Source organism: Pan troglodytes, chromosome 14 (assembly GCF_028858775.2).
Source record: "Pan troglodytes isolate AG18354 chromosome 14, NHGRI_mPanTro3-v2.0_pri, whole genome shotgun sequence".
NCBI classification, from domain to species: domain Eukaryota; kingdom Metazoa; phylum Chordata; class Mammalia; order Primates; family Hominidae; genus Pan; species Pan troglodytes.
The window spans coordinates 36,604,945-36,748,519 of record NC_072412.2 but is presented as its reverse complement, the minus strand read 5'-3'; the positions used below and the strand labels follow the sequence as shown (position 1 = coordinate 36,748,519).

The window sequence follows — 143,575 nt, the reverse complement described above, 5'->3', positions numbered from 1 at the left end:
TAGTTACTCTATTTACTGGATGGCAATTAAACTAATGCAAAAACATACTCACTTTCTTGCCTTGACGTAGACAGCAACTTGAAATACTTTAGTGATCAAACAAATTGATGAAAAGTCAAGGATAGTAGACTCACCATGCTATTCTCAAAGAAGCAAAGTCAATTTTCTAGCAAAGGTGGAGGAAACATAACTAACAATGGCATAAGAATATATTCTTCTAACATTCAATAATCCTTAATAACTCTGGGATTTGGCTGAGTAAATGACTATCCAGTCTCACAGCTCTTTATTGAAGAGAGGCCACCAAGTTTTGAAATCTGTCCATTCTTAGTCCTCGTGCATTGTATTTTTAGCTGTCTTCTATGGTGTATACAGCTGCCTTCCATGCTCAGTGTCCTTAAAACTCAACCTAGTAAGAACCATCCATTGTGGCCCTGTAAATATGCTTACAATATATTTTTCTTTCTTTGTATTATCTGAAATTCTGACTTAAAACTAACAATAGAATTTAGAAATTTAATATTATGGCATTCCTCTTAACTTCAAAACCATTATTCTGATTTTACAATGTCTGAAAAGACATTTTGTTTATACAGGGTTATCACATGCCTTTTTTAATTTAAATTTTAGAATCATGTTAAATGAGTTCACTGTAGGTAACTGGGGAAAGTAAAGCCCAGGGAATTTATGGAAATTATTTAAATTTACCCAGGTGTTTGGTGGTCAAGTTGGGGCTTAAACAAAAACCTCCTCATCTAGATATTTGAATGAGACATCACATTATAAATGCCTTGACCACTGACTTTTTATTTGGGGAACATTTTGTCTTCTTTGCCCTTGTAGAAGATATAGTTGTCCAAACATTCAAGTTAAAATTCAGAATTAATACCATATTATCTTTTGTTTTTCTACAAAGTTGTGTTAAAAGAATTTTTAAAAAGCTGGTTTCTTACTGTTTTCAGAAAATACACTGTTCATTTTCACTGGAAGTGTAGATTTTATGATAACCTGTATGCATACTGGTAATAATAAAATGTATTAAATAATATCAAAGCTTCTCAACTGAAAAACATTAGAGATGGACAATGTACAGTTGAACTAAGATTGGGACAATGGGACCAAGCCTGGATACAGTCACACCATTACTAGGCTGACAGTGAAGACGTCTCTGCAAGTCAAATTCACCAGTAGCAAAACCGTTAATTTCCTCTAGAGCTGCACTGTTCAGTAACGTAGCTCCTATCCTCATACGGCTATTAATCACTTGTAAGTGTGACAAGTCTGAATTAAGATGTGCTGTAAGTGTGAAACACACACCAGATTTCTAGGACAGTATGAAAATAATGTAAACTAGCTCATAAATATTTTATGTTGGCTACATATTAAACTGATAGTATTTATGAAGTATTGATTTAAAATATACTAAGTAAATGAGTTTGATGTTTCTTTTTCCTTTTGCAATGTGGCTACTAGAAAATTGAAAAATATGTATGTGGCTTGCATTTGTGCCTTGCAATACACTTCTATTGGACAGTGCTGCTCAGGAACATTTGTATTTGTTTCAGTCAGCTCATGTATCTCCATCATCTGAATTACAAAGGTAGAAAATTCTATCTTTAATTACTCAAAAAAATTTTATGTAGCTCTATTAAAGTTTGCAGTCTCTCCTTGATTCCTAATCTCCTAATGGACTCACTGGTAATAATTTGCTGTTTTTCCCTGTTTTTCCTTTGCCTTTGCAAATGTATTAATATATAAATATACATGCAGCTATATAGGTTATGGTTTTGTTATCATTTTTATCAAGAATTTCATCACACTATACCTATAACTTAGCAAATGTTTTTATCTAACAGTGTATCACGGAAACCTTTTCTAAAATAATTAAATATAGTGGAGCCATTTGAATCTATTTAAATAAATTCCTCGACTAGTTATTTTACCTAGTGAAATATTATCGCATGCTATTTTTAAAACCATGATAGAAGAGCTACTTATTGGAGAAAACACAAGGTTTTGTTTGTTTCTTTGTTTGTCTTTTGAGACAGAGTCTCTCTCTGTTGCCCAGGCTGGAGTCTAGTGGCACAATCTCAGCTCACTGCAACCTCTGTCTCCTGGGTTCAAGCAATTCTCCTGCCTTAGCCTCCTGAGTAGCTGGGATTACAGGAGCTTGCCACACATCTGGCTAATTTTTGTATTTTTAGTAGAGAGGGGATTTCACCATGTTAGCCAGGCTGGTCTTGAACTGCTGACCTCGTGATCTGCCCGCCTCAGCCTCCCAAAGTGCTGGGATTACAGGCCTGAGCCACCGCACCCAGCCCACAAGGTTTTTAAGTGATGAGCAATGCCTGATAGACAACAAGGTGTGTCTGAAAGGCAAATAAGCTCATTTGTCTGTTTCGTTTACAATCTTGCAGGGCTGGGTTTCTGGTACCAGCATCGCTTCTCAGCATCATTCTCTCACACACTATACTTTAGCCATTCTAAACTTCTTTTAGCTCCTTGCGAGTTAGTATTGTTCTTTTCTCTAACATTTGCAAACATTGTTTTTCCATGCTTGAATAAGAATTGTACCAAAATTTTATTACTTTAAATACTTTTAATAAAGGATTTTAATTAATTCTAATCGACTTATTTTATGATTTCCTTTAGATCTCATCAAATTTTTTTACCAAATTTCTTTTTTTTTTTTTTAAGAAAACCTTTTCCTGAGGCTGCGCATAAAGAGCCAGGTTACCTCTCTGGAAACGAAGTGTGATCCACATTGACATGCTTTCAGGGCACCAATGTACTTTGAGAGGTTTAATCACACCCAGCCGACAACTCACTGTGCTGTTTTGGCATTCAGAATGCAAAATGCCCTGTACTTTGGGGGAAGGCAGGAAACTGATATTTTTTTCATAGCTGCTGTGGAGTGACTGCAAGTCAGGCCCTTCATCTCTTTAGACCTCAGTTGCTGATATTTGAAATTTCTGGATGAAAATGTCTTATCCATCTCAAAAACATGAAACTATACTAAGTCATCTTTCTAAAGTTAGAAGTACCAAATATGAAATTAGAAAAAAAGGTTTTTTAGATTATAATAGATTCATATTCAATTGTAAGAAATAACGCAAGCATATCTCATGTACCATTTACCCATTTTCCCCCAATGGAAACATCTTTCAAACTGTAATGCAAATATTGCAGGATTTTGACATGTGTTTCATTATCCACTGATCTTATGCTGATTTCCAAAGATTTACATGTACTTACTTGTGTGTGTGTGCGTGTGTGTATTTGTGTTTATTTAGTTCTATACAGTTTTACCACACATACAGGTCTGTGTATCCACAACCATAGACAAAATACAGAAAATTTCTGACACCACAAGAATCCTGGAATTGTCCTTTTACAGGAATACCTCAGAAATATTATAGGTTCAGTTCCAGACCAGTGCAATAAAGCAAATATCACAATAAAGCAAGTTTCACAAACTTTTTCATTTCCCAGTGCATATAAAAGTTACATTTATACTATACTGTAGTCCATTAAGTATGTGATAGCACTGTTTCTAAAAAGCAATGTACATATCAAAAGCAATGTACATATCTTAACTAAAAAGGATTTGTTGCTAAAAATTTCAAACAATAACCTGAACCTTCAGTGAGCTGTGATCGTTTTGCTGGTGAAGGGCCTTGTCTCTATGTTGATGGCTGCTGATTTATCAGAGTGGTTGTGGCTGACTTTTGGGGTTGCTGTGGCAATTTTTTTACATAATACAACATTGAAGTTCGGTGCATTCATTGACTCTTCCTTTCACAAAAAAGTTTTCTTTGTAGCATCTGATGCTGTTTGATAGCATTTTACTCATAGAACTTCTCTCACAATTGGAGTCAGTCATTTCAAAAACCTACTGCAGCTTCAGCAACTAAGTTTAAGTAATCATCTAAATCCTTTGTAGTTATTTTAACAATCTTCACAGCATCTTCACCAGGAGTAGATTCTGTCTAAAAAAAAAAAGTCACATCTTTGCTCATCCATCAGAAGTAATTCCTCATCTGTATTAGTTTTATCATGAGATTACAGCAATTCAATTATATCTTCAGGCTCCACTTCCAATTCTAATTCTTTTGCTATTTCTACCCCATCTTCAGTGACTTCCTCCACTAAAATATTAAAACTTTCAAAGTCATCCATGAAAGCTGGAATCAGCTGTGTCCAAAAACTGGTTCATGTTGATACTTTGACCTCTCCTCATGAATCACAAGTGTTATTGATGATATCTACAATGGTAAATTCTTTCCAGAAATATTTCAACATACTTCACCCAGATCCATCAGAGGAATCACTATCTATGGCAGCTACAGCCTAACAAAATGTATTTTTTAAATAGTATGACTAGAAAGTCAAAAACTGTCCTTGATCCATGGGCTGTAGAATGGATGTAGTGTTAGCCCACATAGAAACATCTCTTCGTATCTCTCCATCAGAGTTCTTAGGTGACCAGGCCCACTGTAAATGAACAGTAGTATTTTAAAAAATGAAAGAAAACTCTTGTTCTGAGCAGCAGTTCTCAACAGTGGGCTTAAAATATTCAGTAAACCGTGCAGTAAACAGATGTGCTGTCATCTTAGCTTTGTTGTACCATCGATTGAGCATAGGCAGAGTAGATTTAGCATAGCTCTTAAGGGCCCTAGGATTTTCGGAATGGTAAATGAGCACTGGCTTCAATCAACAGCTGCATTATACCCTAACAAGAGAATCAGCCTATTCTTTGAAGCTTTGAAGTCAACCATTGACTTCTCCGCTCTAGCTAGAAAGTCCTAGACAGTATCTTCTTCCAGTAGAAGGCTGTTTTGTCTTCTGGACACTTCACTGCATCTTCTACATTAGCACTTGCTGCTTTACTGTCCACTTTTATGTTATGAAGATTGCTTCTTTTCTAAACCTTGTGAAACAATCTCTGCCAGCTCCAAACTTTTATTTTCCAGCTTCCTCACCTATCTCAGTCATCATAGAATTGAAGAGAGTTAGGGTTATGCTCTGGATTAGACTTTGGCTTAAGGGTACATTGTGGCTGGTTTGATCTTCTATCCAGACCACTCAAACTTTCTTCATATTAGCAATAAGGCTGTTCTGCTTTAACACTTGTGTGTTCACTGGAGTCAAACTTTTAATTTCCTTCAAGAACTTTGTCTTTACATGCACAATTTGGCTGTTTGGCGCGAGAGGCCTAGCTTTCACCCTATCTTGACTTTTAACAAGTTTTCCTCACTAAACTTCATTATATCTATAGCTTTTGATTTCAAGTGAGAGATATGCAGCTCTTTCTTTCACTTGCACACTTAGAAGACTTTGCAAGTTTATTAATTGGCCTATTTTCAATATAGTTGTGTCCAGGGCATAGGGAGGCCAAAGGAAGGGAAGAGATGTGGGTAATATTCAGTTGGTGGAACTGTCAGAACAGAAAACATTTATGAATTCAGTTCACCATCTTAAATGGGCACAGTTTGTGTTGCCCCCAAACAATGACAATAGTAATGTCAAGGATCACAGGTCACTGTAACAGATATAATAATAATGAAAAAGTTTACAATATTGTGGAATTTCCAAAATGTGACACAAAGGCACAAAGTGAACACATACTGTTAAAAAGATGGCATCCATAGACTCGCAGGTTCCATTTGTAAAACAACGCAATATCTGTGAAGCACAATGGAGAAAAGTGCAGTAAAACAAGGTATACCTGTATAATACTTCCATTTCCTCTCCTCCACCCCAGCACCCATCCCTAACCCCTGACAACCACTAATTTGTTATCCATTTTTTATCATTTTGTCATTTCAAGTCAAAACATTATCAGTGTTATATAAATGGAATTATGTAGCATGTAACCTTTGAAGGTTAGTGCTTTTCACTCAGCCTAAATCTCTGAACATTTATTCAAGTTGTTTGTTTATGTCTATCAAAAGTTTGATTCTTTTTTATTGCTCAGTTAAATTCCCTGGTGTGGATGTAACAACATTTGTTTAGCACTTCAACCATGGAAGGATAGCTAGGCTGTTCCCAGTGTTTGGCTAATACAAATAAAACTGCTATGAACATTTATGTACAGGTTCTGGTGTGAACATAATTTTTATTTGTCTGGGATAGACGCCCGGAACTACAATTGCTAGGTAGTATGGCAGTTGCATACTTAGTTTTACAAAAGACATGTCAGTGTACTGTACCTTTTACACACTCGCCAGCAACATATGAGTGATTCTGTTTCTCTTTTCTTGCTAGCATTTTATGTGGGTACCAATTTGTATTTTACTCGTTCTGATTTCTATGTAACAATATCTCATTGTGATATTAATTTGGATTTTCCTAATGGATAATGATTTTAAACACCATTTATTGTGTTTACTCCCCATCTGTATGCCATCATGGTGACATGTCTGCTCATGTCATTTGTACATTTTCTAATTAGACTGTTTGTATGTTTGTTTTTATTGTTGACTTTTTGAGTGTCCTTTTTATATTCGAGATACCAGTCATCTGTCGGATGTGTTTTGCAAATATTTTCTCCCAGTCTGTAACTTGTCTTTTCATCTTCTTGACAGAGTTTTCAACAAAGCACAATTTTAAGATTTTAAGTCCAATTTTTCCATCTTACTTTGTATGAAAATTCGAGGAGCACTTTGCCTAGATCATGAGGATTTCATTCTATGTGTTTTTTTCTAAAGGTTGTATTCTTTTGTGTTTTATATACAATCATACTGTCTTTCCCATTTTTTCAAGTACATTAAGTAGCATACCGTATTAGTTCATTTTGCATTGCTATAAAGGAATACCTTAGGCTGGGTAATTTATAAAGAAAAGAGGTTTGGCTCAGGGTTCTGCAGGCTGCGCAAGCATGGTGCTGGCATCTGACCAGCTTCTGTTGAACAAGAAGCTTTTATTCTTGGCAGAAGGCAAAGAGGTATCAGGTGTGTCCCATAGTGAGAGAGAGCACAAGAGAGAATTGCTATACTCTTTTAAACAACCAACTCTCACGTGAACTCATTACAACGAGGAGGGCACCAAGCCACTCATGAGGGAACTGTCCCAATGACCCAAACACCTCTCACTAAGCCCCAGCTCCATCATTGGGATCACAATTAAACATAAGATTTGGAGGAGACAAATAAATAAACCATATCACATACATACAGATTTACAGAAGAAAAGTAAACTTCAGGAATAGAATCACACATGTAACATAGAGGAAATGATGAGGGGAATGCTGACCAGCAAACATGCAGTTATTAATAGCAGTGAAATGGGGAGACAACACGAAAGAAAAATTATTTTTATGAGATAAAAACTAACCCAGTTACCCTGAAATTGTAGCCAGACTTTTCAGAAGTTTGAAAAAAAATAAAACTCAAGTAATTTTTCAATTCTGTTACATTTCTTGCAACTTCTTGAACCAGATGGAGAAGCAATAAAGATGAGAAAAATTGCTCTGATGAGACTGGAAGCCAGAAATAAACAAATAAATAAAAAAAGTTCACATGCAAGCCACTTCATGAAATTCAATGGCTGTTTGAAAAAGCATGAGATTGCAGAAATATGGCATGACACCCTGTGTTCTAAAGAATATTCACTAAATTTGAAGCTTGTTAGTAGCTACCATTGAAACCACCAATCATGTGTTTCTCTTTAGCTTTGACAGTGAATAATGACAACAAAAGAAAATAACCTGGGTAAAAAAAATTAATGTAATTCATTAGTATAAACTAAATCAAATTAGAATAATGAAATTATAATTTTATGAGACTGTGTATAAACCATTAAACACTATAATTTAGTGTCCAGCAAAAATATAGCCATTTAATGATAAAGAGTGTGGCATGAAATTCCCATGTTAATTAAAATCATTTGTGAGGCTTGCATTAGAAGGATAATTATTTTTAATAAATAACCATAAAAATATAGACTAGAGTTTCGGCTAAGTCATTATGACATATAATACCATCATATTTTTATTCTCTGATGAAAATACAGCAATCAATTAAATTGTTTAATCAATGGAAACAATTGGAATTCTTCTCTTATAAAATTTGAAGTTGCCACTTTTTACAAAACTCAAAGTTGGAAATTGTAATTTAATGTATAAGATAATCTGGATCTCTAATTTGGCTTTCACTTTCTATTATTTTCCATTTATCCCCCAAATCAGAGTTTTGACTCTGTGTCAAAAAATGGAAGTAAAAAGATGAAGAATGCTTTCTATAGGAACTCACAATGTCAAGTCAGGAAAAATCTCACTTATGTTTTACATTGTAAGATCAGAAACATAGTGTTAGTCTCTGTATAGATGGTGCTTAACAGTCAGGGTTTGCAGACCACTTTTTTTTTTCTCCATCATTCATTAATGTGAAAAGAGATTACTTTTTTAAATTAGGTATGTATTTTCATTTTCTTTCAGACAGAAATATAGTAAGAAATACAGAAAAGGCACCATTTTTCATCTGACACGTAGAATAAATTTATTAAATTGATGATCTATTGATTATTTAGCACCTTCATATTTTTACTCACCCACATGGTAAATTGCTGTTTGAAATAATTATTACCTCCTTTATTAACATTGATTAAGCATACATTTTGTGACACACATTGTAATACTTGCTGAGGATAAAATAATAAAACAAAAAGTTATTGAACTAAAAGTTCAATCCTATGGAAATAACAATTAAGTGTGATAACTATGGTGTCCCCGGGGAGAATCTAGGAGGGGAATCTAACCCAGTATTAGGAACAGAGAATAAGGGATGTCTGTGTTATTTCCTAAAGATGAGTAATAGTCATTCGGTAGTTGATCTTTATCCTGGGAATAATTGGGTGTCATTAAATAATTTATTACAGGAGTTTGTCATGACAAAATTCTATTTAACTACAGACAGAATGAGATGGGAAATAATCCTCACATTTGCATGTCAAAATGAAAGAGAAGTGAGTTCTTTTAATTCTGAAAAGGAGCTTTTTGGGGATTTCACTCAATGGTGTGGAATAACCTGATTTCCAGTCTGTAGACGATAAATGGGGAATAAATTTTTCTAAAGCAAAACAAGTGACTACAATTCTAACAAGTTTTATATGTTATGTTTAAAAACTAAGTATGTTTTATACTCAATTGTAGTGAATTTTCTGGCCATTCTTAAGCATCTAAAGATTAAACATCTTTTTAAATAGCTTCATTAAGATATAATCCACATACTATACAATTTCCCTACTTAAAGTGTATAATTCAATGGTTTTAGTATATTCATAGATATATGTAATCATCACCACAGTCCATTTTACATTTTCATTGCCTCAAAAAGAAACCCTGTACTTTTCATCTATCACCACCCTGTGCTCCCACTCCCACCCACCTCCATCCCCAAGAAAACACTAACTTTTCTGTCTCTATAGATTTCCTGTTCTGAATTTTTATATGAATAGAATCATATATGTGGTATTTTGTGACTGGCTTCTTTCAGAACATAATGTTTTCAAGTTTCATTCATGTCGTAACCTGTATTAGTATTTCCTTTCTCTTTATGTCCAAGTGATATTCCATTTATGGATTTATTACCCATTTCAGCACAGCATAATGTATACACAAACTTCCCAGGGGTTCTTTTTTTTTCTTTTTTTTTTTTTTTTTGGTGAGACAGACTCTCGCTGTTTCGTCCAGGCGGGAGTGAAGTGGTGCGATCTCAACTCACTGTAAACTCTGCCCCTGGGTTCAAGCGATTCTCCTGCCTCAGCCTCCTGAGTAGCTGGGATTACAGGCACCCACCACCATGCCTGGATAATTTTTGTATTTTTAGTAGAGGTGTGGTTTCGCCATGTTGGCCAGGCTGGTCTCGAACTCCTGACCTCAGGTGAGAAGAAACTTTTAAACTGTTTTGGATTTTCTGTATATATATGCTCTAGGTTCTTATACATTAAGTAACCAATATAAGATACCTCACTTATAAATATCTACTTATAATTTCACTGATTAATGAGCAATGAGGCATAGGAAGTAGATTTAAATACGTGTTGCTATTTTTCTTATTCATAATTTTAATCTACTTAGTCATAGATTATTTTTTACTGACATGGCAACTATGCCCCCAAATTTCACCAGCTTTTAATATCAATGTATTTCATCACTCTTATATGTGACACAAGAAAGAACAAATGTAGCCACTTTGGAGGATTCATGTTCAAATTACTTCCTTAAACTAGACCATAGCCAGACTAATTGGTCACATTAGTTGAAAGCGTGAGAGGAAAAGGCAAAGATGGGCTGGCCTGTGTGGAAAAACTAGGTTCATGATATTTGAAGATTAAGATTTCACTATGGATGAGAAAAAAAAATTGAGTAGGAAGATGGTAATGAGCACAACTCTACATCCACAACCATTAGGGGAAAAGGATAAGAATTGAGCTCCTGACAAGGCCTTACTCATTTTTTTTTCTTTTTTGAGATGGAGTCTCCCTCTGTCACCAGGCTGAAGTACAGTGGTATGATCTCGGCTCACTGTAACCTCTGCCTCCCGGGTTCAAGCAATTCTCCCGCCTCAGCCTCCTGAGTAGCTGGGACTACAGGCACACACCACCATGCCCAGCTAATTTTTGTATTTTTAGTAGAGAGGGGATTTCACTATGTTGACCAGGATGGTCTCAATCTCCTGACCTTGTGATCCACCTGCCTTGGCCTCCCAAAGTGCTGGGGCCACAGGCATGACCCACTGCACCTGGCCTCATTTGCTGTTTCTTGTCCCTATCAACAGCAATTTAAAGATAAATAAATGTTTTTGAAGAAGTCAGGCTAATCATGGATACAAATATTCCAAATACGTATAATCTCACTAAATTGGGAAGGAACTTGGCTGTAATCATGTTTAATGAGTGAAACTAGCCAAAGGCATCCCTAAGCCCAAATATTTTGGCCAGAATTTTCTGCTTTGACTATTGGACTTGGAAGCAAAAACTTCAATTTCTATCTTTATCCTAATGTCTCTATTGGCTCATTTATATAATGGGAAAATAGCTACTTACTATTCTGGACCAAGGAGCTCAGTTATCATTATGATTTAAAACATGAAGAAATAAAATTATTGTGTTAAGTATAAAGAATTATGTGTGCATGAGTTTTTTTCATTATATTAGGATAACACTAAGGAATGCCAAAGATTTTAGGATTAAGTCATATATGAGTTTCTTCTCATACAACTGGGATCACATAAAATGGCAAGTTACCTTAAGGAAGCTGGAGGAGCCACAGGCTCAATCTGGCCTAATGTATGAATGTAGCTAAACAATGAAAGTCTGTCAGGATGGAGAGATAACCACAATTGGTAAAAATGCCATTAGAAAAAGGGAAAGGAATGTTAGAGAAGCCGATGGCACTGTCCACTCAAATACTTCCTTGGAGGCATTTTTAGCCAATAGACTTAAATCATTGAGGTCCTATGGTTGTAGCTGACCCAGTTGTGGAAATAAATGCAGATATATTAGCTGGATGCCGCTGATACCATGACTAAAAACTAATTTTCTGATTCTAACTAAGTACCGATTATAGCCTTACTCATGGAACAAATGCACTACTGATGTTGAACATGTAGTCTGGTTTGAGTGCTAGCAATAACTAGGGAAATAAGAAGTGGTTATCCTGACTGCAGAAAACAGCCTCCTGCATTTAACAAACTTGAGTCTGTAGGAGATGAGGCCATACTACAGATGCTGACAAAGTTAGATTTCAGAGTCTGCAGACAAAGAGCCAGACCCTGAATTAAGGGTCATTCATCAAGGGAGGCCAGCTTGCGAGACCTCCTGGCATGTAATCAGCTGGTATTTCTCAACCGGTACACATGTGTGCATCCCTAGGCAAGTTTGCTAGTCTAAGAGCCACAGATATTAGTATTATTGCCAAATCTCATTGTACACATTATATTGCAGACCTACCAAAGTTTATTATCTCAGTCCATTTTATGTTACTTATAGTAGAATACCTGAAACTGTGTAATTTATAAGTAAAATGAATTTATTTCTTACAATTATGGAAGCTGAGAAGTCCAAGGTCAAGGGGTTGCATCTGGCGAGAGCCTTTTTGCTGGTGGGGATTCTGAGACAGTGCAAGGTATCACATGGTGAGAGGGCTGTGTGTGCTAGCTCAGGTTGCTCTCCCCCTTCTTATGTAGCCACCAGTTTCATTCCCATGATAACCCATTAACCTATTGATTCATAAATGGATTAATCCATTCGTGAGGGCAAAGTCCTCATGATCCAATCACCTCTTAAGGGCCCCATCCCTCAATACTGCCACACGTGGGATTAAGTTTCAACATGAGTCTTTGGAGAGGACTGTCAGTTCACAGTAGTTACTAAACACACACAAAATTAAGAGGATCACAAATAATATCAAGTAAGCTTATATCCAATTCTGAAGTTTACATGTGCCAATTAAGCTTATGTATATCCTAGTGCTTGATTTGAAAGACCAACTCAAGCTGATGGTTAGTTAAGAAAAATGGAGAAGTCAAGTAGAATACTCAGGTCTGTAGCCTGGGTGGATGTGTAGTTCAAGGAATAAACAATGTGAAAGGAAATAACCAAACAATCTAGGTAACTGTAGCCAGTGAGATAGTAGAAAATATTGAAATGCAAGAAAGAAAACTCTCTCAAGAGAAAGTAGCTTACATTGACAGAGCTTCAAGAGGTCAAATAATATAAAGATAGAATTTCTTGGGGAACAGCAGAAATAAAGAAGAACAACATAGATTAGAGTAAGTTAACATTAGATTTACAGGGTAGAAGAGCAATACGGTGAAAGGCATATTGAAAATATAAAAAGATTCAGCTTCCATCTTCCTGCTCTCCAGATACGTGGAATCTGGACAATAAACCACAACCACAAGTCAGGGCTACATGGGGAGGTGGTTTTCTCAGGAGAGAACCAAGGTTTCAGGTATGGAAAACTGTTCAAAATTATTTTCAAAGTAGAAGGTGATTATTTAAAACTAATAATTTTTACCATGAAATAAGCAAATAAATAGTTGTTCCAGAATTTAAAATGGAAAGATTTTGAAAAGAAATCATAGGAGAAGGCCGGCACGGTGCCTCATGCCTATAATCCCAGCACTTTGGGAGACTGAGGTGGGCAGATCATGAGGTCAAGACTTCAGGCCCAGCCTTGACAACCATGGTAAAACCCTGTTTCTACTAAAAATATAAAAATTAGCCAGGCATGGTGGTGGGTGCCTTTAATCCCAGCTATCTGGGAGGCTAAGACATGAGAATAGCTTGAACTCGGGAAGCAGAGGTTGAAGTGAGCCAAGATCACGCAATCGCACTCTAGCCTGGGACAGAGCGAGATTCCGTCTCAGAAAAAGAAAGAAAGAAAGAAAGAAATCACAGGAAAAATAGATGACTGGAAAAATAACATTAAGGGTAATTAACCATATAACAAAGATATAAAACAGAGTAGTCTGGTGTGTTTCAAGGTTTACCAAAATACTTGGTTTCTCACATTTTTGGTGCACTTGGGGAGAAAGTGGAAACATTGTTTTTATTACTTTCCTGTCTGGGAAAAATCAATCTCAATTTTGATTGTGTTTCCGAGGGAATCTTAGCCCAGGTGAGATGGCATGTGATGGGTTTTTAATTAGAGATTATGATTCTAACCAGGAGTCCTAAGTAGCGATAGATTTATTCATTTGTTGAATAAAAACAGTAACTGAAATCAACAGTAGCTTGAGAATTGTTGCTTAAAACTAAGAAAGAAAAAATTGAGATTTGTTAAAATATGACAAAAGTTTATTCAGGAGAAGATAAGGAATCCACTGTAATTTTTATACAAGGTTGTTAAAGGTAACTTCCAGCTCTCAATTTTTATGACAGTATTTAAAAATCATCAGACTATCTAACATTTTTCTTAACCAGAAACTTATGTGTTGCTTCTCTGTGTATTTTCTGCCTCTCTCTCTGAAATATTCTCTAGAAGGGCAGGAGATTTACCCATCTTGTTTATGATTATATTTGCAGTGTCTATAAAAGTCCTGGGGTTTTAGTGTATACCTAACAAATATTTTTGAATAAAGTTTTTGAAATTTTTCTCATACTACCATTTCACCTGCCATTCTGATTTCCTCTATCAAGTCAAAGAAGTAGGAATAATAAAATGTCTATAAACTCAGTGGTTACCTAAAATTATAAATTTCATAGAAAATTTAACAAAGAAATACATTTTTGAACATTCATTTGAGAGATTTTCAGACATATTTTATTTAATGTAACTCATAAAGGTTATTAATAGTTTACAGTTTCACAGTTTTCTCAATGAAGAAAAAAGATTGAGAAAAGTTAGTATTATACCCAAAGTCAAATGACATGTTTGTGGAATGGGATAGATTTTAACATTAAGTATCTCACTTCAAAAGGAAGGAGGAAAAGAAGATAAAAGTCAAAAGGTAATGGAGGGTAGGAGGATGAAGGCAGAAGAAAAATTAACTCCTCTTAGAATAAACACTTTACCTCAGCATAATTTTCATAAGAACTCAATCTGATAAACTTCATTCCCATTTCACTTAAAAGAGAGTTTACGTAATTTCTGCAAGTGACTCACAGCTAAAAGCTAGTGGAGCTGGCATTTGAACTTGGATATTTTAAATTCTGAAGCTCATGTTGTTTTGGTTATATCATAGTCTTTGACAGTAAGAGAGAAAAGAAAGGCAGAATACACTGAGCTTCATTTATAACCCAAGCTGACTTTCTGAACAATCTATTTGGGCTGGTTCTTTCAGTCATGGTAAATTGAGAGATACGGTGTTCTTTCTTTTTTACAGATCCTCATGTTTCAGCTAGCTGGAGTTACATTGTTTGCACTTACCTATTATATTATACTAAAAATAAAATTACGAGGAAATTAGAAATACTAAGCTATTGTCTCTTAAACATACAATTACTATCATAATTAATTGTTTCCTCTCACATTAGAGAACCTGTCAGAGAACCATTGTTTGTTTATAAAAACAAACAAAAAAGATTTTTCTTTCATTGCTTTCTGCCTTTACAGAGCATCTACGTGTACAGACACCATAAAAGTCTAAAGAAATCCATCCTGAAATTAGCTTAGGTAGTTATCTATGAAATAAAACTGGAATATGATGTGACAGTATGTGCATTTTTTATTAAAGATGTTTTTGAATCTTGTGTTTTCAGCTGATAAAGGCAGAACAGTCTTAACCAGCTGTGCCTACCCTAATTTTTCACATCTGTCTGTCTGTCTTTCTTATCTGTGCTGTATTCCATTGATTCATGTCCCCACCGACAATAATCATTGTAGACTCTGATAAAGGTTTCTATCATTTGATTATTGGGTCAGTGATGTATATAATTGCATCCAGTAAAAAGTCAAAAGCTATAGAAGCCAAAATTAGCTTTGCGTGCAGGGAAAAAAGAAGCAATTACAGCAATATAGAGTCAAAGCAGATTCTATTGTCATAATGTGATGTTTTACAAAGGTTAGTTGCATACAGTTTAGCTGAGAGCAAACATAAATGTTGCTTTTCCAAGTACCACATTTTTAAGATTTGCTATGAAATTTTTGATACACAGTCCTTTGCCTGCCTCTAAAATAAGATCAATATTGTATCTTGCAACATCCTGGGATGGGTGATTTTAGCTGTTGAACAGAATTGGCTATTGGCTGGTAAAAAGAGAACAAATAGGGACACTACTCTCTGCTGTTATCCTCTCACCCACGTGGGTCACTAGTTCTCAGGAGCAATGCTGGCTTTTTCCTCGTATCAGAATGCTCTTTTGACTTGACTCAAGTAGAAAAATAATGGCAATTGACACAGTTTTAACTCTTCTAGCATAAGCTATTGCAACAGCAATCTATTTATTTCCAACCTCTCACCCTCTGTTAAGAAGCAGATGACATCTGTGAAGGAATTGCTCTACAGAAGAGACCAGGAGACTTGAAAAAATGTGAGGAATGCAAGTTCCAAGCCCTTTACTCATGAGTATAGGAGGAAGAATTATGAGTTTCAATCAGGAACAGAGTGGCAGAAGGATAACTTCAAACTGATTTTGACCTTTGAAAACATAGCTATGTGTGAGTTTGTGCACTGGTGCGTGTGAGACTATGTCATAGGCAGGAAGTAACCACAGCCTGGTTCCAAATCCAGAGGCAACTATCTAAGGTATTTTTTCCCAATGGGGGAAATTTCTACGTTGGCAACTATATTAGTCCATTTTCACACTACTGTAAAGAACTGCCTGAGACTAGGAAATTTATAAAGGGAAGAGGTTTAATTGACTGACAGTTCAGCATGGCTGGGAGACCTCAGGAAACTTACAATCATGGCAGAAGACAAAGCAGAACCAAGGCACCTTCTTTACAAGGTGGCAGGTAGGAGAAGTGCTGAGCAAAAGGGGAACAGCACTTTATAAAACCATCAGATCTCCTGAGAACTCAGTCACTATCAGGAGAACAGCATGGGGGAAAATGCCCCCAATGGTCCAATTACTTCCACCTGGTCTCTCCTTTGACACATGGGGATTATAAGGATTATGAGGATTATAATTTATGATGAGATTTGAGTGGGGATACAAAGCCCAACCATATCAACAACAAACTCAGCTGATGGTATAAACATACTCTAATGCACTTAAGAGTTCCCACTCTCCCTGTTTATTAATTCCCTATAGCAGATATTAACACTAAATATAAAAAAAGCTACAAAATATTATTCAAGTACTGTAGATTTTTTACAAATACTGATTCTAATACTTTCTAAATAATATGTTATTATTCCCATCATAAAGATGATGAAACTGATTTTCACAATGGTTAAAAAGTTGCCAACATCACAGAGCCAGTAGAACTATGCGGAGACACAAATTCTTTGTTTCAATAACAGATGATTGAATGTTATAGAAGAAGATCACATACTGTATGCTATTAAAAACAAACTCTTTGCCATTTTTCTTCTACATATTTCATGCTTTGAGTTTTTCAGTTCTGCCCTCTTCTGTCCATGATTGTTCATGAGAACCCAGGGTTTACATTTGAGAATGCCCCTATTGAAAGGAATCTCAGAAATGTATAAATGATTAGATGATTCTTCTTCCACTGCAGCTTCAGTGGAGACAGGCCACTTTCACTCTTACAACTAGTTCAATGAATCTCACCTAATAGATGCTAAGTCAATATCAATCTTGTTTGTTCCTCCCATATGGAGACTTCTGTGGAACTGCTTAGCTATAACTTTCTGTTTGTTTTCTGTTATCATAAAACTTGTTCCCTGCATCAGAAATTGTTTCTTTAACCCAGAGAGAAGTAATAGTGATGATAAATTTTAGAATTTATCATCTCTAAAAATGCTGTCATCATAATTGATTATCTTACTTAATATATTATTATGCAGTCATAATATTTTAATTGGTATACCTCTAAAAGGCATAATCATTTATAAAAATATGTATCCAAAAATAACCATTGGTACTTTCATCTTGTACCATCATGAATGAAGATATAAACAATTTTTTAAATTCCTTATTCAGAGGAATATTTGAGAGTTGTTATTTTATTTAAATTAACAGTGTATTATAAACATAGAATTTCAAGTTGGAGGGCATCTTTAAAATAATCTATTCTAGCAGTCTAATTTCAAATGAGGTTCAGTGAAGTAAAACTATATTTAAAAGGTTGCATCGCAAGTTAGAGATAAAAGCAACACAGGAATCTAAACTTCTGGATTCCTAAGCCAGCATCACAAGTTATATCACAGCACCAGCCTAGAGGAATTGTGCTACTGAATGGCATCTACTACTGATTAAATGCTATATTTTAGAGAATCCTCTATAGGCATATCATACTACATGAGATTTAATTGGGATTCTTCAGAACATGATGTCATCCTGTGGTAGGGCAACACCTTTTAGCTGTATTTAAACCATGTGTAGAGACTATGTAGTGGTATAATAGGCACGGCATTCATGCCAAGTCAAGTTCAGAGAGTTTGAAAGTGAATTTGTAATAATAATTTCTAGTATTCAGTCTCTTCGTAGAACTTCTTCTGGGTGCTACTAAGCACTAGTGACTGTAATTTAAAAAATGAGCTGAATTTGTCACAATTCAGTTGTTAAAGACTTATTTTGACTAAGCTAATGCACTGTAAGAGGTCCTAAGAGTTTAGTTTTACTTCACAATTCATCACATAGGATTTGCTGTAACTTACTTTCACCAAGAGTTTAGTTGCCTTATCAATAAAATGTAGTTAATGAAATGAAATTAAGTGTTTCACAGTGCGTTGAGATACAAAAAACTATAATAAACAAACCTGGGCTAGTGGCTCTCTTACCTAAACTCAACTTACAGATGCCACATAAGCAAGAGAGAGGTTGAAGGATGCTAGAATGTAGTGCATGCATGCACACACACACACACACACACACACACACACACACGATCCTTGGAGGAAAAAATGCGTTTACTTTTAAGTGGAGGATTGGGGACATAATGGTAGTTCAGGACATTATAGAAAGAGCACAGGATACAGAACAGATTTCTAGCCATCTATCACTAAGGGATCGGATATCTACAATGTTCCGAAAGCATACATTTGGATGTTATGCAGCAGTCTGACATATTAAACAATCTGCATATAGCTACATGGATAAATTTTAATGTGTAATATTGAGTAAAATATGCATTATCTATAGCAAAATATTATTTGTGTAAACTCATAATATGCACACAAAAAATACATTTTTTTCTACCACACACGTATTTACAATCAACTGAGTTTCTATAGGAAGAAGAGAAATGCCTTGTGCAGTGAGTTTTATAGAAAAAAGAAAATAATAATGAAATAGAACAAGGGAGGAGGCTTAACTTTTCTATACTGATAATGTTCCATGAACTAAGGAATATCATTACCTCCCATCCACAAATTCCACTAAGAAAAAGGAAGGAGGGGCAGGAAAAAGAGTAGGAAAGGAGGACTTGCTGCTCAAGATTAGGTTATTCTTCACCTGTCTTCACTATTGCTATAGAAGAGTATCCCAGGACAGCTCCATGGTAACCATTCCAACGATGCATGGGACCTCTAGCGAGTAAAAATTGTCATTTTATTTTATTGATATCTGAATTCACATGCACACATATACACACCTATACATATTTGTATGTATATTTGTATACAAAAATTTCACTCATGTCTTTACAATCTGCTTTGATAATAAAGGTGTTATTAAAAAATTGTGAGTGGTCTATTTTCGATATCTGACCTCTAACAGCTTTCAAGCCCCACTCCTTTTCCTCTCTCACCTCACATCTAGGCAAGCCATTAGGAAAGCCCACACACACTCCCTTTTTCAGCACTGGTGGGAAGCTCAAACCAAGCAAACCCACACTCTTGTGCAAGACCCCTCACCTAGACCAAGGACTTTAACTCCTATAAAAGCCTAAGTCAGTCCCTCTCCTCCTGATCTGTCAAGCCGCATTTGAACCTTCCTGGGAGCCCATCCTGCTCTCTAGAGAAGGCGTTATTAAGAGAGTAGTAAATCTCTAGACTTTCTTTATATATGCGTGGCATCATCAGTCTTGAAAGTCATTCCAAATTTTGAGGAGTGGAGTTGATCCTCCTCCTTTGCAGAAAAACCACAAATCAAAAGGGAAAATAAAATAATCACAGAAACTAATTTCCATTCTCCTCATCATTCACATCATAACGCTGGCCTGAGAAGCCAGCACATAGATAAAAGAAAGTTGCTAAACAGATATGCATTGATTACTTTTTATCCTTCTGCTTGAAATCGGCATTAAATCTAAGGGCAACAGAAAAACCTTTTTATGATTTTATCTCTACTTCATTTTGAATAAAATAAAAATAGCACTTAAGTAAAATAAGTCTTTTCTAAGCCTCAGGGAATATATTACTATGGTAACATGATCCCCAACAGAAATAGCAACACTGATCCTGACATAGTCATAGGATTACTTTTCTCTCTATAAGCCCCAGTAGCATATAGATAAGATGTGCAAAGACTATAAGCAGAAACCCTAAGCTATAATTTCGCGCAACCTCATAATGAAGTTATGTAAAGGTTTACCCTTAAAGTCACTATGCAAAAGAATCCAAAACTCCTTTTTGGACAGTGCATTTGTACATGGCAATAAGGGTACAAAGCCATAGTTGCTTTTTCAGGACATATCAGCAGAACTGAAACTCTGTAAGACGCTCTTTACTTTTGTCGGTAGCAACTTTCTGTGTCTTCTGGCAGCCAAACATAAACAATCAAAAAACAAAAACAACAACAAAATATCTTGCACCTTTCTAGAGAAAATACTAAAAAGGGATTTTGAAAGTTCAATTTAAGGCCAGGTATAGTGGCTCACACCTGTAATCCCAGCACTATAGGAGGCCAAGGCAGGTGGATCATTTGAGGCCAAGAGTTTGATATATGGAAAGTTATTGTATATCATCCTTATACATTTGAATAATATTTTAGATATGTCCTTTTTCATTTTAATTTAGAGAAGTTCCATTATCTCCCCAGAGTTCATTTTCTGAATAGTTTGAGCAGGTACCTCTACATGGTTTTCTCCCCACAGAGGTGTCTTAATCCTATAACTTTATATTTCCTTCCTCTCTCCACTTTGTAGTTTAAAACACAGTTTTGCACACAGCCCACTCCATCTTCAACAAAAAATAACTCTGGGTGTTAGCACGGTTATTTTTGGTGTTATCGTACAACAGTTTCTTGAGGTCAATCATTATTCCTATAAAGACTGAAAAGTGAGTATTGCTTAGTGACTTTTAAAGGCCTAACTTGACATAAATCAATACAAATTTTGTAATTTCTATAGTGATACTCAGTTCTGTCAACTTTGACAAGATATGAGATTTATTCCATTTGGACATTTACTTAAAACCTCTCTCCTCCTTCATAAATAAGCCTTAAAACACGTCTGAGGAATTGAAATGACAGATATTGTTAGCTGATTATTCAGCTAAGGAAATTGAGGTAAGGGGAAGTCAAGGTATTTCCCAATGATCTCACAGCTGATGACTGGAAAGTTCAGGGTTCAGCCCAAGCCATCTGATTGCCAAAGTAACAGCCTCTTTAAAATATATAGCACTGTCTCTCTCTTGGCCTCATGTTTTTAATTGTTAATTTTTTTAAGTCTTTTTACTTTTGCTAAGATCCAAACTTCCCTTTAAACGTTAATGGGAATGTATAAGTATCTGTGAAAGAATGATCAGATAGAAAGATCATAGAGAAAAATGAAAGAAGAGAATTAAGGATAAAATAATCTTTGCTAAGGGAAAGACCCCATGGTACAAACTTTAAAACAAATTTGCTCAGGGTTTTCCGTAGCTTTTTCTAGCAGAATCTGATCTCAGGCAGGAGGACCATAAACTCATTTTAACCTTAAAAAATAAACAGCTGATGACAGATTAAAGAGTTACTACTGCTTTTCAGGAAAGGTGTACCTTAACAGATGAAATTCTTTAAAATAATGTCTTCCATAGAGTGGAATTTCAGCCATCATCAAGTAGTTGGAAGATGTTAGAAGGATGAAGAAGAGTGTCTCTGCTGGTCTCTGAGAATCTACTCAGTAGGAATTTCTCAACCCAGGCTTTCACCCTTTCTATGCTGTAGATTTGATGTCTTGGAGGAACACCATTCCATAGGCTAACTCCAAACATTGTCCATCTCACTTTCACACGTTTCAGTTGTGTGAAATTAGAAAACACTGCTTGAATTGAAAAAAAAAGATCTTAAGAATAATCTAATCTAATTGCTTCATTTTGAATTAACCTTTAAAAACACAGTCTTTATCTTGAGTTCTAAATATTTTATCTCCTCCGGAGATTTTTACGTGCTAAAAAAAAAAAAACAGTAGCTGAAAGCATTTGTTTGGAGAAGTGAATAGAAATAAGTGAAAAGAAACAACAAACTCCAACCGATACACTTTTTGTCATGATTACCTAAACCAATGGTTCCAAGTCCTGTCTGGTTGTTGTTTCCTGGGGAAGTACTGATTTATTTTTTTTCTTGATTGATGGCCTTGCATGGCTATCTGTATTTTTAAAAGCTCTTTCCGACCATCCTAATGTGCAGTTAGATTTGACAACCAGTGATGTAGACAATTCCTATAACAATACAGTAGAGTCCAAATTAGCTGGATGATGGTAAAAAACATTTTCTTCCCTATGTAAGTATAAAGTCCCTACAATTATTAAGTTTAATCAATAGTAAACATCCATTAATCCTACATCATTTGTGATGTCTGTAATTTTACTTTTACTTATAGTCATCAATTCTAAATATTGTGATTAATGGTGGTTTGTCTTTGAAACTGTTTAAGAAAAGGAATAAGCAGTATTTTATAAACACCTACTAGATGGGTGTTAAAACACCTATTAGATGGGCGTGGTGGCTCTCACCTGTAATCCCAGCACTTTGGGAAAGGCATACTGAAAGTATAAAAAGATTCAGCTTCCATCCTCCCCTCTTGCTCTCCAGATACATGGAATCTGGACAGTAAACCACAACCACAAGTCAGGGCTACATGGAGACGTGGTTTTCTCAGGAGAGAACCAAGGTTTCAGGTATGGAAAACTGTTCATAATTATTTTCAAAGTAGAAGGTGATTATATAAAACTAATAGTTTTTACCATGAAATAAGTAAATAAATAGTTGTTCCAGAATTTAAAATGGAAGGATTTTGAAAATAAATCACAGGAGAGGCCGGGCACGGTGCCACATGCCTATAATCCCAGCACTTTAGGAGGCTGAGGCGGGCAGATCACAAGGTCAGGAGATCAAGACCATCCTGGCCAACATGGTGAAACCCTGTCTCTACTAAAATACAAAAAAATTAGCCAGGTGTTGTGACGTGTGCCTATAGTCCCAGCTACTCAGGAGGCTGAGGCAGGGGAATTGCTTGAACACAGGAGGCAGAGGTTGCAGTGAGCCAAGATTGCACCACTGCACTCCAGCCTCGGCAACAGAGCAAGACTCCATCTCAAAAAACAAAAAACAAACAAAATAAAAAACAAAAAAACCTACTATTTACCATTTCTGTGCTTTCCACTCTTGCTAGTAAGTCCAGATTTCCTGTTGTCATTTTGCTGAGTCCGAAGAATTTCCTTTAGTCACTAATGATGCATTCTCTCAGTTTTTATTTATTTTTGCTTCATCTAATTTTTAGAAGAATCTTTTCTATTCAAGAAAAATTCTAGGTTGACTCTTTTACTTATCAGTAGTTATTATAGATGTTGGAAGAGCCACTGACATGTACACAACAGAATTTATTAGTGATAATTCCTACGTAATTAATTATTTACTCCATCTTTTCATATCAAATTTTCTCTAGTTTAGGCTGTTTGATTTTTCTGATTGTCAATGGCCTTTTTGAGTTCCACATCAGGGCATGGACATGGACAAATTAAATTAGTATACTTGGTGTCATGGTTAATTTTCCCAGCCCTCAGACTTAAAGTGAGTGCTCTAGTTTTGGTTTTTGTAAGACCAGGGAATGAAGTTCCTTTCCTTTTTTTTTCCCCATGGCGATTTAGATCAAAACAAAGTAAACTGGGTCCCTATGTCTTTTTGAGTGTGGTTGATATTCAAATTGAAAGTCTACTCTTAGTTTAGTCCCTCAAATTGCTTTCACAACTGGCTCTGCTTTTAAATCACCTGAAACTTAAAAAACAACCTCCAGCCGCTTTTACATGAATACCCATTTCACAAGAAAAAGTCACATCTCTGTAAATTCCTTGACCGGTACACACCCTGTCAGGGCCTTGAAAAGCCTATGAATGCCATTGTAGTATCACTATTATTTTTCTCTGAGAAATTACAGAGTACAAAAGCCCCAAGGTTTGAAGCCAAGGAAATATATTTGTAGTTTTCATGACATCAGTTTATATAATAGTTCCAAGAATCTCCACAAGTCCCAATCAAGATAAATCTGAAGAGATCCATATCTCAGCACACCGCAGATAAACTGCCCAAACCAGAGATGGAAAAAAATCCATAGGAATAAAGATACATTGTATTCAGAGGAAAATGATAAGGGAGTCAACTTTTATCAGAAACATTGCAATACAGAAAATAAAAGAAAAAAACTTATAATAACTGCCAACAAGAAAAAGTCAACCTAGAATTTTCTGTGAATAGAAAATATTCTTCTAAAAATTAGATGAAACAAAAATAGGTAAAAGCTGAGAAAATGTGTCATTAGAAACTCTCTTTAGAAGAAATGCAAAAGGAAATTCTTCAAGCTGAGCAAAATGATACCAAGAAATCTGGATCTACTAGAAGGAATGGAAAGCACACAAATGGTAAGTGGCATTTATAAATATTACTTATCCCTTTTCTTAAATAGTTTAAATGACAATTAACTTAAACATTATCAATCACAATATTTTGAGTTCACAGTTGCAAAAAGAAGTTGCAACCACTAGAGGTCAGACATTTAAATCTGCAATATGATACTTCATATTACTAAATGCTAAAATCATCCAGTTTTTCTAAATTATTTTCTAATATTTTCTAAATTTTCTTTATTAGTAAAAGTCCTTTCTTCTCTAAGAGCTCAAAGAATGTCCTGCCTTGGTAGATAGATATTTTACCCTGTATTTAATTGAACACAAAATCCCAAAGGGAAATGTAATCCAGGAATACAGAAAGATGGAACACCATCAGCAGGGTGATTTTCTGATGATTTTCTAAAAATAAAATATAAATAAGGTAACCATTTGATGTATAGCAGTTGGCATATTTCACAGTACTTTCACATACATGATCTAGTTTAACCACAGGTTAGAGAACTCTGTAAGCGTTTCTAGGTCTACCAGGAGTCTTGGGGTTTGAACACCATTTCCCAATGGTATTCAATTTTTTTTCCCAGTTTTTTTCCCCAATTTTTTTTCTTTTTCTTATTACACTTTAAGTTCTGGGATACACGCGCAGAACGTGCAGGTTTGTTACATAGGTATACATGTGCTGTGGTGGTTTGCTGCACCCATCAACCCATCATCTACATTAGGTATTTCTCCTAATATTATCCCTCCCCTTGCCCCTCAACCCCCGACAGGCCCCAGTGTGTGATGTTCCCCTCCCTGTGCCCATATGTTCTTATTGTTCAACTCCCACTTATGAATGACAACATGCGGTGTTTGGTTTTCTGCTCCTGTGTAAGTTTGCTGAGAATGATGGCGTCCAGCTTCATCCATGTCCCTGCAAAAGACACGAACTCTTTCTTTTTATGGCTGGATAGTATTCCATGGTGCATATGTGCCACATTTCCTTTATTCAGTCTAACATTGATGGGCATTTGGGTTGGTTCCAAGTCTTTGCTATTGTGAATAGTGCTGCAATAAACATATGTGTGCATGTGTCTTTATAGTAGAATGATTTATAATCCTTTGAGTATATACCCAGTAATGGGATGGCTGGGTCAAATGCTATTTCTAGTTCTAGATCTTTGAGGAATTTCCACACTGTCTTACACAATGGTTGAACTAATTTACACTCCCACCAACAGTGTAAAAGCATTCCTATGTCTCCACATCCTCTCCAGCACCTGTTGTTTCCTGACTTTTTAACAATCGCCATTCTAACTGGCCTGAGATGGTATCTCATTGTGGTTTTGATTTGCGTTTCTCTAATGAGCAGTGATGATGGGCTTTTTTTCATATGTTTGTTGGCCGCATAAATGTCTTCTTTTGAAAAGTGTCTGTTCATATCCTTCACCCACTTTTTGATGGGGTTGTTTGTTTTTTTCTTGTTAATTTGTTTAAGTTCCTTGTAGGTTCTAAATATTAGCCCTTTGTCAGATGGATAGATGGCAAAAATTTTTTCCCATTCTGTAGGTTGCCTGTTCACTCTGATGATAGTTTCATTTGCTGTGCAGAAGCTCTTTAGTTTAATGAGATCCCATTTGTCAATTTTGGCTTTTGTTGCCATTGCTTTTGGTGTTTTAGTCATGAGGTCTTTGCCCATATCTATGTCCTGAATGGTATTGCCTAGGTTTTCTCCCATGGTTTTTATGACTTTAGGTCTTACATTTAAGTCTTTAATCCATCTTGAGTTAATTTTTGTATAAGGTGTAAGGAAGGGTCCAGTTTCCGTTTTCTGCATATGGCTAGCCAGTTTTTCCCAACACCATTTATTAAATAGGGAATCCTTTCCCCATTGCTTGTTTTTGTCAGGTTTGTCAAAGATCAGGTGGATGTAAATGTGTGCTGTTATTTCTGAGGTCTCTGTTCTGTTCCATTGGTCTATATGTCTGTTTTGGTACAAGTGCTATGCTGTTTTGGTTACTGTAGCCTTGTAGTATAGTTTGAAGTCAGGTAGCGTGATGCTTCCAGCTTTGTTCTTTTTTGCTTAGGATTGTCTTGGCTATACAGGCTCTTTTTTGGTTCCATATGAAATTTAAGGTAGTTTCTTTCTAATTCTGTGAAGAAAGTCAATGGTAGCTTGATGGAGATAGCATTGAATCTAGAAATTACTTTGGACGGTATGGTCATATTCACAATATTGATTCTTCCTATCCATGAGCATGGAATGTTTTTCCATTTGTTTGTGTCCTCTCTTATTTCCTTGAGCAGTGTTTCGTAGTTCTCCTTGAAGAGGTCCTTCACATTCCTTGTAAGTTGTATTCCTGGGTATTTTATTCTGTTTGTAGCAATTGTGAATGGGAGTTTGTTCATGATTTGGCTCTCTGTTTGTCTATTATTGGTGTATAGAAATGCTTGTGATTTTTTCACATTGATTTTGTATCCTGAGACTTTGCTGAAGTTGCTTATCAGCTTAAGGAGTTTTTGGGCTGAGACGATGGGGTTTTCTAAATATACAATCATGTCACCTGCAAATAGAGAGAATTTGACTTCCTCTCTTCCTATTTGAATACCTTTATTTCTTTCTCTTGCCTCATTGTCCTGGCCACAACTTCCAATACTATGTTGAATAGGAGTGAAGAGAGAGGGTATCCTTGTCTTGTGCCTGTTTTCAAAGGGAATGCTTCCAACTTTTGCCCATTCAATATGATATTGGCTGTGGGTTTGTCATAAACAGCTCTCATTCTTTTGAGATATGTCCCATCAATACCTAGTTTATTGAGTGTTTTTAGAATGAAGAGGTGTTGAATTTTATCAAAGGCCTCTTCTGCATCTATTGAGATAATCATGTGGTTTTTGTCATTGGTTCTGTTTATGTGATGGATTACATTTATTGATTTCCATATTTTGAACCAGCCTTACACCCAAGGGGTGAAGCCAACTTGGTCATAATGGATAAGCTTTTTAATGTGCTGCTGGATTCGGTTTGCCGGTATTTTATTGAGGATTTTCACATCGATGTTCATCAGGGATACTCCTGAAATTTTCTTTTTTTGTTGCGTTTCTGCCAAGTTTTGGTATCAGGATGATGCTGGTCTCATAAAATGGTTAGGGAGGAGGCCCTCTTTTTCTGTTGCTTGGAATAGTTTCAGAAGGAATGGTACCAGCTCTTCTTTGTACCTCTGGTAGAATTAGGCTGTGAATCCGCCTGGTCCTTGGCTTTATTTGATTGTTAGGCTATTAATTACTGCCTCAATTTCAGAACTTACTATTGGTCTATTCAGGGATTCGACTTCTTCCTGGTTTAGTCTTGGGAGGGTGTATGGGACACAAATATTTTGAGTCTCCTGTCATCAAGTGAGAGTCTATATGCTCTCTTCACCTTTTTGCGTTCATTTTTGGCGGCTTCAACCATTAGCATATGTGGCAGAAGATGATGGCCGTGGGTACTCTGACATCAGCTCATAAAAGACCATGCATATTCTGCTTTGTTTGCTGGATCACTGAGCTGTCATATGTCTAACTCCTCTGAGGCCACTGTGTTGAAGAAGCCACATGTAGGTGCTCTGGCTGAGAATCCCAGTAGAGCTCAGCCTTTCAAACATCCTTGTCAATCTGGGGACACGTGACTGAATAAGCCATCTTGGCAGTGGATCTTGCACTGCAAGGGGTCCTAATTGACCACTGGCAGTTATTGAAATCACCCCAGCTATTCCAGTCTTCCCAGCTTAAGCCACAGACATCGTGGAATGGTATGGCTAACTTGCAAGTTATTCCCATTCGGCACTATCTGAATCCTTGATCAACTGATACTTGAAGCGTATCAAGTTGGTTGCTACTTTATGGCACTAAGTTTGGAGTGATGTATCAGGTAGCAATAGATAACTGGAACATCCAGGGAAATTAACTGAGTTTCCCTACCTTCCTTTCTGCTGTGTCAAAGCTGACATGTGTAAAATGTGGGTCAACTTGGGCAAATGATTTATTCATCTCAATTACCCCCTGTGTAATAATCTTGTAAGGGTAGAGGAAAAAAAACTATAAAAAATAATCTGCCACATGGTGAAAACACATCTTGATAGATGTTTAAATGCAACTGAAAAATTGACAAATCTGTTTCTAAATTGAGGTTCCCCAAATAATCTATCTTGCTGAAGAATTATTAATTCACCACCTCTATGGTTTTATACTGTTTGGATATGAAGTCAGTTTCTCATTTTAGCGGAACTATCAACTCACATCCAAGCAAATGATTTCCTTCGCACACTGTACTTTGTATATGAATTTCAAACAGTGCTAGTATGCATTTAAGCCATTATAATGAATATGCTGCTCTTGTTTTTATTCGCCTAATGCCTGCATACTTGTGTTTGTTTTACTTAAAGTGAAAATAATTTGCTAAAGGTAAAAATGCACTTCTGGGTGCATGTGTTCCTATGAAACTTAAAAGCAGACTGGAAAAATCAAAGATTCTTTTTCCATTTAAAGTCCAAAGCTTCCATCATTACCACAGACCTTTTTTTCTGAAAAAGAAACAAAGAATTAGTTTCTGTGTCCAATGAAATAGTTTCTTTTCCACCCGCCACCCCAACCTCTACCCTTTAACTTTCTCTAATGATATCACTCTTTTTGTTGTTCGTTATGTACTGAGAAGCTATGACATCCAAACCCCTGTTCAGGTCCCACATGGCCTGAAATCCTGTAACTCATATAATTCCACTTTAACTTATCTAATTCCACTTTCTCTACAAGTATGTGTCCTTGGGAACAATAATAAAGGTATAAAGAGTGTTGCACATTTGTTAGCATAAAAAGAAGAGCAGGTCTTTTCCATTTTTCCCCACAGCACTAACAGAGTATCCCAAGATTGTTTTGCATATAGGACAATAGAAGTGAATAAAAACCTTCATCAGATGCATGCCTCTTAGAGAGGAAAGCAGAAACCCTCATGATATATGGAGAGAACAAGAAGAAGAAATATGGGGATAACAAGAAGAAGAAATTTTGTAACTATTTGATTTCTGCAATTGGAAATTCATCACATAATATCATTATCTGGTGAAGTGGAGCAACAAAAGTTATTTTAGATCAAAATATATTCAATGTGTCTGAGAATAGCTGGAAGATTATGATTGAAAAATGAGGAATAACTCAACTTTGGTTGGCACTTTTCCTAGGAAGAAATCTGAAAAGCTTTTCAGACGTAGAGAGGAAGCATATATAGACCCTGTACTAAAAACACTGGAAATAGACAAAGGGATTTTGAGGACAGTGTCGGACATAGACAAATCAGCAGAGAGGATATGTCAGTGGAGAAATGCAGGTCTAAGCATGGGACCTGAGAGTATTTCTATTTCAGAGGGAAAGGATCCAAGGAAAGTGATAAATGGTTGATTACAAATTATGGAGTTACCATAATTTAGTCCATTCTTTCAGCAGACCAAATGCTCCAGATGGGATGTTGAAATTTTAGCACTATGAAAGATAGATGGCTACAGAGTTCTTTTAATTGCAGCAATTATCCATCCCTTCATCTTACAGTCTAATCTGGAAGAATATTAAAAGTTATTTGTGGGCAGGAGACAGATGATGAGTAGGGTCTTAATTACATCTCAAACAAAATCATCCAGAACCAAATGAGAGAGAAGATGCAAGCCATGTCAACAGTATCAGGGGGTCAGAAGTAAGGGGTGTATAAATGTGAGAAGGAACCAAAGAATGAAATCAGACTGCAGAAGTGATTATTTCCAATCATTTGTTTGAAGTAGAAAAATTCAGTCATAATTTCTAACCACATGTCGCTCTTTTATGTCAGTGTAGAAAAAAAACACAGAAACCCAGATTAAAAAAAAATGAAGCTATTCATGTCTCGGCCACATACACAAAAAAAACGGGACTAGATTTTTCAACTTTTATCCAGATTTGGCATCGCTTATTGTGGCCAATATGTATTGGCTGTAGAATATTTTATGTAAGAGTGCATCATTAATCTTCAGTTGACTGGCATTTTGAAACACAGGTAAAATGCCTAAGATTTTTATGTAAGTTTTATATTGATTATTAATTTAATCAAAATATGGTATCTGTGCTTCTAGAAACATTGTATACTATACTTTCTCCACTAGATGTCTCCAGAGAAATGCAAGTAAATACTGCTAATAAAGATACTGTTAATAAGCACCCAGTTTTAAAATTGCAAAAGTACCCAGTTCAATTAGGATTAAATAGTTACAAGGATTGACTATTTAATATGAGAGTGGACCTGACACTTGATAGGCTTTTAAATGATGTGAGAGCTTAAAGTTATACCGGAAAGATGGCATACTACTCGCATTTATTTCAGAAAGCCTTTTGTCTTGCTGCTAAATGAGTTAACATTAAAGAAACATCACCTCATGTCTACTTTGCACTGCAGTTAATCATCTCTTTCTCTGAATATGATTTCATTATTTTAGAAATGTTGGCCAGAAGATGAAGATTTATGGAATATACAGAGGAAATCCGTTGAAGTATTATGTCAAAAGGATGGCGTGAGAGGGCCTACAGTTCTTGTAGACTATACAATGTGTCCAGCCACAAATATCTGAGCCTATATATTTCTTCTTTGGCCTCTTCAAGTTGTTCATTGATGTTCAACTTTATTTGGGCTGTATGCATAGTTTAAAAAGGGAAAAAAATCATGAAATCTAACTTTTGTTTAATTTGAATTCCTGCTCCTGTAGGCTTAGTTCAGCCTAACCTAGTCATTTTAAGAAAACATTTTCGCTAGCTCAAAAGAAACAAAGATCACTGGGTCTTTGCCAGAACTTCAATTTATAGAGCTGTTAACCTAGCTGTCCAGGAAGCCTGGGAACCTCACTAGACAAGATAGTTGGACATGGAAGTGCTACCCCCAGGAAAGTGGGGCACTAACTTCAAGACCTTATTATGTTTTACAAGTAAGTTGCAAACTACATGTAGATTGCAAATAGGCCAGAAAGAAATCAAAGTGATGCTCAAGAAATGTTTTCACGATCCTGTAACCTATATGTTAAAAAGCGGGGGCTTAGAAATAATTTGGCACAAATAGCTACTCTGGATCATGCAAAACCAAGGAAATTGTTGCTTTTAAAAAATCTGCACTTGGCTTGAGTATCCAGGTTTGTTGAATCCACAGTCTATGTCCAATCTTAGACAGTATAGGGCAAGTTTAAGGTTAGTTACATGCTGGCGGCAGTAAGCATGATATTACAATGAGTTCATAGTCTCCAGAGGCTACAAGTCTTGTTACAAAGATCCACTAGATAATTTGCAAACTGACAATACATTAGCATCCCGACAGCTAGAAACAAATGATCCTCTCTTTCAGTCACATTATTTTTCTTCAGTTACATAGTAAACCATTTAGTTTTCATGAACGACTTATATTTCTGGGTCACATTTTGCAACCCTGAAAGTCAGACTTAATGATCATCATTTCAATTTTCCTCCCATCTCCCAGGAAAATTACATGGACAACCCCAGGGTCACTGTCCTTTTCTGATGCAGAAGAATAAGGGTCCTGTGTGAAGAGAGACGGTGGCGGGCAGGGAAGAGAGAGAGAAAATTTGACCCTTGATAAGTGCTCAGAAAGGGAAGAATTATGTTCCTTGCAAGATTCTCAATATCTTCTCTAAAACTTGGACTACTCTTTCTTCCATTATCTTTCTTACAACTGTTTCCTTCCCTTATCCTACCGAAAACTTGCTGAGACTTCCTCCCACTATTAGGCATATAATATCACACTTCTGGCCTGGCCTTAGCTTTTTAAGTTCCAGTGCTATAATCTTTTTATGTTTACCCTAATTTTTTCCTTCTCTTGGGATATTCCCCAACATCTAAATTTGCAGGTAGTTTCTATGCACACCTGGCTTGCATTGTCAAGATCTTTCGTGATGTCATTACTAATCCTAACTTTAAATACTGAGGGCTGCTATTTGTTGATTTTCATGGGACTTACACAAGTTCCAGAAATAATGCTCAGGATGGATAGACTTATGGTCTCTATTATTTGAAGTGTGAAAAGAAAGATTTAAGATCTCTCTTTTAATTGTATGAGCATATATCATGCTTTCCACAAAAAAGCATAAATTAATCTCACCTGTCAGAAGGGAGAAGTAATCTTTTGAAATATGACTGCATTTCCATCTTCACTACTCATTTCATGTAATTATTTGTCAATTTAGACAACTGCAAGAGCCACGATGAATGGAAGCCATTAATACTAGTGCATAAAACTGGTTGCAAAGAACGACTAGGTTAAAATTGTTCTTGAAAATAATCAATAAAATTTTAATTCATTCCAGGCAATGTTAAGAAAGCAGGCAACATGGCAGGAAATTTTGATTCTTCCTTCACTCCTTGTATTCACAATCAGGTCTATCAGTTATCATTCTGGACTGTATTTAAAAATGTATTTTTTTTTACCCTTGACACTTATTACGCAAGTCTATATCTCTTTCTCTGAGTACCTCATCCTTCACCTCCAGTCAAACCCTATTGGATATGAGCAGGTATCAGCTTCATTACAAAAAGGTCTGTAAGTAGTTACATCAGTCTAAAGATGAAAAGTGTGGCATTAGTAGCAGTGTAATCTATATTATAATGTCTAACTGGTCTAGAGTTGAAGACTTTTATATATCCATTTAACCAGGAATATCCTAACAGCTAATTTAATAATATTAATAGTTTATCCATCCTAATCGATAAGCAGTTACTGACCACCTGCCATTTGCACAACGTAAGAGTAATAGAAAGCTATAATATAAAGCAAAAGATGACTTCATAAGGTCAGAATGATTCCATTCAGAGAAATGTAAATGATAGACTAAACTCTTCCTTCCACAAAGGACCAGGGTCAGAATATAATTTAACTTTTATGCTATCTCCTCTCCAGCTCTTCTTTTGAATTGCCCCTTCATTTTCTATAACTTAATCCCAAGATTTTCATATTGAAATGGCCTCTCGATCATATTTCAGCATTTGTTGTTTCACTGTGTGCTTTCTTAATAAACTAAGCAGCAAGTTGTAGAATATTTTAATATCCCATAGTGAGTTTAAGCATAACTCAGGATACTCAGAATCCTCTCTAGTTCAGTCCAGTTCCCCTAAAGCCTTCCCAATAGAACAACAAGGAGAATTCTGACAAAATCTCTCTATCTCACCAGTGGGAAAAGAACATGGATATGACATTACAGAGGGAGCATCTTGTAGCAAAATGGATTGGAATTACACTTTAGGATGGTGTGCAGCTTGTTTATTCAAGGAAGCTGATTGTGGTTACCATTTCAGCTCATTGTTTCCCTCTGATATTCAGATTTCCTTTATCCAAAGTTTTCTGAACATTCGACATATGCATGGAGTAGTAAGAACACACATTCCTTTGGCTAGGGATTGCATAGTGTAACATTGAAAGGCTTTAGTTATTCTTGATAAAATCAGAAGAATCATTTTGGCAATGTCCCTGTTTCCTAATATGTATTTAATTGTTCTAGTTATCTCTAGATTCGTAACACTTGCTTCCAATATTGGCTGCTTTTCACCAGTGGTTATCAGTAGATGTGCTGCATAGACATGTTCAACATCACATAAAGTGTGTCATGAAAAACAATAAAGCACAAATGTTTTTCCTTTCTGCTTCATTTCAAACCTTAGAGAAATTTGTCAGAGTAGATTTATGTTAACTCTATATGTTCCTTGATATTTGAAAAAGAAAGGAAATGAGAGGTAGCTCTCCTTTTTGTACGATAGCAAGGAAAATATGGACTCTCCACATGGTTCTTCAGCAAGTTAGAATTCTTATTTCATATCTTACACAAGTTTTAAATCTATCCAGAGTTTGTTTTTAATCAACAGCCTTTATCCCCTTGTGATTGTCAGACTCGCATCTACCTTTGTTTTCTGGTAAAAATAATAATAATAATAATCTTTCAGTTCTGATGTGAACTGCAATAACACCTAACAATAATCTTGAGCACACAGACATTATACATTCTACTCTGGAAAGGATTGCAGAATATCTCTTAAAACTCAACAAAAGAATTTTTCTTAAAAACCCTCTAAGATACAAAGGAATAAAACTGAGACTTAAACATGCAGTGAGTCAATTGTTCATATGATTAAAAATAAGTACCTTCTTTATAATGAAAAGGAAAAGTAGCTCAATGTGTTCCTTAAATATAACTAACCAAAACAAATCTTAGCTGGCAATTTGAACTTGCCGATGCTTCCTGGAAAGAGTTCAGACTCTCAGGTTGATGCAGTGTTCCCTCCCACAACTCTGACATGTATATAAATTCTGAGCTCTGCAAAGCCCACTGCCAGTTCTCTTCGGGGACTAACTGCAACGGAGAGACTCAAGATGATTCCCTTCTTACCCATGTTTTCTCTACTATTGCTGCTTATTGTTAACCCTATAAACGCCAACAATCATTATGACAAGATCTTGGCTCATAGTCGTATCAGGGGTCGGGACCAAGGGTAAGTGAGTGGTTTGGTTTTATAAACCATTTTTCTTTTTCCTCAGCTTGTTAGATGTTCAAGTATGCATAAAGTTTCTCATATATGCCTCAGGGTTTTTTTCCTAGTTATTATAAAGCAATAGGAAAAAAAGGAAAATGTGAGTATTCTGTGATTTATCTATGCACTTTTAAGCTTTAAGACTTAATTGCTCTCTAAATAACTTGAATAGAATTGCTTTCTTATGAAATGTTATATAATTCTAATCTAATTAACACAATTTAGCTGGGCATTCTTTTATAATTCCATTTATTTATGTTTTTATTTTCTTCCAAAAATCTGAAATTGAGTTTTCAAAATTAAAAATCTATTCTTAGGAACTATCATATGTATGTAAACAGCATTGAAATATCTCACATGGTGTTAGAGAAAATTTTATTTAAATTACATATGAAGGTTAAATACTGGGTAATGTAACTAGTTCTCTGAATTCTTTGAAGCGTTTAAGTTACTTTTAAACTCTGAATTCTGTAAAATTTGCAAAGGTAATTTATATTTTATAGAACTAATGCAACTACAACTAAGCATTTTTAAAATTACACATAATTTTGTAACTTATCCAACCATTTATAATTTTTTAAGTGGATCTTGGCACTTCTTCCTATGCCTCACAGGAATTTTCATAATGTTCACAAGCTTCTTTGACTTACAGTGAAAAAAGACCTCTGTCCCTTTAAGAGGGGAAGGGGAACCTTAAAATTGTGACAGAGGATGTTCTGATCTGTTACTTCCATTCAAAAAGATAAATTCTCCTTTGTGCAACCATATTGTTTCAAAGTTAATTTTAGCACATTTACTTCTGTGATTGCTTACCTAGAAAATTACAGAGTATAGTGTCTGTGTACATAATAAACCTTGTCTCTTTTGCTCTCTGACCTCTCATTGTTCCAGAGAGGCCTGAAGTTATGGCCATCCTCCAAATGAGCACATGCTTGGTTTAAAAAGGGTCAGTAGATTATCTACCATTAAAAGTAATAAGGCACATAGAAATAAAATTACATTCATACTGTTTGAATAGTCCTAGTTGGTTAACTTTTTGAAAAGCTTGTATTTTACTCTCAGAAATGTATAATTTTTCTCTCTCTCCCCCCCACCTCCTGTAGACTTTCGGTTTTTCAACAATTCAGTAGGATTGTGTCAATAATTAGATTTGTGCAAGGCTAGAATCATGTCTTTGGATATCAAATCCACATCTCAACATTTTCTTCTATCATCCAATCTTTAGATACGAAAAACTAGTCATTATTAGGACATTAACTTTTTTCCTTTCCCTCTATCCTCCAGCCCAAATGTCTGTGCCCTTCAACAGATTTTGGGCACCAAAAAGAAATACTTCAGCACTTGTAAGAACTGGTATAAAAAGTCCATCTGTGGACAGAAAACGTAAGTCTCTTTTTTTTTTCATAATATGTCAGTTCCAAAAACAACATCATGATGTATATGCCTTCCCCTGGGTGTACACACCATTCTTCTTGAAAATACTGACCAAAATTGTGAGAGAGTTATTTAAAGAAAAGAAAGGAATACATACGTGAATAAAGAAGTTCTCCCTGCATCTCCAATATTACTATTAGAACTCAGATTTCTTCCTGAATCCATGTGACGTGGAGGCCAGAAGGAAGCAGATCACATGGCTCAGGATTGGGTATAGAATCCGTGTGAGTAAATGATGTTGTTTCTACTCCTGGTTTGGCCCTCTTTTATCTTAGGCAAGTCACTTAACCTCTGTGACTTAGTTTCCTCATTTTATAAAAAAGTGGGCCAGAAGAACAAACTGATTTAAAATATCAGAGTTTCTGAGGCAAAAAGTTAATGTTTGCCTCTAGTCATTTGGAAATTGTCTAAAGTATTCCAGTTTACCGGAGAGTTTTCATCAAAGTTTAAAGTTAAAAAATACTTGAGTTTTATCTCTTTATTTAATACAGTGATTCTCAGTTCAAGATGCTCCATCCCCAGAGGTCCACAAGGTGATAACGGAAGCTCATCATTATAGTTAATATCTCAATAGCCCAAAGGATGATTATGTTTTAACATATGTTTCACTGATTAGCTTAAAATTTGAAAGCATTATTTACTACTTAATAGACATGCCTTCTGGTTTATTTTACCAATAAATATTGGTGGAAAAAAGTAATAAACACTCTGGACTTATTAAGGTCAAGAACCACCCCTGTGATCCAAAATCTTTATTTTACAATGAGGGAGACCAGTCATAAATAGGGCAAGTAATGCAATCAGAAAGGTTTAGGTGTCATCCCCAGTCAAGAAAACAGTGCAAGTGGCTCCTTCCTGCTTCCTATTAATTTGAAGTCCACCCTCAGTGAAGGATCCCTTGAGAATCAAAAGACCCCAGGAAGAACCTGCTTAATACATCAGCATTAAAATTCAGTTACCCTAAGTTCGGGTGGAATAATTGATTAGAAACTTATTTCTAAGTTAATGATATTGGTATAAATCCTAAACATGGGCCAGGAGTGGTGGCTCACACCTGTAATCCCAGCACTTTGGGGGCGCTGAGACAGGTGGATCACTTGTGGCCAGGAGTTCAAGACCAGCCTGGCCAACAGGGTGAACCCCATCTCTAGTTAAAAAAAATACAAAAATTAGCTGGATGTGGTGGCAGGCACCTATTTGGGAGGCTGAGGCAGGAGAATCGCTTGAACCTAGGAGGTGGAGGTTGCAGTGAGCCGAGATGGCACCACTGCACTCCCGAGTGGGCAACAGAGTGAGACTCTGTCTCAAAAAAAAAAGAAAAAGATACTAAATATGGAATCACTTAACCTCTTGTAGACTTACCTGTAAAACATGGATTTAATAGCTATATTATAGAATTTCTGAGAAGATAAAGTGAATTGATAAACGTGAAGTTACTAACCATAATGCATAATATCAATTGTCCTTAACATTAAACTCTTTTAAACAAATGCATAGATGTAGACAGGAAAGGAAGTTGTGACCAGATGCCTATTTGAAATGCACAAGATTTTCTTTATTTCTAAGTAAGAACCATGTATACAAGGCATTTAAGCTTAGCTGGGTTGCGTCTCCACATGGTAACCAAGTCTAGGGCACCAGAGGACTTTGCTGACCATCTCCTGCTCATTGGCTTAATAGAGTTTCAACATGATGTTATCTTTTGACCTGAACATTATTCCTATTATTGTGCAGACTTCTGCTAGACTTGTGAGTCATTCACACAATTATAATGCAATCAGTTGTTACAATGATCTCTGCCATGCTGCAAGCTAGGCCCCAGTAGGGACTCTAAGGCTCTGAGTTTTCCTCTTTGTTATTTATATTCTTGGATACCATGAAGCATATTTGAAATGCACACTTAACTACATAAGAAAGGACCATCACCCTGAAATGTTAGGGAGAATGCTTATTACATCCTTCCTAGAAGATAGAGAAGAATGCCATAAATTTACTTTAACCATCTAAATATATGAGAGATGTCAAGGCTTGTACAGAGGCTATGCCAAAATTCTTTCTTGCTTTCCATTAAAAAAAAAAATCACTACTTTGAAGCCTGGCTTTTTTTTTTTTTTAACCAGAAATGTAACAGTGTCTCCTTTGTTCAATTGTATTAGCTTATTTTTCTAAAGTAGATTCATTTTCAAAAACATAGTTACGTCTGGGCACTGAAATAAATGTAAATGCTAATTTCAAATAACCAAAGAAATCAATACTATTGACAGGAAGACTGACTGGTCTGCCATCTGCTTGCTTCTGCTGAAATTTCCAGAGATATCATCAGGACTTTATGATCAGATGACAGAAATGTTTGCCTTTCAGCTGAACAGTTGCTCTGGGGATTTGAGAAAAGTAAACTGAGCAGGCCTAATGAAAAACGTGAAGCTTCCTAGGGTCAAGATATTGTCCAAAATATATATTGGTCTAGTAATATAGTATTCTGGAAACTTCCTCTAGAGAATGTCTGTGATATTTTTAGCTGGCATCTCATGAAATGTTAGATACTATTCTGAAAACAAAAATAAATTTCTCATGTTTAGAGCTATGTATAGCAATATTTTTTTACTCTTGTTTTGCCCTACTGACCATATGGGAACATTGAGTTTTGGGTAGCATAAATGTTCTTCTGAAAAAAACTGCTTTTTTTTTCTTTTCAAAATATCTGCTCAGAGATAACCACATTGTTCAATTATCTGATGATATTACAATGAACTGCTGGAATTTTATCTCATCTACTGCATTAATTCTCTACATTATGACTGACCCTTGTCATATTAGCGTTTGCTAATAATAATTTTTTGTTAAATTTCCTTTTCTATTCACTATTTTACTTCAAGTAAGTATTATCAATCTATGGACTAAGCACATTTGTATCTCATTTTTTAAATTGTTTACAACATATGCTAAAGCTAATATATAAGCAATTCTTAATCAATCTTTTGACATTCAATAATTAGATTTATTTACAAGAGCTCATGTAAATAAAATTATTTAGAGGCTCTATTATGATTTGCATAAGGCTCCTGTATACCTTTTATATGTTTCCAATACCAACTATTCTTCAAACTATATTAAAATTAGAGAATAACTTGAAGTGGGTATTTCCCATTTAATTTTGTCTGTATTTTTAGCTATCTATTATTCTTAAGCCAATATTTCATGCCAGGAATTTTTTATTAACAAATAAAGAATGAGGATCCAAGGTTATAAACAAGACTACAAATCCTAGATAATTACTTAGTGTAGCAGGGTTCAATTTGAAAACATTTATTTACTGTTATTCAACTCTATAAAATCATCTTTTATATCATTAAAATTTTTGCTTCTTGATAGTTTGCTTTTATCATTTTTATCATACTAAAAAAAGATTTTATTCTTATACTTGGCGATCTCTTTCATGTCTAAATTATTTTATTCATTCATACTTCTTGAATACAATTAAGACAACTGGATAAAAAGCCAGAAAAGAAATAGCATTTGAATAAGCTGATTCATGTTTAATTAGTGAATTACAAAATAATTAATCTATAATTGTCATAATCCGTTTGACATGATATTTCTCAATTAAAAATTACAAAACGATGTGCATTTATTTTTTACTTGTAATAATTCCCCTATTTCTAATTGTTTGGTACATGTACCTTTATATTCCTTTTGAAAGGAAACATAAGTAACTATGTAAAATTTGAGTTAAAATAGGCTATCTATGTTAGATGATGAAGTCCAGAAAATATTCTATGAAATGCGAAAAAATAAAAATTAGGATTATACTATAATATTAATAATATAATTATATATTAATATAATCAGTTTTTATTTTGTAAGCAATTATATAATTTTAAATTATTATTTTCCCTCAAAATATAGTAAATTAGATAAACTTATTTTTTGTATATCGTGATATTTTGAATTTTCTGGTCTGTTACCTCAATTATTGACTATAGAACTTAACACACTTCGTTAACTTTAAACAGGATGCCATTTTCTTGAATACTAAAATCTAATATTAAAATAAACTTACTTAGATTATTTTTATCAAATTTTACAAAAAATAAAAAGATTTTAAAGTTTATATATAATATAATATAATTAATAATTCTACCAACAATTCAAACCAAATATGGCATTATTTATCTAGCAATGAGATAGCATGTTACGGACTCCAATGGGTCAATGTATTTTCTTATGTTTCCAATTATATTAAAGCAGATTTCTAGCCATTTTTAGTTTACAAAATGATTTCAAAAGCATTATTTCATCTGAGATTCACAATTACTCTGTGAGTAGATATTATAGCTACTATATTCATGTTAAATGCTTGGGGAAACAGGGACTCCTGTTGATTAAATGACTTGCTCAAGGTTCACATGTCAACCAAGTAGTAGAACTGGGACCCAAATGTCATTCTTCTGGATCAACATTATGGAACTTTTCTATAGCAACATGAGACTGTAGTGAGAAATCAAACTCATAGAAATATAGAAAAAATCGGCCGGGCGCAGTGGCTCACGCCTGTAATCCCAACACTTTGGGAGGCCCAGGCGGGCGGATCATGAGGTCAGGAAATTGAGACCATCCTGGCTAGCACGGTGAAACCCCATCTCTACTAAAAATACAAAAAATTAGCTGGGCGTGGTGGTAGGAGCCTGTAGTCCCAGCTACTCGGGAGGCTGAGGCAGGAGAATGGCGTGAACCCGGGAGGCGGAGCTTGCAGTGAACCCAGATCGCGCCACTGCACTCCAGCCTGGGCGACAGAGCGAGACTCCGTCTCAAAAGAAAAAAGAAAAAATCAGGGGGGGAAAAAAACCTGATTTTTAGAATCTCAACAAATCAAGTCACTAAGTGAAATATTTTGTCAAATTTATGTCAAAATGTATCCTATTTAGTTTCTCATTTTAATATTAATTTTCTTCCTATGTACAGGACTGTGTTATATGAATGTTGCCCTGGTTATATGAGAATGGAAGGAATGAAAGGCTGCCCAGCAGGTAAAATCTCAATTTTTTGAATTAAATAAGGAATTATATGCAAAGAAAGGGTTGAGGTGGCTTGTGGAGAAGCCAGTTGTGTATGTGTGTATTCAGCACCATCCTAAATCCAAGATATATCCCTCCTATTTTTGTGTTAATCATGAATTTATGAATGATAAAATATAAGAGCACATTTCTCATGCACTGGATGCTGGGCAATACAACAGAAACTTAGTCACAAATTTAAATTAGTTCAGCTTCCCTTCAGGAACAAAACTCTTTACAAAATCCTGTTCTTTGAACTTGTCTAGGAACATGGAACTTAACTACTTGGCAAAACTTCATCTTCTCTAGTTGAACAGCTCTGTTATTATAATATTCTTTATATTGAAATTTGGTTTCCTCTACCTCTGCCAACTAGAGAAAAAAAATAGCTCATCTATTTCCTCTTTGAAATGGCAGCCATTCAGATATTTCATGCCAATCACCACACCTTTCCTCCAGCTACCTTCTCTTCTTGAATAAAGTCTTCTATTCTCTGGCTAATCATCCCCAATTCTTTTAATATGACACAGACTTTGAAGTCCTCCCCATTATAACACCAACCCACAGAAAGTCTCTAGTCCAGTAATCTTTTTTCTGAATACAAACCTAGACTGATATTTAAAGTCCATCCATGTGGGTCTGAGCATTTAAGACAATACCAAGATAAGTACCTGATTTGGGGACACCTTGCACTTTGGATAATGTCATTGGTAACCATGTTACATCACTAGCTTATATTGAATTTAGAATCAATTAAAATTGATTACAGTTTTTTTTACATACACTATTAAGTCAGGTCTCTAGGATTTGTTTTTCTCAATTTAGGCATAGGAATTACATGGAACCTTGTTAAATTTAACCTTGTTCATTTTGACTCAATTTCTCCATCTTTTTACGGTCTTTTAAAATCCTGGTTTTATACTTAATAGTTGTGTCACCAAATCTAAGGATATTCACAAATTTAATAACCATTGATTCTATGCTACTAATCAAATTATACTAATTTTCAAATAAATACGGTCAGAAAAAATAAGTTGACTGCACATTACTAGATAAATCCCTTCAGGCTGACATTCACGCATGAATCTTTCCTCTGACGTTCGGGAGAAATAATCTGGAAGGATTAAATATTTTAAATTATTTGCTCCCAGAAATTATAATGAAAACAAGCAGGCCTACATAGTTTTAGGGACCCAAATCTATAAAAATGATAGATTTAAATAACAGATAATATTGAATTATAATTGAATTATTATTGACATAGCAGGATTGAGATCTAAATAGGTTAAATGTTAAACCAGGATAAGAGTTTAAATTTTTTTTTCCTCAACACAAAGGATATGTAAAATAATGTTTTTCAGTAGCATTTTATTATTTAGCACTCAAAAGATAACTTTTATATAAAAATGATTATTCATATAATTGTATTGCTAAAATTATTAGCTAAATGTCTTGGGAAACATAGCATAAAGTTTAAAAGATTATGAATAATATCCTGAGAATATTATCCCCAGTACTGATTCATTTCTTGATTATTTCAGTTTTGCCCATTGACCATGTTTATGGCACTCTGGGCATCGTGGGAGCCACCACGACGCAGCGCTATTCTGACGCCTCAAAACTGAGGGAGGAGATCGAGGGAAAGGGATCCTTCACTTACTTTGCACCGAGTAATGAGGCTTGGGACAACTTGGATTCTGTAATTCATTATTTTTATCAATATATTTATTTTTTGCTGTTATTGTTATTTCATTTTAACTGATTTATTAACTTGGATATTAGTAGAAATTTTATATCTTTCTATTGTACATATATGAGAATACCTAAAGGGATGAGTTATTGAGGGAAGTAAAATGTCTTAATACATCCGCAAATAGAATAACTCTCCAGGAGACTTATACTTTAATTTTTTTAAGAAGGGGAATCAAGAATCAGCTAAAAGGGCACTTACTATTCTATTTTACTCTTTTCCTCTTTCCTGTTTGTGAGGATATGTATGTAATTTCAGATAACATGTCTAACAGAAAGGTAAGTTAAGAAGACTACTGAAATTTAAAATTATCATAAGCTGTATTATACAGCAATATTTTATTACGTATGTTTAATTATATGTATATATATGGATGTTCAGGTTGTCAAATTTGTATACATGTATGTGGATAGTTAAATGAAATGTGAAAATACATTTGATTTTCAGACTTTTGTGCAGTCTAATTTACAATGCCTTAAATTATTACTCAATTTCCGAATCTATAAAACTGATATAAAAATACATTCCTACTTTCTACTAGATATGGAGATGAATTGATAATTATTACTAGAGTCAAATATACATAATAAAATGTAGGTATATATCTGTAGGCATTATCTTGCTACACTAGCTGTGTGGTTAACTGCTTGATTATAGAAATCGCTCCTCTGGTTGTCTTTCACCGCATCTCTAACCACCTCTCCAGTTCCTTTTGCTGACTCATCTTCTTCCTTGCCTTAAAGAATTGAGCAATGAGAACACATGGACACAGGAAGGGGAATATCACACACCAGGGACTGTTGTGGGGTGGGAGGAGGGGGGGGATAGCATTAGGAGATATACCTAATGCTAAATGACGAGTTAATGGGTGCAGCACACCAACATGGCATATGTATACATATGTAACAAACCTTCACGTTGTGCACATGTACCCTAAAACTTAAAGTATAACAATAAAAAATAAAAATAAAAATAAAAGGAATGGAACTTATAAGAATTTCTTCCAGCAACTTGACTCTGCTCTTTAAATGCACTTATCATGGTTTCAACTATCACTTTGGTGCACACAAACATTCAACCTACGCTTGTTGTTTAGACTTGTTTCTACTTCGAACCTCAGTAGAATATTTCTATTGTTTATCTTAGTATTTATCCTTGGATATACCATCTGCATCTTTAAACAAAAGTTATCTAAAACATATGCAATTTTCTTTCCCCCCATAAATAATTCTTTTTTTGTCGTCTTTTCCCCACAATTGGCAGTACCAGTGTCAATGTTCAGACTTGAAATTTGTAAGTCATCCTTACCTCCCCTTTCTCCAATTCTTAAAAACTGCTTTTAGCCTCATCTCATGTTTCATCTAAAGTGACCCCCCTAATACTCCAATTTCTGCTGTACATTACCACTCAACCTTCCTGAAGCCTGGTTCTAATCATTAAATTCCAGCGCCACAAAATCTTCAGTGGTTCCTTATGGCCAGTTTATTTCACTCCTCTTAGGGCATTAAAGTTATCCACGTTATTGTCCCACATACCCTTCTAAATTTCTTAGTATTATCTGAGAAACATAAAAGTGTGTATTAACCAAACTGGACAACTTTTGCTCTCTTGGCATTCACCCTATCTCAGCACTGGACTTAAAAGACCACCACACCATTCCTATTCATTTAAATCTCATGGTCTATCTCCAAACTACTTCTGAACAGCTGTTCTTTCTTATGGGGGCCCTGAAAGCATTTTTCCCCTCTGTCCTATATCTTACTCTGTCTACTTTTACCTGCTGCTATATGGTAAACGGTGGTGACTTTTTGCTTTACTTATCATTATATTTCCCATAGCATTGAGTGAAGCATAATATGACACATAGTGTTGGATAGATAAAAAGGTACAGGACGGTTGAATTCTTGAATTTGTTATGGAATAAACATGAAACCCTTGTTAACACTTAAGTGTTGCATACAAATATAATGTCGTTTTTGTTTTCTTTTGTTTGCTATTTAAAATATTTTAAATATGTGATAATTTCATATCTCCCTTTCTTATCATTTTATTATTTATATCAAGATTGTCTCTTCATCAACATATTCACTTTAAAAATTGTGTTCTAAGTACTGTATCACATTCAGGATCCTTAACTAAGTATCTGAACTTACAAAATCACTTAACCAATTAGAATAATATAATTTTAAGTTATTTATGTCAATTTTGTATGACCATCTGATAATGCAATGAGAAAATAGCAAGAGAGTAGAAATAGGGTGATCGTAAGACTTTTACTAATGTTCCACAATAAATTGAATTTCTATCATTGCAATTTTTCCTAGGATATCCGTAGAGGTTTGGAGAGCAACGTGAATGTTGAATTACTGAATGCTTTACATAGTCACATGATTAATAAGAGAATGTTGACCAAGGACTTAAAAAATGGCATGATTATTCCTTCAATGTACAACAATTTGGGGCTTTTCATTAACCATTATCCTAATGGGGTAAGTTTTATCAGTAAAAAGCACACTTATGAAAAATATCTTCTTTAATTTTGTCTATACTTTTTATATAATGCTCACAAAAATAATAAAATGTTAGTGAGAATAAGGTAAGTGTTATATTATGACTTTACCCCCAAATCTAGGGCATGTAAATTTCCAATCTGGTTATTAATTTCTACTAAAGAGTGATTGTAAAGGACAAATTACATGAACAGTTCATTGACAGTAGACAGGTATTCTAAAAAAGGAAATTTTAGTAGTTGATGTGTTTGAAATAATTTATCGTAGTAGCAAAAAGAATAATCAAAGAATGAGTGTTCTTTTACTCCCCCTCTAGCTACTGTACTAACTGAAGTACTTGTGTGTTTGGATCAGATTTTGTGGGAAACTGCCAACAGGGTCATAGGACTTTTTCCACAGCCAGCCAAATTCTCAGGGACAAAAGAGGTCAATGATGAAACAATATTTAGGAAGTTCTTGTAATGTAACTAATTATATCTATACAATAATTATTTGTTTCTCCCTCTCAAAACTTAAATTTTAGGACTGATTAGACTTCTTTACCTAATTCATTGACCCACATTAAAAAGTTTATGACTATTTGCATAAAAGAGAAAAGCAATAATTTAAATGAAAAAAACACCTTTGCCTTATGTTGCTAGATATGTTAAGTATGACTTGACTTGGGTTCTCAACTGGTTCCCTTTTCTCTTACAGTTTCTTTTTTAGATATAACAACATGTAAATCTTCATCCACAGCGTTTACATTTACAATGTAGTTTCCTGTATGTTACATTTACTAGTATAAATGAAAAACTGGGAATGGGCTTGCAGTCTCAGTGGTCAATGGGTATCTCTGGTTTCAGCACTTTGATTTTTCCAAATAATTATAGGTTGTCACTGTTAATTGTGCTCGAATCATCCATGGGAACCAGATTGCAACAAATGGTGTTGTCCATGTCATTGACCGTGTGCTTACACAAATTGGTACCTCAATTCAAGACTTCATTGAAGCAGAAGATGACCTTTCATCTTTTAGAGTAAGTCCAAGAGCAGATTGTCTTGAGTCATTGAAATCCCTCCTCTTCTCCTGTCAAAATCTAAAAACAATAAAAATGCTATTAAATCTGGCAAAAATGTAACACATATTTTTTGAAAGGACTACTATTTTCATTTTACACAGAAGAAACCATCTCATATGAAATAACAATATTTCTGTGGACATGATAGAGTAAGAAGGGTTAGTCACGTGACTGGCGTGTATTTAGCTCATTTAGAATGTGTTCATCTGTTATTATATGTACTGCTGGATATTGCTACAGTCCCACAAACATGGGCAGAATTCCCATTCTTGCAAACACAATTTGAAGAAAGTTGGAAAAGACATGGTTGTGTCAAAAAGTAATATTTTGAAGATCTAACAACAACAAACCTCTATAGTGTAGGAATCAGCTCCTTCATGTCAGCCTAGGCTAAGTGTGTTGTAATCTTTTTCTGGATTTACAATGTGAAAGTCTCTGAAAAGCACATTTGTGTTTCAGGCAGCTGCCATCACATCGGACATATTGGAGGCCCTTGGAAGAGACGGTCACTTCACACTCTTTGCTCCCACCAATGAGGCTTTTGAGAAACTTCCACGAGGTGTCCTAGAAAGGATCATGGGAGACAAAGTGGCTTCTGAAGGTAGTTTAATGTCTTCATCTCTAAGGAGTCTCCCAGCATTCTGAGAAGGGAATAAAAAAGAGGCTAGTCCTTACCAATAATATTAGTTTTAATAAGCAAAGGCAGGGAAAAATTTTTATTCTGAGATGTACTATGTCTTCCAAAAGTCCTTAAAAGAGTAGGCAGAGTATAATTCTTAAATAATAAGAATACTCTCAAGATCACATTCTTTCATACTGCTTTCAAGTAAATAAGTAGTAGATATTCAGAAGGATTAGCAGGTGTTGGAAAGAAATATTAGATCATCAAATTTTAATATTGTATGCACGTTATGCAATGCTTTTAATTCTGTATTTATGCCAAAAGATATTGAGTTGTGAGAACTGTATGGTTCTCTTGGGCCTCTAATTACTGATACACAGAAGAATTTGGTGGCTTTCCAAGCTTCCTTGCTGTTGTCAGATAGGTTTTACATTGTGCTTGCATACTTCACTTACTCAGCCTATCCCAAAATACATTTAACCAATTTAAGATGAGAAAATTTTAGGATGCAGGATAGATATAATGTAGTTGAGGCATAGATCCCTCCAGAGGTCCTTCAATGAATCATCTTTATTTGGTTACTTTCTAGAAGTTGCCTTCCGGAAATAATTTGTCTTATCCTCAGCCTCTATCGACCTCATTACATGTTATATACAAATATTCTGCTATGAGCAGCTATTACAAGATACTGCTCTTGGGTATTTTGGAATTTAACAGGCCTTCCCTTTCTTTCTCTTTTGGTAGAGAGGGATCTTGCTGTGTTTCTCATCATGGTCTTGAACTCCTGGCCTCAAACAATCCTCTCACCTAGGCCTCCCAAAGTGTTGGGATTACAGGTGTGATCCTGGCACAATCCCTTTGTGCCAGTCAAAGTTCCTCTGAAAGGAACAATTCTTGCTTTCACATCAGGAGTTACTTTTTTATGATAGCTGGAACTTAACCTACCACGTTTTCTAATACTGCACCAATCATTTCCTGAAGCTGATCTCCTCTTATTATTCCTACGAAGCTGAGCTGTTTCTATTTTATAGTTGATAGGAAAAAACTTTTAGAACATAAATAGGATTTTAAAGCTGTTAGTGAATCCTTAGGTTTTACTACATTTTAAGGAATACTTAGTTCCACAGTGAAACACATCTTTTCAGGGTCAAATGTTATTTCCCTTGATCTGAAAGCTAGCTGTTTTTATTGTGTTCTCCAGCTCTTATGAAGTACCACATCTTAAATACTCTCCAGTGTTCTGAGTCTATTATGGGAGGAGCAGTCTTTGAGACGCTGGAAGGAAATACAATTGAGATAGGATGTGACGGTGACAGTATAACAGTAAATGGAATCAAAATGGTGAACAAAAAGGATATTGTGACAAATAATGGTGTGATCCATTTGATTGATCAGGTCCTAATTCCTGATTCTGGTAAGCAACGTTTTTTTGTTTTTGTTTTTGTTTTTTTACTTACTGTAATTTACTAATTATGCTGTCTCAAAGAGTAAGTCCATGAAAAATGAATGTGCAGTATAAAGAATGGCATGCAAAGCACTAACACAATAAATAGTGAGCTACTTGAGCACTCCATAGATTGGCAGTGTAGTGATGGGAACTCCATGCATGAATCTTTGGCTTTCTAGGGTTTCTAACATCTAATATTTACAACCGTTTTCACAGTGCCAGAGTTTTTCTTGGAAAGAGAAGGAAAGATCTAACCAAATGGTCAGCTTTGGATAAATGGAAAAGCTATGGAACTCACAGTATAGAGAGAAAGATGAGAGATGAACAATAGAGAATTAAAGAAACATGTAGTAGGAAGACAGAAAAATATTTTCCTTCTGAAATTCATCGTGATTATCAACTCCCACCAAAAAATGGAAGTGGAACTCTCTTATTAGGGAGGAGGAGGATGTCTTATCACACTGACATTGCAGTAAATAGCTTACAATATTAGAAAAGAGTCAGGAATTGATTTACTAGTTTCATGATGGAGATAATAGCAATGATGACATTGTTGGGATGGTGATGGTTTATTTTTCAGCCAAACAAGTTATTGAGCTGGCTGGAAAACAGCAAACCACTTTCACGGATCTTGTGGCCCAATTAGGCTTGGCATCTGCTCTGAGGCCAGATGGAGAATACACTTTGCTGGCACCTGTGAATAATGCATTTTCTGGTATGTGCTGGAAACTGTTGTTCCTGCTCTCTGCCTACACACCTTTTTTTCTTTATGATGATTGTTTGCAATAAGAAACAATAAATGTTTTAGGAGGTGTTGATTAGTTTCTGCATTGGCTACACATACAATGTGTTAACACTACATGGTCTCTACTAAAATGTTCTTCATTTCTAAACATTTCATTATAATGGATAATAGCCTACAGAGAGTGAAATTTGTAATTTGTAATTAAGACTATTCAGGCCAGGCGTGGTGGCTCACACCTGTAATCCCAGCACTTCGGGAGGCCAAGACAGGCAGATCACTTGAGATCAGGAGTTTGAGACCAGCCTGGCCAGCATGGTGAGAACTCATCTCTACTAAAAATACAAAAATTAGCCAGGTGTGGTGGTGCACTCCTGTAATCCCAGCTACTCGGGAGGCTGAGGCAGGAGAATTGAACTGAACCCAGGAAGCAGATGGCACCACTGCACTCCAGCCTGGGCGACAGAGTGAGACTCTGTCTCAAAAAAAAAAAAAAAATGAAACTTAAAAAAAAGCATATTTAGTTTCTCTGTGAATCTAATATTTCCAGCACAATAAGGATGCATTGACAGATCTCTAAAAAAAAAACTGATTTCTTTACTTGATACCAACATAATAATATTTAGAAATAAATAGGTATGTTTTGCATCTCAAAATTTGGACAGTAAGGGTGTCAAATTATAAATAAATAAAATGAAGAGACTTATACACTTCCATATCATGACGTAAAATAGTATATATAAATATTTCACCTAGTAGTTGCTATTCACAGACCATGTTCAGATTCATGCAACCTTTGACCTTTCTCAGGAAAATGATTTCACAGACATATTTAAATTGTTAGGCAACATTTATTAATTAAAAATAGGTAACACAATTTTTTGTTTTTCCAAATGCTAAATTGTGATATAAAAACTATTAATCAAAAAAATTGAATTCCTAGATATCCTGACTTTCTTCTTTGTAATAATCCTGCCTGTGTGTTTTGACAATAACCCATATTTAAGAGGTTGTTTGCTTTGATTCTCTTTCCAGTAATCAAGATTAATTTACAAAGGATTCATCAGTAGTTCTTTCATGTGACTAATGGATATCTAATTATCAGACAAAGCCTTGGCCACCATTAAGGTTTAGCATTTGCCAGTGACCACTATAAAACTATGTAGCCCTTACAGAGGTGAAACTCATTGATTGAACTGGTTGGAACTGTATTATTGTCATTTAATACAATAGGTCACAGAGTTTCTACTTGGTGAATTGAATTGTTAGTTTTTAGCATTTGGTTGATTCATGTATTATATGAGTGCAAAATCCATGATATCAATAATGTCAGGGATTATCTGTTTATATGATTCTGTCTTACCGGGAGAAACTTCAATGTTTTCTAAATAAAATAATGCTCTTTCTTAATGAATTTATTTACAGATGATACTCTCAGCATGGATCAGCGCCTCCTTAAATTAATTCTGCAGAATCACATATTGAAAGTAAAAGTTGGCCTTAATGAGCTTTACAATGGGCAAATACTGGAAACCATCGGAGGCAAACAGCTCAGAGTCTTCATATACCGTACAGTAAGTGAATCACAACAAAATAAAAAGTCTGTCAAATGACATGTCAAATAATGCTGTTTCAATGAACATTTCACAGAATTTTATGAGTGTGGTTCTAATAGTAAATATTCATAGAAGCATCAGGGAACTGGGTAGCTTGGGTGAAAAGACTGTGAGCAAAGTCCACAACAAGTGCTATGTATTCAAAACTCAGATAGATAGTTTGCATGTGTTTCATTATGAATAACTTTCTATTCTAGAGCATCAATTATTTTAAATTCCAGAAAGCAGTAAATTTTTTTAAAATAAACTTTTCCTTTGCAGAGTACTTTACAATTTTCAAGGTAATTCTGTTCTCTGCCTACACACCATTTTTCTTTATGATGATTGTTTGCAATAAGAAATAATAAATGTTTTACAAGGTGTTGATTAGTTTCTGCATTGACTACACATACAATGTGTTAGCACTATGTTGTCTCTACTAAAATGTTTTTCATTTCAAAACATTTCATTATAATGAATCAAATATGCAAGGTGATCTTATACTGTAAAATAACCAGTCAGCATCTGAATATCTTTTGAATGGCTTTCAAGATAAACCTTTATTGGCACATAGAGATTTCTGGACTCTAAAAAAGGGTTTTAATGTACTTTTTTTTTTTAAGGGACAGAATTTCACTCTGTCACCCAGGCTGGAGTGCAGTGGCACAATCATAGCTCACTGTAACCTTAAACTCCTTGGCTCCAGGGGACCCTCCCACCTCGGTCTTCTGAGTAGCTAGGACTATAGGTGCACAACATCACCCTAGTTAATTTTTTAATTTAATTTTTCTTGAGACAGGGTCTTGCTACATTTCCCAGGCTGGTCTCAAACTTTCAGCCTCCAGTGAACCTCCTACTTTGGCCTCCCAATGTGCTGGGATTACAGGCATGAGCCGCTGCACCCAGCCCTAACATACATTTTGCTGCAGGAAAATTTATAGAAATATTGCTTATCAAAATTACAGTTCAATTAATGATACGTTCAGTATTTGTCCAGATAACACGTACAGCTACAACTAAAAGACTTCACAGGAAGTCAGGCATTACCTAGAACTGAATCTGGCACATGTCAGCAGCTCCCTGCAGCTACAAAATTCCAAACATTTTTAAGTATGCATTAAATGTGCTGCACTTTAAATTTTGTATATACAAATATATGTGTGTATATATATATCACGTTTGTTCAAAAAGCTATGAATATGTCAATGATTTGACTTACAGTGATGAATAGGGTCTTACAGTCAAGAAAATAAAGTAAATATTTGTGAAGATCACTAAAAGCACTAAAGTGAGGAAACCTTACAGATAGTGTTGACCAAAAGAGGGTCTAGAGAAATAGTTCAAATCTGAATAGAAATTATAAAAAATGTAGAAGTGGGATTCCATGGAACTTTTGTAATTTATTGACAAAATTACCTGCCTGATCCATAAGGTAGCTTGACTTTTAATAAAAAACCCGGCTAGATAAGAAGTGTCTTGTGAGTTTGTGTGAGCCATTGAAAACAGAGGAAAGAAGCTGTTCCCGTGGCCTCAGACACCAGGCAACCTCTCAGAAGGGCCGATCCAGGAACTTAATTATGTAGTTACATCTATACGGGAAATTTCAAGCAAGGAAAATGACACCCCATACCTTTCTTTCCTTTCCTAGGCTGTCTGCATTGAAAATTCATGCATGGAGAAAGGGAGTAAGCAAGGGAGAAACGGTGCAATTCACATATTCCGCGAGATCATCAAGCCAGCAGAGAAATCCCTCCATGAAAAGTTAAAACAAGATAAGCGCTTTAGGTAAGCCTATTAGTGGCACCTCCACAAAGAATGAGAGCTATTGGCATATTTTTGTTTCATAGGCGGTATCCCAAAAGGCATTCAGTCTCCTATGTGGTTGGAAATGGAATTTAGAATAAAATGTTCATACAAGTGTTTTCAAAATTGATATGTTTTCACTGCTACTTTCTGGTACACCGTTATATGATTTCATGTGTGAAAACAAATCTAACAGGCTAAACTACTTCTTGACATTTTTCTTATAGTTTTTAGAAATTGATGGTATATATAGCAAAGACTATCTTGTAGAGTATTACATGATAAAAATGCTTCTTTTTTGTTATGTGTGACCTTGTCAAGTTTTATAGGATGAAATCAGATGAAAAAAATTAAAAATTGTATTGTATATTTTAATCATTTTTCATGATAAAACTTTTAACAGGTAAATTGTATTCGAAACATACGAAAATGTATGAGCAGTTCTCTCATGCTTTCCACAATACATGGATTCTATTCTATTACATGCACTGTAGGTGAACATACCTAAATCTAAATCTGACAAAATACATATACATTCTTCCCACTTAGCACCTTCCTCAGCCTACTTGAAGCTGCAGACTTGAAAGAGCTCCTGACACAACCTGGAGACTGGACATTATTTGTGCCAACCAATGATGCTTTTAAGGGAATGACTAGTGAAGAAAAAGAAATTCTGATACGTAAGTGGAAGTGAATTCCAGATATTTTCCCTTTCATTTCAGGATCTCACTTCTTTCTCAAGCTTTCCTGTCCAGATGTCTGCCTTAAAAATGCCCCCTCTCTGGTATTCATGGTTAGCTTTAGTTTCCTTTTATTTCGTCCACTTGGGATGTGTGGAGGGTCACTCAGTAATGTTCTTAAACTGTTTACTGTCATGTTGTTGGGCTAGATGTTCACTTACGTGGTTTCTATTAAAGACCATGTAATCAGGGGACAAAGAAGAAAACAGTTATAATTTAGAAAATGAATAGATTTTTTTCTCCCAGTAAGTTGGGTTCTATCTTGATTAGGCTAATTGAAATAACTGTATGTTTTGAAATAGCATCGATATCTACTTGAGAGAATAATGATATTATGAGAAAGTACAATATGGAAAAAGATAAAGACTAATAAGTGTTTTGTTTCTTAGTCCTTATCAAAAAGTCATATTATTCAATAAAAATAAACATATATTTTCCCCTAGGGGACAAAAATGCTCTTCAAAACATCATTCTTTATCACCTGACACCAGGAGTTTTCATTGGAAAAGGATTTGAACCTGGTGTTACTAACATTTTAAAGACCACACAAGGAAGCAAAATCTTTCTGAAAGAAGTAAGTTGTCTAGAATGAATTTATGATAGTGTTCATCCATCATTAAGTTATCTAAATATTCATCCTTAATGAAATTTCCTCATTGAAATTGCCTCCTATTTTGATAGGTAAATGATACACTTCTGGTGAATGAATTGAAATCAAAAGAATCTGACATCATGACAACAAATGGTGTAATTCATGTTGTAGATAAACTCCTCTATCCAGCAGGTTTGTAATTATTGAACTCATTGATGGGCTAAGTCTTTTTTTAATATGAACCTCGATTTTTATTTTATGCTTTCTTACCAATATTCATTTAATATTTCTCTTCATAGACACACCTGTTGGAAATGATCAACTGCTGGAAATACTTAATAAATTAATCAAATACATCCAAATTAAGGTACTAAAAGTTACTTGATTTATTTCTTTTTTTTTTTTTTTTTTTTTGAGATGGAGTCTCGCTTTGTCGCCCAGGCTGTAGTGCAGTGGCATGATCTCAGCTCACTGCAAGCTCCGCCTCCCATGTTCACTCCATTCTCCTGCCTCAGCCTCCCGAGTAGCTGGGACTACAGGCGCCCACCACCACGCCCAGCTAATTTTTTTTGTACTTTTAGGAGAGACGGGGTTTCACTGTGTTCGCCAGGATGGTCTCGATCTCCTGACCTCGTGATCCACCCGCCTCGGCCTCCTAAAGTGCCAGGATTACAGGCGTGAACCACCGCGCCTAGCCTAAAAGTTACTTAATTTATTTCTAATATGTAGAACACGTATTACAGGTTTAACATAACAGGCTAGAAATGTACTCATTAATAAGTAAGTATGTACTGGGCTTGGATTACTCTTTGTTGTTTATGTACCACTGACCCACCTGTAAAGAAATGGCATCATTTCTTCATGGTTTTGTTCAACAAATATCTATTAAAAGCTACTCAGGACCAAGTATTGTGTAAAGTGTTATGAAAAATATGTATTTAAATTGGACATGTCTTTATTCAAAAAGTTTACAGTCCAATTTAGAAAAATAAAATGGTACATAAATGACTAAAATCTTTGTACCATTCAATACTTTCACTGCAGAATATAAAGGAAAGAACATTCACTTATAAAAAATTGTCACTCCTCACAGATTAAAGGGAACGGAATATTTTTCTTCTTTTTCAATGTAGGGTAAAAGTAGCAGGAAACATAAAATTGTGTTTCATAAATATATTTAACTTTGGATTAATTATTATATAATTTTTAAATCTCTGAGTAATGAATCCAATGATTTTTATGCCCTCTGACCTGATAGCATTGAATTGGAAGATGATTTATATGAGGACTTCACTTCTATTAAGTGTAATAATAGCTTCACTATTTTTACTTTAATAAGAATTAAAGTGGTGCCATGGTTTTGTTAACACAACTATCACCTTTCATGTTACTAAATATAAACATTTATTTTCAGTTTGTTCGTGGTAGCACCTTCAAAGAAATCCCCGTGACTGTCTATAGTAAGTATATAATAAATATTGGCCACCTGGGTGGCAAGGTATGAAAAAAGAAAACAACACATTTCTTTGTATTTACAGAGATTATTGATAATCTGGTATTTAGAATTCCAAACTATGGCCAATCTCATTTCACTTGAAAAAAGGATTGAGGTCTCAGATAACCTTCAACTCCAATGAACTTCTTCCACACTCATTGGAAAAACAGAAATGATATGACATGAGAAAGACAGCAAAATATAATATTAGCATGGCAAAGAGCCAGGAAAAAAAAAAGATATATAAAGGGAAGAGATGGCGAAAAGACCCTCTAGAAATATCTAAAAATTCTGATGTGTGGACACAGAAACGACCTTAGCCAAGACTTGTTGTTCACACCACCCTCAAGCCCTGAGCTATCTAAGGGCAGGCTGAGAAGCACGTGTTGAAGAATACCAATGTTTATAAGGTGGCAGTTCAAAAACTCTCCCATCCAAAATTGGACAAAGGAACAAAAAAATCTGCCACGTGACAAATTTAAAGTTTCCAAATTCCAGGGTTCTTTGATCTCTGACACAACCAGATTATCAAAATTAAACCTCTACTACTTAACAATGATAAAGGGTACTTCATTCTCATAAGTGTAGCTAGTAGTATATCTTTTCCATCATGGCTTTTTCTCTGTTTATATTTTCTCTCTTTCTTTATTTCACTGTAGCTTTCAAGCAGAAATTCTTTTCATTTTGTTTTGGCTCTGTAATTAAACACTCAACGTGTATCAGTAGCTAAAACATTACTTCGATACCCACATTTATTCTGGCTAGAAAATCATTCCATTTTATACCATGAGCATCCAGTTATTTAATTAAGAAAATTTCCCTTAAGATTTATACTAGATATGGAAAAGGAGTAAAGCCAATGTAAGGAGCAAAACAAAATGTCTGCTGCTGTTGTTGATTTCAATTATGCAATAATAACATGCAATTCCAGGATCAGGCCAGCTCAGCACTGTATTAAAGATTTAATTGGAATAGTTATGATTCATCATGGGAATACAATCTTGTAAAAAATATGTTTTCTGAAAATTAAGCAATCCTTATGGGCTCTATTCATCAGACATGTTATGTCATCTTTCTTCATCAAAGGTATAAATATATACATATGCATATATATATATACACATTCCCACTACATTTCTTTAGCTTCCCTTCTTTATCCATCTTAGTTTCACTACTTTCTATATATGTGAATGCAATATCTTGATTACAATGAGCAAAAATATAATTATTTTCTCCTACTAAATTACATCCTCACTCACAGAGCATAAGCTACATTTTATTAAGACACACATGTTCAATGGTCCTTCCCTACCTACCCAGAGGCCTTGAAACAGCTCTAACATTTACATTCCAATGTAAGATGTTTCTTTTACTCCTCCTTAGATGGTATTCTGTTATTAAGAAGTATTTTAAAGTAGAAGTAAAGATAAATTAAACCAAATTTTCTATTTTTATATTTCGTTGTTGACTTGTTTCTAAAATTCCTATAATTTTTTGCTGCATATTATCCTCATCCCCAAAATAACATCCATTTTAAAGTGTATAGTTGAGGGGAAGGATGCTGTTTTTGGTATAAGTTGTCAAATATGGAACATTTGACCTGGAGAGGGCTAAAATCAATATTTAATCCTCAGAGCTTCACCTGTCAAAACTATTTAAGTCTGCAGAAAATCAAGATTGAAATGAAAACTACCAACCAGCTGAACATCCAAAACGTCAAATTCCTTAACATGATGTAAAAAATGTAAGCTAAAAGGAATTAGTCCATTTTGATAGCAGCAATAGAGAGCCCTGTGTATTCGTATTCGACTTTCATGGAAAGGTTCTTCTGTGGCAAGACCACCTGTGGAACTAGTACCTAAACACACAGATTTGTTTTATTTTAGAGCTTCACAATTTGAGATCTCAAAATACAAAACCTAATAAGGCTGAAACACAGGGTCTGTGAAGGCTAAGAACCCACATTAATTCAAAAAGTTGACACAGCTAAACATCTTACAAGCATGAGGTGAGAATTGCAGAAACCGAAGCTGTGCTAACATCTCACCTCTGCCGCTTTGATGTGATCTGGATGCACAGTTAGCTTCAGTGTGGCCCGTTATCTAATAGAACCATCTTTCAAGGCTTTTCATTAGAAATGACAAAAAGCCAGTTGCTCTGGCTGTGTGGCTTCAGAGGCACATTTCCAGTTAATCAGTACAACCAAAGTCAACCAAATAGTTGACTGGTATTTAATTTATTTTAATTTACTTTTATTATAGATCCAGGGGAGTACACATGTAGGTTTGATAGATGGATACATTGAGTAATGCTGGGGTTTGGGCTTCTAGTGAACCCATCACCCAAACAGCAAACATAGTACCTAGTTCAAAGACTATTATCTTACTTAGGTAGATGACACACGTTTAAAATATATACCTTTAAATTTAAAAAAAAAAAAGGATAGTGATAACAAAGCTGAAAATTAAAGACATTTTAGCCTATAACTTAAATACTGATCATATCATGTTTGTTGAATAGAGCTCATGTCTGGCTGGCTGAAATTTATTCTTACTTTTAAGTATTCTGAACTATGTTTCATTTTTTCCTTTCTATGTCACTGTTATCAGATGCATGAAAAACATTTTAAAAGCCTTTTTCTTTCATTTTTTCTTTTAATTGAGAAAGAATCCAGCAATGCAATTTAAGATATTATGAATTGCATGACATTAATCATATTTGTCCTCTGTTGCAATGCAGCCAGTATTTTCAAGAAGTACAAAAGAAGGTAAAGCGCTTTAGTGGTACAATTAAAAATTACAGATTTCTAGATATAATTCCTCACTTTGTGAGTATATATTTCACTAGATCAAATTCAAGTCACTAGACTTCAGAGTTCAACACCTGGACATGAGAAGATATTATATTACGTACCATAAATATTTCCTGTATCTGACTGCCTGAACATATTACCACATCCTGTACCTTAGTATCCTACAGAGACAAAAAAGAAAAGGAGAAAAAAAAAATCCTTTGTTCAGGTTTTTATGTAAATATCTTTCACGTTCCACTTTCTATACTTTCAGCAACTAAAATTATAACCAAAGTTGTGGAACCAAAAATTAAAGTGATTGAAAGCAGTCTTCAGCCTATTATCAAAACTGAAGGTAAAAATCAATGTTATACATGGTTCCTTTTATTGTAAAAACATCTGTAAAAATACTGATCTCTATGAATGTATCTACATTCTTTTAAAAACTAACATGTTAAATGTTATATAACCAATATTATACCAATGGCATGCTCATGTAATTGCAGAATGCGGAGTGCAAATTATTTAGCAAAGTAGATGATGCATTCCTAATACTTTCAGTACATTTGCTTGTACTTGATTTAATTTGAATCTAATTGGCATTTCATTAACTTAGTATACAGATACTCACTAAACAAAGACATGAGTTTCTTTTTACTTTAGTCAGACTCCTACAGGCTGTATACTCTTTATGTTGCTTTGTTTGCAATCTCCCACATGTTCTTTTTTATAACAATGCAAGAAGCTCTTCCAAAAAAAAAAGTATAGGCATTTTTCACTGTGTAACATAAGATAGCATAGAAGCTATGTTTACTGAAAGCTTTTAAAATTACAACCATGCATGAGATATTTTTTAATTAGACCATCAGAATTATAAAACAAAATGAGTAGTTTATGCAGTGAATTGATTTTTAAAATACTTAATTCCAGTCCTGAACATATTCTTACATACAGATGTATATATTATATATGAGATATATATAATACAGACACACACACACACACATTCTCTCCTGATGTTTCAGACTAGAACATTAAATAAGCAGTTACTTTTCTCTCTACTCCTACTATGTATGTTAGCCAACTTCAACATCTTTGATGTTACTTTCATTTCATGTATTTTAATTATGTCCAAGGATCACAATTTAAATTTTTTAAAATTTCCAAGTGTAAGCATCTTAATGTAGCAACTTACCCAGAGAAAAGAACTACTTATCTCCTTTGTGCTATAAGAAAGCTAGAAACAGTCTTCCAAAAAGAGAATAGATTATATCTTTGATGGAATCTTTGGGAAACTGTAATTGTAATTATGTTTGGTTTTGCTATTTCTTTTGGTGGTTTGAGAAGGTAACTTCTTGAATACTTTTATCTATATTTTTTAAAGTAAGCCATTAATTTAAATTTATACACTGAAAATACATAGGTAAAAACTTATTTCCTAGCTAATTAGTTATCTATATTAGTATTTATTCTTGAGACTTAAAATTGAGTTATTCTTTGAAATCTATCCTTGTTTTTTCTTGAAAAAAATACTATAATTATAATTATTTAATCGACTTTCTATAGTGATGAAGACAATTCAGTATTTTAAGAAGAAATTAAATGAGAAAGTTTTGTTGAAAAAATGTTCCTTGATCATTGTAATAAAACATGACACGATGATCTTTGATAATACAATTGATTTTAAAATCAAATCTTGTCCTGTTTTTAAAAATCAGATTCCCTAAAATTTTGCACTATAATTGTGCACAGCTTCTTTACCTGAAATTATTTACATGTGCCAATGTTCTTATTTTCAAAGATTCTTCTCCTTTGAAACTTCTTTATTCAACTTATTTATCTCCTCAATCTTTGTCAGTAGGATTCTATCCTACTAATCTTTATTCAGTTAAGATCATACTGGAGGGTCATCTCTACATGGCTTCTTCTTATAAAGGGAACATGGATGAAAAATGGAGTTGTGTCACCTACTCATTGATAACTTGAGTTCAGAAATTACACTTCTGTGTAGCATAATGAAGGAAACAAATATTTATCTTAGTAGTAATTTACAATGGTCCAGCTTCCAAGATTGCTACTGGCATTTCCTTCTTACTGTTTGAACAATTACAGATTTATTGATGACTTTTAAATTCTTACTAAATAAATTAAACTCCAGGACACAATTTTAAGGTGTCTCTTATAAAAGATACATAACAGCATTTTGGAATTAAGAATAAATCAGCTAAAATTCAATTCAACAAATAGTTATTGAGCAGCTATTGTGCTGGGTACTTTCTGAGGTGTTGGGAGTAAATAGGAAAACAATTTTGAGAAAATCTCTTCTTTTATAGAGCTTAACTATAAAGGATGTTTCCAAAATTTCAGTTTGGCTTTTCTAAAGACATATTGATTTAGATATTTTATTAACGCATTTTTGGTTCTTAAATTCCTTAGGCGTCCTTTCTTTTGAAGTTACCGCACCTTAAAAACCTGGCTTTATGTTTTGTGCTCAATATCCCTTGGCCTTATATACCAAATATTATGGCATGAAATACTTATGGTTTCAAAAAACTTTACTTTTATTTTCATTATTTTGGAGTGTTCTAGGCTGGTTTTGTTTTGGTAATCATGTACATTGACAATTTCTGAACAAGCAAAAAAAAATGCTCTCAAAGATAAGCAAGCAACAGCAGCATTCCACTATTGAAGGCTATTACAGTATGAGTTAAATGTACTGAACTTATTTTTCTTACTCCTCTGTGAAACAGTCTTAATTAACTAATGTAGTAAGCAGCTTTCTAACCTTCAAAATGATTTTCTGTGGTAGCAAAATCATTTTGCAAGTCAAATGCAACACTAGTTTATCTTTTGCATTTGAAGGACTGTTTAACTATTAATTGGTTAATTTTGTATCATTCCCATACAGAAGGTAAGTACTCAAATTATTTTCCTCATAAAACCTGACATTCAGCATCTTAAAGGTAGGTATACATTTGGTACTTTCTTATGTTCACTCCTATACCCACTAGATCAAAAATATAAGGTACTGAGTGATTTTAAAACTTAAATGAAAAATTTTAATAAGGAAAAAGTAATAGACAATATCAGTATGATAAAGTGGGATCTACACCAGTTATCAGAGAAACACAAATGTGTACATACTGCATGATCTGCAAAGTGTAGCTACATATAATATTTTGCATAATCATACTTTATAACTACGAATAAACAGATGGATTTATCCATCTGTTTAAAAGCTAAAGCAGATGAAAGTAATTTTAGCAGCACACAAACAGACTAAATCATTTGTTCTCATAACTCTTGTCTAATTTGAAGACAATGGGAAATATTTAAAAGTGATTTCATAGAGCCTGAAACCACTTTGACATTTGAGTTGAGTCACACCGAATGTTGAAATAAATGTCCTATTCCGGTAAATTTAAAGGACTGTTTTAACATGATAATTTGTCTCCTAAAATAATGTCCCAGGACCCACACTAACAAAAGTCAAAATTGAAGGTGAACCTGAATTCAGACTGATTAAAGAAGGTGAAACAATAACTGAAGTGATCCATGGAGGTGCGTTCCTTATGTTACCTGGGGCCGACTACCTTCGCTGTGATTATTTTGAAATAGTGTTGGTTTAGAAATATTGAACATCTGATATTTTCTCTTTGTTCTTATTTTATAAAAATTGTGGGAATTATTTCCTCAGCTATGAGTTCTTATTAGCTGGTCAGAAATAAAACATAGTTAGCTTTTAATGGATCTAGTTGGAATTAATTTATCTATTAAGTCACCGGGCCCAACAAAATGTCATGATTTTTGCATATACAAGTGAGGATTGTGGAATAAAATTGTAACACTAATGTCAGTATAAAAGGAAATATTAGAAACAGTAGGAAAAAATTACCATTGTATAAGTCTCTGTCTAATAAGCCACTCCACTACTAGGATTTATGATAAGGCTCCCATTCCAATGATATAGAACTCCCTGGATTCTCACTAAGTATTTATTCCACATCCAGAAAACAAGTATGAAATGGAGAGTTAGGATGTCAAATGGCCCTCTCTCTCAACCAAGATTCAGGACATAGCTATTACCTTTTAGATCCCTATTGATATGATTTTTTGGGGATATGTTCTAAAAATGTTTATGATTGAATTTTAAATGGTAATATTTGTAGAAATTAGTTAATCATTACAATGTCTAGCTTATGGATGTATAGTCACAATATGAGGGTAAATCAAATGCATTTGTATTCCCCTGCTTTTAGAGCCAATTATTAAAAAATACACCAAAATCATTGATGGAGTGCCTGTGGAAATAACTGAAAAAGAGACACGAGAAGAACGAATCATTACAGGTAGCCATTAATTCCATACATGGATCTATGCCTAGATTATAAAGATCAAATTATAGTTAATCCCCAAATATAAGAATCATTAAAGAAACAAGTCATTTTCATAGTGATTACTAAAGTTACTTCATATTTTGGCAGATATAATATTATTCTAAATATGTAATCTATGTTTTACTCTGAATTGAAAATTTGTAGACAAATCTAAAAGCATTTGTTTTTATTACATGTATGCATACATACATATAATATGATATACCATTGATATGCTATTCCATTTTCACTTTACTGTTTGTTAATGAGTTAGAGGACCCTAGAAGAAAAGCCATTTCCTCATTTGAGCTTCTATTAATCTTAAGGTCTGTACATCTACATGCCAAAATAGAAGCAAGTTTATACAAAGCAATTGATCAATATTTTCAGTAAACCTCATATCAGACTTCCAAATTAGCGTCCAGTTGGTCCAAATTAGCCTAAAATTCGCCTAAAATTCTTAATTCAGCTATTCTTTAAGTATTTGTTTAAACAATTAGTGAGCAAGTATGGCTTATGCCACCCATTTATGGAAATAAAGTTTTATCGGAACACAGTCTTTCCCATCCATTTATATAATACCTAAGGCTGCTTTCACACTGAAGTATCAGAGTTGAACAATGGCAACACAGACTACATGGCCCACAAGTGTAAAATACTTACTCTCTGTCACTTCGCAGAAGAAGTTTGCCTACTTCTGTTTTAGACCTTTTTCATTGTCCTTCTCATAGGTCCTGAAATAAAATACACTAGGATTTCTACTGGAGGTGGAGAAACAGAAGAAACTCTGAAGAAATTGTTCCAAGAAGGTCAGCATTTCTAGGAAAATAAGAATGTGACTTTACCTAAGCTATCCATATACAAGTCTAAAATAATCTGTGAGGCATTCTACATGTTTTCTACTCTATCTCAATCTATTGTTCATTTCCATACCAACAAGAAAAAAGCACAAGAATAAGGAATTAAGCATAAATGGCAGTCATATTTTTTATACAGTATTTTATTCAACAACTTTATAAGAATATTAGTATGTCAGAAAACAGCACTAAAAGTTGTGAAAGAATCGAGTGTTGGGCTGGAATTCATTATTGGGCAGATGCCATTATTTATGACATAAAGTCTGCTGTCTTTATTTTGTTATATAAACCAATTTCTGCTATAAACATGTATCCTCTCAGAGGTCACCAAGGTCACCAAATTCATTGAAGGTGGTGATGGTCATTTATTTGAAGATGAAGAAATTAAAAGACTGCTTCAGGGAGGTTAGTAAAAGGACAACAACTAACCCCCTTAACAGGTTCTAGTGACTGAGTTCAACTTTTTAAAGACTGAGCAAGCAGATTTTTTCTTTTAATTAGGTTAAAAAAAAAAAAGACAACATCCGCTGTTGTCTTAATAGATGGATTGGTTCAATGGTAGTTAATAGTTATGAAGAAATGATTACTAGTTTAAACAGTCTTTAAAAAGTTCTATGGTATAAAGTTTGGGGAGCAATGAATATTTTTTTGCTTTGATTCAGATAATTTTAAGGGCCTTTTAAGTATGCGAAAGGGAAATAATTGTTAAATTGCTAGCTGTTAAACAAGCCCAAATTTGATATACTTTTTATATTTAAAAAATTATATTCACTGCCCCCATAAGAGCAATCAAGGCATGTCTTTAAATTCTATACATAGATATAGCCAAAAATAGTGCATTTAGTAACATTCTTTTCCAAAACTATGTTCTTGGGAATGAATATCTGTTTCTTCTAACAGTTTGAGTGAGAATCTATACCTGTAGATATAAGTTATTTTGCATATAAAATTAATCTTAATCTTTTATGGAATGTTCTCTGTCTGTGGCATTAAATGAACCTTAAGAACAAAAAAAAAAGAATTCAAAGTCTTACACAAACCCTACATAGTAATTATTCAAAGATGTTGTTTATATAGATACATAATTTGTATCATTGGCATTTGAATAAATAAATTTCTACTTCATTTTTTAACAAGGAAAGAATTAAGCTGAAAAATTATTTTTTGTGAAACATGTATTTAAATTCTTTAGAAAAACCAAATAGGCACTTTGAAATATACTATTAATTGAGAAACATAACTGAAGTTTGATGTTTATCCAAAACACAGTCCAGATGGCTTTTCAGCTTATACTTTTTAAAACTGTATCACTATGTCCAAGAAAATGTAAATTATCTTGGGACTTTCTATATTTTTAGCAATTATTATTTCTATATTCTGTAGTTTAATAAACATAAAATCTCTTAAATAGTATTTAGAAACTTGTCAGTGATAGTTTAAAAATTTTTAATTCAACCAATGATTGAATTTTCCCTCAATAGAAATATATATGTCTGAAAAATACAAGTTTCCTCCCAGAATTCTAAGAGTACATAGCACAACAGAGCCATAACGGAACCAAAGATTCCTGTAGGATCTAACAAAGAATTCACTATCTACCCCTAAATGCTCAACTGTCTGCTAGGAAAAAAATCTAAGGATTTGAGGGAAGAGACAAACACATTATGAAGATTAAATTGAATTCTTTTTTTTTTTCTTTCAGTCCTTGCCATAGTAAGCAGCTTTGTAGAATGGTAGTGCTTTTTAGGGAATCAATAAATTCGTAGCTGCATCAGTTTATATTGCTTTAATTCATTTAGGCTTAAATTTCAGGTAAGTATATTTTCTTCCCCTTTGATAAGTCGCTGTTATTGAGGCCACTATGAAAAATCCAGTTAAATACTAAAGAATTGCTTCAGCCAAGAAAACATATAACTGCTACAAGTTAAGTATATGACATTCAATTTTTAGTTAATGAACTCCTTTCTTAGCTCTTGTCTCTGATCATCCCAGAAGTTTATTCCTTTAGTTTCCAGGGTATGATCTCTCTACATATCTGTAAGGCATCGGTTTTCACAATGCCACGTCAACTATTATAGCATTGTGAAAAAACAAAAAAAATAAAAAGTTTTTATCAAATCATTTCTCCAAGATTTTGCTTTTTGTAGGAAAGACACTATATGCGGTAGAATTACTAGTACCAGCATTAATTGGACATGCTTGTTTTCTTTTTTCCAGCTATCTAAAACCATCAGGTCATTACTGAGTCACAAGTATCCCCTTGTCTAGATCCTAAAAGGCATTGATAAAAGAAGCTAGTAAAGATTACACTATGTAAGACTTTTTTTTTTCCAAGGTCTGGCCAATTAATACATATCTGAACCATGCTCTTCAACTCAATAAGTTCTACCTAAAACTGAATTTTCTATCTAAACAGTTCATATTGTATACATTGTGGTACATGTAGTACATTTTTTGTACTTTTGGTAATTTGAGTATATTTCTCAATCATTTAAGTCATGACTATTAACATGGCTAACTGGTACTTTGAGTACTGATGTTGTGATTTGTCACTGATACACTTCCGAGACCTTAACTGAAAAAATTTCTCATTAAATGCATAAAATTTTTGGGCTTACCTTAGAATTATGCATTCTGAAACGACTCAAGCAATTAAAGGAGAATAACAGACTATGTCGAAAGGAACAACAACAAAAAGTCATTTTTGAAGGTTTTCGCAAATCTGCCAATATAAGAGGTTAAGATTTGTAACCTCTATAGAGAATAGTAGATCGAGTTGTAGGTCTGCATTCAGTCTGAGCCCCAACTCAATCCCAAATTAGTTGACTCTTTTCTTGCTTGTTTCCTTCATCTGAAAGTGAGGATAGTAGTGATACCTACAGTCTAAATAAGTTAATATATGACAAGCTCTTAGAACAATGTTCAGCACAAAGTAAGCTGTCATCAAATGTTACTGTCAATCATCAATTGACATTAACATGGTCAATTAAGTAATGTTTCTCACCCAACTTTAAATTTCCATAGTCATAACCATGGAAACATACAAAAAACAAACACGCAAATAAAATGTCAAAATAATTGAGCTGAGTACTTTGCATGCTTTAGGAAATAAGATGTAGGATGGTTCTTTGTGCCAATATATTCAAGTAATTGGTTTATCTTCCCATGTTTTGCTGCTCTAAACATGATCTAATATAACTCTCATTCATGTTGACATAGCAGAGAGCTGCTAGGAGTAAACCTGTTTTCTACACATTAATCAAGCTGTTCTTTCAAAGTATTTGTTTGACACATTGAACGTTTTTTATTCTGGAATATTATCACAGCAAAACCTCATTAATTGGATGCTATCAAAATTATGAAAGGAAATCTGAGTGAGCACACTTGTTTTGAAAAGAAATTGGTAAATACTTCTATGATGCAGTTTTAAGTTATACAATTAACTGCTATTTGGAATTTAATAAGTCCACTATAAGCAATGTGCCTGCGCACCAATTAAAGGTTGGATCTGTCTCTTCTTGACAATTTTTTAGAAGCCATTATTTCATTACCAAATAAACCTGAAGTTAAGAAATATTTATATTTATATCTATTTATATCTATTGGAGAATATTTCATAATTCAGACTTGGTTGTTTTATACAGACTTCTCCTTATTATCCAACATAGTGAGATTTTTCTATAGTTCTATATTTTACTCTAGTATTAATGTGGTTTTATAAATGATTATATGCCTTATATTCTGGGGGGAAAGAAATGTGAAAATGTGCTAAGTAGACAGAAACAGAATATATAAGTTTTTTTGAATGTTATTTCTTTTTTAAAAAATTTGCTTGGTGTCATATAGCCAAAACTATTCATGGTGACAGTTTCATTGCTTACTTTTTATATGATTTCAGCAAATTGAAAACATGTATATAATAGAAAAAATTGGACTTCATGCTGAGTATAGATGATACATATAAAAGAAGTCGAAATTTGGAGAAAACATTTTAAAAGATAAGTAGAAAAATGAAGTAACTGTAGAAACCGTATTTACTCTTTGATCTCAAATGCCCAAAAACTGAGTGAAAATGTGAATTTAGGCCTACCAGGTAGTCTTGTCAATAAACTAAAAGAAAAACAGGAAAATTGAGAAATATGTTACAACTATAACAACACAAAACAGCATAGTTTTGAAACACTTGCAGTTCTTAAATATAAAAGCTTTTATTAGTTAATTTTTAAAAAGGATCTCATAGGATTGACACTGAATCAGGTTGGGAGGTGGAATAAGGGTGATGGCATATTCTTTCTGAATTACTTATTATAACATTTCTAGAATCATTAGGTCAGTGCTACTTTGTTGTCGTCAATGTACAATAAAGGAATCACAAATTGATCTTAGTGATAATTTTACAGAGGCAGACATTGCACATAGGTATGACTGCAAAAATGGGTGGCTAACTCTGGGAAGATACTTGTGTTAAACTTTATATGACATTTAATAACCCTTCATCATAAGGCAATGTTTTTTACAAAAAGATTGAAAAAATCATGTAAGTCATTTACTCTGCAAAAATGGCACATTAGGTGGGGCTCCAAAATCCATAATGAAACAATGTGTTTTGCAACTAAGAAACATTCATTATGATATATGGAAAACACTGTCTGTCTACTTGTCCTTTACGAAAAAATGTAAAACTCTGAGGATCATAAAATTTAACTACTAAAAATAATCTTCGTGTTTAAGTGATACTTATTTAAGACTTTACACTGTTCTGTTTAACCATGGTCTCCTGTCTGATTTTAGCCATAATTGCAAAGTATTTCTAACTACAACAATTTAATTTTAGACACACCCGTGAGGAAGTTGCAAGCCAACAAAAAAGTTCAAGGTAAGTGTATTGGCTATAGTAATGTGTGTATATGGCCTCTTTTGTTACATGAAGAGAAATCAAACAATAGGAAAGATTTTAAAGTATTTTATTGAAACCTGTTATCGATCAGAGAGAAAAGCTAGCCAGTTTTGATGAAAACAATTTTGATAACAATCAGAAAATAAATTTCTCATGTTCTATACTATCAGAATCTAATAACAAATATTAAGGGAAAGGTCAACATACTCATGTAAACTGCTAGGCATATTGAACCCTTGAGATAGACTCAAGTGTATATTCTCCATACATATATATATATATATATATATATGTAATGTTTTGTATATACAAGTATACATATAATTTTGTGTATATAAGAGTTAAGTCAAAAATAAATTGTTGAATATCAGAGATAAACAAATGTAGATTGCAGGTGGACCTGAATCCTTAAAAATGTTATTATGTGAGACAATGCTACAGTTTGAGACATAAGTAAATAAGAAATGTATATATGCAAAAAACCATTAATATAGCTATTTACAAAATGTTCATTTAAATATGTAGATTATATATGTATATATCACATGTGCATTACAATTTATTTCATAATTACACTATGTGCATTTGCTAATTCCTCCACTTAAGTTATCTTACATTCCAATACATTGAGAGAGCAAGAATTTCCCTTGTGGAAGCTAGAGTAAATTGCAAGTTTGGAATTGCAAGTTTGGAATTTCTGGGTTAATTAGATACTAGTAGTGAAAAGAAGACACAAGGCTTATCAATGCACTATAGGAACATCTTACTTTAAACCAATCCAATATACAGACCTTTGAAAGTAAAAGATCAACTGCACAGATATTTTTTAACTAAAGAATGTATCAGTAAATCTATGTAAATATCCAAATTGACACAAATTTTCTAAAGAGTTAAAATTATTAAATTTCAAATTATTATTTTATATACTTTTGATCAAAATATAATATTTGCTTCACCATAAGTTGAAGATATTAAGAAAACATAATCTAAGGTTTATTCCAAAAAATAATGGCCTCTGATACATATACAGAGAATAATATATTCTTAAATTTTAAAATTTCCTAACATTTACAGTCTATACATTCTCCTTTCTTTCTAATTAGGATCTAGAAGACGATTAAGGGAAGGTCGTTCTCAGTGAAAATCCAAAAACCAGACAAAATTGTTTATACAACCCTAAGTCAATAACCTGACCTTAGAAAATTGTGAGAGCCAAGTTGACTTCAGGAACTGAAACATCAGCACAAAGAAGCAATCATCAAATAATTCTGAACACAAATTTAATATTTTTTTTTCTGAATGAGACACATGAGGGAAATTGTGGAGTTAGCCTCCTGTGGTAAAGGAATTGAAGAAAATATAACACCTTACACACTTTTTCATCTTGACATTAAAAGTTCTGGCTAACTTTGGAATCCATTAGAGAAAAATCCTTGTCACCAGATTCATTACAATTCAAATCGAAGAGTTGTGAACTGTTATCCCATTGAAAAGACCGAGTCTTGTATGTATGTTATGGATACATAAAATGCATGCAAGCCATTATCTCTCCATGGGAAGCTAAGTTATAAAAATAGGTGCTTGGTGTACAAAACTTTTTACATCAAAAGGCTTTGCATATTTCTATATGAGTGGGTTTACTGGTAAATTATGTTATTTTTTACAACTAATTTTGTACTCTCAGAATGTTTGTCATATGCTTCTTGCAATGCATATTTTTTTATCTCAAACGTTTCAATAAAACCATTTTTCAGATATAAAGAGAATTACTTCAAATTGAGTAATTCAGAAAAACTCAAGATTTAAGTTAAAAAGTGGTTTGGACTTGGGAACAGGACTTTATACCTCTTTTACTGTAACAAGTACTCATTAAAGGAAATTGAATGAAATTAGTGTTTCTTGAGTTTTTCTCTTTTTAACTTTTAAGCTCAGGGGTGTGCAGGCATGTGCAGGACGTGCAGGTTTGTTATATAGGTGAACATGTGTCATGGGGGTTTTTGTACAGATTAAGTTATATAAAGAATCATTAGACGGCTGGGTGCAGTGGCTCACACCTGTAATCCCAGCGTTTTGGGAGGCTGAGGCAGGTGGATCATGAGGTCAGGAGATGGAGACCATCCTGGCTAACATGGTGAAACCCCGTCTCTACTAAAAATACAAAAAATTAGCTGGGCGTGGTGGCGGTCACCTGTAGTCCCAGCTACTCAGGAGGCTGAGGCAGGAGAATGGTGTGAACCTGGGAGGCAGAGCTTGCAGTGAGCCGAGATTGCACCACTGCACTCTAGCCTGGGCAACAGAGCCAGACACTGTCTCAAAAAAAAAAAAAAAGAATCATTAGATAATGAAGCAATCATTAAACATCAGCTGAATACTGAATATAACTCTAGGACTGTGCTAAGCTGTGAGGATTCGAAGGATGAATCAGGCACATTTACTGTCCTCCAAAGGTAAGGAGACATGTAACCAATTAACCTCAATACACCATGGGCTATAATAGTATCATAAATGGCACTACACAAGCATGGATGCATCAATTCATTATTCCTGGGCTAGGCATGGGGGAGCCACAGAGATGTCCTTAACTTATTTGATGTAACAGAGTCCATTGCATGCCAAAGAAGAAGAAGAAATTTTTTTGCTGGGAATGATGAAAAGATTGACTTGATCAACTCAGACCTCAACAGGTGTCATTCTAACTTAGACTGACTGACATAAGAACCTTCTGGAAGCAAAATCCATACTGATGAGAAACTGAATGGTGAGGGTGAAATAGAATTATACCGTGCATTATAGGGCACTCACTGGGAGACTGTAAAACCTAGGAAGGCCAAACTGAAGATAACAGGCTTAGCCATAAATGCCCATCTGAGATCAGAGAAAATCGGGCTCAGCACAAAGGACCTAGAAAGGGGCTTGGATAACTGAAAGGTTCTTGTTTGATTAGTGATTAGGGTGAGGAAGTTAGGTATAAAATTCTGAGAGTGCCATTTACTAAAGAAGTGCTGGATAGCTTTGGTTTTTGAGAATGCCTTCTCATCTGGGAGAGTAGAGAGATTTATTTCTACCATTTAGAAAATACCCTACTAACTCTGTGCCAGTGGAGAGAATCTCAGCTGGAAAGGGTGTGGCTGTGATCTTCCCAAGATGATTCAGAAGAGGTGGTTACATAAGGTGGTACTGGTAGAATAGACTAAAATATCATCAGCATTGATGGCATGTCCCTATATTAGTAAATCTACTGAAACAGAAGCAAAAGCCTTTATGGGTGTAGCCGCAAGGCATGCCACTCCCAAAGTGACTGCTCTACAAGCTGCAACTCAGCCTCTGCCTCTTTGGTTAATTGACATGGGGTAAAACTTTCCACTGATAATGAGAAACAGGATTTTTCTGATTAACAGAAGGCACAGAGAAAGCAAATCGAGGCTTATCCTTCTCGTACAACAATATAGCAAAAAAGCAATCCTTAAACCTTCCATTTGCACTGTATAGGTGGGTCCGCTAGATGCTATGGGTTGTGATACATAAATCTCTCTCCTAGTTGTACTTCCAAATCCCCGACCTCCTCATTTCTCCTTATGTAGAGAAGGGTGCAATTTACAGGGAATAAGCAACAGTTGCACAATATATTCTCCTGGTTCAAAACCCAAAGATCTTGTGACATTACCACTACCTGAATTTCTCCTTCATAATCCAAATCAACAACTCCTAGGCCTGTAAGTTAAGACAGCTTTTGCCCAAAATTAATCCCATGTATCCTGTTGGCAAAGGTCCCCAAATACCAGTGTGAATCTTGGTGGGTTTGTCTCCTCCAACTAATGCAACCCATTCTCTGGCTGGGAGATCTAATCCTGTGCTTCTAGGTATTCCTGGGGAAAGGGAATCAATGGGCCTCCGGAAACCCACCCCTGAAATGGAGTTGTGGCCTGGACATGGACTGCCCTCATTGTTTGAAGTATCCGAGTCCAGGCCCCCTTCTCGTTTCCCAATAGGAGGGTGCCATTTTGATGAAATTTTGAGTGGCATTGATTAGCCCAATGATGTCTTTTATTGCAATGAGAGCAAAGTCATTGCAAACTCATTATTGCAATGAGAGCAAAGTCCTGGCATTTTTTCTGTTGAGAAGAGTGTTATAAGATCCCTTCTGCCCAGAGGTCTGACGGCATTCTCTTTTGAAACGTCCAATTTTTCTACACTTATAACGCTTTCCCACTTTATGGCTTAACCTTTGGCTTCTTTTAGATCTGTCAGCTACCAAATTAGCCATTGCCTGAGTCAACACCGTAGAGCGATGAAGCTCAGCTCCCACATCTTGACAAGCTGTGAGAAAACCTCCCAAGTCCTCTGCACATCTCACAGGAGCCAGTGCATGTTTACAATCCATGAAAGCCAAAGCTAAAGTTAGCCTTTCTGTAGCCACAAAAGAAGATGGTACAAGCCTCTCCTGTTCACCACTTTCTATAGGTGCTGTAAGTGGGGCAAAAAAAATTCTCTCAAGCCCTGAAATAATGACAGAAAGATGGTACATACCAAACTCCAAACAAAAAAGCGAAAAGAAATAACCAAATTCTTCCCCATATTATCCTGATTCAAAAACTTCCCATTCTTTGCACCTGTAGGGCACTAACCAGTACCTTTTTAGAGCACTGACCTTATGTTGCTGCTGACAGACTTGTAACGGGGTTTCTTATTCATCTGGTTGGTTTTAGATTTTTCTGTTCCAGCAGACCTTCCTCGTTCAAGTCCCTATAGGACCTTATCTGTCCCTATCTTTCCCTGTCTATCCCTGCAAGTTTCTGCTAGTCTTTGCTAATCTCTGCCAGTCTTTTACTAGTCTTTATCCCTATCTATCCCTGTCTGTCCCTATGGCCCCTGTTAGTACCTGCAAGTCTCTGTCTTTCCCTGCCTATCTCTATTTGTCTCTATTTATTTCTATTTTATCTCTATTTATGTCTATTTATCCCTACTTATCTCTATTTGTCCCTGCAGGCCTTTTCAGGTCTCTGTTTGTCCCTGATTGTCCCTGTTCAGGTGCCACTTGTGGCAGACCATCATGGTTACTACTTGAGACCATTACTACAACAGTTACCACTGTTACTACTTGAGACCGTTCATTACAACAGTTACTACTTGAGACTGTCATTACAAGACTGAACAAAGGGATGAACGTAGAAATAAAAACTTAAGACAAAAGTAACTATTTTAAAGGAAGGGGCCAGGGAAAGAAGAAGAGGGCTCCCTGCTTCCAGTGAGCAAAGGCAGCTGCAGCCTCCCTGAGCTTCCACAGCCCTTTGTATTTATTGGGTAGAATGAGCAGGGAGGAGGAGGTAACGATTGGTCAGCTGCTTAATTGATCACAGGTTCCTATTATTACTAACAGGCTTCAGATGTGCCTAATCACAAGAAACACTGCGCTTGGGGCGTGACTGCCCTCAGCATTCCTTCTGAGCGGCAGACAGACACAGTTTGTCAGTTTGCCAACATTCTGCATTTATGAGAACAGTTTGCTGTTTGCTCATATAGCCCCCAGTGGTATACTGAGTTGATCATGACCCTCCATCTTTTGGCCTCCAACACCTCCCCTGTGATTTGTTTTTAACTTTTATTTTGGATTTGAGGGTACATGTAAAGGTTGGTTATACAGATAAACTCATGTCACGGGGCTTTGTTGTAAAAATTATTTCATCACCCACGTATTAAACCTAGTACCCAATAGATACTTTTTCTGCTGCTCTGTCTCCCATCCTCCCACTTAAAGTGGATCCCAGTGTCTGTTGTTCCCTTCTTTGCATCCATGAGTTCTCATCATTTAGCTCCCACTTATGAGCGAGAACATGTGGTATTTGGTTTTCTGTTCCTGTGTTAGTTTGCTAAGGATAATAGCTTCCAGCTCCATCCATGGTCCCGCAAAATACATGCTCTTATTCTTTTTTATGGCTGCATAATATTCCATGGTGTATATGTACCACATTTTCTTTATCCAATCTATCTTTGATAGATATTTAGGCTTATTCCATGTCTTTGCTATAGTGAATAGTGCTGCAATGAACATTCACATACACATATGTGTCTTTACAGTAGAATGATTTATATTCCTCTGGTTATATACTCAGTAATGAGAATGTTGGGTCAAATGGTAGTTCTGTTTTTAGTTCTTTGAGGAATCACCATACTGCTTTCCACAATGGCTGAACTAATATACATTTCTACCAACAGTGTATCAGTGTTCCCTTTTCTCCACAACCTCTCCAGCATCTGTTATTGTTTGACTTTTTTATAGTAGCCATTCTGACTGGTGTGAGATGGTATATCATTGTGGTTTTGATTTGTATTTCTCTAATGATCATTGCTATTGAGCTGTTTTTATATACTTGTTGGCCACCTGTATGTTTTCTTTTGAAAAGTACCTGTTCACATACTTTGCCCACTTTTTTATGGGATTGTTTTTCTCTTGTAAATTTGCTTAAGTTCCTTATAGATGCTAAATATTAGACCTTTGTCAGATGAATAGTTTGCAAATATTTTCTCCCATTCTGTAAGTTGTCTGTTTACTCTGTTGATAGTTTCTTTTGCTATGCAGCTCTTGATTTTAATCTTTGCCCATTCCTATGTCCAGGATGGTATCAGTGGGTTGTCTTCCAGGGTTTTTATAGTTTCTGGGTTTGTTTGTTTTTCTGTTTTGTTTGTTTTGTTTTGTTTTGTTTTGTTTTGTTTTTGACAGAGTCTCACTCTGTCACCCAGGCTGGAGTACAGTGGTGCAATCTCGGCTCACCGTAAGCTCCGCCTCCCAGGTTCACACCATTCTCCTGCCTCAGGCTCCTGAGTAGCTGGGACTACAGGTGCCCACCACCACACTTGGCTAATTTTTTGTATTTTTAGCAGAGACAGGGTTTCACCGTGTTAGCCAGTATGGTCTAGATCTCCTACATTTAAGTCTTTAATGCATCTTAAGTTGATGTTTGTATATGGTATAAGGAAAGGGTCCAGCTTCAGTCTTCTGCTAGCCAGTTATCCCAGCACCACTTACTGAATACAGAGTCTTTTCCCCATTACCTGTTTTTGTCCCACAACCAACATCATACTGAATGGGCAAAAGCTGGAAGCATTTCCCTTGAGAACTGGCACAAGAAAAGGATGCCTTCTCTCACCACTCCTTTTCAAAATAGTATTGAGTTCTAGCCAGAGCAATCAGACAAGAGAAAGAAATAAAGGACATCCAAATAGAAAGAAAGGAAGTCAAACTATCCCTGTTAGCAGATGAAATGATTTTATATCTAGAAAACACCATAGTCTCAGTCCAAAAGCTCCTTCAGCTTATAATTTCAGCAAAGTTTCAAGATACAAAATTAACATACAAAAATCAGGAGCATTCCTATACAGCAACAATAGCCAAGCTGAGAGCCAAGTCAAGAAGGTAATCCCATTAATGATTGACAGAAAAAGAATAAAATAATTAGGAATACAGCTAACCAGAAAGTTGAAAGATCTTACAATAAGAATTACAAAACACTGCTCAAAAAAATCAGAGATGACACAAACAAATAGAAAAAAACATCCCATGCTCATGGATAGAAGGAAACAATGGCTCACACCTGTAATCCCAGCATTCTGGGAGGCCAAGGCAGGCAGATCACCTGAGGTCGGGAGTATGAGACCAGCCTGACCAACATGGAGAAACCCTGTCTCTACTAAAAACACAAAATTAGGCTGACATCTAATTTGGGGATTACGGTGGCTCACACCTGTAATCCCAGCACTTTGGGAGGCCAACGCGGGTGGATCACAAGGTCAGGAGATCGAGACCATCCTAACACAGTGAAACCCTGTCTCTACTAAAAATACAAAAAATTAACCAGGCATGGTGGTGGGCACCTGTAGTCCCAGCTACTCGGAAGGCTGAGGCAGGAGAATGGCATGAACCCAGGAGGCAGAGCTTGCAGTGAGCCGAGATCATGCCACTGCACTGCAGCCTGGGTGACAGAGCGAGACTCCATCTCAAAAAAAAAAAAAAAAAAAAAAATTAGCCAGGCATGGTGGCGCATGCCTGTAATCCCAGCTACTCGGGAGGCTGAGGCAGGAGAATTTCTTGAACCCAGGAGGTGGAGGGTGTGGTGAGCCAAGATCATGCCATTGCACTCAAGCCTAGGTAACAGAGTGAGACTCCTTATTTAAAAAAAAAAAAGGGCTTGCTGCCCAAAGCAATTTGCAGATTCAATACTATTTCTATTAAACTCCCAATGGCATGCTTCACTGAACCAGAAAAAAAACTATTTTAAAATTTATATGAAACCAAAAGAGAGCCTGAATAGCCAAGGCCATCCTAAGCAAAATAAATAAATAAATAAATAATTTTTTAAGAAACCAATGCTGGGAGAACCACATTACTAACATCAAACTATACTAGAGGGTTACGATAACCAAAACAACATAGTACTGATACAGAAACAGGCACATAGATCAATGGAACAGAATAAGGAGTTCAGAAATAAGATCACACACCTATGACCATCTGATCTTCACCAAAGCCCCTGTGATTCTTATAAACACTAAAGTTTTTGTTTTATTGTCTGTTTGAATAGCTATTTTAAAATATAATTACATTACAATGAATTGAAAATATTTGTGTGCAATTTGATAAGTTTGGGCATACTATACACCTGTGAAAACCATCACTACACTCAGGCTTGTAAATATATTCATCATCACCAAAAGTTTGCTTATGCCCTTTTTAATTTCTACCTTCCTACCTCTTCGTGCCCCAGCTCCAGGCAACCACAGATCTACCTTCTATCACTAGAGATAATTACATTTTCCAACTTCTATACAAATTGAATCACACAGTATGCATAGTTTATTTTTTGTCTGATTCTACTTTCTCTTGAGTTAACATGTAATAGTGGAATGACTGGATCATATAAAATGTATATCACAAACATTTTTGGAAACTACCAGGTGATACTCCAAAGTAATTCTACTATTTTGCATTCCCACCAGAAATATGTTAGAGTTCCAATTCCTTTTACCAACACTTAACATGGTCAGTCTTTCTAATTTAACTATTCTAATAGGTATGTAATAGAATCTCATTGTGGTTTTAATTTGCATTTCACTGATGCATGTTTTCCATGTGCTTATTTGATATTTGTGTATCTTTTATTTGTATTAATTTATTGTACAAGTGCAATTTTGTGATATGCATAGATTGCATAGGAGTCAAGTTAGGGCTTTTAGGGCATTCATCACCCCAATAACACACATTGTATCCATTAAGTAATTTCTCATCATCCTCCCCCCATCTTCACCCTTCCAAGTGTCCATTATCTATCATTACACTCTCCATGTCCATGTGTACAAATTATTTAGCTCCCACATGAATGAGAACACCAATATTTGCCTTTATGCATCTGACTTGTTTCACTTAAGATAATGGCCTTCAGTTTCATCCATGTTTCTGCAAAAGACATGATTTCATTTTTGTGGAATAAATAGTATTCCATTGAGTAGAAGTATTGCCTTTTCTTTATCCAATCATCTGTGGATGGACACTCAGTTGATTCCATATCTTTGATATTGTTGATAGGGTTGCAATAAACATACAAGTGCAGGTACCTTTTTAATATATTGATTTATTTTCCTTTGGGTAAATACACCATAGAGGGATGGCTGGATTGAATGATAACTTTATTTTTAGTTCTTTGAGAAATTTCCATATCGTTTCCCATAGAGGTTGTAATAATTAACATTCCTGTCAATAGTGTATTAGAGTCTTCTTTCCTCTGCATCTTTAGTGATCTGTTCAAATATTTTGCCAAATATTAATTAGATTCATTTTTTAAAATTATTATTATTGAATTTTGAGTTTCTTCTACATTTTGAATACAAATTTTTTATCAGATATGTAAGATGAAATGTTTTCTCCAAGCATGTGAACTTTCTTTTCATTCTCTTAACAGTATTTTCAAAACACTGAAGTCAAATTTATCTCTTTTTTTTTCATGGGTTGTGTTTTTCGTGTCATTAAAGAAATACTATGTTCACTGAAAGTCACAAAAATGTTCTAATACACTTTCTCTTATAAGATTTATTAGTTTTTTCTACATTAAGTGTAATGTTAAAAAAAAGTGTTCATGGTTAAAGGAATGGTTCTTTTTTTTTCTATAGGTTACCAGTTATTCCAATTCCATTTTCTGAAAAAACGATTCTTTCTCTACTGATTTGCCTTTGCATATTTATAAAAAGGGCCACATTTTTTGGGTCTATTTCTGTTACTTTATTTCTATTCTTTCTTTTTGTTCAATTCATCTATTTGTGTTTCTTATTGCAAATACCACACTGACTTGATTACTGTACGTTTAAAATAAGTCATAAAATCAAAAAGGGTAAATCCCCAATTTCATTCATCCTTTTCAAAGTTGTTTTGGCTATTTTAAGTTATTTGCATTTCCATGGAATTTTTACATCAGCTTGGCAATTTTCTATTTAAAAAAATAAAAATATCTGCTGGATTAGTAATTGGGACTGTGTTGAATCTACAGATCAATTTGGCGTTAATTGAAATCTTTATAATATTTAGTCTCCAAACCATGAACAAAACATATCTGTTAGTTTACTTAGGGTCTTCCTTATTTTCTCACCAATGCTTTATCATTCTAAGTTTACAGGTCTTCCACATCTTTAAATACTTGGGGAGAACTTGACAAAAGATGTGGAAGACCTGTAAACTTAAAATGATAAAGCATTGGTGAGAAAATATTATAAAGATTTCAATTTTTGATGGAATTATAAATGGCATTGTTTTTATTAAATTTCTGATTGTTTACTTTCTGTATTTTCATCTTGTATTCTGTAACCTTGTTAAATTCAAGGTTTAATTCTAGTATGAAATTAATTCTAGTGTTTTTAAGATTATACAGTATTTTATACATAGATAATTATGCTGTTTGCAAATAAAGATAATTTTACCTCTGTCTCTGTGATCTGGATGCTGTTTATATTTTCCTTTCTTATCTCACAGGTTGATGTTGAATAGTGGAACAATATCGAGTAGAAGTGGTAAGAGTAGACGTGTTTGATCTTTGTGATCTTAGAAAAAAGCATTCAGTCTTTCAACTTTAAGTCTGTTGTTTTCTTCCTTAAACATTTGGTAGAATTCACCAGTGAAGTTATCTAGGCCTGCAGTTGTCTTTGAGGGAAGGTTTCTAAATACAAATTCTCTTTATTTAATAAATAAAGGGTTATGCTGATTACCTATTTTTTCTTGAGTGATATTTCGTAGTTTGTGTCTTTCAAGGAATGAAACTTGTCTATTTCACACAATTGTCAAATTTATTGTATTGTTCAAAATATTCCGTTATAATCCTTCAAATATCTTAGTGATGTTACCTCTCTCTCTCATTCCTGAAACTGGTAATTTGTGTCCTCTCTTATTTCCCTAACCAATCTACTAAGTCTTCAATCAATTTGTTGATTTTGTTCAAAAAACAATCGGTTGGTTTCATTAATTTTCTGTGTCATGTTCCTGTTTTCTGCTTTGCTGATTTCCACCATAATATGTGTCATTGCCTTTTGTCTACTTAATTTGACTTCAATTTGATCGTTATTTTTTAGTTTCTAAACTGTGTGTGTTTGTGTCTCCTGTCTCTACATAACTTTTTTAACATATGGACTATAATTATCGTAACTGTTTAATGTCTTCTGCTAATTCTAATAATTGCGCCAGATCTGGGTAAGTTTAGTTGGTTATTTTTTTTCCCTCATTTTGCACCGTATTTTCCTGTTTCTTTTCATGCCTGGTAATCTCTGGTTGCCAAACATTGTAAATTTTGCCTTGCTGGGTGCTGGACGTTTTTGTACTTCTATAAATATTCCTGCACTTTGTTCTAAGATTATAGTTTGGTTATGGAAACAGTTTAATTCACTGGGGTCTTGTTTTTAAGGTTTATTAAGCAGAGTCAGATCTGTGTATAATCTGGAGTTAATTATTCCCTCCAATTTAGGCACGACTCTTCTTAGAACTATTCCCAATGTCCAGTGAATTATGAAGTTTCAAAATCTAGATGGTGGGAATAGGTGCTATTTAAGGCTTTATGTGAGAAATTGTTTTCTCTAATTTTTCAGATGGTTCTTTCTCTGACCTTTATTAGTTTTCTCATATGCATGTGTTGATCAGTATTCTGCTGAATACTTAGGTGAACCCTCTATGGATCTCCAGAGTTCTCTGTCTCTACAGCTCTGTCCTCTCTGGTCCTCGGTATTTTGAACTCTATTTTCTCGGCCTCCTTCAATACTCAGCTCCATCTTGTCTGCCAAGATTCACCTGGATTTCCCATTCCTGCACTGCAGCCTAGGAAAAGACAGAAAGCTGGGGGCAATCACAGGGCTCATCTCACTTTTCTTTTTATATCCAAAGAATCACTGTGATTCATTGTCTGATACCCAGCATTTTGAAAACTGTTCTTTATTTTTTTTCCGGGTTCAAGCAATTCTTGTATCTCAGCCACCTGAGCAGTTGGGAATTCAGGCACATGCCACCATGCCTGGCTAATTATTGTATTTTTAGTAGAGATGGGATTTTGCCATGTTGGCTAGGCTGGTCTCAAACCCCTGACCTCAAGTGATCCGCCCACCTCAGCATCCCAAAGTGCTGGAATTATAGGTGTGAGCCACTGCTCCCAGCCCTGTTTTTTAAATTTATTTTTGTTTTTTAAAAATGGTTTTACTCAGAAGAGAAAATATGGTCCCTGTTATTCCATTTTTCAAAAGTGCAACATCCTCTGCCATAGCATTTAGTTATATTAACTCCACTTTATAATCATAAACTTCACCTTTACATAGGAGCAGCCAACTAGAAAATGCTAAATATAAGATGAACCAGACTGGAAAGTATTGTAAGACACTCACAAATCTATTATAGGTAGCAGAAAAAGAACCCAATATGAGCTATCTTACAGCCAGTATCATTGTTACACAATATGCACACATAATCCAACATATACCAATTAAGTATTCAAAAATGGCAGCTGAATTTAATTTATTGAGATTTATTTTTATACTCATCCAAACAGCTATTTATTTTCAATTATTGGAAAAACATTTCTTGAAGTTTCAGTACTTTTTAGTTTGTTTTGTTTTGTTTTTTGTTTGTGTTATCAATTTGTTTTTTTACATATAGGATTATTACCTTTACTTCTGTGGGGTCTTTGTAAGGTCTTACACAACATCTGATAATACTCACTGATGAAATTTCTACAATATAATGAGAAAAGACTGGTGATTTTCTAGCCAACCTAAGTTCTGAAAAACTCTTGAAAAACTAGGCCATATGTGAATAAGACTGCTAGATGACTTTCACTTTTAGCAATAACACAATTAACTAATGCATTTTCTAAACTTTTATGAAGTCTCACAAAAAGTTATAAAAATATAGAAAAGTCTGAAAGATAAAGAGTGTATTAGTCTATTTTTTTTACTGCTATGAAGAAATACCCAAGACTGGGTAATTTATAGAGAAAAAGAGGTTTAATGGACTCACAGTCCCCATGGCTAGGGAGGCCTCAAAATTATCACAGAAGGTGAAGGAGTAGCAAAGGCACATCTTACATGGTGGCAGGGAAGAGAACATGTTTAGAGGAACTACTCTTTATAAAACCATCAGGTCTCATGAGACTTATTCAGTATCATGAGGACAGGAGGGGAAAACCCACCCCTATGATTCAATTACCTCCCATCGGGTCCCTCCTAGGATACATGGGAACTGTGGGAGCTACAATTCAAGATGAGATTTGGGTTGGGACACAGTCAAACCATATCATTCCACCCCCAGCCCCTCCCACATCTCATGTCCTCACATTTCAAAACCAACCATGCCTTCCCAACAGTCCCCCAAAGTGTTATCTCATTTCAGCATTTACTCAAAAGTCTATATCCAAAGTCTCATCTGAGACAAGGCAAGTTCCTTCTGCCGATGAGCCTGTTAAATCAAGAGCAAGTTAGTTACTTCCTAGATAAAATAGGGGTACAGGCATTGGGTGAATACAGCCATTCCAAACAGGAGAAATTAATTAAAACGAAGGGGCTACAGGACCAATGCAAGTCCAAAATCCAGTGGGGCAGTCAAATCTTAAAGCTCCAAAATGATCTCCTTTGACTCCATGTTTCACATCCAGGTCATGCTGATACAGGAGTTGGGCTCCCACAGCCTCGGAGAGCTCTGCCCCTGTGGCTTTGCAGGGTACAGCCTCCCTCCTGGCCGCTTTCCTGGGCTGGCATTGAGTGTCTGTGGCTTCTTTAGGTGCACAGTTCAAGCTTTCAATGGATCTACCATTCCAGGATCTGGAGGATGATGGCCTTCTTCTCACAGCTCCACAAGGAAGTACCCCAATAGGGACACTGTGTGGAGGCTCCCACCCTACATTTCCCTTCTGCACTGCCCTAGCAGAGGTTCTCCATGAGGGCTCCACCCCTGCAGCACACCTCTGCCTCGACATCCAGGTATTTCCATACATCCTCTGAAAACTAGGCAGAGGTTCCCAAAACTCAGTTCTCAACTTCTGTGCACTCACAGAACCAACACCATGTGGAAGCTGTCAAGACTTTGGGACTCGCACTTTCTGAAGCAATGACCTGAGCTGTACTTTGGTCACTTTTAGCCATGACTGGAGCATTTGGGACACAGGGCACCAAGTCCCTAGGCTGCACACAAGAAGGAAGCCCTGAACCAGGCCCACAAAACCATTTTTTCCTCCCAGGTCCCTGAGCCTGTGATGGGAGGGGCTGCTGTGAAGGTCTCTCATATGCCCTGGAGACATTTTCCCCATTGTCTTGGGGATTACCCTTTGGTTCCTCATTACTTGTGCAAATTTCTGCAGTGGCTTGAATTTCTCCCCAGAAAATGGGCTTTTTGTTCTACCACATTGTCAAGCTGCATATTTTCCAAACTTTTATGCACTGTTACTTCTTGAACACTTTGCTGCTTAGAAATTTCTTCTACCAGATACCCTAAATCATCTCTCTCAAGTTCAAAGTTCCACAGATCTCTAGGGTGGGGGTAAAATGCAGTACATCTCTTTGCATAGCAAGAGTGACCTTTACTCCAGTTTCCAACAAATTCCTCATCTCAATCTGAGACCACCTTAGCCTGGATTTTATTGTCCATATTACTATCAGCATTATAGTGAAAGCAATTCAACAAGTCTCTAGGAAGTTCCAAACTTTCCCACATCTTCCTGTCTTCTTCTGAGCCCTCCAAATTGTTCTAACCTCTGCCTGTTACCCAGTTCCAATGTTGCTTCCACATTTTCAGATATCTTAATAGCAGTACCCCACTCTACCAGTACCAATTTACTGTATTAATCCATTTTTATACTGCTATGAAGAAATACCCAAGGCTGGGTAATTTATAAAGAAAAAGAGGTTTAATGGCACAGTCCCCATGGCTAAGGAGGCCCCATAATCATCCCAGAAGGTGAAGGAGGAACAAAGGCACATTTACATGGCAGCAAGCAAGAGAGTATGTGCAGGGGAACTGCCCTTTATAAAACCATCAGATCTCATGAGACTTATTCACTATCACAAGAACATAGGAAAACCCACCCATATAATTCAATTACCTCCCATCAGGTCCCTCCCACAACACGTGGGGATTATGAGAGCTACAATTCAAGATGAGACTTGGGTGAGTACACAGCCAAACTGTATCAAAAGGTAACTAAGAGACTTCATAAATGATAAACAATTTTATATTACATTCGTCAAGTAATTAGTGGTTGACCATAACAACAATAAACTTGGGATTATAAGAAATATTCCATATGAATTTTTAAAAAATACTTAAAGAGAAACAGAATCTACAAACAAGTATGTAAATTAAGGATCCAGCTCAGTGGAAGAAATTTTAATAAGTGCTTCTTGAATAAATTTTTCCTGAAAAGTAATTTAAACTTCATTTGGTTAACTTTAGAAACTGTTCATTAGGCCATTTTTATTACCAAAAAAAACCCAGAATTTTTTTCTTAATATGGCAGAAAAATACATCATTTGATTAAAATATTAAGTCACTAACTTATTTTGCTCTAACAGAGTTCAATTAAATTTTTCCTGAAGTTCATTAATATTGCCAAAACTTGAGTTGCAATCATTTGAACTATGATTTCTGTTTGCTTCTCTTAATACAATAAAGCAATTACCTCTCACATCCTTTGTAATGATGACATCCATGTACACTCCTTGCAAAGATGGCAAATGACCTGCCAGAAACATACATTCCTGTGTAATCTCTGCAAACCCAAAGCTGCTCCTTTATTCGTGATCTTAGCTCTGGTGTAAAGAGACCTTCAAAAAATTAACATAAAGAGAAAAATAAAATCAGTGGATTTTCTTCTACTATTTCTCTAACTATATTTCTCTAACCAATTTTCTTGCCAAGCATAGGAGAAGCATTAGAACAATTAATTTATAGAGTCTTGAAAGGCTGAGGCAGAAATTAATAGTTTATACTACAATATTCATTGAATAACAAATACCTTTAATTACTAGATCTTCAACTGGAACATCTCGGTAGACACATTGGGATTCATCAAGGAAACAACTCGACCTAAGGAGAATGGAGAGGAGCAAGACAGGATGACCACCCACCTGAGAGTATCACAAAGTCAGGGGAGTCTTCCTCACCATGGGAAAATGATGAATGAGTAAGAGTCCCTGGAGACCCACAATTCTTCCATGGACCTTTGCAACCCTGAACTCAGGAGATGCCCAGTGAGCCCCCAACCAGGGGCTCCAGACCAACACAGAGAGCTATGGGGAGTCTGGGCAGAGCTGCCGCTCAGGCACATGCAGAGTCCCTGGAGCCTTGATTCCCTGGACATCCCAGATTAGCAGCAGCAGCTCTGGCTGTGGAGGAGGAAAGATTCTCTCACATGCCCACAGGAAAGGAACTAAATCCAGGGTCCTGAGCAGCAATGGACTGCAAGCCTCACCTCCACTGCATCTCACAGGCTAAGGCCCACCTGCCTGGGTCTCCAGCCACCAACCCTCTGGACTCTAAGCAACTAACAGCTCTGTAATTCTCTGGGATAAAGCTCCCAGAAAGAGAGGCTGGCCAGCATTTTTGCTGTCTTGCAGCCCCCGCCTCCACAACCTTCAGGCTTGAGTAGTGATTAGGGAGAGGCGTGGATCTCCATTGCAGTGTAGCCATCCCATCGAAAAGCAGTCAGGCTATTTTTTACGTGGCTCCCAGATGGCTCCTGCTTTTCCTCATGGGGCAAGACCCACCAAACTGGGACTCCAGCCACATCCCACCAAAGATCTTGGGCCAGTAGCAGCTCTGCACTTTCCTGGGACAGAGCTCTAAGAGTGAGAGGCCAGATGCCATTCTTGCTGTCTCACAGCCCTTGCCACTATACCCTGTGAGTTCTGGGGAGTATGTGGTGAGTAGGCAGTGGTGTGGCTCCCAGCACAGTGCAGCCATCCCACAGAAAAGTGGCCAGACTCTTCTCCATGTAGGTTTCTGTCCTTGCTTCTCTTCACTGGGTGGGACCTTCCAACTCCAGCACAATTCCCTTACTCCCCCTTGAACACTTCAGTCAGAAGCAGCTCTGCATTTCTCTAAGAAATTCCCAGAGAGAATCCACAACCCTTCTGCCATTGCAGCTGCAGAGGTACTGCCCTAATCACCCTTGGATGAGAGAAGAAATAAAGAGTCTAATTGTTATTCTGGCACCACCAGTATACTGCAGCCCATTCGAAGAGAAGTCCAGTCTCTCTTCCCTGTGAGACCTCACCTTCTCCCCTCACCAAGCAGGGCCCCTGTCTTGGTACCAAGAACAACCTCCCCATCCCTGGCTGAACATTCCCACTGCTAGTGGCTCTGTGTTTCCTGAGAAGAGGCTCCCAGAGGCAAGTGACAGCCCCCCTACTACTGCCAAAACAATGGTCCTGCCCCTGCTGCCCTTGATCTAAGAAGAAACAAAGACTTTGAGGGGTTCGCCTGAGCTTCCAGCACACTACAGTCAGCATATGGAGAGGAGCCCAGTCTCTTCTCCCTGTGAGCCCTTGTTCCCTGACTCTTCACCAAGCAGAGCCTGTAGCTTGGGCCAGCAGAGCAATTGCCCCACCCCTTGGCTGAATATTTCCAGCAGCAGCAACTCTTTGTTTCTCTGAGGTGGAGCTCCCAGAGGCAACTGAAAGCCCCACTACAACTGCCACTGCAGTGGTACTGCCCTTGCTGCCCTCAGATCAGGGAAGAAGCAAAGACCCTGAGTGCTTTACACACAGATTCAGCAAGATGCAGCCACCCTAATGAAGAGAGGAAGTCTGTCTTTCCCAGGTCTCCCCCCGCGCTCCACCCCACTGCTGCTAGTCACCAGGCAAGTCTCTCCCAGCTTGGGCCTATAGCACAGATGCCCCATCCTGGGCCAATCACACTGATTGATAGTGGCTCCACATCTGTCTGTGGTGGACCCCCAAGAGACAAATGACCACACTAGTTCTCCAGCAAGGGTGGTTCTAGGGGCTGAAATAGCTGAAATGACAGAAATATAATTCAGAATAAGGATAAAAACAAAGATCATCAACATTCATGAGAACATAGAAACCCAATCCAAGGAAGCAGAGCATCACAATAAAATGTTACAGGAGCTGAATGATTAAAAAAAAAAAAAAAAAAAAGCCATCATGTAAAAGAACTAAACTGACCTGATAGAGCTGTAAAACAAAGTAAAAGAATTACATAATCCCAGCACTTTGGGAGGCCAAGGCAGGCGGATCACAAGGTCAGGAGATCGAGACCATCCTGGCTAACACGGTGAAACCCTGTCTCTACTAAAAATACAAAAAAATTAGCTTTGCGTGGTGGCGGGCTCCTGTAGTCCCAGCTACTCGGGAGGCTGAGGCAGGAGAATGGTGTGAACCTGGGAGGCGGAGCTTGCAGTGAGCAGAGATCACGCCACTGCACTCCAGCCTAGGCGACAGAGTGAGACTCCGCCTCAAAAAAAAAAAAAAAAAAAGAATTACATAATGAAATTGTGTTAACAGCAGAATAGACCAAGCTGAGGAAAGAATCTCAGAGCCTGAAGACTGACTCTCTGAAATAGTCAGAAAAAAATGAAGAAAAAAGGATAAAAAAGAATGAACAAAACCTCTGAGAAACATGGGATTATGTAAAGAGAGCAAACCTGTGACTCACTGGCATTCCTGAAAGAGATGCGGAGAAAGCAAGCAACTTGGAAAACATTTTTCAGGATATCGTCCATGAAAACTTCCCCACCCTTGCTAGACAGACCAATATTCAAATTCAGAAAATGCAGAGAACTCCTGCGAGAACCATCTCCAAGACACAATAATCAGATTTTATAAGGTCAAAATGAGAGAACAAAATGTTAAAGGAAGCTAGAGAGAAGGGGCAGGTCACCTACAAAGGGAAGCCCATCGGGCTAACAGCTGGCCTTTCAGGAGAAACACTACAAGCCAGAAAGAGATTCAGAGCTTATATTCAGCATTCTTGAAGAAAATAATTTCCAACCAGGAATTTTGTATCCTGCCAAACTGAGCTCCGTAAGTGAAGGAGAAATAAGATCCTTTACAGACAAGCAAATGCTAAGCAAAAGCAAATGCTCACCAAACCTGCCTTACAAGAGGTCCTGAAAAGTGCACTAAATATGAAAAGAAAGGATGATTACCAGTCACTAAAAAAACATACATAAGTACACAGACCAATGACACCACAAAGCAACCACACAAACCAGTCAACCTAGTAACAACACAATGATGGGATCAAATCTGCACATACCAATATTAACCTTGTATGTAAACAGGCTAAATGCCCCCAATTAAAAGACACAGAGTGGCATGCTGGATAAAGAAGCAAAACCCAATCTTACATGCAGTGACAGCATAGCCTCAGAATAAAGGGATGGAGAAAAATCTACCAAGCAAATGGAAAACAGAAAAAGCAGGGACTGGTATCCTAATTTTAGATAAAATGGACTTTAAACCGACAAAGGTTTTTTTAAAAGATAAAGAAGAGCGTTATATTGGGTGAGTGCAAAAGTAATTGCTGTTTTTGCATTGTTGGAATTTGCCATTTGATATTGGGATATATTGCTAAATAAATGTGGTTATGTTATACATCATTTTAACGGGCATTTCTCGCTTTATGGTTTTTTGCTAATGACTTATTACTTGCTGTTTATGTTATGTTTATTTTAGGCTATGGAAATGATGTTAGACTAAAAGAAAATTTGAGCGATTTTCTTTTTTTTTTTTTTAATTATACTTTAAGTTTTAAGGTACATGTGCACATTGTGCAGGTTAGTTACATATGTATACATGTGCCATGCTGGTTCGCTGCACCCATTAACTCGTCATCTAGCATTAGGTATATCTCCCAATGCTATCCCTCCCCCCACCCCCCTCCCCACCACAGTCCCCAGAGTGTGATATTCCCCTTCCTGTGTCCATGTGATCTCATTGTTCAATTCCCACCTATGAGTGAGAACATGCGGTGTTTGGTTTTTTGTTCTTGTGATAGTTTACTGAGAATGATGGTTTCCAATTTCATCCATGTCCCTATAAAGGACATGAACTCATCATTTTTTATGGCTGCATAGTATTCCATGGTGTATATGATGTGCCACATTTTCTTAATCCAGTCTATCATTGTTGGACATTTGGGTTGGTTTCAAGTCTTTGCTATTGTGAATAATGCCGCAATAAACATACGTGTGCATGTGTCTTTATAGCAGCATGATTTATAGTCATTTGGGTATATACCCAGTAATGGGATGGCTGGGTCAAATGGTATTTCTAGTTCTAGATCCCTGAGGAATCGCCACACTGACTTCCACAATGGTTGAACTCGTTTACAGTCCCACCAACAGTGTAAAAGTGTTCCTATTTCTCCACATCCTCTCCAACACCTGTTGTTTCCTGACTTTTTAATGATTGCCATTCTAACTGGTGTGAGATGATATCTCATAGTTGTTTTGATTTGCATTTCTCTGATGGCCAGTGATGATGAGCATTTTTTCATGTGTTTTTTGGCTGCATAAATGTCTTCTTACTCAAGTTCAAGATGGGTCATAAAGCAATGGAGACAACCTGCAACATCAACAACACATTTGGCCCAGGAACTGCTAACAAATTTACAGTGCAGTGGTGGTTCAAGAAGTTTTTCAAAGGATATGGAAGTTGACAATGACAAATTGAGAGTGATCATCAAAGCTGGTCCTCTTACAACTGCAAAAGAAGTTGCTGAAGAACTCAATATTGACCATCCTATGGTCATTTGGTATTTGAAGCAAATTGGACAGGTGAAAAAGCTCCGTAAGTACCTGCTTATTGATGCCTCATGAGCTGAACAAAAATAAAAAAACTTGTCGTTTTGAAATGTCATCTTCTCTTATTCTACACAGCAACAATGAGCCATTTCTCAATTGGATTGTGATGTGTGACAAAAAGTGGACTTTATACAATAACCAGCAATGACCAGCTCAGTGGTTGGACGGATAAGAAGCTCCAAAGAAAGAACTTCCCAAAGCCAAGCTTGCACCAAAAAGAGGTCATGGTCACTGTTTGGTGGTCTGCTGCCAGTCTGATCTTCTACAGCTTTCTGAATCTCATTGAAACCATTACATCTGTGAAGTATGCTCAGTAAATCGATGAGATGCACTGAAAACTCTATCGCCTGCAGCCAGCACTGGTCAAAAGAAAGGGGCCGATTCTTTTCCATGACAACATCTGAATGCACATTGCCCAACCAACGCTTTGAAAGTTGAACAAATTGAGCTATGAAATTTGCTTCTCACCAACCAACTACCACTTCTTCAAGCATCCCGACAGCTTTTTGCAGGGAAAATGCTTCCACAACAAGCAAGATGCAGAAAATGCTTTCCAAGACTTTGTTAAATCCCAAAGCACAGATTTTTACACTACAGGAATAAACAAACTTATTTCTCATTGGCAAAAATGTGTTTATTATAATGGTTCCTGTTTTGATTAATAAAGATGTGTTTGAGCCTAGTTATACTGATTTAAAATTCATGGTCTGAAACCACAATGACCATTGCACCAATAATGGTAAATGATTCAATTCAAAAAGAATACCTAACTATCCTGAGTATATACACACCAAACATAGCACCACCCAGATTCATAAAGCAAATTCTTAGAGATTTATGAAGTGACTTACATTCCCACACAATAATAGTGAGAGATTTCAACACGCTACTGACAGTATTAGACACGTAATAGAAGCAGAAAATTAACAAACATCCAGTACCTGAACTGAACACTTGACCAAATAGACCTAATAGACATCTATAAAACTCTCTACCCCAAAACAACAGAATATACATTCTTCTCATGGCTACATGGCACATACTGTAATATAGACCACACAACAGGACATAAAACAATCTTTTGCAAATGCCAAAGAACTAAAATGATACCAACCATGTTCTTGGACCACAGCACAATAAAAATAGAAATCAATACAAAGAAAGTCACTCAAAACCATACAATTGTATGGAAATTAAGCTGCTCTGGAATGGTTTTTTGATAAATAATGAAATTAAGGCAGAAATCAAGAAATTATTTGAAACTAATGAGAACAAAGATACAATACACCAGAATCTCTGGGACACAGGTAAGGCAGTACTAACAGGATAATTTACAGCACTAAATGCCCCCGTCAAAAAGTTGGACAGATTCCAAGTTAACAACCTAACATCACAACTAGAAGAACTGTAGAAGCAAGAATAAACTAACCCCAAAGCTAGCAGAAGACAAGAACTAACCAAAATTAGAGCTGAAGTGAAGGAAAGTGAGATGTGAAAAACCATACAAAAGATCAATGAATGCAGGAATTGGTTCTTTAAAAAATTAGTAAGATATACAGACTGCTAGCTAGACTAATAAAAAAAGAGAGAAGATCCGAATAACACAATTAGAAATCAAAAGGGGGACATTACCACTGACCCCACAGAAATACAAAAAAAAAAAATATTATCAGAGACTACTCTGAACAGCTCTTTGCAGACACACTAGAAAATCTAGAAGAAATGGATAAATTCCTGGACACATACAACTTTCCAAAGCTGAATCAGGAAGAAATTGAATCGTTGAACAGACCAATAACGAGTTCTAAAGTTGAATCAGTAATAAAAAGTCTACAAACCAAAAAAGCCCAGGACCAGACAGATTCACAGCCAAATTCTACCAGATGTAAAAGAATAAATAACTGGTACCATTTTTACTGAAACTATGCCAAAAATTGGGGAGGATTAATTCTTCACCAGCTCGTTCTATGAGGCCAGCGTCATCCTGACACACATCAATTAAAAAAAAACTTCAGACCAATATCCTTGATGAACATTGATGCATAAATCTTCAACAAAATGCTAGCAAACTTAATCCAGCATCTCATCAAAAGCTAATGCATCATGATCAAGTAGGCTTTCTTCCTGGGATACTAGGTTGCTTCAACATACGCAAATCATTAAATGTGATTTGTCACATAAACAAAATAAAAACAAAAACCACATAATTATTTCAATAGATGCAGAAAAGACTTTCAATAAAATTCAACATTCCTTCATATTAAAACCCCTCAACAAACTAGGCATTAAAGGAACGTATTTTAAAATTATAAGAGCTACCTATGAAAAACCCACAGCCAATATCAAACTGAATAGGAAAAAGCTGGAAGAATTCTCTTGAAAACGGGCACAAGACAAGGATGAAAAGTCCAGTGGTATCAGGAACACATGGGCATACACATGAAGACTTTAAGAGTGTCTTAGTGAAGAGCCTGCCTTCTAGTCCTATTCTCCTGTTTGCTGTATTTCTTTTATTTTTCCATTTTCCCTGAATCTGGCCTTTGCTCCCATTACTATCCTTGGGATCCTTATGATTTGCTTTTTAGACTATGGCAAGTTTCCCAATTGGACTTCCTACTTAGAGTGTCTCTTGGTCTTATTTCATTTGTAAAAATTCAATTCATTTTTATTTCTAAAACTCAGTTCTGATAATGTCACTCCATTGCTCAGTGACTTTGAACACTTTCACTTAACTATAGAAGAATGTCTACACTTCTATTCAGACATTTAAAATGCCCTTGGAAAATTAATATTAACTTAACCTCATTCTAAGAGTTGACAAATACTGTGTATGCTGACATAAATTTTATTACTCCCCATTTCCTAGATGAGCTTGGTATAATATTTCCGATGTTTCTTTCCTCTTTATGTTGAAGACTCCACTCAAGTCCCACGTCGTCCCAGGCACCCATGTGGATATGCCCAGACAAACCACCCCATCCTCTTCTGATCTCACAGAGTGCTTTGGTGAAACCTCTCTTTTGTCACATATCTTAGCCAATCTTGTCTCTCTCCAGAATTAGTTTGTTCAGCAAACATGAAGCTGTATTATCATGTCATCTTTCCTAAAAAATTTTAGACTTTAGATAAAATGCCACATTTTCTTCTCATCCTTGTATCCCCATGGCTCCTAACGTTTCATATGGATTACATTTAATGAATGACTAAAATAAATTTATTTTAAAATTTTATTAAAGGCCTTTCAAATATTTCTCCTGAATCAGAATTGTAGTGTTTCCAATTGTGGCTCCGTCCAACTTCTCTCCATTTGTAATAAACATTCCTAGACAACAAAGCTGTAAACAACACATTCAGAGGAAAAAAAAAAGTGGTCTCAGAATCTTTTCAAGCTGTTGTCATCTGTACACATCTGGTGGTGGTTATTAGTCACAGGAAAATGCCTAAGAGTTTACAAGTTGTATTTTAGTTAGATCTCCTTCAAAGTCTCTCCATGTTAGCCAACCATTATTAGTCCCTGACTGTACCAGCCCACTCCATGTACACATACATCGCTTCCTACTTCAAATCTTCCTGCTCGTTCTTTATACTGGTAAAGTGAGAAACTATAATCAATCCCAGGTTGAACACACTCTGAGAACTCCAGAACTGTATTTTCCCTTCACATGGACATATTGCTTTAAATTCACACCAGATTTTTGTTTTGTTTTGTTAAGGATTATTTGGCTCTTAATAATGTGTTGTTAATTAACTGTTATTGCATTTGGCAAAATGATAGCCCCATTATGAAACTGATCTCCCTAGTGCAGATCCAACTCTAAATACAATTACTGATAACTCATAAACTTGTAGAGTTTTACTCTTCAAATACTGCAATTAATACCTATTCTTAAGCATAATAATAGATTCTTGTCACATATATGCACAGAGTACACCAAAGTGCTTGGACACAGAATTCAGAATTATTCCAAATTTATTGTGGTATGTTATTTCTCTCAATTTCATGAGTCATGACATATAGGAGATAGAAAAAGTTAATTTAAATGTTATGTTCTCACATCATCTAATTGGATATGACATATTACTATTTTTAGCTGCATTTCTCAGCTTTTATATTAATGTATTTATTAGGATCCATTAGCTTGCAAACAATAGAAAATCAACCCATAATAAATTAAGCAAGACAATAAAGTATTAGTTTATATACAACTAAATACACTCAAGTAGCTGACAGATGTCAAGGAAGAGCTGCACACCACAAATTTAGGAATTGGGACTGGGGATTCTATCTCTTTCTAGTTAGATTTTTGTTTTTTTATTTTGTTTTGTTTTGTCTCTGTATGTTCCTAGGGTATGGAACATGGCTACTGATAATCTCAGTCCACAAACCCTAGATGAAAACATTGTTTTATATGTCAATGCCAAAAAAAGGGAGAGCGATTGATCTTCCACCAGTTCCGTGTTCACTCTTTGGACCAGTCATTCTGGGCAAGAGAATGTGGTGATAAGAATGCACATAACTTATCAAGATCCAGATGTCTCACATAAAACAGCTACTGCAGTGCACAACAATCTGTAACATGTTGAGGACTTCTGTGTTAATGTCATGAGAGGCGGTGCATGATAATATAGGGAAGTAATTAGGAGAGTCCATTGTTTCATGGAGATAGTCAGGTTTGGATGAGCAACAGGGAAGCTTAATAGTGTGATAGTATTTTAACATATATGGTTAGGTAAAACTCAGTTCTTAGGTATCAAGTGGGTTAATAATAGTTCAGATATTCTCTCAAGAGGTGAAATGTAGCTGCCTCCTCATCTGTCACTGTAGATGTGTTCCCCTCCTATGCAGCAATAAGCTCTTTACCTAATGCCCCTTGTATCTGCCTTCCCTGCTTTTTTAAACAGTTTTCCTTGATCCAGGCAAGGAAATGTAAGTCATAAAAGCTTTTATTCTAATTTCTTACTCTCTTATCTTTTTTTTCTTTTTTTGGCTGGGACAGAGTCTTACTCTATCACCCAGGCTGGAGTACTGTGGCACAATCTCAGCTCACTGCAACTTCAACCTCCCAGGGTTCAAGTGATTCTCCCACCTCAGCCTCCAGAGTGGCTGGGACTAAAGGCACATGTCACCAAGTATTTTTGTAGAGACAGAGTTTCACCATGTTGCCCAGTCTAGTCTTGAACTCCTGGGCTCAAATTATCCTCCCACCTAGGCCTCCTAGTGCTGAGATTACAGGTGTGAGTGAGCTACTGCACCCAGTCATATTCTCAAATCTTTTAAAGCAAAATTTATTCTCTTAGAACACAGCACTCCTGAAAATACAAGTATCATATGCAGTAATGAAAATACAAGTAGCATACATCAATTATGAAAAATCATCAAGTCCTTGTTTAGTCATTTTTATAGTTGAGTATCCTTTATTTATGCCTGGGTGATCTAAAAAGCTCATTGTTATCTATTTCTTTTATTTTTTCAGCTCTAAAATGTTTTAATGGAGTATATAATTCAAAGGGGAATTATCTCTCCTAATTTAGAAAGTACTTGGAATTTATTTTTAGCAATAGTCACCCAAAACATAAGATTTAACTTCTTATCCAAAGACAAATTTCTGAAGAACTGCTACATCTATATTAAGTCACAAACTGAGGTGTATACAAGCTATTACCTGCTTAGTAGATTACTATTGTTTCTTGCTATACTCCGAATGTTCGTGTCCTTCTAAAATTCATATATTGAAATCCAGTCCCCAATGTGATAGTATTAAGTGGTGGGACATTTGGAAGGTGAGTAGATCATAGGGATGGGGCCCTTGTAAATAGGATTAGTGCCTCTGTAAACTCTTGAGATCTTTATAACCAATCAAATGGATATATCAAATAAGTTTTTGAACACAAGAATTTACAATTCAAATAAGAAAATTTAACTAGAATAGCTATAATCTGTTCATGTATAGCCACACTGATATTTTTTGGAATTATAAAATTAATTAGATTAGGCCGGGCACGTTGGCTCATGCCTGTAATCCCAGCACTTTTGGAGGCCAAGGCAGGCAGATCACGAGGTCAGGAGATAGAGACCATCCTGGCTAACACGGTGAAACCCCATCTCTACTAAAAAAAAAAAAAAATACAAAAAAATTAGCTGGGCCTTGTGGCAGGCACCTGTAGTCCCAGCTACTGGGGAGGCTAAGGAAGGATAATCTCTTGAACCCTGGAGGCAGAGCTTGCAGTGAACTGAGATCGTGCCACTGCACTCCAGTCTGGGCGACAGAGCAAGACTCCATCTCAAAAAAAAAAATTAATTAGATTAGGAGACAAATTAGAGAGAAGAAAGAAGATATATGCATGCCCTGAAGAACTTCAGTAGCTGGAGATTAGTAAGAAGAGGAACATCTAGGACAAGAGACTGAGACAGAGAAGCAAAAGAGATGGGTAAAAAACCAAGGTCATAGTTTCAAGGGAAGCAAATGTTTCCAGAACAGAGTGATCAAATGATGGCTAAAGTACATCCACTGATTATTCCAATTTAGATGTCATTATGGGCCTTGGCAAGGGAAATATTGGGAGCAGAATCCAAGAGTGGATTAACAGATAAAGGAAAAGCAAGACAATCACAGCAGTGTGAATTTTGAGAAATTTGCCTTTGAAGGGAACAGAAAATGGGAAGTACTTGGAGAGGGCTAAGGAATCATGAGAGGTGCTTTCTTAAAGAAAAACATATGAATATTTTTATTGAAATAATTCATTAAAATATATAAATTATAAGTATTACATGAAGCAAGATACTTCATGTTATAAACTGTTCAGGAAAATTTTCTGGGTGGTAGAGTAAAAATATATCTAAAATATCTTATTAAAATTTTCCACACGTCCAGATGAGGCAAATATGGACTCAATATTTTGTTTCCATAATCTTTTCTTCATTAACACTCTCATGATTTTTTTTTACCATAATTTCTCACCTGGATTACTACATGCTATGGTTTGAATGTGCCTTCTCCAAAATTCAGGTGTTGCTAATGTGAAAGTATTAAGAAGTGGGGACTGTAAGAGTTGATTAGGCCTTGAGGGCTCCTTCCTCAGGAATGAGATTAAAGGTCTTATAAAAGAAAGAGACTTTATACAATGTTCAGCTAGCTTGCTCTTCCACCTTCCACCATGTGAGGTCACAGCAACAAGGCACCTTGGAAGCAGAGAGCAGCTCTCACCAGACAACTGAATTTGTTGGCACCTTGATCTTGAACTCTGCAGACTCCAACATGGTGAGAAAATAGTTTTCTGCTCTTTATGAACTACTCACTTTCAGGTATTTTCTAAGACACTACATTAGCGTCTAATTGCCTCCAGCCTCTTGCTTCTTTGTTATCAATACTTTTTCAAAATCACAAATATGATGTCTGTTATTTAAAGTTTTCACTTTATCTTTTCAGGATAAAGGGTGAACTCCTTCCTCCAGCTCTTTATAATCAGCCTCAATCTCCTAAATATCTTCTCTCACTTCATTAATCATGCACCATTTTTCCAAACTACAATAATGTATTCAATATATCGTGACTCTTTCCTTCATACTTTTGCATATTCTTAGAATACACATTTGCTTAAAATGTTCTTTGCAACAATCTTCAAACTCAAACCACACTCCTAAATACATACACCCTCACACATAAAATCCCCTTTTATAACGTTAACTTACAGTCATCTTTCAACCCTCAACTTAGATTTCACTTCCTCTGATAAGTTGTCTTATCCCACAAATTTGTTTTAGAGGCTGTCTTCATAAAGTTCATTTTACCATAATAGCACTTATCCCACTGTATCATGTCATTTATTTTTTTTATCAGAATTGAAAGAAACTGGAAGTCTTTGAGGCAAGTGTAATAGTTCATGGATCTTGTAGCTCCAGAACATACTGCAATGGCTGGCAATTGTGCTTAACATGAGATATAGCAAAATACCTGGAAGAAACTTGGAAAGAGTGTTGGAGAGAGAAAGGAAAGATTTACAATTTATAGAAGTTTCCCAAGTGAACTTCAATTCTAATATGCTCACCTGTTTGAGAACTACTGGTCTGGGTGAACATCTATTCCTGGGAAGCAAAAGGAAAAAAAACTTCATTATTTTGTTTATGAGCCTGAAATCATACCCAATTAAAATAATACTTTGTTTTTCTTAACATAGCATCTGCTAAGAATTGCAGATGTCAAATTTTGGCACATTTGCAATAAACTTACTAAACAGAAATTTAAAACTCATTACTTGAATCAGATAGGAGATTGGAAGAAAATAAAAAGTAACATTAATGATAACCATATTTTCTTCAAAATAAATTCCATGATTTTTAAAAACAAAAAAACAAAAAAAAAAAAAAACAAGAAGAAAAAAACGTTATTCCATATGGTTTGGCTAATCCAGCTGGAATTGTGACTGCAAGTTTTGAAGTGGTATATTTTTACTGTTAAAGAAAAAAAAAGTCTACGGCCGGGCGCAGTGGCTCGCGCCTGTAATTCCAGCACTTTGGGAGGCTGAGGCGGTCAGATCACGCGGTAGGGAGATCGAGACCATCTTGGCTAACGCGGTGAAACCCCATCTCTACTAAAATACAAAACAATTAGCCAGGCGTGGTGGTGGGCACCTGTAATCCCAGCTACTCGGGAGGCTGAGGCAGGAGAATGGCGTGAACCCGGGAGGCGGAACTTGCAGTGAGCCGAGATCGCGCCACTGCACTCCAGCCTGGGAGACAGAGTGAGACTCCATCTCAAAAAAAAAAAAAAAAAAAAAAAAGGCTACAGCCTTCAACCGTTAAATAATACAGGAAAAAACTAGAGAAATTCTTTTGCACAGTTTTATATATACATTTTCAAAGCTGATTTGGCTTTTAAAAATCTGCATTCTATTCATGTCGGCTTAGTAAAGTGTTTTCCTTCTCCGGTCACCTATCTATACCTTCTTCTATTCTTTCCAAACTAACAGTAGGCAACAGAACCATCTGCCTGCTATAAATACATTCAGAAGTTATTCCTCAAACTCAGATTACCATGTAAGGGCAAGGGAAAACAAGGAGTATATTTAAACTTCTCATTCTGATTTGTTTATAGGTCATGAACTTACAGAACTTGATTACTTGATTGTCATTTTCAGAATTATTTGTCATAATGCTATGCTTACTAAATAGTTGGTTTTTGAGAGAACATACCATCTTTTTATAGAAAAAGAGAATAAAACCACAGTAAAATATTTAGAATTTTTAATGCCTTTTGAATAATATAATTCTAGAGCTACGATTTTTAAAATGAAGCAAATTGAATTTCATTTTCTCCTGCCTTTCCACTTTTGAAATGCATCAATGAATTCGTCTGTAATCCACATCTCAGCTTGAGGCCACTTCATTTATTTACCCAACTCTGTCCTTGTCTCAGTCCCCTTCCATATCTAAGCCTTCCTGAATCTCAGCCCATACTCACATCACATACTCTGATCTGAGTCTATTCCTAAGCCAAGCTCAGACATAAATGAGAAATGAATTGAGGGATATCATGTTTGATACTCTTTAAAACAGCTGTGTCATAATGAGTCAGATCCAGATCACAGAACTCTCAACTGCCACCATGATGAGATTGCATTATTCCACAAATGACAACAAATGAAGCTTTCCCCCAAGAATGTAATTGAATATAAAAAAAATGGTAACCATATGGAAAATAGTTTTCTCATTACTGGAAGGAAATTAAGGAAAATTGAAATTATTAAAATTAAATTCATAAAATAATTTTCCTAAAACAATTTCCTCTGGCTAGATATGTATTTTTGAAATACTTGTTTTGGATTGTGATTTGCTTTTATTTCTCCTTTTATATGTTTGATATTTATTTTTTAACATTATTTATGGTCAGGCTTATTTCAGACATGTAAGATCTTCATTTGGAATATTTAGGCAAACACAAGCACTTTTAAACTAAGTTATTCAAACACCCTGGTTTTTTTAAATCCTATTTTTTTGATCAAAATTATACTACATCTTTATCTGTGACACTTAATGAAGTAAAATGGACAATTGGAATAATTATATTAAAAAGTCAAGACTAAATCCAGTTTTCTGTTTCATTGGTACTAAAAGAGCAAGAAAAAAGAGTGAAAAACAAAAAGCAGAAGAAAATGCATTAGAAAATAGCACATTGATCTCCCTATAAATAACTATTGGGTAAGTTCTGCAAAGTGTTTTCTAACCGTGTTTTTTTTTTTTTTTTCAGTATGCAAGGACAACATGTAGACAGGTTTGAATCCCTTTTTCAGTTATCTGCAAAAAATAACCATATTGCTTTTGAACATCCACAGATTAAATGAACCATTATCAAAAAAGCCATTCCATTCTGAGATCTTTGCTTTGGGATCGAGACAATCTAAACATTAGTTGATACTATCTGTACAGGGTTACAAATTAACCACTTTCAAGTTTCAGAGGATATGAACTAGTATACTTAAGCCAAACCTTGAGAAGATGTGAAAGACTATATAGATAGCCATGGATGTTTTCATAATACACACATGAGAAAGACAAAAAGCAAAAAGTCTAGAAACTATATCAAGAAAGCCAATACCAATTTAGGAAGTGTCTGGCTTTAATACAGAATAAAGAAAAAGAACCTGCTAAGAGTTTACAATGCAATGGCACATCATAAGTTACTGCAGTATAAATAATGCATCTCTACCATATTCCATTTCTGAAGAAAAACAGATTTTTTTGGTAATAATCTGTCTTAGTCTGTTTTTTGCAACTATAACAGAAGACCACAGGCTGAGTAATTTATAATGAAAAAAATGTATTGCTTCACAGTTCTGGAAGCTGGGAAGTTCAATAAAAAGGTGTTGGCATTTTGCAAAGACTTTCTTGCTGTATCATCTCATGGTGCAAAGGCAAAGATAGGGCAAGAGAGAAAGCCAAAAGAGATTGAACTCCCCCTTTTTATAACAAACTCACTCTTGCAATAATGGCCTTAATCCATTCATTCTGGCCTCTTGACATAATTGTTTCTCAGTAGGCCCTAACTCTTAACACTGTTGCATTAGGGATTAAGTTTCCAATGCATGCTTTTTGGGGACATATTCAAGCTATACATAGTCTGCAATTTAATTGTAGCTATAAAAGTGGAAGCAGCAAAATAATCTTTATTAATAGAAAGCAAGTTCATCTATTGGAATGGGGTTAAGAGTCATCTATTGTCACGTAAAAGGCATTGGGCAGACTGTCAGAAAACAGTAATGGGTATTTAGAAGAATCACAGAGATAGTGGCAAAGAAAGCTGCCAATTTCTTGATACAGCTAAAAACTTAGAAGCTGTAAGCCTTATTTTCCCAAACTTTGACCTCTTGCAATATAGTTGTCAGTCATTTAAATTCTACATATAACTTAGGCATAACAGTAATATTTTATAGTTAATATTCATTTATATCAACCAACGTATTTACTTTTTTTTTTTTTTTGAGATGGAGTCTTGCTCTGTCACCCAGGCAGGAGTGCAGTGGCGTGATCTCTGCTCACTGCAACATCTGCCTCCCAGGTTCAAGTCATTCTCCTGTCTCAGCCTCCCAAATAGCTGGGACTACAGGTGTGTGCCACCATGCCCAATTAATTTTTGTATTTTTAGTAGAGATGGGGTTTCACCATGTTGGCCAGGCTGATCTCGAACTCCTGACCTCAGGGGATCTGCCTGCCTCAGACTCCCAAAGTGCTGGGATTACAGGAATTTACTCTCCTTTTGTTCTTTATTCTCTCCCGCTCTTCTGTGTTTTGAACATTTTTTTTTTTTTTTGCCTAAAAATATCCCTTCATTTATTTTCTTTAGTTCAAGCTGAATGCTGATAAACTCTCTTCATTTTTGTTTGTCTGAAAATGCTTTATTTCACCTACAGTTTTGAAAGATAACTTGACAGTATATTAAATTATAATTTGGTAATTATTTTCTTTCAACACCTAGCAATGTCATTATATTATCTTCTGGTTTTCAATGTTTCTCTTGAGAAATTAATAATTTTTGTTTCTTTAATAGAAATACATCTTGTCTTCAGACTGCTTTTAAGATTTTTCTCGGCCTTTGGTTTTCATTGATTTAATCACTTTATATCCAGGTGTGGTTATCTTGTTTAAATACTCTGGGTTTCCAGAGCTTTGGATATAAAGGTCGATATCTTTCAATGGTTTGGAGAAATTCTTGGATGTTAACTCCTCAATATTATTTATGATTTATTCTCTCTTTTTTTCCTGGCACATCAGTAAGATGTATGTTACATTATTCTAATAGTAGAATAATGTAATGTCTGATACTTTAGCTCTGCTCTGTGGTTTCCATGCTTTTTACTCTCTCTGCTTATATTCGGTTATGTTTTATTGTTCACTTTTCCACTTTACTAATCTTGTCTTCTCACGCACCCAATTGTTACAGGACCAACAATTTCCTATGTCTGCTGTGTAGTAACATACCAATACACTGAGACAGCAGAGTTTACAGCAAAGAAAGAGTTTAGGTATCCAAGGGCAACTAAGCAAGGAAATGGGAGGAGATCCTCAACTCCATGTCCCTGAGGAGTTCTGGGGTCAAATTTTTAAGGGGATTGTGTAGAGTGAGGGGCTGGAAAATCGGGGTCATTGATCGGTCAGGGTAAGGGGGATAAAATCTTCAGCATGTGGAAACTACATTCTTTGGGGAGTCAGCTTCTCACGGCATCCTTCAGACCAGCTTATCTCAATAGTTTCACTGGTATTCAGGACCTGAAAGAATATCTGAAATGGAAAACTTTACACTTCACAATATTCAAGTTGTTGTCTATAGGGCAGTTAAGGTGATCTATGACCTTGTGACAAGGTTTTCATGCTTCTGGGACAGTAGGAAAACAACTATGAGGAAGTGGGTCCAAGAGCAAGCTGACCTAATAATTAATGGTGAGTCTGCTGTAAGCTTGGCTTATCTTCATTTATCTCCCTCCCTTCCTCCCTAAGTTTATAAAGTTTACAGAGGCAATTTCACAATCTACTGATAAACTCATCTATTTACTTGATAATTTTAGATTTTTTTACTTGCGGAGTATCAATTTGATTCATTCCATCAATAAACATCTAATGATATTTTATACTCTCATTTATTTTATACAACTTCTTCTCCATTTTCTTGAATAACTTTCAAACATATTTCTTAAATATATTTAAACATTTATTTCAAAGTCATTGACTGCTAACTACAACATCTCTATTACCTGTGTCTTTACTATTGTAATTTTTTTTATTTGTTATTTATTTTTTTCCCCACTGGTAATCACATTTTTGTAACTATCTGATTATTATAGATATTTGTTCACAGGACAAACACTGTATATAAAAAAAAACCTCAGAGACTCCATATGATGTTATATTCCACCAGAGGATTTCTCTTTTTATTTGTTAGGCAATAACTTGAGTTGCTGATTACATCAATTAAATCCAAGGATAAACTATCTCCAGATTGGCTTAGAGATTTAGTTTGGATCTATCTACTTCCAAGTCAACACTATTGTTCTAGCATATACCGCCTTTGTTTTAGAAAAAGAAATTAGCAAGTAGCTATCTCATCAGTCTCCAAATTCTGCAGAAGATGAAGCTCTGAATATCAGATTTCCAGCTCAGCTTTCCAACTTCTTACCAATATGGCTTCAAAATCTGGCAAATATTTTGAGGGGGAAATTGGCAGTGAGATTCAGGCTGTCCTCCTCTCCTGTAAGGTTGGCTTCCTAAACGATGTGAAATTGCCAGAGATTTCACTCCGCTTTTTTAGAAGGCTAATCCCAACTCCCTCATCTTCCACAGAGACCCAGATTCAGCAAATGACCCTTGGGTAATATCAGCCTCAGGTTTCCAAATTATTATTCTAGTTGAACATGACCACTAAAATTGCTACTTTAGCTTCCTCTCCTCCCAACAGAAGCTGTCTGTCAGAACTAAGCTCAACCATTAGCTTACCCACTAAATCAGCAAATAACCCCTGGGGTGGGGGTGGGGTAGGTGGGGTTGAAAATCCATTAGAGCACAGATAGTTCTTCACTCTCTGGAACACTAGTTCATCCTGTGATCATTCTTTATAAAGTTCTCTGTGGAAAATTATTTATGTAATTTATTTAGGGTTTTGTGTGTGTGTGTGTGTTTTAATAGAAATATTGCTCTGACATCAGCTGTTTCATCTTATCAAGAAGTAGAAATTATCTTTCCAAATGTTTTAAGCTTTGAAATTTTTTGATCCTGACTCTGTGATTTGTATTATCAAACCAAGCTAATAAAAATTTATAATTTTTAGTGTTCTGAATATTTAATTACACTTTATCAAATATGCCACATCAGCCTTCAAGATCCGTATCCATCCTCCTTCTAAGGGTGCCTCCACATGCCCTCTGCTGTTGGTAATCCTTTCCAGTTTAGAACATGTATTTATCCTGGAAACAGTTCCAAAGCTTTCGGGATGTTCTCGTTAGCTCATAACAGCCAGGAGGAGGGACGAAGGTTTATTGTATAATTTGGGTGATTAAGATAGCGGAAACAAGAGAAAATGTCGGAGTTTGAGAGTTTACAGTGCTAGAAAAGCAGATTAAAGCCTCTGTGGAATTGATAAAAAGCTAAGAGCTAAATGAGAAACGAGATCAAGAGGTCTTACTGGCATAGAAAAATAAGATTCACAAGAGTAAGCAAGTGGAAAGACAGAAACCTTGATTTTAATTATTTTGTTTGGATTAGGTAATTTATATTTTATTAAATCTTTTTTAGATGATACACACACAGTCTAGAAATAGTAAATAAAATGTTTGGTGGAAATAAGTTTCATTGTTTGAAATAGGGACTAAAAAGCAGAATACTAAACGCCAAACAATACCAAAGTTTTTACCATGGAATAATGCAGAACAAAGCCTATAGGACATGGAAATACTGACCATTTCTTTGCGCAATATCATATGAATGGAAAAGATTATAAAGTTGTTAAGTAATTGGTTATTGACTTTTGTATGTAGCCTCTGACATCAATTGGGATAAAATTTAAAACTACCGTGAGTCCAAATCTCTTTCATTAATTGGGCCCATTGCCTTTCCATATGCCTGATTCTGTCATGGGTGATTGGTCATAGACAATAATTAACATGTATTAGAAAAACACTTGGGAAGAAACAAGTAAAAATGGTTTCTGAAAGGCCTGTGGCCCAGAGTGACAGTGTGATGAAATGGAAAGACGATAGTTTCATCAGGAAGCAAGGTTTAAATATTTGAATCAAGGTGTTAAGGAATCCCCGCTTATCAGGTCTGTGTTTTAATAAAACTTGACCAGAGTGACTCCATCTTGAAGTGAGGAACTAGGTACTCACAAGGCATCTGTAAGGTTGATACTTATAGTCTGAAAATAGCCATATCTCAAGCTAACCACCAATTATAATTACAGAATATACATGGCCATACAGCACATCTCCCACAACCATGCAGAATGTCCAGATGTCCTAAAACTACTGCCCACTTTACTTGAAACTAATGTTAGTGAGCAAGCTTAGGTTGAAGAATTAATGGTCATCAGTAACACTAATAGCCACTACCTTTAATGAGCACATTCACACATTTAAGTTTGGTTATAGCTCCTTATAGTTTCTTATCAATAGAGACACTTGTAACAAAGAACGGCACATCCCTCCTGCTTTCTGAGGACATTGTACCTTTAACAGAGTAGTTGCTAATAAACTTGCTTATTTCACTGTGCTCTGCAACTCACCTCAAATTCTTTCCTGCATGAGATCCAAGAACCCACTCTTGGAGTCTGGATCGGGACTCTCTTTTCTGGCAACTAAGGGGTTATCAATTTGGTTTTGAGCTTAAAGTCCTAAGTTGTATAGTACAGAGCACTCTTCTTTTTTTTTAATATAATTTTGTAGAGGCAATGAATAAACATGGTATAGAATACAGAGAACAGATTAACATATGGTTAAAACTTAAATCTGCTCTCTATCCCTACCCATTCTTTCTAAGTTTCGGTATTGTTTTCAACAAATATACAATGCATATGTGGGCCTATTTATCAATCGATTGATTAATTCATCCTATACATAAAAGGTAGGATATCAAACCTATTTTTCATGCCAATCTTTTTTAACAGGAATACATTATGAAGATCTTTTATATCAGTATATACAGAGCTACTTCATTATTTTTTAATCCTCCTAAGCTCTGTAGAGGATCTCTTCTTTTTCCCAATTTCGTCTCATAGTTTGTCCATTAAACTTTTTTATCAAAGAGGGAAATTTAAAAATGCACTTGTTTAGCTACTGGTTAGTATCTTCCATAGTCCCGTAACTGACTTCCTTTCATGTTTACCATATATAATAATTTAATACTTTTCCAAAATTGGCAAAATTTACTTTTGTTTCCTTTATTAATTCAAAGTTTGAGAACCAGGATTTCAAATAATGTATGGCTGTCATCCAGTTTTGAAAATGCTCTGCCTTTAGAGAAATGGGGAGAAATATGGAGAAGTAATTACTAGGTTAAAAGTGACATCCATCCAGAAAGCTAGTTAGCCAGCTGAGAGACTGCTGTGGATTTCATGTCCATTAACTCTGAGAGCCTCTACAAATATCCTTTGCATGTGTGCATAGTCTCTTGGGGATTTGGTCTGACTTGACCGGTTTGGGAAGCTGACAGGCACAGATTCTTTAATAAAAGAGCATCCAAACTAAACTGTAATCCTTCCAGGCTAGTAAACCACTTGGACAAAAATGGCCAAATGTGGTCACTGAGTTGGAACAGAGAAAAACCATCATGTGAGGAGCCTTGAGCTACACATTCTGGTAGGTTCTGTAAGCTATACGAATAAGTTGAGATTATTTGAAATATATTTTAGTCAACTACAAAAGAAAGAAAAAGAAAGAAAGGAAGAAAGAAATAAAGGAAGGAAGAAAGAAAGAGAAAAAGAGAAAGGAAGGAAGGAAGGGGAAAGAAGAGAGAGAAGAAAAGGGAGAAAGAGAGAAGAAGGGAGAGAGAGTAAGGGAGGGAGGGAGAGAGAAAGGAGTGAGGAAAGAAATCATAAAGACAGTTAATGGGCTTTGCGCACCAGGTCACAGAAGTTTAAAATAATAATTACTAGCATTTGTATTTGTATGATGTATTTTAGGTCTTACAAAATACATTCACAAATACTTATTCAATTAAATATTTGAAATTTTGTGAACTCCATATGTATGAGAATAACCACAAAGGGAATTTAGTGATTTGCACACAAACATAATACCGCATGTTCACACAAGACATCTACCTAAGACTGATGTTAAAACCTTTAATAAAATTATTACAGGGCAGTCAATTGCAATGGGTCAGGGATGAGGAGGGAGTTGCTTCTGAGGTGCTGATAAAGTCTGTTTCTTGATTTGGGTGTTGAGTACTTTGGTATAGTTAATTCTTAAAAAGCCACTGATCTATACATTTATGATTTATGCACTTTTGTAAATTTTTATTGTAGTTCAATTAAAACATTTACATGATAAAAGATTACAAAAGTAATGCAGGCTTCAAAAATTTTAAAATATCAAGCACAAATGTATTGAACTCTTCAGTGCTAACACACATTTTTTAGTGTATATATTTTCCATTTTTTTCTATTCATATGTGTATGCACATATTTCAACAAAATATGCAATCACAATGTGGCACTTTTTAATAATTCCTTTTTCACTTTATGACATATTGTAAACAAACATTTTTTCACTGATAATACTTCTAAAATGGCATTTTATTGATTTTCTGTATATAGTCGTATTATCATTTATTTTGGGTTGCCATTTTCTTCTTCATAGAACACTGAAATATATCAAAATGAATTGGCACTTTTTCCTGTTCTGTTAGTGCCCCTGTGCCCTTCTCTGGAAGGCTATTTTGGCCCTTCTTACTCCAAAGCATCTAATCAGTTCTTTCCAAAATCTTGCTTAATCATTTAAGTTACCTAGCAATATCTGAATGTAGGACTCCTCCATGGATTATTTCTGTTTTAAAAGAGACTTTATAGAAAGAGAAGACATTGAGGTCCTGAAAGAATGGAACAATAATCATGAAAAAATAGATGCTGCTGTGGATATCTCAGGGCAGTGGAATTGGTCTAGACCATTACTACTTCCCTAATGCAAGGACTGGCCTTGTTCCTATTTAAAGTAAGTTCTTGTAGACTGTAAAACTTTTCATGACAGTAAACATGATATTTGAATTTCAATTTAGAATCATTTAAACTGAAGCATAGGAAATTGAAGTATATACACTTCTTATATATTTCCAGACCCACATTAAAGAAAAAACATGGAGTTGTAGATTTACATCTTTGCTATAATTATGACTCCACTCTTCTTTTTCTATAATTTAAAAATGGATTTCAATATTATGTTTCAAGATTTTGGTGTATACTCTTCTTAACACTAGATAGTTTGTGATGTCTTTTGTGGGAGTTGATCAGCACTCTTTTAGCCATGTCTATTAATCGTTTTTTAAATGAGCCCAATATTGAACTGTAACCTCATATAAATGTATGCATGTTAATATCTGAATTTTATTGTTAGGTTTCGGGGGGTGTAATATTTATTTCTTCTCCCTTCAGCCAATAAAAAATAATACTAATAAAAATAAATGCATAATTTAACATAAATTAAATATATAACTAAATATAAATATATAATAAAACACAAATTTAATAAAATAAAATATAATAAAACTTACTATAAGAATCCATAAAATTAAATTACAAGCAATTTTTAAAAATTCCATTTATTTACTTTTACAATATAAATATAGCAACTAACTATTCTGATGATTTAACTTCTTAAAAATTCCAAGATACTTGAAAAATTCAAACATGTAAATATTAAAACAGAAGTTACTAAATATTAAAACAGAATTTTAACACAATTTCACTACTTTTTATTGCTAGTCATTTTTCTTGTATTTCATAATAGATTGTGATTGACAGTTAACAAGCAGAGCCTTAATTCAGCCAACTTTGTTTGAGCAAGATGGATATTAGAAGACACAATATTTCCTTCCACTCCCTTCAGTCTCTCCTCAGTCTTCCACTGTCTTGATAAAATCCTTGGGAAGAAGCTTTTATTCCATCTCCACCACTCATTCATCCTTTTCCATAAAAGTATGACTTAAGGAAATGGACAATATTAGTGTCTGACAGAACCCCTTGGTTCTACAAGGAACTTGCCATCTCTTCCTCGCCCACCCCCTTGCATTTTATTAGCTCCCATTGTCATGAAGAACTCTCCAGTTGTATGGCCTAGGACAGGACTGGTCACAGTATACAGCCCATTTTTACTACTAGTAGCTGAATTTTCACCCTAATCTGATTGCTTCTCTGTTTTCCACTTTGTTGGAACCTGAAAAGAAGGGATATGACTAATTAGCCTCCTCCATCCATAACCCTTAACACATGCAATGACACAAATATAGCCTAAATATGGCTGGGCACGTTGGCTCAGCCTGTATTCCCAGCAATTTGGGAAGCCAAGACAGCGGGTCACTTGAGGTCAGGAGTCTGAAACCAGCCTAGCCAACATGGTGAAACTCTGTCTCTACAAAAAATACAAAAATTAGCTGGATGTAGTGACATATACCTGTAATCCCAGCTACTTGGGAGGCTGAGGGGGAGAATTGCTTGAACCCAGGAGGTGGAGGTGGCAGTAGGCTGAGGTCCCGCCACTGCACTCCAAGCTGGGTGACAGGGTGAGACCCTGTCTCTAAAAAACTGAAAAAGACAAAAAAATATATATAGCCTAAACATGCTGTCATAGAGTAACTCTATGTTCCATCAAATGATTTGGAAACATTGGATTTGTAAAGAGATAGACAATTAAAGGAGAGCTATAAAAACTATTAAAAATAATCATATAGAAATGTTATAACTCAGTATACAATGTTTAAAGTCAAAATTTTGACAGATGAAATTACAAGGGACTATGCAGCGAACAAGATTCAAAAATTAGAATGGAGTATCTTTGAATCTGCATTAAATACCGACCCAGGTATGTATAGCTTAAACTCCATAAGACCAAGAAAATTACGATTAAGGTGCAAATTTTCAGAGGTAGAAAAGGGCAAGGAGACATTTGAACTCCCACTAACCAGAGCGAGAGGTCTCATGGGTTACCCAGCATAGTTAGTAAAAGCCCCAAAAACATTGCACCATAGTCATGAGGTTTAATTATCTCTAGAATAAGCTTATTATAGACCTGTCTTGTAAAAACTTAACATCAAGATGCAGAAAGATAAAACTTATCTGTAAGTAACTTATCCTTCGACCAGATCAAAGTCTAACATTCTTTTTAAAAAGGTAAAAATTCAGACACTGAAATGCATGACATTTACAAAATATAGTACCAAATCAAAAATTGCTAGATACACCACGAAGCAGGAAAAGGTAACTTGCCAGTAGGAAAATAATCAGTCAATAGAATCAACCCCAAAGTGAAAGTTGTTAAAGTATTAGCCAAAATACCCTTAAGGATTTAAAAGAAAAATGTTAGGAGGAAATGCAAGCTATTTAAAAATAAAAGAATGAAAACAAATGTCCACAATGGAAAATTCCTAGATGGGATAAATTGTAGATTAGATATTATAGAAGAATAGATCATTGAATTTGAAGACATAACAGTAGAAACTAACAAAAGTAAAACAAGGGGAGAAAACAATGGGAAAAAATGGGCAGAGCTTCAGTGACCAGTGGGAAAATAAGTGACCTAACATGCATGTAGTTGGCACCTCAGAAAATCTGTATGTGTCAATGACAGAGAGGTAGGCAAAAATTATCTGAATTAATAATAATAATAATAATTTTAAAAATATGTTTAAACTATCAACCTATAGATCAAATAAGATCAACCACAGCAGAATAAAGACAAAATAATTCACACCAGGATACATTACAATCAAACTGCTGGAAACCAGTGGTAATGAAAAAAGCCTTACATCGGTCAAAACCATTTAAAAAAAAAAAAAAACGGTTATAGGAATTACCACAGAATCTGGCACATATACACCATGGAATACTATGCAGCCATAAAAAGGAATGAGATTATGTCCTTTGCAGGGACATGGATGGAGCTGGAAGCCATTATCCTCAGCAAACTAACACAGGCTCAGAAAACCAAATACCACTTGTTCTCACTTATAAATAGGAGCTGAATGATGAGAACACATGGTTACATGGAGAGGGGCAACACAGACTGGTGTCTTTTGGGGAGGGTTGGGGGAGAGAGAGCATCAGGAAGAATAACTAATGGATGCCGGACTTAATACTTAGGTGATGGGATGATCTGTGCAGCAAACCTTGGCACATGTTTGCCTGTGTAACAAACCTGCACTTCCTGCACATGTACCCCTGAACTTAAAAGTTGAATTTTTTTTAAAAACTACCACTGAATCTTCATGAGAAACTTTGTAAGTAGAAAGAAAATGAGAAAGCAAAGCTAGAATTGTGTAGTCAAAAACAATATCCTTCAAAACTGAATACTATATAAAGACACTTCCAGACTGATGAAAGCTGAGATTATTTGTTGCCGGATTTACACTACAATAAATCATAAATCAGTTATACAGCCAAGAGCAAAATGACTCTTAATAGAAACTTGGATCTATATAAAGAAATTAAAAGTGCTGGAAGTGGTGCATACATGGATAAATGCAATAGACTTATTTTCTTGATTTTTAAATCCTTTAAAATATGATTATCTGCTTAAAAGTTAGAAACATCGTATTGTGTCATTTTTGTAAAGAGGTAAAATACATGACGACAACAGCAAAAAGGAAGAGAGGGAGAAACAGGAGACTACTGTTACAAGGTTCTTACCGTATATGTGAAATGGTACATTCTTATGTGGAGATATACAGTGATAATTTAAAGATGCAAACTGTAAAGTCTGGAATATCAGTCAGGTCATAAAAGCAAGGCCTCAGTATTTGCTGTAATATAAATTTAAACTCTGCACACGTGTGTGCATGCATACACACACACACACAGACCTAGGTGAAAACACAGGGATATAATCAGCTCCAACATGTAAACATTAATAATAAGAGAGCTGTAGCAGCTATATTAATACCAAGCAAAAGCTTAAATATGCACTATAAAATTTATTTTTAAAAAATACTAAACAAAGAAGATACTAGAATAGAAAATATTACCAGGGATGAAAGGGAACATTTCATAATGATATAATAAAGATATCAAATCATCAAGATGTATCAAGCATAAATGAATGTTCACCCAACAGCACAAATATAGACAACCAATTTTTGACAAAGTTGCAAAGTTAGTTCAATAGAAAAAGAAGTCTTTTCAACAAAGTTAGAACCATTACTAGAAGGAAACATAAGAGAAAAATTATGATGCATATACAACACCAAAAACATGATGCATAAAAGCAAAAAAAATAACAGTAGGTTGGACTTTGTCAAAAGACATCAAATTGCCTGCTAAAATTAGTACATTTTAATGCAGGCAGTGGTATCTAAAGTTTATGTGTATGACAGTCTAGGTGCAAACAAGACAAATATGAAAGTCTACTAAATAATAGGAGAGGTCATAATGAAACTCCAAAATATTCATTAGCTACCTAAGTAAGAATAGGAAAGAATGAGAAAAAGCAATTTTGGCTACCATTATCAGGATGAGTTACATGAAAGATTTAGTCAGAAAGGAGAAGATATTCCCCATGAGAAAACAGCAAAACTAAAGGAGGAAACCCCTGCAGAAAGTTTGTGCAAAGAGACTTGAGTTCTAGTTTTTGTTCAGTAACGAGCAAAGCTTAATAGCTTTGCCACTTGATCTCACTTTCCTAAAAACAAAACAAAACAGAACACATAACGTTCTAAAACTAGTCTCCAGGGCAAGGTTGACTTATACCTCTGCAAGAAATGACAATATCCCAGGTATAAAATGTTCTAACATGTCTGTTCAGTGTTCTTACACCCATGAAGCTGACATCAATGTCCTAAAACGGGAAACCATCTAAGACAAAGAATAACTTGATAAGGGTCATGGGAATAGTTCATATGTGACAGGATACTGTGACAGAATAAAGAATGCATTTTAGATTGTTCCATGGAGGTTCTATTCAAAAAATAAAAATGTTTTAAAGCTTCATCGAATCGTGAAATGAATTGGACATTGAAACCCGATTACCTGATTTCAATCCTGGATCCTATGTGTCTATTTCTTAGTTTCTCTAATTTTAATCACCTTCTATGGGCTGGGTCTGTTTTTGTTGTTGTTCTTAATATAATTAGACTCATAAACTAGGAGAGATGAATTAAATCGTAGAGAAAGTGGGAATTAGACAATTGTCATCATCTTTTCCAGTGCTAGGATAGCTAATAATTCATTCATTTCTCTTGATATTCAGTGTCGCCCTTTCATTGCTAATAATTTTTCCATATCCTTAGTAATTCAGACTAATACAACAACATCTTTGCAAGTTTTCTAACCTTACATTCTTCCACTTTAAGGCATCCTACATACTACTGATATAGTCATTTTTAAAGCAACAAAATTATGCCTGCTAGGTCCCACATAAAAAATTTTATCAGATTTTTATTTTTTGACAAACCAAAACCAGAAACTGAAAACTAGACTTTTAAAAAAATCAAAGACAAAATTGTTTAAACATAGCAACAGCATAGCAGGGAATCTAAAACATTCCCAAGGCAATCAGAGAGAAGCCTGTAGCTCCAGGATCAGGTGACAGCTTAGAAACTTTTCTGATTTAGAGTTATAATAGTCTTTTAATGTCTTGCTTTGAGGCATCAGATACAAATAACCCCCATATGCACACATACATACACACACACTGTGACATACATAGTATTAATAGATGGCATCTTTAAAAGTAAAGAGATATAAATACGATTTAAAATACAATAAATATAATCATGACAACAAATTGAATAAACATTTAAGATGGTAGGCAGGGCTGCATCCATGTCTGCTGAGGTCAATTCTAGGTCTGAAGGCAGGAGAAGCTGCCAGAAATTCATTTTCTATGGATAACAGTACTAAAATTGCAGTGAGAATCAGGCCCAGGGTTTAATACTAGGGACTGAAGTAAAGCTTCCTTCTTCATAAGAAGTTGCTAAACCAACTGGCCATATTATTTCTAGGCTATGGCATAAGTAAATTTACGTCTATAAACTAGAAGAAGCAGAAGTAACTTCACAACATACACCTGAGCCAACCTACCCACTGGTTCAGTGCCTAGGTCTACAATACTGTTATCACTTTCAGATGGGGCATGAAGCTGGCAATCAAAACGTAACTTCTAAGACCAACAGAGACATGAGAATGAGCTCAAAGAAAAAGGGAGAGGGAAGAACAAACTTTAAGACAACATAGTCCCGCACTCACCCATATCTCAAAACATGTGATGAAAACTAATGCTAAGAAAGCCAACAAAATTAACAATGAGAAGACTCGCTCCTCTCAAATGGACAAGAAATGTCAATCAGAGTGTAGGGTCCTCAAATAGCTATTTTTTAAATTTAAGCAACAAATTATAAAATGAAAATAGGCAAAATAAAACAAGTGTGTGCAAATAAAACAAATTAAAATATTTAAATAAAATAGTCATTAAATCTGGGAGAGAAAGGGAAAGGGAGAGCAATTGCTAATGGATATGAGGTTTTTTTGATGGATAATAAAAATATTCTAAAATTATATTATGATGATGTTTGCACAAGCCTGTAAATGAGCTAAAAATGATTAAATCATAAATATTTAAGTGAGCTTTATGAGTTGAAAATTATATCTCAATGAAGCTCTAAAAAAATCATTAAAACTTAAAAGTTTCAATAGAAAAGTCAAACTATAAATCCAACACAAAAGAATTATCATATTTCATCAATTCTAACTTGTACATATTCTTCAATATTTTAACATCCCTGAAATCAGGAAGCATCTCATAACCAATGATGACTATAATCACTATCACCTAGGCAGCTCTTATGGTGAAACTGTCACTGTCTCACATCTCACATGTGTGAACTTGCTTATATCTATGCCATTATTTATGTGATTCGTTAGTCCCACACATACTTGATATAATTGCATCTAAAATATCTTCAACACGTTACACTTATTGTTATTTTTTTCTTAGAGTCATTGAAAAAACAGCAGGGAGTAAATTTGATATTAATAAAGCAAATAACATTGTAGGAAGAAAAGCCACAATTCAATATTTTCTTGCAAAACAAAACAAAATCCTTTCAGAATTCTAAGTGAGGAAAATGCCCATATATAAGAATCTTCATTTCATTCTGATTGCAGGAAAAAAAAACAAGATAAAATGCAAATCCCAGGAAGAGGCATATTTGGTGCAAAGTTAATAAAATTTAAGCTTTAAGGCATCTCATTGGTGCAGACTTCTAAGACCCTGTCCTTATTACAAAGGATCACTCCATATTATGAAACTGTAAGCCCTACAAAACCAGAATCCAGCCCTGTCCTCAGAATGGGTGAAAACAATTTTTCTTAGTTGGCTGGTGTGACAGATTTGTGTCGAGCAGGGCTGTTATAAATGTGGCAAAAATCAATATCTCAGAAATATACACTTAATCTCTCATATCATGTAGTTCAATTGGAGGAAAAGTACAATTATACATTTTATTAATTTTTTTTTTTTAGATGGAGTTTCACTCTTATTGCCTAGGCTAGAGTGCAATGGTGCGATCTCGGCTAACTGCAACATCTGCCTCCCGTGTTCAAGCGATTCTCCTGCCTCAGCCTCCCGAGTAGCTGGGATTACGGGCGCTAGCCATCACACCCAGCTAACTTTTGTATTTCTAGTAGACATGGGATTTCACCATATTAGTCAGGCTGGTCTCGAACTCCTGACCTCAGGTGATCCGCCTGCCTCGGCCTCCCAAAGTGCTGGGATTACAGGCATGAGGCACCACGCTTGGCCTAATTTTTAAAAAATTGATAAAATCCCATTTCCTTCAACATGGCTCAAAATTATACTGCCAAAGCTAAAGGTGCTAATGAGATCAGGTTCAATAAGCAGTGTATCACTGTGATTCCATTCGTAATTGATGGTCAAAAGTTGTTACTATACTTAATTTTAAAAAGAAAAACAGTTCCTAAGAATGAGAACTTCCCCCCAAAGATGTAATTGTATATGCCCCTTAAAGAGAAAAAAAAGAAAAAGAAAAAGAAAGAGAGCTGGGCGCAGTATTTCATGCCTGTAATCCCAGCACTTTGGGAGGCCGAGGTGGGCCAGGAGTTCAAGGTCAGCCTGGCCAATATGGTGAAACCCCGTCTCTACTAAAAATACAAAAATTAGCCAAGTGTGGTGGCGCATGCCTGTAGTCCCAGCTACTCAGGAGGCTGAGGCAGGAGAATCGCTTGAACTCGGGAGGTGGAGATTACAGTCAGCTGAGATCTTACCACCGCACTCCAACCTGGGTGACACAGCGAGACTCCGCCTCAAAAAAAAAAAAAAAAAGAAAGAGAAAAAGAGGGAAAAGAATGATGGCTGAGCTAATAGAGGACTGGCTGACAGTCGTCTATCTATCCCTGGAATAGATATCAGGGATCTCCATAGTACCCACCAAACATGTGAGTTATTACATTTCCTCTCTCTATACCTAAGCAATGAAAGAATAGACTCACCAAAGTTGAGTAATTTAGTTGTTATCCCTGGTGGCATGAGTGAAAAGTTGCAACCAACCCCATGGTGACATCATCAGAACTTACGTTCATACTGAGGAAGAGGAAATTAATTTTATTCCTAATCTACCTTGTAGAACAAGTTGACCTCCAAATTCCTGGTTTTGCCCAGATGGATCACATGTTTTCACAGCCCAGGACTCTAAACCAGTTAAGCAGCAGAATAAATGTGCATTTCCTTCTCAAATAATCTGAGATGATCAGTCCCTCATGGTGCTTAAGCCTAGTACAAATTGTGAAGTGGATCATCTTATTGCTATTTTTGGTGATCTCATAGTTTCTTCTTGGTGCCAAAGACTCCATAGTATATTCACCCATCTACTTATTCACTCATACTCTTGATCTCATCCCTTTTTCAAAGATCAGCATCTTAATAGTCAACCTTAATTGCAGAGTTTATTGAAGTTGAAAGAGACTCTAAATTCTCCAAGGTGTCCATTGAGACATTGTCATCCTGGGACTTGAAGTAAAAGGACAGAGGTCACTTGAATTTTCACTGAGGTTTCTAAGTTACTTGAATTTTCACTCAGATTAATCAACTATCCCAAGGGAGATTGTCAAATTACCAGTTGCTTCTGCAACTACAGTCTAAAAAATTTTTTTAGCTTAAAATTAATATTATAATTTCATTTTTATACCTTTAATATGTTCCTTATTTAATGTATAATTTGTAGTCTCCATATTTTCTGATCAAGCCACCATTTTGGATTACAACATTCAAGATTTCAATAGTATCTGTTGTGTGGTTTGCACAAATCATTTTTTTCCCCGATTTTCTCCCTGCATGCATGAATTAATCGTGTTTTGGGGGGTTTTAAAAAAAATTCATACAAATGTTTCCAGTAATTTTTTTTCTGGAGTAGATTATAGGTAATTTTCTTTTTTCTTATTTGAGATCAGATTTTTTTGTGTGGAGTGGGGTCCACCAAAGGGAAAACAAAAAACAAAAAATCAGGCACAGAACAGCTATATCACGAGAAAGAGGCCAAAAGCTATATTCTATCAGTTGACTTATATGTCATCTATCTTTATATCCAGTGGAAATTGCATTTTATTTTCCCTACTAATATCATGGTGAAAAAATGCCACAACAGAAGGAAAATCAGAATATACCTTACCAAATAATCAATATATTAGAAGTAAAACTCAGACACGTCCTATCATTCAACAACGTAGTGAAATTAAAATGTTTAGACTTTCTTTGCCTAAAATATCATGCAGGAAGAGAATAAAACAACACAAAATTAATACATATTACATATTTATTGGTGATTATGTTTTTAGTGCAAACCTTTTGCTTATGGATTTTGCTGATTGTAGAGTCACTGGAAAATTGTGGAACAGAACTTGAAACCTGAAAGAGAATCAAAAGCTAGGCATAAACCCCGAAGAATCCCACCCGGCAATGAAACACATTCTGTCCAGCCACAAGTGTTTACCAGGTGACTATGTGTGTCTGATGACAGTCCGTGGTTGGACTATCACACAGTTTATAGATTTTTTTTTTCCATTGATGAGTTCTATACACAATGAATGAACTTCTCCAACTTCTCCACCTATAATGAAGAATTTTTTTTTCTTTATTTCTCAGATGTCATCTTTACTCTGAATTAAGTATGTGGTTTCTGCTGCCTTGCTCTTCTGATGTTCTTACATTTTGTGATTTTTTTCCCTGTTTCGTGAAAGGTTTCTCTGAGAAACATCACACTGCTGATGGCTGCTAATGGGAATGTAGATTCATATCCAGTATTGGGAAAGAGTACGAAAATGTTGTAACATATTATCCAATAGACACATTCCCAAACCTCACCACTACTGGTGCCATAGAAAATTATTACTGTAGTAAAGAAAAAAATAAACTTACAAGGATTTTTCTAAAGAAGATTCTGTGCTACCTTAAGAAGTCTATACAATAGACATATGTCTAGTCTATGAAACTGAGGACAAAAAAAAATACCTTGTGTCAAAAAACTTTCAATCACCTGGAACAATGGATAAAGGTGCAAAAATCCCTGTTGTATTGGTCAGAACACATGTGAGCCATGACTAGACAGAGCAGAGTTAGGACTTCATCTCTGTGCTCTAGACATTGTATTTTTATTTAGACCAAGGATCTTTTATTCTAGTCTTTGGGGAAAGGAATCCGCATCCAATTTCTGGCATTTTATTTCTTACAGTAAATTGATAAATCTCTCTGAGCACCTGTATCTTACATTAAAATTATTGGAGAGACTAAATAAAATTACATATGTGAACAACCCAGCATATGGGTATTCAAAAAAGTGTTAGCTTTTCTTCTCTTAAGAAACTTGACAGACTTATAGCACCAAAGTTGCATTTTAGGCTCAGGGAAGATCCTTTCTTTCCTGAAAACTTCAACATTCTTTCCTCTTTGTGGTTTCTATACTGTTTCTTCAATCCATCTTGTCCTTGCAGATTGATGCCTTTGTGGAAGAGGCATGAGATCACAGGCAATAGGAGAAGACCTCTCAGCAACTGTTGGAAGCTGTGAAACCATTCAACAGTGGTGTTCGGCTTATCCTATCAGAGAATGCCAAATGCCATCAATTAGGGAAGCCTAGAAGCAGGCTGATTGGGTCACGAAAGCCCAGAAAAACTTGGGTAATGAGAGCACAGATTTGAATTTCCCGAAAAGAATATTAAGATTTAAAAGACAATGGACCAGTGTTTCCACAATCACTTTAAATGTCTTTCAACCCAAAAAGCTATATCCTGACAAACCACCCATCAATTGCAAGGGAAAACAATGACATTTAGGAGCATGCAAATGCTCAAAATATTTTCCTTCCATGTACCCCTTGTCTGGAAGTTACTAGATGATATATTACATCATACAAGGAAATTATCCAAGGAAGAGGAAGACATGGCATTAGGGGATAACAAGATGCACAGAGAAAGGTAAGAAATGCACCAGGTAATGGTGAAGGAAATTCAGAGTGGAGAGGAATCAAGAGACTATTATTTTCCATGAAAAGTCTTGTAGAACAATTTGCCTTTTTAATTCTTTGCATGTAACTTTGATAATAAAAATTATACTTATATAAATTAAACTCAAATCTCAAAATTCTTATGGCAATTCTTATATATATGTTTGCAGAATAAGACAGATTAGTCTACGGAATTCTTCAAAGCAGCATTGGATTACTCTAGTTAACCCAAATGTCTGCTTTTAAGTACAGGGCTTGAAATTATATTCTCCATGCAGATAGTCTTTCTCTCAATTAGAGAGATTTTACTTGTAAATATTTCCCAGAATAAAATCACCATAGATTACCTGGAAAGCAGTTTACTCTAACTCTTCCTGCTTCAGAACACGAAGTTGTTTGAACAAAACTGGATTCCAGTGTTACCAGATGTGGAAAGTCTAGACCCTGCCATGCAGAAAGTGTAAGGAGAAAGTTCTTCCTGTCAAAGAGCTACATGAATGATTTGCTATCCACAGAGAGTCCTCTAGAAATGGCTCTGCATACACACCAGACACCTGCATGGTTTCAGTCAGAGTTAGATTCCACACTAACATTCAGCTAAGACCCACTTTGCAATCCTAAATATGCTTGAGCTAAAATAAATATTGTTCTACTTTGAAAATTCTGGCAATATCATATCTCAAGGCCTAGTCATTAGATTTAAAAACATTTTATTCATAGGATTTTTAAAAATTCTGTTTTCTTCTGTAGAAAATGAACTATTTGTTTTAACACGTGACAATATTTGCCTTAGCAAACAAAAAATAAACATATCTTTAATGGAAAGGCCCATGAAACAAGAAATCAAATAATGTTAACTAAAGGCAAAGGATTTAAGAGAGATAAAATGAAATGTCTTTTTTCATTTATTCACAAACAAAAATACATTTGAAGTTAAAACTAGACTTTCACACTATCAAATGCCAACTATAGACCAAATATACTGCTAACCATGGTGTATAAAAACAGAAGCATTAGACTAAAATCAATGTTTGGTACAGTATTGCCAATTTACAGAAGCATCTCAGTAAGTCCTTAAAGTAAAACCATTTTACTAATGAGGAAATTATAGCTGAGGGAAGTTAAATCATTTGCCCAGGTAATATATATTATTAATTGTGGAAGCAGGACTTGAATCCACGTCTGCCTGATAACAAAGTCCATACTCTTCATCCCCAAAGAAGAAAGGCAAAAGTTAGCACTGCTATTGAAGGCTGACTTCCGCTCTTCTGAGACAGGAGGGGAGGAACTGAAAACAGGTGAAGAAACAGTTGTGCTTTGGATATAAAAGAAGAAAAATTGAAATGTACTTTTGAAAATAAGAGAAAAATTTAATGTTTTTGGTTAGCCAACTTTTGAAGTATAGCATGATCAAAATATTTTTCTACTGAACCACAATATTCTGTGAACAAGTGATTTTTTGAATCCATAACTGTAACAACTGCCAAAAGGTCAGGATTCAAGTTCAACTAAATGTTCGTGCTTTCCATTAAAAGAGTTAGAAATAAGTTGTCATACCAGAGTGTTCAGGTTGAGTCTAAATCAAAATAAACAGCATTTCTAATGAGTTTCAAAAGCACAAGCTATTTCCACACATCTTTAAGTGATAGATTTTAGTGAATATGAGAAAGTCCAACCTACTTTGCAGATCATGTTATAGACTGACTTATGTGAACGGTACTTTGTGCTTCTAATGTGGAAAGCTTCTTGGTTAGCAATTTTTCTGCATCCAAGAAAGGAAAAGAGACTGCAACAAGAATTGAGTTAGTACAAAGAATCAGTCATTAATATTCAAATATTTTCACTAATAATTTTTTAATGTTTAATATATAGAGTTTCTTAAAGATCCATAGATCATTTAAAAATTTTAAACAACTAGTTTAAATTCATTCAACAAGTCTAAAATTGTTGGATTTGGGCTTAAGTTTGTCAGACTGCTTAAAATGCAAATACATGACAAAGAGGAGGTAAGTTGAGAAATACTTCAAATGAGTGGGCCATAGAATTACATACATTCTACGTATGTAATTAATACATAGAATTAATAAGATAAATCTAGAATTTCAAAGACTATTGTATAACTATAGTTCCTGTGGGAAAATAGAACATATAATCCTTATAGAACCATTGAACCAGAAACAACAATCAAAGATATAATGAAGAAAACATTGCTGAGTTAAAAAAAAAAATTCCCAGAGCTTATGAAGATATTTTATTACATTCAGGGTGGGGGGCAATGAAAAAGACCCCCAAATTAGACACATCCTGTAAGTATTGCTGATCTAATAAGATTAAAATTATACCTCCAAGCATCTACGCAGAAACTGAATGCGCAAAAAATGTTAAAATTTATCAAAAAACAAAACTCATGTTCTCCCTAGACAGCTTTTCAAAATTCCAGACATCAATAGAGAAAGTTTTAGTAGACTCCTGGAGTTTAGAATATGCACATAATTTTGGTCACCCAGCCAAATTGCATTTTATCAAAGATAGCAAATTTCAGATATTAAAGGACTCTTAAAATAAATCACTTCAGTGTACTTCTTGAATAAAATATACCAAAAGACAAACTCCAGCCAAACAAGAGTAGAATCACTGTCTTGTACATCCTTGTTTAGTCCTCCTTGAAATAGCCTGTATTTTTGGATATTTTCTTCACTCATTATTCATCCTCAAACAAGAAGAGCTATATTCATATGAGGAGTTTGTTCACAAACAGTATGCGATCACCACTGATTCTTCATTATTATCTGCTGGCAAGCAGGGAATTGCTTGCTCAGATTTGTTTTTGAAGGACATTTCATTTTTGGCCTCACATGGAGCTCTCTTCATGTGAAGTGTTTTCATTTCTTTTCTTACTATCTGGCTCTCTGACACTCCAGTCTTATTCTGGCCGTAGGTTTCCTGCTGATATTAGAGTCAAGGTTGAATCTGTGGTGATGGTGATGGGGTGGGTTTTAATGAATATTAAGATTTTAGGAAGTCCTCGTGCTCCTATAGCACCTGTATCCCTCATTCAAAGGATCTGTAATACTGCAATTGCTTGCTAAATGTTTCCTATTTCTCCTACTAAACTCATATAATCCCTTTAAACCAGTGTCCAGCAGAGTGCTTAAGATAAAGTATATACTTAAAAATTTTGAATAAATGAAAGAAAAGGAATTTGTTAGCCAAACTTTGTATTCAATTTTACTTTTAGTAAGCAAATCTTCACTAGTTTATATGTAATATTACAGAATTGTGCATCTATTTTTCCTAATATATTAATCAATGCTATGGTTTGCTGGCCTAATTGTGGCATATTTGTTACTATTGTTTACTTATGCAAAGATTTTTTCCCTTTTATTAAAAATATTATATCACTAATGTAACTAGGTTCCACTATGTCTGTTATATGCAGCATTCAAGCAGTTAAGCATGTAGTTTAAATGTTTTACTAACTTAATCCATTCTGAACATGTTAAATCTAAAGCTTAGGTGCACACTTGTCATTGCATAACTGGTGAAAAACAGAAAGTACACATGGCACAGGGGCATGCTGAAACTAGTTTGTAGCAGCTCAGGAGAGCCAGTTGCCACATTTTCAGGAATTTTGAGAGCTGGTGGTTAAACACAGGCATTAATAACAAATAAATTATCTAAATCTACAATTAACTTATATTAATAACAAAGGTAATAAATACAAAAAATTCACTACTTTCTAGTTATTTTACTACATTTTACTGTTTGCTATGCTCCTGAGTTTATTCACATTCATTGTAACAGTAGGGTGGACCTGCTATAACATAGGGTGCTGCTGAGCATATCTTTCTTCCTCTTCATTGCAGCTCATTCTCATCTTGGTTCACATATTCAGCACTCATAGTGGATTTCACCACATTATTTTGAAGTTTTCCATTTTTTTCAGTCAATGTGGTTATTCAAAATCAGATTTTAATTCTCTAGAGAGCAAGACTGCAACTTCTCTTTCCTTTGTATCTTTTACACTGCACGGAGCAAACAACAAATGCTGTGAGAGTCAGAATGCTACAGCTATCATTAAAGATTTAAAAGTTTAGAGTCCCTTTTCAGCCAAGAAGATCAAATTTCCTACTCTTCATAAAGAACCTGAAAGTGCGAACTTCTCATTCTTAATCTTAGGGGCTGCTCAAACCATTGGCATATTCTGGACATCTGATTCTGCCGTGGTCTGAGACTTCCGAGTTAGCTGGAGGATAACAGATGGAAGAATCACAGTGAAGAACAGAGAACAATGCAAAGAAGGGAGCAGCACTAGGAGAGATACAGTGGGGGTGTGCCCAGGTTATTTAAACCAAGAACAGCAAATTAGAATCCTTAAAGGAAAAAGCACAGGAGATTAAGAAACATAAAATTTCTTAAGTACACACATACCTCCAGACAAATCATTGAAATTTAATCATAAGGCCATGGATTTCCACAAAAGGAAAGAGTGTTAGGTTCACCTTTTCTAGTTAAGCCATTGTTTACTCCCTCTGAAGTTTAAGCATGTTGCAGGAGGTTGTTCCTTATCTCTTGTTTTTGGTGAAAATAAAACACTCCTTAGATAATATCCTTCTTTTTATCTAAAGTTTCATATATCTAACTTATCTTATCTCCTGTGGTCAAAATTTTTTTCCTTCAAATTCCAGGCTTCTTCCCAGAGCTTTCTAATGCATCACACAGACTCCTGTTTAAATTTGTCTAAGGTCTGGATAATCTTTCTCCTCCCCTCCTTGTTCATCATAGAATTATTGAAAATATTATTTCACTATTTCTAGTAATCTGATTAGGAGACATTGAAATTAGGTCAAACTGGGTAAGAAGAAAGGAATAAAATGTCACAGGTACATTTATAACTTCTAAGTTTAACTTATGACTTTTGAGAAAAGGTTGTAATAGTATCTGTCCTGGAGTTCCAAGCAGGTCGTGGGCTATAGGCATTTTCGCATACCCAAAAAGTCAGGAATAAATTTTCTGTATAACTTAGACTGAAGTCATTATATAAGATTCTCCCATTTGTCATCTTTCCACAAGAATATTTATGTACACTCAAGTTAATGCTAATGGATATGTTTTATATTATGGATATTTCCCTCCCTCAACTTCTGCTTGCTACATCCTGTACATAGAATATTGCTTTGCCATGTGTAATTCCATAGACAACAGGCTGATAAATGGAGGATACTGCCAAGATTGTCTTTCATCCTTAATTAAATTTTAATTTACTGAGAACCAACTATACATTGGGTATCAGGCCTTTCAGATAATATTAATAAGATATGGTCTTTACTCTTAAGGTGATTAAATTTATTTACTTTTAAAATTATTTTTTAAATTTTTCCATAAGTTATTGGGGTGCAGGTGGTACTTGGTTACAAAAGTAAGTTCTTTAGTGGTGACTTGTGAGATTTGGGTGCACCCATCACCCGAGCAGTATCCACTGCAGCACATTTGTAATCTTTTATCCCTCGCCCCCTCCCACTCTTCCCCTCAAGTTCCCAAAGTCCATTGTATCATTCCTATGCCTTTGCGTCCTCATGGCTTAGCTCCTACATATCAGTGAGAACATATGATGTTTGGTTTTCCATTCCTGAGTTACATCACTTAGAATAATAGTCTCGAATCTCATCCAGGTCCCTGCAAATGCTATTAATTCATTCCTTTTTATGGCTGCATAGTATTCCATCAGTTTCTTTATCCACTCATTGATTAATGGGCATTTGGGTTGGTTCGACAGTTTTGCAGTTGTGAATTGTGCTGCTATAAATATGTGTGTGCAAGTATCTATTTTGAATAATGGCGTCTTTTCCTCTGGGTAGATACCCAGTAGTGGGGTTGCTGGATCAAATGGTAGTTCTATTTTTAGTTCTATAAGGAATCTCCACACTGCTTTCCATAGCAGCTGTACTAGTTTACATTCCCACCAGCAGTGCAGAAGTGTTCCCTCTTCACCACATCCACACAAACATCTACTGTTTTTTTTTTTATTTTTTTTTTATTATGGCCATTCTTGCAGGAGTAGGGTGGTATCACATTGTGATTTTGATTTGCATTTCCCTGATCATTAATGATATCGAGCATTTTTTCATATGTTTGCTGGCCATTTGTGTATCTTCTTTTGAGAATTGTCTATTCATGTCCTTAGCCCACTTTTTGATGGGATTGTTTGTTTTTTTCTTACTGATTTGTTTGAGTTCATTGTAGATTCTGGATATTAATCCCTTGTCAGATGTATAGATTGCGAAGATTTTCTCCCACCCTATGAGTTGTCTGTTTACTCTGCTGACTGTTCCTTTTGCTGTGCAAAAGCTCTTTAGTTTAATTAGGTCCCAGCTATTTATCTTTGTTTTTATTGCCTTTGCTTTTGGGTTCTTGGTCATGAAATCCTTGCCTAAGCCAATGTCTAGAAGGGTTTTTCTAGAATTTTTATAGTTTTATATTAAAAAAATTATATATATAGTTTTATATATATAATATAAAAATATATATACAGTTTTTTTATATAGTTTATATAAATATTTATGTGTTAGGTGAGTCTCCTGAAGGCAGCAGATAGTTGGTTGGTGAGTTCTTATCCATTCTGTGGTTCTGTATCTTTTAAGTGGAGCATTTAGGCCATTTACATTCAGTGTTAGTATTGAAATGTGAAGTACTGTTGCTTTCATCATGCTCTTTGTTGCCTGTGTATTTTGGCTTTTTGTTTTGTTTTGTTTTTCCTTTTTAACTTGTATTTAGTTTTATAGGTCCTTTGTGATTTATGCTTTAAAGAGGTTCTGTTTTGCTATGTTTCCAGAATTTGTTTCAAGATTTAGAGCTCCTTTTAGCAGTTTTTGTAGTGGTGGTTTGGTAATGGTGAATTCTCTCAGCATTTTTTTGTCTGAAAATGACTGAATCTTTCCATCATATATAATGCTTAGTTTCGCTGGATACAAAATTCTTGGATGATATTTTGTTGGAGGAGGCTGAAGATAGGTCCCCTTCTAGCTTGTAGGGTTTCTGCTGAGAAATCTGCTGTTAATCTGATAGATTTTTCTTTATAGTTTACCTGGTGCTTCTGTCTCAGAGCTCTTAAGATTCTTTCCTTTGTCTTAACTTTGAATAACCTGATGACACTGTGCCTAGGTGAAGATTTTTTGCAGTGAATTTCCCAGGTGTTCTTTGTGCTTATTGTATTTGGATGTCTAGGTCTCTCACAAGGCCAGGGAAGTGTTCCTTGATTATTCCCCCAAATATGTTTTCCAGGCTTTTAGAATTCTCTTCTTCCTCAGGTATACTGATTATTCTTAGGTTTGGTCATTTAACATAATCCCAACCTTCTTGGAGGCTTTGTTCATATTTTCTTATTCTTTTTTCTTTGTCTTTGTTGGATTGGGTTAATTCAAAGACCTTGTCTTCGAGTTCTGAAGTTCTTCCTTCTACTTGTTCAATTCTATTATTTGCTGAGACTTTTCAGAGTATTTCACATTTCTAAAAGTGTGTCCAAAGTTTCCTGAATTTTTTATTTTTTTCTTTAAGCTATCTATTTTCATGAATATTTCTTTCTTCACTTCTTGTATCAATTTTTTTTTAATTTCTTTGCATTGGGCTTTGCCTTTCTCTGGTCCCTCCCTGATTAGCTTAATAACTAACCTCCTGAATTCTTTTTCAGGTAAATCAGGAATTTTTTCTTGGTTTGGATCCATTGCTGGTGAACCAGTATGATTCTGGGGGAGGAGGGGTGGGAGGGGGATGTTGAAGAGCTTGTTTTGTCATATTACCAGGATTAGTTTTCTGGTTCTTTCTCATTTGGGTAGGCTCTGTCAGAGGGAAGGTCTAGGGCTGAAGGCTGTTGCTCAGATTATTTTGTCCCATGGGATGTTCCCTTGATGACTCTCCCTCTTCTCCTATGGATGTGGCTTCCTGTGAGCCAAACTGCGATGATTATTGTCTGTATTCTGGATCTAGCCACCCAGCGAGTCTACCTGGCTCCAGGCTGGTATTGGGGGTTGTCTGCACAGAGTCCTGTGATGTGAACCATCTATGGGTCTGTCAGCCATGGATACCAGTGCCTGTTCTGGTGGAGGTGGCAGAGAATTCCGTGAGGGTCCTTAGCTTTGGTGGTCTAATGCTCTATTTTTGTATTGGTTGGCCTCCTGCCAGGAGGTGGCACTTTCCAGAAAGCATTAGCTGTACTAGTGTGGATAGGGATTGGTGGTGGGTGGGGCCCTAGAATGCCCAAGATTATATGCCCTTTGTCTTCCACTATCAGGGTGGGAGGAAAGGACCATTAGGTGGGGGCAGAGCTAGGCGTGTCTGAGCTCAGACTCTTCTTGGACAGGACATGCTGCAGCTGCTGCAGGGGTTGGGGGAGAGATTCCCAGGTCACTAGAGTTGTCTACCTAGGAGGATTATGGCTGCCTCGGCTGAGTCATGCAGGTTGTCAGGGAAGTGAGGAAAGCTGGAAGTCACAGGCCTCATCCAGCTCCCATGCAAACTGAAGGGCCAGTCTCACTCCCACCATGCCCCACCCTAACAGCCCCAAGTCTGTTTCCAGGCAGAGGACAAGAGGGGCTTGAAAACTTGCCCAAGGCTATCCGTCTCCCAGCTGCGAAAGAAAAGGGCTTTAGTTCTCCCTCTGCCTGTGAAGTCTGCAGGCCTGGTTTGCACCCTCCTCTTAGTTTTGACCAGGAGACTTCGCACTTTGTTATAAATTGTCATGAAGTTCAGGAGAGAATTTTTTCTCCCTGTGGAGTTTTATCCCTTGCTCCTCTGGCCACCCTCCTGAAGGATCCCTGCGGTGCCAGGCAGGAATGGGGTGCTTGGGGACCCAGCGAGCTCCCAGGGTGTTTCTGCTGCTTCCTCTCCCCTGTATTTCTCCTGGCTCTCTAATTTGACTCAGTTCCAGGTAAAGTTGGAAACTTCTCCCATAAACCGACCTTCAGCTTCTCCAGTGGGGGTGTGTGTTTGGGAGAGGACAGGTCTCCCTTTCCCACTTCCGCAGTTGGGGCACTCACAGTATTTGGTGTGTCTCCCGGGTCCTGCAGGAGCAGTTCACTTCCTTCAGAGGGTCTGTGGTTCTCTTAGGATTACTGGCGTTGGCCTTCCAAAGTCAAGGTGATTAAATTTATATCAGGGAAGAGAAAACTGCCTGCAAAACAGAATCCTTTATATGAAGTTGAAATTTGGTAAAGAATGTAAGTCTTTTTTTTTTTTTTTTTTTTCTTTTTTTGAGACGGAGTCTTGCTCTGTCACCCAGGATGGAGTGCAGTGGCGCAATCTGGGCTCACTGCAAGCTCCGCCTCCTGGGTTCCCGCCATTCTCCTGCCTCAGCCTCCCAAGTAGCTGGGACTACAGGAGCCCACCACCAGGCCCGGCTAATTTTTTGTATTTTCAGTAGAGACGGGGTTTCACTGTGTTAGCTAGGATAGTCTCGATCTCCTGACCTCGTAATCTGCCCACCTCTGCCTCCCAAAGTGCTGGGATTACAGGCGTGAGCCACTGTGCCTGGCAAAGGAAGGTAAGTCTTTATGGATCTTAAAATCAATGCAAAATTGTGTATATAAAGAGTTTTCCACTACAATACATGAGAAATGAGAGAATGGAGGGAATAACAAAAAAAATTAAATATGAAGACAGACATCAGTATTTAGTTGCAGGAGGCTATGAGTCCTCTGCTCCATGTGTTAAAATGATGTATAAAAGCAAACATTTGGAAATAATCCTTCCCAAGTACTTCTGGCTGCCAAATGTGAACTGTGTCAAATGTCCAAAACTGAAGAAGTCACACCAAATAGAAAGGGACACGAGAAATAATAAACAAGACAACAATTCCATGCCTCAATATTCTTTCCTGGGAAAAATTCGGATTAGGTAAACATGTCTGGAAAACAAGGTATATGGAGAAGCATTTCCATGTCATCAAAGGCTATTTTATTTTTCATGAGTATTAACATAAACTAAACTATTTAAATACTACCTCTTTAGACCTCGGCAATCCCATCTTTTTAAAGTAAGAAGAAAGGCCAGTGGGCTGGAAATCTAATCCTTGTCTTTTCGTCTTCAGGGTCTGTTGTTCCTTTGGTGTTCTTTGCAAAGGAAAATTTACTCTGATCACTTTTCAAAATGGTAACATTCACTAAAGAAGTTACTTCTTAATGTCCCAGAACAAATCAGAATCTTGAGCCAAAATATAGATATATGCGCTCACAGCATTTGATTAAAGTTTTACAAACTTAAATATAAGTAGGCATGGGAAACTTTAACATAAAAATACCCAAAAATAGGGTAAAGAATTTGTGTGCATGTAAATGAAGTAATTAAAATGCAAAATAAAAAGAAGCGATTCTGAAATTATGTTAGTGTTAACTTCATTTATGTGCATCTGGAATTATGTTATTTTCAACATATTCTTAATTAATCAGTCGGTGAATATAAAACAAGTTTTACATTTACAATTGGTGTATTTGGGACTATTTCTGTTTCTAAATAAAGTATAGTTACCTTCCAAAAAAAACCTGTGTACACCATAGGTTTTATTGATCACCACCTTTTTATAAGTGCCCAGATTTCAGAAATTAACAAAGAAGTAGCAACAATAATAATAGATACTGCTTACTTTTTGAGCATTCACTATGAGCTAAATATACTGCTCATTTAAGGATGTTGATAACATTTTGATGAAGCTATTATTAGTGCACTTCATACATAGGAAAATTCTAAGTTGCTCAAAGTCATATCCAGTAAATAACAGAGCCAAAGTTAAGAACCAGGTCTCTGACTTGCTGCTCTTAAGCAATCTACTTAAGGTAAAAATGGATTTAGTCCTTTCTGTCTTTTGAAAAATTCTCATAGAATCAGTCAGCTATTTTGATTTATTTGTTAAGTATGAATTGTGTTTATTTCCTTAGAGTAAGAAAAACAAGTCATGAAATCATTGCAATACCAGCATTTGGTAAGCCGTACTCTGGAATTTTTTTTTGACTTTAAGATCTAAGATACATGTGCAGAATGTACAGGTTTGTTACACAGGTATACATGTGCCATGGTGGTTTGCCACACCTATCAACCTGTCATCTAGGTTTTTAAGCCCCACATGCATTAGGTATTTGTCCTAATGCTCTCCCTCCCCTTGCCCCCCAGCCCCTGACAGGCCCCGGTGTGTGTTGTTCCCCTCCCTGTGTCCATGTGTTCTCATTTTTCAACTCCCACTTATGAGTGAGAACATGCAGTGTTTGGTTTTCTGTTCCTGTGTTAGTTTGCTGAGAATGATGGCTTCCAGCTTCATTCATGTCCCTGCAAAGGACATGATCTCATTCTTTTTATGCATAGTATTCCATGGTGTATATGCACCACATTTCTTTATCCACTCTATCATTGATGGGAATTTGGGTTGGTTCCAAGTCTTTGCTATTGCATATAGTGCTGCAGTAAACATACTTGTGCATGTGTTTTTATACTAGTATGATTTCTAATCCTTTGGGTATATACCCAGTAATGGGATTGCTGGGTCAAACAGTATTTCTGGTTCTAGATCCTTGAGGAATCACCACACTGTCTTCTGCCATGGTTGAACTAATTTACACTCCCACCAACAGTGTAAAAGCATTCCTATTTCTCTACAGCATCTATTCTTTACTGACTTGTTAATAATCATCTCACTGAGTGGCTTGAGATGGTATCTCATTGTGGTTTTGATTTGCATTTCTCTAATGACCAGTGATGATGAGCTGTTTTTCATAATGTTTATTGGCCACATAAATGTCTTCTTTTGAGAAGTGTCTGTTCATATCCTTTGCCCACTTTTTGATGGGGTTATTTTTTTCTTGTGAATTTGTTTAAGTTCTTTCTAGATTTTGGATATTAGCCCTTTGTCAGATGGATAGATTGCAAAAATTTTCTCCCATTCTGCAGGTTGCCTGTGCACTATGATGCTAGTTTCTTTTGCTGTGCAAAAGCTCTTTAGTTTAATTAGATCCCATTTGTCAATTTTGGCTTTTGTTGCAATTTTTTTTGTAGCAGGCTGGCTAACATCACTGACAGCAATATCAAAGTCTTCAGGTTTTAATACATTGCTCTTGCACTAAATAAAATATGTTTTTTAAAAATTAATTGTGCATTGGGGTTTTGCAAGTTTTGTTTTGTCAATTCTAATATAATTTTAGAGAATTTGGATTTAACTAATTTTAAAGAATCAGAGGAAATTTAAGAAATTGTAAAAGAAAATGTTAACATGTCTACATCATTCGAAACATTTTTATTAAAAATGAAGATTAAAAACTTGACATTATCCCTTATCTATCCCTAAACATACTAAGATAAAAACATAAGGTGTTACTATATATAAATTATTATTATTATTTTAGTTAGACCTCCAGTGATGGGAAGGACTACTGATTGTTTTTTATGATGTTTAATTACTCAAAAGTCAAGTGTTACTGAGAATTTTATCTGTATTAACATGTCTATAACTTTACGTAGAAGATAATTTGGACTTTGAAAGTGAAAACAAGATTCACAATGAATAAAACTTTTTCCGTATGTTCAATGTCTGACTATAACATGCCGCAGGAATAAGAGAAAAAATGAATAACCATTAACAACTCGTTTGTTCTTAATAAACAAATAGTAAACTCCATGAAAAGAATTTCATCAGGACATTTGTTTTATGCAGTTTTTGCATGTTCATTAGCTAACAAGTAAAAAATGCTTGAAACTATAAACATTAAAATTTATACTTTCATTCAGTAAACAGACTCTAATCTAGATATGAAGATCTTTTGTTAGTCATTTCCCGCTTTCAAAGATGTGGGCGATATTTGGAAAGTTAGCTATCAAAATTTTCTGGAAAAATGTGTGATTCACAGAGGAATTTTCATAAATCATAATTTTCTCACATACTTTAAAATGAAAAAAAATCAGTTCAATAACCCTATTATGTTTCAAGCTAAATCAGATTAATGGAAGAGATAGTAGAGAAAATCAACATTAAATATGGCTTTTTTTCCTAAGTGATTGCAAGAGAAAAGAGAATACTATGATAAATAATAAGACAATAACAAAAGTATTCGAATACTTTTCAGATGCTTTGAAAATGTATGCCAGATACTCCATTTAAAATATAGGGAAAATAAGTCTTTTGTCTCTTGGCTGTAATAGCTGTGTCTACATAGTAGAAAGTAGGGGTATGATTTGTTCTAACACCATAGAAATCCAAAAGAAATAATTCAGATACAAGATTAGATATGAAAAAATTAGGTATAAATCTAACAAAATGTATATATAGGACTTGTATACTGAGAACTACAATACTGATGAAAGAAATTAAAGAAGACACAAATAAATGGAAAAGACATCTCATGTTCATGGAGTGAAAGGCTCAACACAGTAAAGATGACAATTCTCCCTAAATTGATATCTGGGTTTAACGCAATTTTCAAACAGTTTTTCAAAATTCCCACAAGATTTTTTGTATACGTATTACTTTTGTTCAAAAGTGATTAAATATAAATATATGATTATTCTAAAATTCATAAGGACAGGTGTAGAAATGAGAATACCTAAATAGTTTTAACAAAAGGAAGAATTAAGGGAAGATATCAGTCTACCCAATTTGAAGAGATATTACATACTATAGTAATCAAGAATGTGTGCTATTGGTGGGATAATTGACATATAGATCAATGGAGTAAAATAGAGAACCTGGAAATAGATCCACAAAAATATGGCCAGCTGATTTTTGACAAACGTTCAAAAGTAATTAAATAAATAAAAGTAATATTTTCAATAAATGGTACTAAAATAAATGGATATCCAGAGGGAAAAAAGTGAACCTCAATCTAAACGTCATACTTTATACAAAATTAACTCAAAATTAAGTATGGAACTAAATGTAAAATATAATACTATAGAACTTCTAGGAAAAATCTTCAGAAGAAAAATCTTCTGAATTTAGGAGTAGATGAAAAATTATTAGACTGGACAACAAAACCCTGATCCATAAGATGAAAAATTGATAAACTGGTCTTTACAAGATTGAAAACTTTTGCTCTAAGAAAGAGCCTGTTGGGAGGATGAAAAGACAAGATACAGACAGAGATAAAATATTTACAAACCACGTATCTGACAAAAGACCAGTACCTAAAATATATAAAAATCTCTCAGAACTCAATAGTGAAAAAACAATCAATCCAATTAGAAAATGGGCAAAAGACATGAAGGGACATTTCATTCACTAAAGAAGATACACAGAAAAAATAAACACTCAAAAGATGTCCAGGGAGTAGAATGTTGGTTACCAGGACCTGGAGGATGAGGGGCTGGGCAAGGTTGGGGAGATGTTAAAGAACACAAAATTTCAGTTAGACAGGAGGATAAGTTTAAAATATCTATTGCATAACATGGTGACTACAGTTTAAAACAATGTATTGCATTATTCAAAATTGCTGAGAGTAGATTTTAGGTATTCCCATCACAAAAACTGACAAGAATGTGAGATAACACATTAATTAGGTTAATTAGCTCAATTAAGCTATTCTACAGTATATACCTATTTCAACACATCATGTTGTACACAAACAACATATATAATTTTATTTGTCAATTTAAAAAACTAACAAATAAAAGACCCAGAACATAAAAAAAAAAAGTTCAACACTATTGGCCATTAGAGAAATGCAAATTAAAACTGCAGTGAGGTATCACTACACACCTATGAGAATGACTAAAATTAAAAACAAACAAACAAACAAACAAAAAACAGTGAAACACCAAACTCTGGCAAGATGGCAGAAAACTGGATTTCTCATACATTGCTCGTAGGATATAGAATTGTAAAGCTGCTCTGGAAACTCATTTGGTGGTTGCTTTAAAAACTTAGTATGCAACTATCATATGTTCAGAAAATTGCCATTCTGATTATTTATCCCAAAGAAATGAAAATTTATATTCACACAAAAACCTGTTCATAAATGTTCATCGCAACTTTGCTGACAATAGTGAAAAACTATAAATAATCTAATCCTTCAACAGAGAATGTTTAAACAATTTTAGTACATCCATGCCATAGAATACTACACAGCAATAAAAAGAAACTGTTGATACGTGCAACACTTTGAATGGATCTCCAGGGAATATGCTGGGTGAAATAGAAAATCACAAATGGTTACAATTTGCCATGGTTATCATTGGCAATATTATAGAAGTGAAGAACAAATTAGTAGTTGTCAAGGTTTAAAGATGGGGTAGACAGGGATAGAGGGAAAGGAGAAAAGTGGATGTGGTTATAAGAGGACAACATGAGGAACCCTTGTGGTGAGAAAATTATTCTGTATCTTGATAAATCTATGTCAGTATGGTGGTTGTGAAGTTGTACTCTGTATATATGCTAACATCGAGGGAAACTGAGATCTGTCTGTATTTTTCTTACAACTGCATGAGAATCAACAATTATCTCAAAATTCAAAGTTTAAATAAAAGCAAGTAAACCAATTATGCTTGAATATAAAAATAAACCATAAATTTGGAAATTTAAAGCAATTGTACTTCTAAATAACATATGCATTAAAAAAGAAACCATAGTGAAAATTAGAAAATATGTCAATAATAAGAATAATACTGGGGCCGGGCGCAGTGGCTCATGCCTGTAATCCCAGCACTTTGGGAGGCCGAGGTGGGCGGATCATGAGGTCAGGAGATCGAGACCATCCTGGCAAACATGGTGACACCCCGTCTCTACTAAAAAAGATACAAAAAATTAGCCTGGCATGCTGGCGGGCACCTGTAGTCCCAGCTACTCGGGAAGCTGAGGCAGGAGAATGGCGTGAACCCGGGAGGCGGAGCTTGCAGTGAGCCGAGATTGTGCCACTGCACTCCAGCCTGGGCGGGCGACAGAGTGAGACTTCGTTAAAAAAGAAAAAGAATAATACTAATTATCAATACTTGGCATGTAAATAGAGATATAATTAAAGTGCAAATTATAATCTTAAACTCTTATGTTACTAATAAATTCTGGAGATCTTATGCACAACAGGGTGACTATAATTAATAATGTATTTCATTTTTGAAATTTTCTAGCAGAGTAGCTTGTAAATATTCTCGTCACACACATGCACAGCAACTATGTGAAGTGATGGATATGTTAACTAGTTTGATTGTAGTAATTATTTCACCATATATACATATTTCAACACATCATGTACACTTTAAATATATACAATTTTTATTTGCCAATTATACCTCAATAAACCTGAAAAAATTATTACGTTACTAAAGAAAAAAAGGCAGAAAAATAGGAGATGATCTTCCACTCTATGGTTGTTTTTTTGTTTGTTTGTTTGTTTTTTTCCCGGACATAGTCTTACTCTGTTGCCCCCAAGCTGGAGTGCAGTGGTGCAACCTTGGCTCACCGCAACCTCCACCTCCTGAGTTCAAGTGATTCTCCTGCCTCAGCCTCCAAGTAGCTGGGATTACAGGTGTGCACCACTGTGCCCAGCCAATTTTTGTATTTTTTTTTTTTTTTTTTTTTAGTAGAGACGGGGTTTCACCGTGTTGGCCAGGCTGGTCTTGAACTCCACTGTAAGATTTTTAATACTGAATAACCTATACGAAGATAATTACAATAATAGCAGAGGTTAATAAAATATAAAACAAAATAAAAATAAATAGAAGTCTATTTTTAATACCAATTAAAAATGGATAAATTTCTTAAATGACTCGTCAAAACTTAAAGACCAAAGTAATAATTAATAATAAAGATAATGAAAATGGCATGCTCAAAGATACGTAGATAAAACCACAAGCAATAGCTATGAACAATAGTTTACCAATACATTTGAAGTCTTAGATGAAATGATGAATTTTATAGAAAAAGGTAACTATCTAATTTGATGTCTAGAAATACAACAATTGTATAATTTGAATCACATGGTAAAAATTCTATCTTCATAACGTCCCCACCCTCGAACTGATGCAGAGACCTGGAATACCACTGTGGTCTCTCTAGTCACAAATGGACTTAAGAAGATTAGAGCCTTATCCTGAATCCATCTCATAGCAGCTCCAGTGTGGTTATTTCCCCAGTCCCAGGGGCCAACATCTGATTGTCCACTTTGTGTTTATTGGAATAATCACACTTAGTAACTAACAGAATGCCCATATGAAATAATCAGAATAAAAATGCTGTACTGTGGCAAAGGCAATAAACCTCTAATGCCTTTCCTTAGGGTTATATGGATGCTCCTGCTTTCTATTACAATATAGTCTAGAAGAACTTTGGTCATCACAATATCGCACAGAGCATTAAATGACCATTACATCTAAGACATTTTACTAATTGATCCTAGTGTGCAAGAAATAACAGGAATCTTAGGTACTTTATTGAGTACAATCACACAGGCTTGAGAGGGAGATAAACTCTGTGAAAGTTCGAGGGCTGCTACATCTGAGGTTTCTGGGAGTCTAGCAGTCTGAAGGGAGGTTGGACTATCTACTCCAACATGAAAGATAAGTTGCCACACCTTGAGTCACGCTTCCTGAAGAAAATGGTACAATGCTTGGTAGACCTCTTATGATATGGGAGGCAAGACATTCATTTTAGAGTGTGTGGTTCCAATCCATTTTCTCGGTACCCCATGAGGCTTCCAGACTTCAGTGGGGTCTGTGTGGGTGGGTAGGGATATATGAGTATCGTATGTGTATGATATATATCAGAGAGAGTTACAACCAGAAGACCCAATGGTTTTGGAAAAGCCTATGATTGACAGACATGTTGTACAGAGCCTTTGGCAAACCTCACTAGGAAAATAATGACACATGCCTTGAAGTTTTGGAATAAAGTCACGCCTTTTTTTTTTTTTTGCTAACAAGTATTCTCTAAACACCTGACTCTAGGACATGCAACACAGACCGCCCATTCTAAATAAGATGTTATAACATTTACCAAATTTCAAAATTGAACATGCACAGTAGAATTCCATTGTCAAATGGAAACAGTAGCCTGGGGCTGTGCCTCACACCTGTAATCCCAGCACTTTGGGGGCCCGAGGCAGGCAGATCACTTGAGACCATGAGTTTGAGACCAGTCTTGCCAACATGGCAAAACCCCATCTTTACTAAAAATACAAAAATTAGTTGGATGTGGTGGCACATACCTGTAGTCCCAGCTACTGGGGAGGCTGAGGCACAAGAATCACTTGAACCCAGGAGGCAGAGGTTGCAGTGAGCCAAGACTGCGCCACTGCACTCCAGCTTGGGTGACAGAGTGAGACACTGTCTCAAAAACAAAACAACAACAAAAAAGAAAGAATATATATAAGACTAGGCTCAAGCAGATTCAGAAGTCACTAGCAAACTCCAAAAGCAGGGGGCTCACATTTCCATATTACCTATTCCTACCACTTTTTCATCTCTTTCTCAAAATACCTCTATGGCCTCCGGGAAAACTCCCCAAAACAAGTTTAAAAAGACAGGGTGCCTTGGTTTGCTATAGATTTGTATGGCAAGTTGACACCCGGCAAAAATGTATGGCCACCACATTACAGCCCACTACCGTGCCCCCAAAAGACAGTAATGAAGGGAAAATTCCAGGGTCCAATATCTGATTGTCCACTTTGTGTGAAAGGAAAGATTGTCTTTCTTTTCACAAGACAATGAACCAATCCTGTTTCAGGGTCAAGGACTTGGAAAGAACCAGATTGAAATATTGGTGATAAGAAATACATAGTGTACCTTTCCCATACATGCAGATAAAACATCCTTATGTCCATTGCAAAGGAGATTCTCCATTACAATGAGAAGATGGCTTATATTATGAACCATGCTTCTTCTGCTCAATGAGCCTGTGTAAAGAGGCTCATTTGGTAGCAGGGATTCAGTTATGCATGATCTCAGCAATGTGGACTTTATCTCATCAGAGCTGATCTGGCTGCTACTACTGCTTTGTGCCCAATTTGCCAAGGAACAGAGGCCAATGCTGAGTCACTATACCCTCAGGGGAACAGTTGGTCACCTGGTGACAGTTTGATGTTGGTTCACTTCTATTATACCACAAACAGCAATTTGTCCTCGTAGAAGCACACAAATGATTTGGCAACAGGTTTTCTTTTCTTTCCTGTCGTTTTCTGCCAGCTTGACCATCTGTGAACATATCAAATGTCTTAACTATTTTTCACCAAGTTATTCCATATGATGAGAATATTTGAACAAAGGTTTATAGTAAAGGATAAGAGACAATGGACTCAAGCTCATTGAATTTACTAGTCTTACCACCAGTTCCATCTCCCAGAAGATGTCAGGATTATTGATCCTAATTGCACTTGAGATATTTGGTTGGGAGGCAAAATAAAAGACTGTATCAGAAATCCAGGGAATTTGCTTGGCACCCCTTAGTACTTCCTTCATCAGTAGTCATAATCAAAGAAAAACGGAGACAACACAAGGAAGAGAGGATCAGTAAGCACTGAAATCTGACATAAATGAAGTTTTGGTGCACAACGTTAGGTAAATAACTCCAAACAGCCAAGGTGTTGACAGACATTAAGGGGAACATGGTGATGGAAGAAGGAAGTGTAAGTCTCAATTCAGATCTCACAGAGAACTGTAGAAGCAGGTATAGAACAACTCTGTGTTCTACAATTTAACCATTGGATTTTTTTTCTCTTCCTTTCTTCCCCTGCTAATCCATATGCTAAACATCAAGGATATGTAGCATTTCAGATCTCAGGTTGGAGTGTTCTGGAATATATCCACACTGGCATCACCCAGTGAAGTCAGCATAACAGTTAAGACTGTGTCCCCTGTCTTCTACCTAGCTCCTAGCAGGCACTCATAGCTCCTACCCTCCCTCGTTGGTTTTTCTAACCTGTCCATATCTTTATAAATGGTCCCCCTATTAAGCTGCCCTAAGAGAGCAGATTTGAGTGGACATCTCTTTCCTGCCAGGACCCTAATTGGCAAAAGAAAAAAAATACATGGTTTGCATCTGAAATCAAGTGAGTTTCTTAATATTTCATCTTTTATTAGAATTAGCCATATGATACTGACACAGCTGGACAAATATGGGTCTCTCCTACAAGGGCAGGATCCTTGCTCCATGGCACAGAGCAGACCCATGTGCTTGTCCTGTATTCTTCCTGTTTCCAAGAAAAGAGTAGCTCAGAAAGAGCCCCACAGGACATGCTCAGATACTCCTAATCTTAACAGTGAAATAATTCATTTGGAGAAAGGAATAAGAGGTGGGCAAGAGACCAAGAGCGCCAACTCTGGGGACAATTCACTGCATGGAAAAATGAAACCAGAGAAGTGGAGACTTTCCCCTAATAAGCCAAGTACACAAGAAATCCTATAAACCAATGAGAAAAAGATAACACAAAATGAAACTTCCCCAAGGATATGAAAGGCAGTTGACAGAAGAGCAAATTTGAATTATCAGTTATGTAATTCCTAGTTCAACATGCTCATTCACTATTCCACTTATTTTTATGAGATCATATTATTAATGAAAGTTAGTTTTCTATTTGGTGTCATACTAAATTTTTTTTAATTGCCCAATGCAGTCACAGGTAACATACAAGTCAGTTCCAAACTTTAACCTATTCTGTCATGGCTTAAACTTTTATCTTCTTAGTTTAGCAATGACCTTCCCCTATCCCTGACTATAATCTTACTCCTAATAATGAAAGTAATATAGGGCTTTCTATATGCCAAGCAATGTTCTATGTGCTTCACATGTAACAGCTAATTTAACCTTCACAACAATTCTGTGAAGGGGATGGTATTACTCTCATTGATAGAGGAGCAAATTGTGTGCCCAAAGTCAGCTGGGATTTAAACCAAGGCAGCATGGCCCCTGAGCCATGATCTTAACTATGACATCATATTGCCTCTAATTTACAACTCATTCTTGGCTTGAGCAGCATCCAAACTGTTTTAATAATTTTTCCCCATGACTTGAGCAGCATAAACACTACTTCAAGTACAAAGAAAAATACAAAGTCTCTGATGATAAATTTAAACTATGGTCTAACCCAATGTAAATACTATGAAGAAAAATTGTAGGCATTGGATATTTAATTGTAAGACAACATATACTATCATGTAGAGCCAACATTTGCCTCTATCTTTGAGTTCTCCCAGTGTTTGGGAAAGATTTAGAAACACTTCGTGGCTATGGGAAGGGGAATTCCAGACTGGAAATTGAGTTTGGACCCAGCAGCCTATTTAAGGAGACAGAAGTTATGGCCTCTACAAGATTGCCCAGGGAGATAAGTAATGCAGACCAAAAAAGGAGCACTAGCTCTCAATGCTGGATGCCACCAAACCTGTGAAAGCATTTCAGCAGCCAACCAAGACCACAGGAATGTGCTGCTTCTTCCCTCGACAAAAGATGATTATGTCTTAAGCAAAAAAGTCAGAGGTCCTCAATATTAGTACTTAACTTAAAAATCACCTTTCTCTCTCTTAAATATATTTACAAATTGCATTAAAATTGGCGAGAGAGAGAGAAAAAAATATTGAAAGAAGAAAAGAAATAGAAAATGTAGATTGCCACTACTTTTTAGAGATATTTGGGGGAATTTTTCAGCAAAGATGATAAAAAATCCGCTTGTAAAATGTAAATTTTAATTTACATTTTAATTTTACATTTAATTTTCAAGACAAATTAGGTTCTTATTAGTCTTGTTCATTATTCTGAGTGTCCTTATTGCATGGAAGAGTGCCTGGCATAGAGACACTCCATACGATTTGTTGAATGAATGAACAAATGAACCAAGTTTGGCAGACCAGGATCCACAAAGTAGTTCTATTTTTTTCTTAACCATAAACCTTATCCCTTTTTGGCTAAAATTTTTAGGATTTTGTGGGTGAAGATGGTATTTTGAACCTAACAATCAGCCTGATCTCAGCTGATCAAAATGTTTTCATAGATGCAAGACTTCTGTTTTCTTGCCAAGAATTATTGTTTCTTTCTCTAAGTCCAGTGCACATACCTTCTTTTTGCATCAACACCCTTAGGCCTATTTTAGTTTAACAATGAGAGCTTCACCAGTAGAACACACACACACACACACTCTCCCTCTCTCATTAGCTGCTAATTAAATAGCCCTAGGCTCTTAATCACTTGACAGAAAAAATAATAATCAATCTATTTACAGATTCACAGATGCATGTGTTTATTTGTTGAAATGTCTGGTTCCTCCTGCCAGGGCAAAAGTTCCACTTTACAAAATGCTTCTTTAATTTCATCCTTGTTCAGAGACAGAGAAACCCTTCAAGAGCCAATATACATCTAAGGAGCCATCCATCAGCCAAGTAAATGAGAAACTGAAAGCTTTTCAGGGCATTAATTGAAAACACCTTGGAATCAGCACAGAAATACATTTGAAAGTGTCCTCTCTAAAACCCGAAGCCACTGACTACAAGCATATACCAATAAATCAAAGCCATATGCTACACCTTGTCTATAGTTTCAAAGCGAACTGTGTGTTGTGTCCTCACTTTCTTCTCAGAGGCTTCCCAGGGCCCTGTCCATCATGTCCTGGCAAGGCAAAGGTAGGCACCAAGGGTAAGAACCCATTCATGTTGGTTAATGCGGCTTCTAAATGAGGTGGTAAGCTAGTTAGTGTGGGCATGATGACTGGCACAGTGCCTGGGGCAGAGCAGTACTCTCTGTTTCTTTCACTCTTACTATGCCCATTTAAATACAAGTCACTCTCTTTCCCAAAGCCTCCTGTTTGAATATTTTAAAGTAATTATAAGATTGGAGTTAAAAGTCAATGTTTTGATTTCTCTTGATTTTGTTTTCAGCTTGTGATAGGTTTATTAATATGACTAACCTGCGTTGGTTAAATATTACCTGAATATTAAGATGAATGTACTATTTAATTATATAGTTCAAATGGGAGAGGAAGAAGATTAATTTTGCATTATTTCTTTCTAACTAACATGCATTAACCTTATATTAACACTAATACTATAACATCTACTAGCATAGCATCCTCCTTAGTCAAATTTGCCTATTTATTTACCTTCAAATATCTGTGCCTTTGCTTGTGTCTCTGTCTTGAATGACTTGAAACCTGATAGCTGTCTTTATCTTCCAAGGAAAATGCATGGGAACCGGCAATATGACCCCAGTCCACAGTACATTACCAACAACTCTCTTCTACAGACTGTGTACTAAACAAACATATGTTACACTCATTTTTTAAGAGATTCTTAGGTACTCTATTATCTGCGTAATTAATTGTGCAGAAAATGTTTGGTCCACTGATGTTTTACTGATTATTTATAATAATTTATAATAAATATAAACATGTATACATTTATATTTTTATATAAATACTATATTTATAATTATATACATAATTTATAAACACAAAAAGCCAGAAACATGATTCAATATGTCTTTAATCACTGACCCACTTTTCTTAACGTGGGCATTATACTAAAGGTTACATGGGATTTCAAGGAGGATCTTCAGACAGCGTGGAAACTGGATAGAAGCAGTCGCTTGAATGATTCCAACATTCTTCAATAAGATACTATCAGATATTTTTGTAAAATAGAGCTGGCGCCTCCGTTTTTAGATCTTGATGTCTGTGTACAAGATGTCTAAACTTTTCCGGGAAAACAAAAACAAAAACAAAAACAAAAAACTATACAACATCTGGAGAAAAACTTGGAAAAGCATGATACAAAACTAAAATTCCACCAGGGAATATGTGAAAAAAACACAAGAAGTTATCTACTTCAAAGTCTCTTCCTGTTTCTTACAGTTGGTGATCTTTGAAGCTGCCTGCAAATGAACACATCATGCACATAAGTCAATTTCTTCTTAAGGCAACCAGTTTCCATTAAACCTCAATTGAACAAGAATCCTTGC

The 143,575-nt window shown here is 35.5% G+C and overlaps 1 protein-coding gene and 1 long non-coding RNA gene across 11 annotated transcripts; one reads left to right on the top strand and one right to left on the bottom strand.

Annotated features, from left to right (window-relative positions):
• Positions 1-34,649: 34,649 nt before the first annotated feature.
• On the top strand, positions 34,650-70,544 carry POSTN (periostin). Of its 10 annotated transcripts, none has more exons than XM_001148441.6 (23): positions 34,650-34,850; positions 36,174-36,272; positions 41,286-41,350; positions 42,919-43,076; positions 45,452-45,616; positions 46,510-46,656; positions 47,158-47,299; positions 48,522-48,734; positions 49,348-49,482; positions 50,935-51,083; positions 52,753-52,889; positions 53,457-53,587; positions 54,091-54,221; positions 54,329-54,431; positions 54,539-54,606; positions 55,654-55,699; positions 58,800-58,880; positions 61,997-62,086; positions 62,785-62,874; positions 63,633-63,710; positions 64,080-64,163; positions 68,593-68,634; positions 69,759-70,544. In XM_001148441.6, the coding sequence occupies exons 1-23, from the start codon at positions 34,732-34,734 to the stop codon at positions 69,794-69,796; spliced, it is 2,511 nt and encodes an 836-aa protein (XP_001148441.3). In that variant the 5' UTR covers positions 34,650-34,731; the 3' UTR covers positions 69,797-70,544. The 10 variants fall into 10 exon arrangements, 9 of the variants coding, with proteins under 9 accessions (XP_001148441.3, XP_001148381.3, XP_016780703.3 ...); XR_010150439.1 differs by having other exon boundaries at positions 34,673-34,850; positions 67,657-68,634; positions 69,759-70,070; XM_001148381.7 differs by lacking the exon at positions 58,800-58,880 and having other exon boundaries at positions 34,673-34,850.
• A 10,993-nt stretch (positions 70,545-81,537) lies between these two features.
• LOC104001823 (uncharacterized) lies at positions 81,538-98,952 on the bottom strand. The gene is made up of 5 exons (XR_673803.2): positions 98,928-98,952; positions 98,034-98,070; positions 85,173-85,243; positions 84,837-84,981; positions 81,538-84,573 (listed from the first exon to the last, which is right to left on the bottom strand). It is a non-coding gene; the product is annotated as an uncharacterized LOC104001823 (long non-coding RNA).
• Positions 98,953-143,575: the final 44,623 nt, after the last annotated feature.

Bases quoted from the DNA above. Each gene is read 5' to 3' on its own strand.
- POSTN (XM_001148441.6), top strand. From the start codon at position 34,732: ATGATTCCCTTCTTACCCATGTTTTCTCTACTATTGCTGCTTATTGTT. The intron at 41,351-42,918 runs GTAAAATCTCAA...TGATTATTTCAG, and splicing joins AATGAAAGGCTGCCCAGCAG to TTTTGCCCATTGACCATGTT. The intron at 68,635-69,758 runs GTAAGTGTATTG...CTTTCTAATTAG, and splicing joins AGCCAACAAAAAAGTTCAAG to GATCTAGAAGACGATTAAGG.